Below are 121,896 nucleotides of genomic sequence, written 5' to 3'. Positions count from 1 at the left end.
CCTGTAAGACTAAGACTAAGAGTAAGAACATTTTAAACTCTGTTACCATTGAGACAGTTTCAAGTAGAACGAGTCACCGTGTAAAATAAACCGTACTATTATAGCTGATCATTGGCTGTTTATGACATAGAATACTATTCACCGACGTTTTTAGCAAACTGCGATTGTCATGACTACCTCAGTACCTCTCGATCCTCGTTATAATTAACATTATTATCTTGCTATACGTGGTGTTGGCTTTTATTTTCCGTTTCACTTTTGCAATTTCATCTATTTTGTCTTGGTCTAACTAGTGTGCTATCGTATCATGCTATCGTACCATGTTAGTTTACAATGCTTTTAGTCATTAGTGTCGCTCTTTTGTGATATTTAATGATCAATCTGCAGCACTTAGTTCTCTATTCATCCATCTGCGAAGAACATATTAGCTCACTTTTGATTATTTGAACCTTTGGTTATTGGTACATCTGTCAGTGTCAATGCAATCACGTCTACGATTTACTTTATAACGAAGCATCCTTCATCCTAGTTATCATAGACATTAGACATGGAGTAAATTAAACTGACTCTACTAACAATCAGGTAAAATATGACTTTACGTATTTGCACTGGTCCCAGTTATTTCGTGTGTTTTAAGTAGCACATCCCTGTTTTCTGTTCTCTGACCGATAGACTTAATAAATCAATGTGTGATTATTGTTTAAGAAAGTTGCCGGTAAATATCTTTTATCGGAAAGCCTGATCATTAAGTTGCACTATATATATAGATAGTGTTACTGATTCTGAGAAAGAATAAGGCATAGAGCTAGCATTATTTCTCATTACCTCATACCTGATTAGGTTGACATTCACCCGGGACCTTAGTCGTGCTCAATGCTCTTTGACACAATTTATATGGTGTCATGTCATGGTGTCATAGGATATTGGTAATTTCTTTATTGAAAGTCTCGCATTGTCGTCCTCATTTTGGCTTCATCTATCCATCTTAAACTGCCAAATATAAAATCATGGAGTTTAACATGCAATTGCGTACACACTTAAAAATTCTCGTTAATCCTCACATCTGTTCTTTTTCTCAAATTCTAGGCGAACAACTGTTTAATTCAAACTACTGTTCAATCGAAATCGAAATTTTAATTCACATTCTTATTTGCCATTTCATGTTAGATATAATATAAGTAGCAGTGGACGATTTCCGTTACCTCAGCTCTGTAGTCTGTAATGTACTCTGCCAATTGCAACACTTGACTAAATTTATTTTATATAATTATACTGTTTGACACTTTTATATAATTTGCTATTTTAATTCTTGAAACTGTTGTAAATCTTGTTACTTTGTTACCCTTACGTATGCTATTTATGACAATCTTCTACGGTAAAATCGTTATTATCACTCCAAGCCTTACTTGGTAACACTGTCCAACCTTCTTCTTCATATTACTACAAAGCTGTCCTCAATAACATAATATAGTTTTCGTCAGTCTCACTCAGAACATTTTTCTCAGGTACACATTTGTTTACACTCATTCTCAATGTTTGGCCCTTAAATCTTCCCCTGTACATTCAACAAATATATCCCGAATAAGGTGTCCACTATATAGTTACATAATATTATGTTGTGATCAATGATCGCGTTGTTTATCGTGAGTTGGCACTTGATGAATGTATAGTAGTGGGCCAATCAGGTTTATCAGCGTCTTTATCAACGCACTGTTCATTATTATTCTACCCTGATTCCGGATTCGCTATATAAGGATTGAATGGAAAAAAGGCAACCGCCCTGTGTAAACTATTTGAGCTCAATTAAAATGTAATAGCGTGTACATGGTTAATACTTATAGAATGGTGACTGGTGAGTGTGATAGCTCCTTCCGCATAATATAAGATGAATCTGAATATTTCAAACTCTGGTTACCACGGAGACAGTCTCAAGTAGAACATACACGAGTTGCCGTGTCAAATTAACCATAATAATTCAGTACCATTATCATTAGCGGTTTATGACGTAGCTTATATCAGCAGCGATGTTTTTACTGCTAGCTTTATTGTTTTCAGTTGTCTCATTTATTTCAAAGGTACCGTACGCGTACCGGCCTTAACTTGTCTTTAACTATAAATTTAACGATATACGCAGTCATTTTAGATGTAACTGCACATGCTGCCATGCTGGTGAGAGTATAAAGATGTAACAAGCTTCGACGGTAAAATCGTTATAATCACTCTAAACCCAGCCCAACTTGGCTATACTGTCTAACCTTCTCCTTCATATTAATATATAACTGCGAAGCTGTCCTCAACAACATGATATAGTTTCCTCTGTCTCACTGAGAAATTTTTCTAGGTAAATTACATAGCCTTCCTTGCTATATGATATAATTTATCGTGAGTTGGTACTTTATACATGTATAGGGTGTAGTGGTCCAAAAGTCAGTGGGTATATGTTGGCCTCAATTGCTCCGCCGTGTTTTACATTTGAGAACTGTAGCTTTGCAGATGTAATGCCATATAACTGTTTTTACCATGGTAAATGGTTCGACGAGATTCCGTCGTCGAAATTTATGGTTTTGCATATTTGCACAGTGGAACTATCAGGTTTATTAAGTATCAACGTCTTTATCAACGCAGCTGCGCATAATTATTCTACTTAGTTTAACTCTCTTTCTATTTTAGCTGAATTCCATTCCCTCCCTCTTCGAGATGATTGCTTCCGTCAATTGCGAAGGACTCGCTCAAGGTAAGAAATTGACTCTCACGTATTTTTATAAGTTCAGATTAATCGTTTTAGCGATATAATATAATACTAAGACAAAAGTTCCGATTTTATGCGAATATTCAATTTATTTGTTTAGAGTTTGCCATGAATAAGTATTAAGTATTTGTTAATGTGGCGGCTAGAATAACTAGATTAGCCATCTTGAGCTATGATTTATCATGAAATACTTACAATTTCGACAGTTGCTTTTTAAACCTTAACTCGATAATTTTAGATAGAGAGATAATATTAAGACGAGCGGATCGATAAATCGAAGAATTAATTCATAAACTCGATTGTGTTTCATATAGTTTCATCTGCAAGATGGTAGACTTCTTCACTTCTCAGTTCTCAAAGCTCGACGATCTTCATATTATATTATACTTATAGGATAAAGGTTGTTATTTTATTTTTTAAATTAAGTACATTCATTTAACAATTCACTTTATTTGATAGCTTCTTTTGATTAACCCCTCCAAGCTCGATATTATATTTTATCATTAATATTATCTGCCATTTGTTCAATTAGTTACATTTCCAGGGTCAAATTACAGATAGTAATTGAGAGCGGCTTTAGAAATCAGGGAACGTGACCTATACATAGCATAGATTATCTCTTAATCAGGTAACATGTTAAATTGAGGGTAATTGTTACAATCTCTTAATGTGTACGGCAGATTATATCGTTAGTCATAACAAATATTTGTCCACCTACATGTTTACAATTGGCCCTTACTCACACATATAACCAATACTCCACACTTTCCTGTTACTGGCGACCCCAGGCTATAATTATCATTAACATAGACATTCGGTGAAATGAAAGGCTGGGCGCCACCCAGTCTGAGGGTTACTGTGCCCAGTAACTCCACCGTCTACACGTGCGCGCGGCTCTAACCGTGCTTCAATCGAAGCAATGCTAATTATAGTGGTTACACTCACAGTCACACACACACACACACAGAATAGTAAACCTAAGAGTTCATGAATCCGATATTTTGGAACAGTAAGACAGAATTGAGACAAATTTGGAACAGGCTTTTGGGGCAGTAGTTATGCCTGGACTGACTTAAAATTGATCTGGTATAAGGGGCATGGGAACTAACATGTTCAGTCACTGATCAGAAGTGCCAAATGATCCCCTGGTTCATGAAATGAACGAAATGAACAAAAATGAACTTTCCATAAAATCGCCTGAAATGAGTTGAAATCAATCAGAATCGATTGGTATTGATACTAGGAGTATTCCTGAAAAGTTTGGAGGCTCTAGCATGCTCAGAAAGGGCTCTAAGGGCAATGTCCCATTTTGGTTTCAGAGTAGTTGAGATTTTGGAACTGGATTGAGACAAATTTGGAACAGGCTTTTGGGCAGTAGTTATGCCTGGACTGACTTAAAATTGATCTGTTATGGTAGAGGGGCAATGGGCATGTGAACTAACATGTTCAGTCTCTCAGAAGTGCCAAATAATCCCTTGGTTCATGAAATGAACGAAATGAATAAAAATGAACTTGATCCTAAAATCGTTGTAATCACTCTAACATCTAAACCCAGCCCAACTTGGCAACACTGTCCAACCTTCTCCTTCATATATGATATAATTGCATAATTCTCCTTAGTAACCCGTCCCCGTCGCCATAGTTACAGACGTAAACAGGACATGAGTGGAATATCGTTCATAAAAGGCTATAAGCAAGCATACTAACTAATCCGCTTTACCAAGGTGTGTCATATAATGTACATACAATTATTTACACGCAATATTTGGCGCTTAAATCTGCCCCGTACATTCAACAACTATATTCCGGGCGAATAAGGTGTCCACTTCATAGTTAAATATTGTGATCATTTAGTCGCGTTGTTTATCGTGAGTTGGTACTTGATGAATGTATATAATAAGGGCGGGCCAAACATCAGTTGGTATACGTTGGCCTCAATAGCTCCGCCGTGTTTTACATTTTACTGTAGCTTTGCAGATGGCATATAACTGTATTTACTATGGTTCGACGAGATTCCGTCGTCAAAATGTATGTTTTTGCATATTTGTACAGTGGAACAATCAGGTTTATCAACTATCAACGTCTTTATCAACGCATTATTATTCTACTCAGTTTAACCCTCTTTCTATTTCAGCTGAATTCTGTTCAACGAGTACAGTATACACAAGACAACCTCAAGAAAGCTTCTAGACTACTCCGCTTACTGTCACAACACTATGTAAGTTCATAATTTTACGAATTTAAGAATTATAACACATTTCTTTCTTATTTAAATACCTGAACCTTTTTCTATTGAAATCTTCTATATTAATCAATTGTATTATATTTATATAATATACAGTGCAGTATACACTATACATTACACAAATATGTTAACTCAAGGTAGTAATCAAGTTTTAATTTATGGACCGAACTGAAAATGTATCAAAGGTAAACAAAGGATCCATACCCCTGTTGCCAGAAATAGACTTTAATAACACTGTAAAAAACGTACTGTGCAGAATTTGGGCTCAACGTATTTGAGCATACAAGATTTAATATATTATTTGAACTTAATCTAAAATCCTCAATCTAAATAGTTTCTCCAAAATGTCTTATTTAATTAATTACCATTAAGTAAGTATACATTCAATTTGAACATATGATTTATAATATATCCAAACAAATGTGTAATTCACCGGTTGACTCATGATTAGGTCTCCGCTATTTTGCGATATGGACACGTTCATTTGAGTTTGAGGATATTGGTAAACAAAAATAATAGCGTTTTCGACGATAGTGGCTTAATTTGGGCATTTATTAACCTATCACGTTCAGAAGTTCTGAACATTAGCCACGTAACCCATACTCCCATATGCACTGCTCAGAAAGAAAATCTATTGTTGTTAGGCACTATAATGTTTCAAATGTCACATTTTGTGTGACTTAGTTAACTGCAGTTGTCTAATTATCATTCCTTGGTCTGAAATATAGTAGATTAGGTCAATCTAACAATTATGATACAACATTGGTTAAAGGGCACGGATCGAACGGTTACAAGGCAATATTCGGGAAACTTTGTCACACTCAGAATACCATACCTCTATTCTACTGTGAGGTGTCCTCAAAACCCTTTTAACTCATTATTTGATGGTTGATCTACCAATCATAGCCCTAAAATATGTTTTTTTCGAATAGTTAGCTAATACAGGCACTTGGTTATTGGGAAATAAGGTTAATTCTGTCACAATATATGGAATTTTAAATTTTGGGCGAATTATTTATATCTGATTTTGGTTTGAATGGCGGGAAAACTTTATATGATGACAATGTAGTTGATGCAAGTTAAGATCAGTTGATGTTTACATTGTCACAAAAAATGATACGAAATCGTAAATAGGTTAAAAACCATGATTATAGAATGAAATAGTCTCTTATAATAACTCTTATAATAACTGATGTGACAAAGTAAACATGTCTTGCCCCTATTTTGAAGATCTATATATTCTATAACTCTATTAGAATTCAACATTCTTTAAGAAAAAAAATTGGTAGAATATTGTCCAGAACATCAGAGCTCAAGTTTAACAATTTTAGGTTAAATTTGTCAAAGTCACTAAAAATGTGACAAAATTAACTTTTCCTGCCCCAACAATTTCAAGATAGTGTGTTAAAATTGTCATAGGGTGCTTTATTGCCTATATAAATCGATCCAAACTACGAAAAAGATCTGTTAATCTGATGACGATTACCTAACTCTTATAATAACTGATGTGACAAAGTAAACATGTCTTGCCCCTATTTTGAAGAACTACACCTCTATTAGAATACTATGTAACTTTATCATCAACAAATTGTCGATAAACTAGTGATTTTGCCAGCAAGGAGCTAACAGAGTTATAATATTTTTTTGTGACGAAATTACCCTATTTTTGATCATGTTGCGGTAGTTTAATTGTGACACTGTTAACATATCACCACCCGATAATGATTTGTGTGACTGGTGCATGGTACTAGCACTAGCAGTGTTGTTTGATCCATAGTGCGTAATATAAGGGGTTTAAGCTGGTATATCATTATTTGTTCAATTTCACACATGTTCAGATATCATCAAGATTATGTGACAAAGTAAACGTGTTTGTGCCTTCTGTATTTTAATCCCTTACGACTATATGATATAATAACAATTCCTAGCACTTCCAGGCCATCAAATAAACCTACACTACTCAGCATTGCTTGTCAGGGTGCCCTAAACATTCTTTACATATTTTCTTAAATGTGTGACAGAGTAAACCTGAGTGCACCATCTAACGAAAAAAGTTGTCAAATATGTAGGTAATAGTCATATGTACCCATCCAATCAACTGGACACTCAAAAATTTGGTCAAAAACGGCAGCAAGGGGTCCATATTTACTCCGTCACATGTTTAAAAGGTGACAATGTAACCATTTCCGTGCCGGCCGTATTTAAGCGATATCTTATCACCTGATTAAGATATCGTTATGTGACAAAGTTAACCTAGAGGATGAGACGATTATCCTAACCATCAAGGGTTTGTGTAATTTCATAGTGTGACAAAGTCAACTACACTGTGCCTTTTAATAGGGTCACTTATATTTACCAATATCCTCAAACTCAAATGAACGTGTCCATAAACGAAAATTGAGACGAGGTTACTTAAAATATATCGTTAGTTATAACTAGTATGTCCCTCTTCACCCTGTCACTCAGTCCTGGCACGATTCCTTCAATATCTTCCAAATTAAAAATATGTCCGCATTCATTTGTGAGAAGTTTAATGACTCCTTCCGTGAGTTCACAGTCCAGAAAGGGTCTGTTGTCACTATAGGACGTCAGCTGGCATGCTAACGCTTTTGCAAAGAACTCCCTATCTTCTTTCGTCACTGTGCGTCTAGGTTCTGGAAATATTATGACTGATATTGCTGATTCTTCACCACTCGCAGGAGCACAAAGTTAAATTGTTGTTGTTGTTATCATTACTTTTCGATAAAAGCAAAAAAGCACAGTTTAGGCATGAACGTTACAAATATTACATGTGATTTAAAACATTCGGTACTAAGTACTCAGTACTCACGCATGTCTACATCCGACCTCCTCTGCTTGTTATTCCGTTCCCGGAGTCTTTGAATGAGTGGGTCTTGGGAAGGTCTGCAAACATCGCAGCAAGTATCGTTATAAACGTTGTCATGCAGCTTGAGTACCCCTGATGACATTTATGTCATCGCATTGAAATGGCTAAAATTTGTGATTTCAAATGCCGTTGGAGAACTTAAAGTATTTGCCAACTAATAAAGGATATTGAATTACTTTTTCAATTGTAGGACTACGTGGAGCTGTTTTACCTTTAAAGGTACCAGAAAGTATTATCCTACGGCAAGTTCCATTCTGGTCGCGGTACATAAGACACTCTCCGTCCATATCCCTGGTCTTGTTGTGCGTAAATACAATACATATCGCCTTTAGATTTGCACTTCTCCCAGCCCGACCTGAGATTAAAAAGCAACGTTTAAGACAATTAAGCTCGTTAAACCTTTAATAGAGGTATATGTGCAGAGCGCTCTATAAAATTATTACAAATAACTTAATTGTTTCACATTACCCACCAATCATCTGGATGAAATCCTCTGCCGTACGAGCCATTTTCGAATGGATGACGTATTGGATCCCTAAAGAATATACATTTTTATCAAATTTACTATTAACCGTGTTTAACACAGAGAATCCATTTGTTTGAAATAGACTGTTTAAAGGTGTTTAAAATAGTCTTCGATATACTTGGTGCCAAACATAGTACATACCTGCTGCATCAAATCCCATAGATAAGGCACTTGTAGCTATGACGAATTTGATACGCCCATTGATATTCATTAGATCAGCCGCTATTTCTTCCTGTTTACTGTCTGGTATCTGGGAGTGAAATACTTCAACAAGACTAATTTTCCTCGGATCCTTTTTGAGTGCCTGAAATTAAGAAAATGTCACTGGTAATTGGTAAATAATGAGTTCCGTACACAGTTAACTTTAGTTAAGTCGGTAGATGGTTTAAATGCTGATAATCCGGCACAAAAAGAAATTTTTAAACAACAGTTTAACAAGTTTAAGTATGAACAAGTTAAATGGTTATGTCAGTCTTCAATATTTTATATCCCATATAAGCTAAACATGTGGCCATAAAATGAATTATTTAAGGGGGGGGGACAATGGATATTTTTTTGTGAAACTTGATTTCGAGATAGTAGTTGACCAACAAACTAGGACCAGTGACCGAACTTTTGAGGGGGTCCCGGACCCCAACCGCCAAACGGTGCCCGCGGGGCAGCCACGCCCATATTTGGTCCAAATTAGGCCCAATTTAGCCAAATACCCTCAACATGCCCAAAACCCAAATTTTAGGTGCTCTACTTGTAGCTAGTGGTCTCCTGAACTCGTATATGAAATTTCATCAAGATTGGACAAAAAATGACTGAGTTATTTATGGGCCAAACCCATATGCCCATATTTGGGCATACCCACCAAATTTGGTAGATTTCGTCCCATAAATTGAGCAAATATCAATATTTTTGAATGAAACTTACTTTATAAGAAAGGTAAGCCTAAACTACATATTCTCTGTAAGTCATAGCTTTATATCTGTTTAAATGTGGATACTAAGGCGAAAAGACCACAAAAAATGAACTAAATTGCCTGTATCTTGGTTCGCGATATTCGCGGAATTGATCTCATTAAAATTGTAACAACTCAATCAGTTTTCAATATTTTTCCATGAAATTTTCGGAATCGACTCGAAGTCGCATTTCCACCTTATTTTGAGAACGAATTTTTGATTTAGGACTCAAAAAAAATTTGGCGGCCAAATTCTGAATTTTTCCGGGAGAATTTTGGAATTTGGCCGCCAAATTTTTTTGGAGGCCTAAATCAAAAATCTGTTCTCAAAATAAGGTGGAAATGCGATTTCGAGTCGATTCCCAAAATTTCATGGAAAAATTTTGAAAACTGATTGAGTTGTTACAATTTTAATGAGATCAATTCCGCGAATATCGCGATCCAAGATACAGGCAATTTAGTTCATTTTTTGTGGTTTTTTCGCCTTAGTATCCACATTTAACCAGATATAAAGCTATAACTTACAGAGAATATGTAGTTTAGGCTTACCTTTCTTATAAAGTAAGTTTCAATCAAAAATATTGATATTTGCCCAATTTATGGGACGAAATCTACCAAATTTGGTGCGTATGCCCAAATATGGGCATATGGTTTTTGGCCCATAACTCAGTCATTTTTTGTCCAATCTTGATGAAATTTCATATACGAGTTCAGGAGACCACTAGCTACAAGTAGAGCACCTAAAATCTGGGTTTTGGGCATGCTCAGGGTATTTGGCTAAATTGGGCCTAATTTGAACCAAATATGGGCGTGGCTGCCCCGCGGGCACAGTTTGGCGGTTGGGGTCCGGGACCCCCTCAAAAGTTTGGTCACTGGTCCTAGTTTGTTGGTCAACTGCTATCTCGAAATCAAGTTTCACAAAAAAATATCCATTGTCCCCCCCCCCCTTAAGTATGTGCACAATCAATCATATTAATTGTATATATGCTGGCAAATAACCATTTTTACCTGCATGAATTCTAAATATCTATATCCGCAGTCAACCAACGAGTTTTCGAAGATTATCACCCTGGGACACTCTTCTGCTTCATTCTCAAGTAAGGACACCAGTGGTACTATGTCTAGCTTTCCCGGGATATTAATTAAAGAAATCCTGCTATTAACAGGATTTTGCGAGATTCTCATCAACTGATGCAACATTACAGAAAGTGTCACATATGCTCTAGTTCTTTCTAAATGTTAAAGCAGAGAAATCTGGCTATACAATATATTTATCAAATAAATGTGTAATAACAACAGATGTATACAATTACTGCAATTCTAAAAAATTTAAGTTTACATTAATGTGCTGATACGATACACTCCAAAATATTCCTAATTTTGTGTTGTTATCATAATCCCATTCCGCAGGGCACAACACCACAACTTCAGAAGATGCAAGGAGCGTGTTCTTAACTCTCCAAAACGAAGGTTGGTGAACAATAGAAAAATTGATATTTTGTTGGTTGGCGTTATCATGGTGAGAAACCAGGGGTATTACGAGATATTATAACGTCCCGAAGGTCATTTTAATTGTAATATTTATCCAATCTAGTACAATAATGTAGACCAAGGAATACCGATAGGGCAGCTAAGTAATTAAGTTTTCAAACTGGGGCGTTTTGAACATTATAGTACCTAACCACAAATGTTTAAAACTTCCGAGAATGGGCAGTATCGAGATAGCCCGACCACTGTCCGCGGACAGTTGTCCGCAGACTGTATAATAACAGTATCCCCTGAATCAAGCAAACAGGTGTTTGTGAATAGTTCAAAATAGATTCAAATGTGGTCTCTCGGATATAATTAGTTACTAATAATATTGATTGCTCAATGAAATAAATGATTACGATTAAAATGTGGTATATAAGTCGTTCGTTTTTGGTGAAGTATTATCAGTTGCCATCATCAACAACGACAACTATTCCAATTCCTGACATGGTACTCTTCTGTCTAATGGACGAAATTAATGGACCCACCGCCTCCCTCGAGACTTCCTATTCCAGAAAAACCTCCTAAAGAGCTCCATGTCCTGTTCTGGGTGTAATGCATCTATGTCCCTGGTTCCCTCCTCGTCCTCGAAGTCTCCAGATGGCCTGATATGGCGCTGCTCCCCCTGCAAGAAGTACAAGAATATCAGAACAGACAGCATCCTCTCTGGACAGAAGCTCGCTCTCAAGACCTTCATACAACTGCTGTTCGCAGAGTAGGGCTGAGTTCATCCGTTTCGTTTTCTCTGAGACCATAGTTGTAGTTGTTCAAGAAGGAGTTGATTATAGAAATGATTGATGCAGTCTGATAATAGTTATTCTTTATATATTGCATGATGTGAACTGATCTCGTAAGGTTGCTTAATCGTTTAATAAGCCTTGACACCACCGCTGATTGAAATTCGCGTGCGATGATGTGAACCCTGCTTGACTCAGGGGATGATGTGAACCCTGCTTGATTCAGGGGATGATGTGAACCCTGCTCGATTCAATGATTCAGGGGATGATGTGAACCCTGCTTGATTCAGGGGATACTGTTATTATACAGTAATATGATCTGGTAGACAGGTGTCTGCGGACAACTGACCGCGGACAGTTGTCCGCGGACAGTGGTCGGGCTATCTCGATACTGCCCGAGAATGTTGGGTTAATACAGTGGGTGCTTAATATGTTTACGGCATGTCTAAATAAGAGAGTTTGAATGCATGTCACGTGATATAGTTAACAGTCAGTGTAATTACGAGTCAGGGAATGTGTCTAGCTATACAGGGCCCTTTGGTGTATTTGTAATAAATTTTTTAGTGACGTGACACCTCTTAGTAATAAGTAGTGACGATTAACGGGACAAATTATGGTTAATTTTCTAAAAAACTAGCAAATATGTCACCTTTAGATAAAAAAAGGACCCACGCTCAAACATTTTTCGAGGTACGTTAAGCGCGCGCACCGCAGTTCCTTTTATATGATTATGACGTATCGTCTCGGTTTAACAATCATAACGTGATCACGTACTGTACGTGACGTATAATCTTACTTATTTAGTGAACAAAGAGTGTGAGAGAGTGTGAAAGTAAAAGTACTATACTATACTGCGAAACGGACAAATTGGTTTAGTCAATAAACTGGGATGAACCGCTTTTGGTGTTACGCCTTACGGTCAGATAAATAAACTACTGTATTCTGGTCCCAATAGTTTACTGTGACTTTTGAGTTGAAGATTAGGCGTACATCATAATGTCCCTAGTGTTTTGTTTAGCTCACCAAGGTTTAAGGACTATTCGAAAGTGAGGGATTTTACTAAGAAGAAGCAAACATCGACCAATAGCTCTTATTAATGCTATTTGTTTGTTTAAAAGGCGAAATGTGGGATTCTATTCGCTTTAAATCCGGTTCCATAATGATACTTGACTTAGTGCGGCTTTGATGTCCGAGCAAAGCTATTATAAGTTAAACCTTAGTTTGTTAAAGTTGGCGGTTTTTCAAGAATCTCCGCCATACTGTCCATATCTCAGTTCTCGATAGGCGTAGAATCGTATCATACTGATAACTGATGTTGTGAGCAAAAACAACATAACCCCTCCCGCCTTGAGCCTTCCTGCTCGATATTATAATATTATATAAATTAGTGCTATCCCCAGATGGGTTTAAAGCTAATGGTGCTACTAATAGTTTTGCCTTTGGTATTTGAGACGGGTTTTGAGAAAATCTCTCTAAACAGGCATATTTACATGTTAGTGTGTTACTGAAATCTGTAATCTTTTCGGCAAATGCCAGCTACTGTAATAAACCAGAGTTATAGCATATATTCTAAGATGACACTTATACGCAGCTCTGAACATCATACATTCTATTCAACTGTAATTATAGTGTTTAGAATTTGTATAATGTACTGGCACGTCTGCCAGCTTTATTCTGACACAATAGATATAAATCACTCTACACGACACCGGAACTTCGATATGTTCCTAAGTTATAAGTTACGTGAATTTTCAAGTGCATACGGTAAAGTGATCTTTCCTTCAGTTACGCAATTAAATAACTATTCGAAAACTGAAAGACTAGTTGTTCCCCTTGAAGATGTATGTACAGTAAAGCTTTGAACCCCGGCCCAAATTAATATCGCCTCAATCGAAAGTTGCTGGTAACAACTTATAAGTCAGTCTGATATTTCAGTCTCGGTGTAATTTTGTGTCGCCAAGCAAGGATAAATATACAGGGGGGAGGGGGGCAAAAGTCCTAATAGCTCAGTCACTGAGTGCCCAATCGAAATAATTCAATCGCATTACATTTGTCCTGAAAAAAATGAGAATTCTGGTTTCTCATATGACCGAGATATAATACTATAATATCTTCGCCACAGTATGCCATCTGCAAAGCAACAACCCTCTAAAATAAGACACGACGTTGGTATAAGACCCAACTTATGCCCACTGACCAGAGCTGGTCCAGATTCCAGAACTCAGAAGTCGATGGTAACCCTCCTGTTATGAGAGGGGGGGGGGGGCAACGTAGAATTCTACTCTACTTTATTCTACTTTATTCTACTTTATTCTACGTTCCCCCCCCCCCCCCCCCTATGAGAATATTCTCTAGCTGCTGTACGCTGCTTAGGATTTGTTTTTGTTCAGGGGCAGGCTTGTCACATAGGTCCAGGGCTTCCGGACTTTTGGGCATGGTGCAGGTTGTGGTACACACTCAACTAGGTGGTCTGAGAGTCGGAAAACCTCCAAAAAGAGATGTCATCAGAATGTAAGCCACTACCTGACTAACCTGTGAATAGAGTTTTCTAGACTCAATAATCATGGCAGGTAGTATCTTCGGTGCGTTGCTGAGATACCGATTTAGTGAGTAGTAGGATGGTCATCAAATCAGAAAAGGCAGACCTGAGTTGATAGCACGGTACTTGTAACGGTTTCCTCATTCTGCTCTCAGACTGACTAATGTCTCCACTTTTTTATCTCCTGTTAAGATTATCATTTCTCCGCTGTTAGGATTGTTCAATTATGCTTTTTATTTTGGACACACCATTGAGCCAGATTGTCGCAGCGTATGTCAGAGAAGTTCTGAGTATAAATATTATATAGGCTTATTCTGTCACAAACAATGAATTATTAATCTCATTTGCCCTATCCCCAAGTTCTGATAAGTCTACAAAGAAGATCAGTAAAAAATAACTGGGATATCATTACAGTTATTAAAGTTCCGATCGATGCTATTAGCCCAAATGAATGGGTTTTTAAATAGATTCTAAACGAACACTTATTCTTTCAGGAGGGGATCTGCAATAAACAAAGACGATATATTTTTGGCCAGAAATTTGCGGAGTTCCTTCGTCTTGATATCGGTCTTGGCTGCAGTTGTATCTCTCGAAATCAGGTATTCACTATTAAAAGCTATCCTGCCTGGCTTAAATCCTGGTTGTTAAAATTAAAAGCCTTTTTGCATGGTCATCTTTAATTAAAAATAAATCAGCTTTGTTAATAATTTACTGTCGTCTCCTTGGTTGGAAGTTGGACATTTTCTCTCATTTTCACACGTAGAATCTTATTTTCTTTCCCTCAGTGACGGTTTGAGGAGACACTGCATCTCACTGCTCGGTGGAGACACGGGGATATGAAGCTGTTAATCCCTCTTAAAGTCCACTGCACGTTGTCACAGAGCCTCAGTCCGATCAGAGCAAGCAGCAAAGATCAAAGGAGACTTTTCCTCCAATGTCAAACAGATAAATTTCGACAGAAAACTTCTAGCAGACCTCGGATGATTTAGGAAAGTAAACATACTTGCAATCTGTAAGACAAGTGACTCTACAGGAACTAGCAAGAGGCAGAGAAAGTGAAGAAGATTCGACGACCGAAGCCTAGCAGATAAAATAATAGCCGATGAATTTGATACGACATCATAAAATACTGGAGTCCACAAAGGAGCATGTCCTACTTTTCAGCCGCTCCTCAATCGACAGATCCTCTTGATGGCTTGCAGACATCACGTCCTTGAGGCGGATCTTGTAAGAGGATCTGCCTCTAAGCAACTGTTCGGTGACACAACATCACTTGAAGTAACCCTTTTTAAGATCATGAAGACCTCCTGGGAAGATCTCAATCTGCAGAACATTGTCCTTCCTGATATCCCTACTTGCAACAGGAACGGAAGATCTTCTATCCTTCATTACTCAAATCCGTCAACTCAACAACCAGCCCAGGAGAATAAAAGGAATTACTAGAGCTAAACTTATCCATGGAGAAAGCATAGAGATGAAGAAAGGATGCGTCTTCCAGATACAAAGACCTGGAGCTGACCACCATGTCAGATGGATGGCTAAGTCCATATACATTATGAAAATGATTCTACTTCACTAGATACCACTTCACTGGACGAAGAAGAGAGACGTGCAGAAGATGGCTCACGTTGTTGTCTTCGTTTACTTAAGAGCTTGGTTCAACGCTCCTTTCCTTGAATCTGCAGCCTCCGCCGACACCCGTTTGTTACACTTACAGAGTCTTCAGAAGTACAAGAGTGTGGACAGAGTATTAGCCATCATCACGACAGTCCTCAAGACATACCTTTAGAGCGAAGAACTCTCCTTGCAGCAAGAATAGGCCAACAAACTCTTGAAGCAATTCAAGTTGGAACTTGAAAACTTGTGTTCGGTTGTTAATGTTATTGAGCTTTATGAACGTCAAATAAGCCTAATTGATGAAAAATTATTCTGATATGTTTTGGTTTTATGACCAGGGGTTATGACAAATATATAATAAGGATGTTGGTCTAGTTTCTCGTACGGGTTTTCAACATACGCTTTAGTCCTACACTCTAGTTTGGGGTTGGATTTTAAATAGTCACTTGAAGTACGTGTTAAAGTATCCTACGTGTTGGTCGAGTGTTGAGTGATTAAACATCTTGATCGCATGTTTATTGTTTACTGTTTAGTGTAGACCTTGTTCAGTAGAAACTCAGTACGGTGGTCCGCGGTAAATTTCATTCTTTATTATACGAAAATGCATGACCTGCATGAGGTATGTTACCTGGGGACCCCAGGCTATAATGTTCCGCCGAATAGAGATTCGGCGGAATGACAGACTAAGCGCCGCCCAGTAAGAGGTATGATAATACTGGGTTTCGAAATCTTTTAAATATCTATTCGATTGAGTCTTATTAGTATTACCTGGGGACCCCGTTTTAAATTCTCATAAACGTATCAATTGAATATATTTACTAAAACTCAAGTCTCATATTAAAGTATTAATATGACAACTGTGTTTAAGAACACAAAGCCCGGGGTCCCCGGGTAAATTTAAAGCTAGGAATCATTATATTTATAAGTGAATTGTGTATTTGGTACTGGCCATAGCACTCCCGTCAATCTATTTGTCATGTCAATAGTTTACTGTTTACGAATGAGTCCATCATGTACTGTTCTCTTTGATGTATGTAATCAAATTATTAGATTATTAAAGTTAACATTTTGTGAAATGTCAATCACTTTATTATATTTACCTCAACCTGTAGACCTCTGGCTTTTAACACAACTGATATACCATATATAATATATGGTGGAACTACATCGGTCGCGTTTTTGTGTGGAATGCTAGGCGAGTTGTTATGTGATCATATTCATTAATTAATAATAGTTATATAATCATGAAACCTTTGATCCGTCAAAGTTCGGAATTGCAATTGACCAAAGGACATGAGGAGAACCTTCATGAAGTATCACGCTACTGCACCTAGAACTTACATTTCTCTTGTTGCCACTGTCACGTACTTCTTCAAAAACGTATGAACGGTCTTCAGATATGAGATTATTACATTACAAAACATATATTTTGCGCGCTCAGCATTCCACGCGCAAAAACGCGCCCGTTTAGAGAGACTTGCGCGTATTAGAGGGTTCAGTCTCACCAGGCTATGTTAATGAACATAATAGCCTGGGGTCCTCAGGTAAAACTTAATAATAATTTTAAAAGTAAAACAAATTTTGTAGTGTGAAAAATTTCACGTTCTAAAAAACAATAGCTAGTAGTACAAAATTTTTGATTTAAATGACATACTACGATACACTTGGCATATTTGCTAATGTTCCCCAAGGCATAATTTGTTGTAGCGCGATGCACTACTGGGTCGCGCCGCGCATTTTCTCGCAACCACGTATGCAGATCGGCGAGATGCGAAGGATTGATTACCTGAGGACCCCAGGCTATTATGTTCATTAACATAATAACCGAATAAAGATTTGGCGGAATGACAGGCTGAGCGCGGCCCAGTAAAGGATTGACATCGTGAATCAACCTACTTTGCTAATCAATTAAACCATGTTTGGCCAGTTAAGTTCGTGCAAGTGTGATATTTATTAAAGTTACGCTTTACTCCACTTTTATTATTATTTGAACTCGCGTTATTATTTGAACTCGCGTTCAGTACTACAGGAAAATTGGCGTTTGTTTTCGGATTTGTAGCGCGATGCACTACTGGGTCGCGCGCGCATCCAATAATGCTTCTCGCAACCACAGCGAAGCAGATCGGCGAGATGCGAAGGATTGACATCGTCAATCAAGCGTTGGATGTGTTTCGATTCTTGTTACTGGGCCGCGCTCAGCCGGCCTGTCATTCCGCCTAATCTCTATGTTTATGAACATGATAGCCTGAGGAGTGAGGTCCCCAGGTAAGATTCTTGAAGCATCTTCTCAGAGCAACGATCTGGAGGGGTTGGCATAATATCAAACAAACTGCAAACGCAGACTGCGATATGATCTGCTCCGAACTTGTATAATATCTATCAGAGGTTGCAAAGTTGCCAAAACCCTGCAACCTACAGCAATAATTGATTTGAATCTTAACCTGATCAAAACTCCTAGATCATACACATTCAGGGAGTGTTTGTTTGGTAAAGGCCTGGATTGTTTGTTGTCATGATATTGGATGTAAAGTGTTCCTTCCCCAATTTTTGGAATTTTTATTTTCAATGAGATCATTATAATCATTAGTACAAAGCCCATAATCTACCACCAGCCCTCCAGGAGATAATATTCACCTTCAAGTTGCATTTTATATCCTTGTATTACATTAATTTTAAGGATGGCGCTAAAAGGGGAGGGGCACCAATAAAGGGGGGGGGGGGGGGGGGGTCAACATGCAACGTTATGCCACCGAATACTTGTATTTTGATTTATCAGAGCTCACATCGCAGCTCGACAATCGAGCTGTATTCCATAGCAATACGACACAATACATGCATATTAGTGGCTAGGATCCGAATGAGTGGTCATAAGCTAAACGTAGAAACTGGAAGATATGGGAGCAGAACTAAAAGTCGACATCACAGAATATGTGAATTCTGACGCAAAAAGTCTGAGATGGAGCTCCTCCTTAATCTTCCAGGTGTTGACCCGATAATAGAAGATGAAGAACACTTCCTTAGAACATGTCCCAGGTACCATTCCAGTAGGACTAACATAAAGGAGCCCATAAAGTCTTTGTTATTTCATGACATGAAGAATTACCTCTTTTACCGGAGCACATAGTGGAATTCACAAAGTTCGTTGCTCAGCCATGCAGAACACGATTTCCTACAAAAAACACAAACATTAATGTCACAGTTCGAGACATCACCATTCCTCTGCAGCCCCTTCATTTGCACTCTACATTTGCACTCCACTCCACCACAATCACATCTTCGACTCCTTTACCACACCCACACGGACATATCTCAAGCATCATCATTCTTCACACTTCACTTTGTTTTTCTGTAAGGGTTTGCCTGCTTTTCTATCTCTTTGTTAGCTATTAGCTTGAACGATAAGCACTTGCCTTTAGAACGACAGCATGACTTTCTCTTTAATGATAACAGATTTTCTACTTGGGTTTCGGACTATGACTTTTTAGAACCGTTGGGTCTTACATCTCCGCCGTGTTTTATATTTGAGAGTTGTTGCTTTGCAGATGGCAAACTCATTACTCAGTGGCGTAATGAAGGGCCCCTACTGACCCCGCTATCTTAAATTGTTGTTTGATTGTGGGACAATTTTGAAAAACTTAACTGAGGTACTAGCAAAACTGCGCGTTTTGCTCTAGAAACACATTTTTAAGAGATTTTACCAGTGTATCCTCTAAAATCACCTAATTTGTCTAATTTTAGGAAGGGGCGCCAAAAGGGGAGGGGGTGCCAACAGGGGGGCACTTTTTCGGCTGGGGTCCCAACAGGCAACGTTACGCCACTGGGCATACTGTACCTACTTGTTCGAGGATTCCGTAGCAAAAATTTGAAAATTCGAATATTTTAGACCACGCCCATTCAATATTAAAACATTTTTTTCTCTGAACATGCTGGACGCCTAATTTTTTTCAGAGACGGTAGATTATTAAATTTTGCATCTGATCTGAAAAAAAGATGTGAACCAGATTTGAAATGACGAAGTTATCAAGCATTTTGTGTATCTCGTTAACAAAATTGACTGGCTGATTATGTGACACCGTGACACGACACCTTAAATATTAATTGGGCATCCTTAACGATTCCCATAATGTTTAACGGGGTCACCTTCTCACGTGATTAGGTAAGCCAATCACCTGATCACACTTAATGAATTAACTCGTTATGCTTCATATCTCAACCATCTGAGAAGCTACAACTTTTTAGTACAAAAGTAATAGCCAAACACAATCCAAAAAATTTGGCTCGATCCAAGTATCCAAACTATCAAATAAATTCGAAAATGAACCTTCATTTGTAAAAAATTAACACAAATATTTTTTAAGTTGACAAATTCCTCGAACCAGTGGTGGTAGTAAGTCATACCAGAAAGAATTATTTCAATGGTGCACTCAGTGACTGAGCTATTAAGGCCAACGTTAGGGTACTGACTTTTGGCCCACCCTGTAGATCTATTTTTTGTAAACCTTGTAAACCTTGTAAACCTTGTAAACCTTGTAAACCTTGTAAACCTTGTATGGATGATTGTTTTTGTATCAATCTTAAAAGTCTTGTCATACAGATTTTCTATATTTCCAGTTCAAGCAAATGATGGCATGTGTTCTCATTTCACTGATGTGCATTTAGATCTCATGTGTCAAAATGCTCCTTCTACTCCAGTGAAAGGTTGGGATCATTTATTTCCACATTACAAGGTTAGACATGCATTTAAATTCATTACATTAGCCAACTACGGCTTCATATCAAACTAGTCATACAATTTTCATTCGATTTCATGTATTTTTGCATACCTTAAATTTTCTTTATCTAGATTTGTGGAAACTGCAACAATAGCATGGTGCTGTGCAGGGCACCTGTGAGACCCCGCCCCCTTGGGATGCTCAGATGTGGCAAATTTAGTGGAAAACGATCACTACCACCTTTGCGCTGTGAGTAGCCCAATCCGTACCTTATTATAACCAAGCATAAAATCGAAACTCATTAGGTTCTCATTGTTATAGAACACCAGGTCGAGCATTATCTCATATTGTGATCACTGTTCAGTTCCCACTAAGGCACATTCGTTAAGTGATTGACGTGACATGTGTGAAATATTGTGCATTTGTGTGACGTCATGCAAATATGTAAACACATTGACTCTACCTGAAGAGAGAGAGGTTAATTGATTTGAGAACATGTTATAAACTGGATGGTCAATATTACAATCATGCATAAAATATTCAGAATATTTTTGCATGCAATTTGTATAGACCTTACCTCGTGATCTGAATATCAATCACTGGAACACCTATATCATTGAATTGGAACTTGAGCTATCAATCATAAGAATCTCTATCAAATATCAATCTTTAAGATGTTTCCAATGGGAGTTGTCGCGTTGCACAGAGGAATTTGTGAAGCAACTGATCACAATGTGTTCAAATTAGGTGGACACAAGTTTAGGTGAGGTCTCATTCATTGTCTTATCCTCGTTCGACGTTCGTTTTGTTGCACGCACATCATGTTTTTTGACCGTAGTCACTTCCTATAGAATAAAAACTCCTACTTGGGTGGGTGTCGTCACATAACAGGTGTAGTCACATAACAGGTGTAGTCAAACAACTTGTGGAGTCACACAACGGGTCATTGTGGTCAATGTTTCCTATCTCTAATTGGTAACTTTATGAAGGGAACAAAGAATATGAATGTGTTCCCGTCCCTGGTATTTGATCCACCCCCTGTCTTACAAAATCCCCGGACCCCACGTTGCAGGGGACCTGTAAGGACCGAGAGGTGGTGTTCCCTGCCTGAGCCTCCACATTTTCTTCCAAATCCACGGACCCCACGCTCTAGGGGGCGGGTAACAGTTGAAAGTTTTCCTCTCATGTGTGTCAACTCCATCGAACCAAAGACCTTAAGCGGTGATTCCAAAAAATCCTAATATTTCTTTTTAGAATATTAAGAAGGGTTCATAATGATAGTTTTCATGGGAATTTGTGTTTACAAAATTTAAATTTTCATTGAAACTATTTCAGATCGGACAGGAGCCATTTTGGACGTTTGTGCTGAAATGATATCGATCGAAAGATCGCTCTTGAAACAGCTCACACCTCCAAGCGACCAGAGATCTCTTCATATCAACAAACTATGTGAGTCGAAATTTGGAAGGATCTAATTCAGTTTAACCTTCATATAATATGACTATCTGTATCATAAACCATACTTGTTTAAATAATTACGATATTATCACTTAGATGTTGTATATAATATGTTGTATATCCCTATCGTTTAATTTAATTTAAAAGTGTCAAGCTCGCATGACAGACAACAAGCCTTGGCCTTATTCGAGTAACTATATTATGAAACATTGATAGCCCCATTTTTTTTTGTTGAAAATTCAATTTATTATTATATAATATGACATTGATATCCCCATTGAGATTAATAGAGTTACACTTACAGGAAACAAACAGTTCCAAAATATCAAACAAGCTAATAACCATCAAAGAATTTAAAAGAATTTAAAGTTCCTACTTAAATATTCTTCAGCTCCTATCCAAAAGGTAGAAACAAGGAGGAAGTCACCAGAACTAGGAGAGATAAAACATATAACTGCTACACTCACCAAAAGTTTCACCAAATTGGTAAGTTATCGAATTTCATTATCAATTTATTGACTTTTCCAGATCTTTGTTTATGAATTGATGGTGTTCGAGTTTGTACGGTTAATTTATTTAAACAGTTCTTTCTTAAAAGGTACAATCCAAAATACAGAAAAAAATATATGAATAGTAATGATAATTTGAAATGCCAATGTTTGACACTGTGAAGATCGATTGTATTCAACTTCAGTGCTGTATTGTGTCCATGATCAGGCTGGTTACTGTTCTTCTGGTTACCTCACTCTCCATCAAGCATATCAGTCCTTCTATCTTAATAAGCCCATCTCACGAGCTTTATCTTTGCTAGATTATTCCACGCTTCTTAATCGTATTAGCTCCAACAACTCCATCAAACCAATACCACTAGCCCAGGTGAACGGGACCTCCTTTATCTTCTTCAACTTCAACTTTAACCCGGAAGTACTCCGGAACAATCCAGTATATATACATGTCTTCAACAACAATGTCATGATGAAAATGGACACCAGCCCGCTGGTACAATCCTGTATCTTTACACAGTTCACATTTAGAGTCCACTCCATTTCTTGAATATTTCACCAGAAATACATACAGGGTGGGCCAAAAGTCAGTGTGCAAACGTTGGCCTTAATAGATCAGTCACTGAGTGCCCAATTGAAATACTTCCTTCTGGTATGACTTAGTACCACCACTGGTTCGAGGAATTTGTCAACTCGAAAAATATTCGCGTATGTTCCAGCTCCCTCACAAATCTTGTTCGGTGGGTCAAACTTCAACTTAAAGTAGTACGATGAAAAATGGATTAAGGATGTAAAGCTGTTAAACATTGCTAGATTACCTCAAACAGATTGCAGAAGGTTACCGTAAATGTGAACAGAAGAAGTGACAAGAAATGTTATGCCGAATCTGGAAATGAGTTGTGCCTTTACAAATATCATATTATCAAAAACTTAACTTTATAACGTATATATATAATAAGATAATAGTATGGCGTATTCAATGATCCGAAGTATTCAACATTCTTCGTACAACCTGTGGAATAATGATAATGAGGAAGAATAATGAATTTTGATATAGAATTGAAAGTACCGCTTATTGGCATTATCCTGGAATCAGAAGTGCCGACCTTACAGCAATTATTATTCAGCTGCAGGTAATGATTCTGCTTCCTTCGCATCTGCGATGACGCGTTTATTGCTACTTTGTTAGTGTTCACTGTTGCACTGTACATCAGATTGCTCTGCAAGGGATAATAACATGATAAGAACTTGGAGTTTATCAAGTTTTTCCATGCAGTAATCTGACTGCCACGTACGTTTCATAGCTTCTTAAGTTATGATAACTTGATAGGGACCCAAGTTTAATTTTCTGATTAATGAAGTGTGAAGAAGTGGATATTGTAATAAGTATTATAGGTGCAGCTATTTTAAATTATGTCATCACTATATATCTATCTTTAAGAAGGCTTTCTACAGCGTATACCGTGGGAAAATGTTCAAGATAGTAGCAGCTTAATATGACATCCCGTCAAAGTCGTAGAGCTCATATAGCTCATGTATGAGAAGACAATCGCCAAAGTCCTATCTCCAGACGGAGAAACATAATTGAGATACTAGCTGGTGTGTTACAGGGTTATACCTTAGCACCATACCTCTTTGCAATAGTCATTGACTACTGTATGAGGCAAGCCATAGTGATGATGAGGAGCTACTTGGACGTAGAAAAAAGCAGAAAAGTGAGGACCAAGATCATTGCCGATGTGGACGTTCCAGACGACATACCATTAACATCTGAAGACTGGTTTCTATAGTTACTCTGGTAACTAAATATGGTTTCTACAGTTGCTCTGGTGACTAAATATGGTTTCTATAGTTGCTCTGGTAACTAAATCTGGTTTTACAGCTGCTCTGGAGACTAAATCTGGTTTCTATAGTTGCTATGGTGACTAAATCTGGTTTCTATAGTTGCTCTGGTAACTAAATCTGGTTTCTATAGTTGCTCAGGTAACTAACTCTGGTTTCTATAGTTGCTCTGGTAACTTAATCTGGTTTCTATAGTTGCTCTGGTGACTAAATCTGGTTTCTATAGTTTCTCTGGTAACTAAATCTGGTTTCTATAGTTGCTCTAGTAACTAAATCTGGTTTCTATAGTTTCTCTGGTAACTAAATCTGGTTTCTACAGTTGCTCTAGTAACTAAATCTGGTTTCTATAGTTGCTCTGGTAACTAAATCTGGTTTCTACAGTTGCTCTGGTGACTAAATGTCAACAGTTAAGTGTTATGACGTGTTGGCAGTGTGTTTGATCACTCTCATAATAATATTTTCTCATCAGGACGCTCTCTGCTTTTCCGTAGTGTGAGCCTATCTTCAAGCCAATCAAATGGTTGTTAAGAGTCACATGACAAGCTACTATTGCCACGTGACATGGAAGGTCTCTGTTGGGGGTCCGTAGTCGGATCATGTTAAGGTGAACTAACTGTTTTAGACTGTCCACTCTTATCATGACGTTATCTTGATGGTATCAATCAGGGGTGTTTTTACTCACTTTCATACTACATTTAAAGAAAAAGACAAGCGTATAGATTAAGCTGTAAGGTGTAGATCGTTGTCACGTATAAGCTGCTACAGTGCTACACTGTAGCAGGTAAGATGTAGCGGATATGATGCTGGAATGAAGCTCTTACTGAGTGGTCTCAGAGTCGGACATGAGTCGGACATGAGTCAGACATGAGTCGGACATGAGTCGAACATGAGTCGGACATGAGTCGAACATGAGTCGGACATGGTTCACTTCAACAAATTTGGGGCTAATCCTAAATTTAGTGTGGTGGTATTTCAAAACAATACTCACATTCTGACGCCAAAACGTTTATCGCAACCCTTGTAGTGACAAATCTAGAACGTTTGTAACATTATAGCATTATGATTGGTTACCTAACGAGCATAATTATATGGTATTAGAATGTTAGGAATGGTTCACACTTCACATATTACCAATGCCATATTTTTATCATTCTAGACCTCCTCCGCCTATTAAGCTACCTTACGTAATATGTTAACGACCCCTTTCAAACTTATTGTTTCAGAAGAAGCACAAGGAAGAGACAGATGAGAATGAACTGAAAGTTACAAGTCAGGTTCGTTGTGAAATTAATGTTTTTCTTCCTTGTTCATTTCTTAAGACTAGAAAACAATTTTATTGCACTTTGTGAAATGTTATTATAAAAATAGATAAATAAAAAGATAATGTGGTATTTTGGGCTGCGATGAGCAAAAAACAGTTTTTCATAAATATCTTTAAAACTAAGCACTTAAGATCTTATATTGCTTTATAACTTGTATATAAATAATGCTATTGCAGTTTTAAGCTAAAACTCAAGTCTATAAGTCCTTCAGAAGCCGAGATACAAAAATCCCAAATTTACGCCTTAGGGCAATTGAGAAATTTCGCCCTGTAGGACTGGGACTAGCGATACAAATTGGGTACCTAGATGATTTTTGGTGTGGAATGACCTAATGAAAGACCCTGTGTGGTCAAACATTGTGTACATTGAAGTGCACACTTAACTACACTCTGCTACTCTAGTACATCCATCGTTTAGTGATTAGGTTTTATAAAAGTGTAAAATGTTAAATTCCATCGTTTAGTGATTATGTTACAGAAACAGTTTTTGTTCATTATTTATATTTCTAGATTTTTATTCGTGTTTTATATGGTTGTATTAATTTGCAAAATGTAATGCAATGTACAGTCAAAGATGATGTACAGTCAAAGATAAATGGTGTCTCTGAAAACTTCAACTGATAGCTTATAAACTTATCCTATAACAAAGACATGGAGCTTTAAAAAACAGGGTACCGGCTAAAGCTGGCCAATGGTCAATGCTAATAGAGTAATAGCAACCTCTTAGACTGTGGTGACTGGATACTGGCGCTGATCTTCGTTGCCATGTCCGTATAATATCCTCCCACGATCCCACGATTGTCTGCCGTTCATTATCACTTGACACTCCGTCAATTCGCAGACTACAGCCAGACACTGTGATTGGTTTATCTGTCGTAAGATATCATTTTCTGGTGTTTGATTGGAGGAATCCGCCCGTCTTCATTTACTGTATTGCCTCTTGTTTAAATTACGAAAACGGTATATTATTAATTAAATTATAAATTCCGATCTTGAACTACTTTTCTTCTTCAGATTAACTTCTAATAATATGCTAAACGTTAAGAGACATAATATTGTAAGCATAAAGTCGTTCTAGCTACAGGATTAGTACTGCTTTGAAGATCAGAAGACAGTTTTAATAGTTTGAAACTCCTGATGGTAATGAAGGTGAACTCTTGGTCTTCCTAACTAAAAGGAAGTTCCCCTCTTCGCCACGTCGAACCCCTGAGATCTCCTCATTAATTTGAGTGGCTTGGCCCGCCTGCACCAAGGAATTTGAGATATGACTTCAAAGACAAGAAAATATTTCCAAATCAAATTTGAACTAATATCTCAAATTTTGCACGTAGAAAATTGTTTCGACCTGTTTTATGTCCATCTTACTATTTATTCTGTAAAGTTGCAAAAAAATGGTATAGTAGGATATTCAGATAATCACCTGCAGCGCGCCATGGATTTATAAATATTTGTAAATATGTGTTTCAACAGATATCTTAAATTCGGCACATTTAAATTTTACCCAAACTCATACATATCATCACTCGTATACTCATAGGGGTCGTTTAGTAAATACAGTGAAGAAGTTGTTCAGCATCTGGATCATTTCTGTACGTTTTCGTTTAGAGGAAGGTGATGATCCGGCAGATGTAGTGAAATTATATTATCTCTTCGTGATATATAGATTTGAATTGATATCACGTAATGGTTGTATACAGGACTCAAGGCGAGCTTGTTTGCTCCCGTCAAGGTGAGCTTGTTAACTCTTGCTCGATGCTGCTTCTCGAATCACGTGTTCTCGTATAACGCCTTCCGCCTTCGTTACTGCGATGCTTGACAACCTTTTTCTATGACAGGGCACGCATATTGGGTCTGGGATTGGTTGGTGCCACATGAGAAACAATATTACCCCAAAAACCAAAACCTCGATTTACTGCAAGGTACAACCCCTGTTTTACCGAGGGTTTTCTCTTTCCCAAAGCCCGAGGTAAATCGGGGTTTTACTGTATCTGAGAAGTTTGAAGAAGATCAAATATTTGGATCTGAAGATAATTGCATGCGTTCCTTAGAATTTGGAAATATTTTCTTGTGTTGGTGATATCTCAAATTTGTCACATAGAAATTCGCCCAAACTTGCTCTGATTGTTAGTCTTATTGTTATTATCTTACTATCTGGAAAGTGAGAAGAAAATCGTATAATAAGATTAACAAACAATTATTTTATGCAATTGCCTAAAACTATATATATATATATATAATAAACGCTTGATTTCCGGCCTTGCAATTTGAACCATTTAGTCGAAAGTCCTCCTGGGCATTATTTTAAGTACGGCGCAATAAAATACATATAATAAAAACTTTTCTATCGTCCTCATATAATAACAAAATGCGCGCGTTATCGCGCGCGTATTTTGAACGAGCATTTGGTCGAATTAAGCAGCTTTGATGCAGCCAGTCAAACATCAAATGTTCATAATATTCATAATTGACCATCTCACTGTTTTTCTCAGAATCAGTATTCGACTATTCTTTCAAAACCAACACAGCTGAAGGATGTGTGCTATCGCCATATTGTGATACATATGAGACTAGCGGGCAAAAGTTTTTTCATTTCAGTCAAATTTTGTAGCTGCTGTTCCTACTTAGGTGGGGTTAATACTAGCAATTCATTGAACATGCAATATTTTTATATCATGTACATTTAAAAAATCGAACAAACGGTCAGAAAATATCTCCATACAAATATAAAAACAATTGCACTCTTATTTTAAAACATTTATAATATAAAAATAAACAGTGTCGCGTCGTTCTAACGTCACAAAACTAACCACAACAAAGCATGGTCTTATCCATTTTCTTTCCATTTTGAAAATTACTTGAAATTACAGATTTTTCGCGCTCAGTAAAAAACTTTTCATTCTCAGTGACCAGCTTGGCCTCACGGAGATCATCTCCAAATAATATGATCAGTAGCATGCGAGTTGACCACAACACTACTGCCCTCGTCTCCCTGCAATAACCTAATAGAAATACTTCATGCTTCATATCGGGTTACAAACAACAGGCTGCGTCCAACGACACGGGTCACAGCTATCCGACCATGACATTGGATGTGCTTCATTGCCGGTATACTACCATGATTTGCGGAATATAGTTATCCACGTTCTCCATGTTTACCTTTGTTACATGTCATTTTTCTCTGCGACTAATTTCTGAAAAACGCTTTAAAATCTTTAGATAATGTAGCATAAACATTAAATGCTCTCGAATAGCTCGGAGTTTTGCGTAATTGTTGGCAATTAGGTGATTGCTTGATTCCTTTAAATCTAGTCCGATTATGCTAAGCACTTAAGCACAACAATAAATTCCGAATGAATCATATAACCGCCTCCCCCTCCTCCTTGCTCAGTCCCCACATTTTCCGTTGTGGTGAGAGAAATATTACGGGTTTTCATACAATATTTCCTTTTTCAGTTGTGGCTATTAAACCTTTTCTTTGTCAGTTTCTTGAAATTTTCGAGTTTTCACAACGTTTTGCCACCAGTTTTACTTTATGAACTGTTGTAGAAGAAGAGAAGATTAAGTTATTATCTCAGTCTCCTACTGGAACTGTTATTTTATATCTAAAAATCACGTCATTAGGCACGAATAGAGAGTCCATTTGGTGCCATGGCAACTAAAAACACTACCTTCAATGTAGGTGATTTATTTGTACTTAGCGCTGTAGTGGACGGGAGGAAAGTGTGAGGGAATCCTGGTCCATGTCAAATATGATGATGGTTATTGGGAAGGTAAGTTTCGATATTTTCACACCTCAAAACTGAAATATTATCTTGTTATCTGGTTTAACTGATTACAGTTTTGATATGTTTCGTTTGGTTTGCTGAGCTACCGAGGCTGTTTGCTGGGCGACCGAATTTAATGTTATGCTTTAAATTTAGGTGATAACTTGATTTCAATATTCAGTAGCATATTTAACATGCTGATGAAAAGTAAATTTACTTTCTAACCGTACCCACAGTCCATATTATATGGTATTAGTATTGTTCATATTGCTGTGTAAAAGATCAACAGATTGTACGTGACATATTACCATTTCTCCTCACGAACTGAATTTGATGACTTTTTGTATGCAAATACATTTTCACGGTATAATATTCTCTTATTTTGCGCATGAAATATATCCACAGCGTCGTCACGTTTCCAAGATGATGACTCCTAACGAGTGATAATGAACTATAAGTCGTTATTCCGAGCTCCTCTCGTGTGCTCGTTGCTGCTTACTACATCGACTTTGTATTAATCGTGACTTCAGTTGGAATGAAGAACACAGATAAAACAGTTCTGTGTGTGATCATTTTGTTGAAAGCAATGTGTGGTCTGGTGTTTGCTTTTTTGTAGCTTGTTTTGTTAATGGATATTTACATTGCTCGTTTATCTGATTCACTCAAACTTTTAACTTTATCGTTTATAGTTTTCGTTAGAATGGTGTTTTTAAAAAGCTTTGTCATTACCCACCACTCATTCGCTTATAGTATCGCTATTTTCATCGTTACGGTTAGCTACGTTTTAACTTTACGATATTAAATATACGACGCCACGAAGCATTAATAAGTTTGCATGGCATATTAATTGCATGGTGATCAACAAGCCTAGATGTAGACCACGAACCAAGTTACCAGCCCAGTACCGTGAGAGTTGCTAATTATACCATTATAAACCACTACTGATAGTCATGTCATTAATGACCCTTATTGATTGCTCGCACAGTGCTGATTTCCTCTATGCACTAATTTTGTACTCAACTCATCGATATGTACTGCTGCTTGTTTTGCTTGCCATGAGTTCTGTTAAATGACTGTATTTCTAGCCGTGGCTGCTTTCTGACACGGTGTTTGTAGTCTGACTTTCCTCTTTCAATTTGTTATTTATCGTTATCGGTCTTTAGAACCGCACTATTGGTCACTTTTATCGTATTATTCATCTTTATCTGTTACTTTTAACTTAAACTTTACTTTGTGCTCACTCACGATCACGAGATAACGTCACTCCAACCACGAACTTAGTGAGTGTGACACGAAGAATGTGACACTGAACTTAGTGAGTGTGACACGGAAGAGTGTGACACTGAAGAGTTCAGCGAAAGTTGGCTGAAAGTTTTCATAGAACATCCGGTTGTAGAGAACATCCGGTTGGTGATGATTAATTTAACAGAACAATGTGTCCTCAGAATTGCAGACTAGCAATATGTTTTGACTAGCAGGATATAACGCAATATTAAAAACAGAGCAGACAGTGATAAACACGCAACAGTAAACACACCACACATGACCTGATGTTCAGGTTGAGTTCCAAGGTGGTCTGCAGGCCTCGAGCTCAACAAACCACTCAGCTGCTTATTAATCACGGGCAGCTGGAGGAGTCCTCTAAACATGGTTCCAGGAGTAAATATTGTTTTGTGAGGTTTATAAAGCACTATCACACGGCTCTGCTGTATACTCAATCCATGGATTATAATTTCAGGATTGGTTCATGCAGTGATAGAGGATTGGTTCATGCAATGATAAAGCTTCTTAGGACAAGCACATTCAAGATACTTCACGATATTGAGTTAAGATGGTGTGTTTTTGCGACAGTTGTTTCTGTTGGTCGATGCAGTGAGATTATGGTTTTCAGTTTGTAGTTTAGTTGCTCATGGAGAACTTTAGACGTGCAGTAAAATTTGTTGTCAGAGGTGACCGTCTTCAGGTTAGACTAATTAGACTAATAAATAAATTAGACTAATAGACTGTTTGAAAGGTTATTTTGAAATAGTCTTGATGATTGGTTATCAGTATCAATACCTTGCGCAGTTAGTTATATTTGTATTTTACCATATTCTGTGTGTGCAACTATTTCTCCTGGCAAACAAATCACATGGTGTCTCCACTTTGCTTACACGTAAACTCTGCCTAACACTTTCCGTTTTGTTGCTCGTATTCTGTGTCTGCAACAGTCTACCCAGAAAGTCTACCCAGAAGTCTCCAGGAAGTCACCGAGGATGGACCTTGGTCCGTATGAAGGTATACCCGGGGTCACGGCTCCCTTTGTACGAAGGTCCACAGGTACCAGTGGTTACTATCTGGAGGTGGATGTGGGGGTGGCACCGACAGATAGAGCGCCAGATATACCACCAACACCCATCCCCCGCACCCCTGCCCCTGACTCTCACGCAGTCTTCACCAGGGGGATCAGACATCATCAGAGTACTCAGGAACCCTTCACTTACACAGCTCTCAACACTATTCAGGAGGAGATGGGAGTTCAGAACAAAAAGAAGGTGAAACCAGTTAGACAGCGATCAGAGAGTAGTGATACAAGGTCAGAGGTACGGTCCACTAACAACGACGTACCATCAACATCAAGCCAATCATCTCAACGGAGGGATAGACAATTTGATGATAAACCTATTAAAGTGTCAAGGAGTTTTGACGGTTTGGGAATTCGACCACGAGGGAGGCTCCTTCCTGCTCCCCATGTGAATCCCAATCGAGACCTCCCTCGAGACCAGACCGCTCCGAAACCACCACCATTTCCGTATAAGCTCGCAACATTCACGAAAGATAGAGTTATTCCTGCTTCAAAGAATTTCGCGACAGAGAAAGTTATACCTGCGGCGCGACAGGGTGCATCCGCAACAAAACATTTCACCAAAGAAAAAGTGATCCCTGGAGTCAAAACAAGTGCCGAAAGGACTGTTTATCATACACGAAAGGGCGCCAAGATAGCTGAATATAAAACCCGGAAAGGTGCTAGATTAACTAAAAATAAAACGGCTCAGTTCATTGAGACAACCAAACCAAAGGTTAAAGATGGTGTGAAGAACACTGGCAAGAAAGTTAAACAATTTATTAAGTACCTTAAAATGAAACGAAAAGAGGAAGAGGTAGAGTATCCCTGGTTAGACTACAGAGACTACTGTATGACACCAGTGGAAGAAGAAGAACCTGAAGAGATTTTAGAGAGCGGAGAAGAGGAGGATGACTTCATAGAGGAGGTGATCGACCTCCACATACCTGACTTCCAACCCCGATCTGGGCAAGTGTCCCGTGACTTCAAATCTCCGTACCTCGATCAAGTGATGAGGAAGGGTGACACGGTCCCATCTCCAGTATCCGGGATAATCAAGGATGACATAAGCTTGTCGAGGAGTAAGTCCCCTCCAGTCAGTGGACTCACCTCGCCTGTATCCATCCTGTCATCCCCAACCAGCATTCACCGGGGTGTTTTCGTAAGTGCCATCTTTTTCTAATCTGGGGTAGACACGACCACGCCATGACACTCTGGATATTTCCAGATGGTGTTAAATTGTGATTCGTGTCCATCCTCATCAGTCCTCATCACTGAAATCACGTCGGTATTGCGTCAGAATAGTCTTGATCAGCATTTGCCTCTTAATCATCGGGTAAGCAGCTTAGAAAACCGTCGAATCTTCTCATGCACTTGCATCACTAACTCCCATTATATCGGGGAAGCGTGGCGGTAATGATCCAACCGATCCGCTCCGGGGAACAATTTATCAAGGTTCAATATAGTCGTTAGTATGCTACTGCCCGGGACAGCCTTTAAAGCGACAAGATTCGTAGCATTAGAATTGGTCGAACCCCGGTGCCACATCGTTACCGCCCTCAATACTCGATATTATTAATGAAGCACAGCTTACTTACGATTATATAATAAAAAGCTAGAGCACGTTAAAGTTGTCACTATAAGTTTACTAGCTCTCTGCTATCATCATATTTTCGATGTGATACTATCGGTTATTTGACCGGTACGTTGCTGTGAAAATGTTGGACTATAATCCTGCTTCAGTTAGTGGTAGGAAGATTAACCTGAGGGTCAAGGTGAGATTTTGTGTGGTGTCAATTTTGTGTTTACTCGTTGATTCAGGTGTATCTAAATATAACATGGTCCCCCGTTTCCACAGTTAGGTCTTGATGTCGGAATCAGGTTACAACCGAGCAGTTGGGCACTCTAGTCACGTTCACTTTGTTTGGTTTCACTTAAAACATCACAAACTATATCCACTGAGGAAACCACCTTCATAAGATTACTTTTTGAAAGATTTTTAGCCGACTTTTTTAATGGCTAAAATTTTGTGTGTCTTTGTTGAAAAATTACCTTTTATTTAGAACTTTGAGAAACTGGAAAAAGCAATAACTTAACCCTCGCGCTTTTAGTACTCTGTCTTTTCCCAGTTCGTTATACACCGTGTCGTTTCATTACTATACTGGTTTTATCCAGACGTTGTTCAGTAGATGTGCCCAAGGCGCCCCCACGTGCCTGACTCTCTGCTCCCTGCTGTCTGATGTACCGAGGACCTGATTGCATCTCTCAAGTGTACGGCACTAGACTGAAGCCCCTTCAGAACGACCCACTCACCGCCCGCCTCTTCGCAAGCGGCCGCAAGCTCCTCACTCCCGAGCGGTCCGTGGGCAATGGCGGGATATTGAGGGATATCCGGACTGCGGGATCAACCAGGCCCGAAGAAGAGGGTGTGGTTTTTAGGAGGACTTCTCTGAATGATAAGGTGCGGGTTTGCTGCGTGTTTTTGTAGAGCTGATCTTTGAACGGCTCTCAGAAAGTATGCAGTTTCATCCAATGAGATGATTAATAATCGCGAACACGAAAGCTGGTAAATAATCACGGGTGGTCGTTCAACGTTCGAGATCAGATTTCTAACTCATGATCAAACTAACCACCATGGTCTGACAACCATGCTCTGCGATGTAAATCTATAATATTATGGCTTTGTCAGAAATTTTCACTTTATTTCGAGTTGTATCGCTCTCTACCAAGTTGACTGAGCGAAAAATGTTGGGTCTCTGGACGTAAGGTAATTGTAGGTTTATTAAATGTAAAGTTCTCCTACTAAACTTGAGATCTCGTAGGTTGTGGAGTCGTGGTACTCGCCTGAGCTACTGCCGCAGGTTACACATAATGTGAGATCGTGCTTTAGTTTCTGTAGTAACCAGTGATACTTTGTTGTGATGTTCAGTAAGGATTAGTATTTGTTTGTGGTGATTAAACTGTAGCCATTTTGCTGATATTAGTAAATATAACATTTGATACGAGGTTATTATACGTAAGTAGAAGATAACTCAATATATTTTAATGTCATGATCGTGATCAGAGCGCTGCGTTAAACTTTGTGAAGCACAAACTTTAATCTGAAGCAAATCCAAACAAGAATTGTTTGTCCAGTGTTAAGCAGAAGTGTTCTATTAACGTATAATAACCACAGTACGCGGCCTTATTGACCACGACCTAAACTGCCATCTGACAAGAAATTGGCTACAGTCTGTAGATCTATGAATCATTTTAAATAAACATGAATTCAGCATTCATAGCTTTCACAGTAAAGCAAAGAAAACCACTTCACTTTTGACCAATGTTAAGCTACATCTACCACGTGGCAGTCTATCATTGAACTGGGTAGACCATGTCGTCTTTGTGAATATATAGCTAATAGCTGACTGATGTAAACTGGTAACTGTGAATGTGATTGTTCTCCTAGTATGCCATTAGTTTCGCAACGAGAAACCACTCATCCAATGAATATTATTACCATCCATCGGAGAAGTACATTTCCTCGTCGTGGGAAAAGTGCGAATTACAATATTCATTGTTCTCTGTGTGAGAGTGTTACTATTTCTAAACTAACTATCCCCAGAGCCTCAATACATCGGGAATGCAGGACGCCTGCACGATAGATAAACTCAAGCAGGAGATACAGCGGCTGCAGAAAACACTATCCGACAAAGAGGACCTAGTTCTAGCAACCCGCCGCATCGCCTCTGATAAGGTCCTTCTATTTAATTCAATCTAAATAATTCCACACAATGTATCGTAGCCTCTGATAAGGTCCTTCCATTTGACTGAATCTAAATATGTCTAGGTAATGTATCTTCTGCCATGGTTCCTTAATGATAGTATCTCATACTGGAGGAGTATAACTTGAGTTTGATATCACAAACTCACAACTGATACCCGCAGGAGAGGAGATTAAAGGGGGAATTAGCAGAGGTAACGGAGAAGTACGGAGAGGTATGCTCGGAGAAGTTATCTCTGGAGGATCAGCTGATTCTTCTCAGGGACAGCTCTGTCAACAAAGATGAACACAATAAGGTTAGTTAACGTTAGATTAGATAGGAGATTTTATTAACCGAGCATATAACCCGAGGAAGCAGCAATTTGGTTTGATTTAATCGCTGAGTTCATATTTTGAAACTGTATGAAAGTTTCATGTTCATAATCTGATATCTATTATAGCCGTAAGCCAAGTTAATGAGCCTAACATCTATAAAAGACAGCTTTAACACAACTTTACTGCCACTTAAATTCAGCACTTTAGCCAGTATTTCGCCCCCGCAGCTCTTTACCCTCTACACCAAGACTGAAGCTCTAGTGTTTGAACTCCAAAGCAAGCTCGTTAACTGTGCGGCGACAGTACCGTTAGAGGAGTACAGGATGTTACAGAGAGAACTAGAGGAGAGCACGGACGAGGTATGTCACGTGATATGTCACGTGGTATGTCACGTGGTTTGTCACGTGATTATGATGTCTAGTAATCAGGATGTTTAGTAAGTGGGGGGGGGGGGGGTGGGGTTTTCACTACACTTTTTACACTTTTTTTACACTACATTTTACCTTTTTTGGTGTATGGTGTAGTAAAAAGTGTAGTAAAAAAGGTACACTTTATTAATATTACACCATTTTACACTTTTTTACACTTTTTTACACTTTTTTACACTTTTTTACACTTTTTTACACTTTTTTACACTTTTTTACACTTTTAATTACACTTTTAAATTACATTAACCAAATTATCTTCTAAAAATCTTCTTTTTTCTTATTATTTTCGAATCAGTCTTCACATAGTACATTTCCAAAAGGTAAAACATATTTTTGGTGAGAAAAAAAATGTCACTTTTTTACACGTTTTAAGGCTTTTTTAGGCTATTTTACACAACATTTTTTTACACTATACTATATAAGAACCCCTCCCCCAGTAAGCTTGTTCCGGGCTGCCGTTCTGTTAGGTCACGTGTGGTACATTCTATCAGGTGACGTCCAGATTAGGTCGTTTTTAAGTAAAGGGTTAGAAATTATCCTCATGAAGTCTGGTTAATATTTTGTAAAGTTTAGTCCATTTTTAACAAGTCTGTAGCCAACGAACGGACCTGTCTATATCAAAAGAAGGAGTGCCATTCCATAATTCAAACTTTGATTGTACATATTTTAATATTCGTTCATTATATAAGAAAGTTTATTTAGAAACACATTGTTAACTTTTTAAGCACTGACCCTCTCTCTGGAAGTGAATATATAAGCTCCATATCATTATATTGTCTGAAGGGCTCATTGTCCCCTGTCTAGTTACGGCAATTTAAAGTAAGTGCGCTAGACATATGCCATTTCATTATATCTGCAGTCGTAATGAGAAGCTTATAAATAAAAACTTCTTTATTAACTTTTTAGATAAGATGAATGACATGCTCGTCTCGTTTTGTTACTAAACGTTTTTCATTAATAATAGTTAAAGTAAATTATATATAATTGTAATTAGTAGGCCATTGTGGTTTTTTAGGTGTTGCAGTACAAAGACATTGCCGCTCGAAAAGAGAAGGAGTTAGAGGCAGTCATTCTGTCACAAACTGACCGAATTCAGGCTTTGAAAGACTCCCCCCCCCCCCCCCCCCCGGGTATTAAACTGGGATATGTTTTGAACGTTTTTTATATCAATATAAACAGTTACATCTCGACACAAAAAATGTAAATACATGATAAAATCACGTAATACTAATTCTACTTTTTTAAACACGCGTTTACAAAGATTTGAAAAAACACAATATCGACATGATACTGTCACCGCAATCCAAATATTACATCAATATTTTAAAGTAACTAGAATTATTTAAAGCTGACTGAGATCCTCAGAGTATATATTCAGGGTGGGCCAAAAAGCAGTACCCATACGTTTGGCTTAAATAGCTCAGTCACTGAGTGCCCAATTTACATACTTCTTTTGGGTATGACTTAGTAACCACCACTGGTTCGAGGAATTTTGTCAACTCGAAAAATATTCGCGTTCATTTGTTTCAAAATGGAGGTTCATTTCATAATTATTTGATAGTTTGGATAGTCGGATCACGCATCCAATATTATTGAATTGTGTTGGCCATTTCGAATTGCGTTTGTCTGAAAGAATTAGAACTGTAGCTTCTCAGATGACCGAGATATGAAGAATACCGAGTTTATTCATTAGGTGTGATCAGGGTGATTGGGTTTACCTAATCACGTGATAAGGTGACCCGTTAATACCGTTAAACATTATGGGATTGTTTAAGGGTGCCCATTTTAAAGGTGTTCGTGTCAGGTGTCCACATAATCACCAGTCAAATTTTGTTATCGAGATACAGAAAATGCTTGATTACTCGTCAGTTCTAATCCGTTTTGCTATGTTGGAGATCATATGCAACATATGATAATCTACGTCTCTAAAAATTAGGCGTTTCGATGTCAGATGGAAAAACAATTTAGGTGTTTTAATATTGAATGGCGTGGTCTAAATATTCGAATTTTCAATTTTGACGGACGGAATCCTCGAACCAGTAGGTAAAGTATGCCATCTGCAAAGCAACAGTCTCTCAAATATAAAACACGGCGGTGCTATTAAGGCCAACGTATGGGTACTGACTTTTGGCCCACCCTGTACTTATGAAGCTTGAAATAAATTCCACAATAAAAAATATTTTGTTACTGCTAGTGCTACATCGGGGGCGATTAGGAGGTTGGAAATACCATACAGCTCTGTAGTCTAATATCAAATTATAGTCTGTATTTATCCTACATTATTTATAAGTCATTATCCTGCGTTTGTTGGTACATATGTATCATAAATCCTACACTTGTTGAAAATATAGCTGTGCAACATGAAAATAATAATTCTCCAATAATTATGTAAAGAGCCAAGTTAACCTTTTAAAGTTGAATCTTGAGTATGAAATAAATTTCTATTTAACAACGTTTTACCTAGGGCATCGCTCCAAATCAAGCTTACACATATATATTCTGTAATGAGAAATTCAGGGAGTTATCGGCAAAACACATTACAGTAAAAATTCTGTACTATCCTGCAATCTTACCGAACAGAGATACCAGGAATTTTTAAAAGCCCGCTAAAATCGAAAAATGCACTACCGCACAACTAGCACACACTCCAAAATAACGATACAAATCCAGTTTTTTAAACAATGTTGACATACGTTTAACATCGCAGCACGCCAAGCAACTTGCGGAGGGTCACAAGATGACCAAGAAAGAGGTCACTGAACGGGACGAGAAACTAAAAGCTACTCAAGGAACAAATTACCTCCGCTCTCGACGAGAAATCCATGTGAGTTTACTAAACGTTTTATTTATAAGTTTTGTCTTTTGTTTATTGGAATGGTTTTTTCATCAGATCACACATATCTTTCGTCTTATCCTGGTCATTTCATATTGTTTTCAAGGAGTCAAAAATTGTAATATTGTGACAATGGTTATCATGTTACCATGGTAACAAGCCCCCTGAGAGTAGAAACTTGCCCCCTGAGGGTAGAAACTTGCGAGTTGAAACTCAAGAGGACTGTTTCAAGGTTCATACTCCTTGTTCTGTACCAGGGATTGTAGGGATCACCCCTGAGGGTTACCCTTGGGCCCTGAGGGTCATCATGTGCTTCATTGTTCAGGAGTGAGTCCGAGAGGTGTCCTCATCTCCTTGCTCTCCGCTAGAGGTGTCAAGGGTGTATTAGCCTGGCTCTCCTGGGTCCGGGAGCTGGCACTCCTGCTCAGATTCATCCTAGTCAGTCTCTGCCTGGAGTCCAGTATCTTGTGACTTTGTGCCCAGCTGGACGAGAACGACTCACTCTTCCGTCTGCCTGTGCGGAGCACGTGCAGGAATTCACCACATATCTTGTACATGAAGTTTCTAAACCTCTGGTTTGTAATGGTGTAGATTAGGGGGTTTGATATGGAGTTAATGAAGAGAGCCTCTATAGAGATCACCTTAAAACAGGAGTCCATACTGACTTGGCTGATCTGGAGAAGGATTCTTATGGTCATTGGAGTGACGGAGATGACAAATGCCCAGGCGATACAGGAGACTGTGATGATGGCTTTCTTGCCGGGAAGGTTTCTCCTTAAATTGATCTTATGCTCTTTATCATCAGCTTTATAAGCACACTGCTTCATTTCTCTTTTCTGCTTCTGAGAGTTACTCTTGGTGACACAAACGAGGATCCCAATGTTGGCTAGAATGATAGTTGTGAGAGGGAGGACCATGGTGAGAACTGTAGCAACTCCAGTGTAAACCACCATGTAGGTCCGAGGATCTGTTATCCCCGAGGGTTGACAACTCAGGAGATTGGGAGAGAAGAACCAGTATTGTCCCATGAAGTGTATACACAGCATATAGGAAGCTATAAACACTGTTATACCCAGTATAATGCGTCTAGCTAGCCTGCAAGTCAGAGTCCTTGCAGAGAGGGGGTGGGAGAGAGCGTAGAACCGGTAAATAGACACGCCCTGGATAACCGTCATCTCTATCATGCAGCAGGAGAATCCAGCAAACCCCTGGATGTAGCATATCACAGAACCTAGGACCCACCTTCTGAGAAGTAGAGTCACCCACACCGGTACTGAGAAGGTCACCACTATGAGGATGTCCAGTATTGCAAGCGCTTCTACTAGCAGTGTAGAGATCTTATCCACAGCGATAGCGTGGAACTTAAGGGAGCCAATCAGGACCACCAGGTTTCCGATTAGTCCGAATATGGTTGCGATGGAGTGGTAGGTCACCAGGCCGACGTAAGCGGGCTCAGAGAGGTGCAGGTGCAGGTTGATGTCCTCCACCGTCGTGAAGTTGGTCGATTCAACAAACTTAAATTTCATGGCTAAAACCTGAATGATGATGATTAAGAGGCTTAAATAATAAATATCCATTCGTATTTTAATGTTGAATCATAAATAGATATCTGCAATAAAGTCAGTTTAAATCAAATATAAGTTCGATAAAACTATATCGTGGACGTGGTTGCTTAAAGGATTGAAGACACGATCATTCTCTGTCTTAGAAAAGACTGAGTCTCATTCACAGGAAAGCATATGGTCGTAATTTTGATAAATTCTTCATAAAGATTTCAAAGAATACCCTATTCAAAATATCACGAGATGAAGTGGCCTTTGTACTGGTATGTGAGCTATAAAACAATGCTTTGTAAACACTACATGCTACAAACATGATAAATAAAATTATAGTAAGTAGAATTAAACAAAACAACTTAATATCTCATTCAATTATGGTTTTTCTGGAACTGCACAAGAACCACTTGAAAGCAACTATTGAACCGTGTTTGGCAAACACACCTTGTTATATATAAAAACAACTCAAGATTCAAAATTAAAACAATCCAAAGTAAAATGGAAATCATATTCTACGGATTGTCGACGACAATTTTCGATTTTCAGCAATTCCTGGCAGAAAAAACTGGTAACTGTGAAGCACAATATAGGTTCTATCGATCATGGCACTCACTACGTAACCAATTGAGCAAATAATATAATATACGTAATGTATTTCACTTTCTTCCCCTGAAGATGACCTAAACTTGACGTAGCTGCATTAATTAATTCATACTCAACATTATATAACACAGCATTGTTTGCTTACAATAGAAGTAGCATAAACTCACGGATCTTCTCCTTTTGTCTCTACACAAAAGGAGAAGATATTGGATGAGGAAGATAATAGTTTGTCGTCAGTCGTGTTCATATGATTACTTTTCATATGATGAATATCCAGTAACAACACGTGCATTTCGTCGTTGTTTCGGGAATGACAAACGCAATGAAATATAGTGATAAGTCGAAAAGGGCTCTCACCTCTACTTGATAACGTTAACAATTCTTACAAGCAAATTAATTTTAGATTAATTAATAGAGCTAAAGTAACTAATACTCTAATAATATCATAAAATTGAGGCTGCTCAGGCATCTCGAGTTCAACTTATTATTAATTCAGTCATTGAACTCCATGGCATCGCCCTGCTACGGCACGATGTAACCCGCCTTATAGTTGTGATAGCCAGCCTCGTGGAGAGAACTCAAGTGTGTATTAAACCTACAAAATCGCAAAAATGAACAGTTTGATGTTTTTATAAGGTTGACATCCCTAAAACATGTAACTGCAAAAAAATCCATCAAGCTAGATTTTTCTGGATTTGTCAACCCTTAAATAACTAACAATATATTACTCTCCAAACAACTGACGTTAAAAACTGCATAAATAAACCAGATTATAATTATCACGTCGCTCATAGAAATAATAAAGTCAGATTCCTGCTAGTAAATATTTATAGAGCTGTAATAAAAGTTGGTCAGCTTGAAGCTGTCTTTCAGATTAGTGGCTAACAGTCACCGTGCAACTTTCAAGAAAATTGTAATGACCGAAAACTCTGCTTTACCATTTCTCGTATAATGTTCATGACAGAAGTCAGAACGTGACACAAGAAAATAACAAATGCACATTACCTGAAGAGCCGAGAGGAATTGCAGCTGTATTTAGACTGATGCATTATGCAATAAAGCCGTGTAATACTGCGCTTTAAGTTTAAAATTGAGTTGGATCTGCTGTAACAGCTAATAGCTTAATAGAGCTATATGCAACAGCTAATAAACCAGTACTATCAAATAGTACTTATCTTGTCCAACAACGAGTTATAGCCAAGAGATTCCAGATGACCCAAGCTGTAGTCGCGCAGAATAATAGACACATCTGTGAGGTATCTGTGAGGCTTTATCATTTGACCGGACATGAATCAGGTTTATCTTAGATCATAACATCCTTATCTCCAGCTCAATAATCCCAATATGTCGATAAGCCTTGAGAGCTGCCTTGTTAAGTTGCTGGTAATTCACACCCCACACGCGAGTCACTTCCGGGATAGAATATAGTGTTCACGTGAGCTGTGCTACTGGCAAATTGCCAAGGTTATCTGTCAATATATTCCCAATAACTGAAGTTGAGATTACTGCAAGTTGCGCTTGACATAGCGATATCACACTTACATCAATCTGTAAATATACCTATAGACATTTCGGAGGTATTTAATATTGATGATGAGCTAGAACACTATATATAGTTGAACTTTTATTTGAGTGCTATAACTATTTAGAGCAGAAACTAATTACAATCTACCGCAAGTAGGTTAGTATATTGGTCATTGTCCCTCAGACATACGGAGAATATTATTTGCAAGGGCATTCAATGTTTAGTGTTTACAGCATGTGCAGTGTTAGTAACAGTGCACATGCTACTAATAGTAACAGTGTTACATTGCTTATGAGATATACATTGGAAGTTTTCGTTCAGACTTAGAGTTAGAGATTTGTACAGTGCTCAACTACTAATAGGAGGGTTATAAAAATTAAACGTGAACATTTTTTATGAAGAACAAGTTTCATGAAATAAGAAAACAATCGATTATTTAACATAATTATACATTAATTACGTCATTTAATTTTACATGGATGGCTTTGAGTTTAATTAAATAAAATAACATTACAAACTTTTGGATAACTATTTTGAAAAAACAAATGCAAGTTTACATGCCTAGCCAATAATTGGAATATCATGGCCAACTAGAAGATAGAGAATTGAAAGATTGACTGACTATAACGGTTCGGGTATGAGCTTTTTATTTCAACCTAAACCTAACCCTCATTGGAGGAAGTGACATCAAAACAAATAAACGAAAATATAACAGCTCAAAAGTTAACAAAACTACAAAAGTAACTGCAATGAAAAATGAATTCGTAACCCAAACTGTCTACTCAAATTTAACTGCAATCTGAATAACTCTAACCGTAGCTTCTGTGGTTATTGTTGATGGTGTATGGCTTTCTGAATAAATCCAAAGAAAGTCGACTTAACTCGTATAAAACGGGAATAACAACCATTGTATGCGACACAGCTCATATGTAATTGGTGAGACTTAAATCAATTAATTCTAATAAAGATGCATGGCAGATAGAAAATATTATGGAAGTAACATGGCACGTTTGCAGCTACTTCTAATTTAGTTAATTTAACAATCAACTTCTGTTGGTGGTTAGACTTGACATGGTGCAACTGGACACAAAAGAGATACGAAAATAGTTCGAATTAGTCGAGGATAATTTCGAGAGAAAACTCGTCCAGTATTTAGATATGGTCAGCATTTACTGCGACTACCGAATAAAAAGTTTCGATGTGTAAATCCTACAGTTCTTTCCGTGAAAGATATTAGAGTGGTTATTTGAAGGCTGTAAACAATAAATCAAGGAAGAAAAACTGTAATTTAAAATTGATTTCACCATTTTGTGGTCAGCATTAATTAATGTTCTGAACTGTCTGCTTCTTCTCTATTTACTTATTAAGCAATGTTACGCCCCAGGAAGTAGTACTACTTGAAGTTTTTATAACTAATTTACTAAATCGAGAATATTGCGGAAGAATAAAATTAATATTTATGAGGGCGAAAAAAGTCAAATGGGGTTGTCCTTTTACTTGTTCTATCATAACAGATAGATAAATCTGCGGCTTAAAACTTTAATTTATATTGCAGCATTAAAATTAAATTTCTGATTACGTTCTTAATAACATGTTAAAGATTAAAACCGGCACAGCTCTTGCAATTAAGTCTGATTACCCTGGCTTCTAATCGTTAACTAAGGCAGTAATCAATGTTAAGCACCTTAACATTAAGTTCACTCGTGTACGTGGCGACCATCAGGAATTTCTTTATTTCTCCGCTTCCGCTTTTTTAGGACATCAGGAATCTCGTAAGGACTTTCTGGCTCCATATCAGAGTTTTTTGGAAACGGAAACTCTTCATTATCTTCGTGAAACTCTCTGCTTTGACCACCCATATCTCTTCCGGTGATATTCCTAGGATTCATAGGAATATCATAATGGTCGTTGTCGTCAAAGTTGGGATGACTTGGAAGCGTAACGCTGTCATTATGGCCGTCTCCTTGAACGTCCATACTATGGTAGTTGCCTTTCAGGGTAATCACAACATCTTCGTAATTGTTGGTGTTCTCGTCATTTTCTGGAGGGGTTGGAAGTGTAACGGTGTCATAATGTCCTAAGTCCATGCCTTCGTAGATGCCCTCGGAGACGTCGTCGAACAGAAACTTTTCCTCTGCAGCATGTTCTCCAGCAATATTTGTATCAACGTACAAACTTATCCTGTTCTGGTTACTAGGTAGAGGAACTGACCCGTACGTTTGTGTGGAGGGGGGATCTTGCAGCGCTAGATCTGAAAATGTGACATTTACTCGGGCAGGGTGATGGAAACTTTTGCGTTTGTACCCAGGAATTGTTCTCATTGGAGAATCCGGGATATCGGTGTAGGCAGAATCAGGTCGGTGTGCCTGTACTGACTCGTGATGGCCATTTGCTGCTTCGTATTGTGGTAGACTTAGTGCAGCTGATGATTCGTGTCTATAGAATTCATATCTTTGTGTAACCTGCCATAAAAGATCTGTGTAAGATATTATGTCTAAACAGAGTTCTTGTTTGTTTGTTTTACTGAAAGTGAATCAGTACGAAAATTTCCCTCGTTGATAAACTTAAAATGGCTTTAAAATATAATTGTCTACAAGCGAAGAGTACAACTACAAAAAAAGTCTTACTTCGTCCTGGGGAGCGGCAAGTTCCAGTATTTGATCGTTCGTGTAAATTTCGGATCTACCTGCCTGTAAAATAGAAACGTTATCACTTATCCTTGTTCAATTATCCCTCAATATTTCAAAAAAAAATCTAAATTCACACCCACGCTCTGAAGTATCCGATCCTTATTTATTTATAAAATGGACACGAAACTTCAAGATTAAAACAAAATAGTTTACCGCTAGAGGTACGGCGTCGCTTTGGATATGTCTGGAGCATTGTTCACATATCTCCGGTATCCGTTTATTTTGATTAAGTATACATATCAGTAGTGTTATAGTGACTAGGAATCCAGCAAAGCAAAGCGATGGGGCCAACAGCAGCAAGATAAATGCGATGTCCGAGTTAAACTCAAAATTAAACAAGCTCATAGCAGTAAAGAAAGTATTACATTTATTCTCAAAAGTAAGGTGGGCAGATGATGTTCATAAGTGAGCTTACAGAAACCAGGGTATAACGTTGTTCGATACTAGAAGCTGCTCAAGGTTATATTTACACTTATTGCTAGTATCAACCGTTATCTTATGTCGTTATATACATGTTGGTGTACTCACATAATACGAAAATGAGTACTTCTGGTTTTGATAGTAGTATTGACTTATCACTACCATAAGGCCACACCCCACCATTTCTCATATTCCTTGTTCACTGTTCTTCTCCATCATCTCGTTCCACAAAGCTCCAGAGTTTAATTAGTTTATTTTCAGAGCACGTCAGGAACAGTTAAAGGAGCTGTCAAGAGAACTAGAACACACGGCCCAGGAGAATAGAATCCTCCATAAGAAGATACAAGAGCTGTCTCATAAAGTTCAGGTAGACTTTCAGTTGTGTTTAGCTGAAATTTATATGAGTTCACTCGCGCGGCGTGATGATCATGATGTGCTTTTCCACTATGATACATGTATATGGATATATTTATTCAATTACTTATATTGAGCCCAAAACAAACACATTATCAATATAATGTTTTATTCACTGTCACAGTGCTAGAATCGTAATCATGATTTTAGATTTTTCGGCAGAATTGCGAAAACTGCTCGAAGCTGAAGACACAACTGAAAATCTCTCAAGAAAGTAATGGTAAAATACGAGTGGACGTCAACGTCTTAAAACCAATAAAGGTACACTTTCACCAGGAATCTCTTAAATTTTCATTTCCCCGCGTTCACAATCTACGGATAGTAGATAGATTTTAAGATTATAAGATGGATTATTCTTAGGACTCCTCGATTCCAGAAATCAAACCACCACATCTTATGGAAGAACAACCTTCTCCAGAGGAAGACAAATCTCCAGAGTTGCAACTCTTAACTCCGGTAGATGTTGTGAAAGAGTCACCGTATCCCACAAAAGATATGCATCCAGAAGATACACCATCGCCTCCAGAAGATTTACCTCCAGAGGAAACGACATCACTACCAGAGGAAACGTCATCACCTCCTGAAAAGATAATATCACCTCCTGAACCGATCCCACCACCACCATCAATAAACACACTTCCTATTTCATCTCACCACGACTACGATACCCTGTATCCGGAGCAAGAAGGACCCCGAGTTGAACAAGAGAGTGGTATTGAAGACGAAGAGTTTGTGGATGCTGAGGAGGAACTCTCTAAATCTCACACATATAGTCCTGTAGAGGAAGAGAAAGCAGGGTTAGACGAGCTCCTAGAGCCTGCTAAGACTGAGGAACACCCGATCCCAATTGTTCTTGATATTCCGGCGGACCCAGCAACCACTTCACCTACTTCAACTCTTGTTGACAAAGCTGCTGGTGAAGCTACTCTAAAACTCATTGGTGATTATGATGATATCGACAAGACATTGAACCAGGAGAAATCACCCGAACCATCGAAATCAATGTTTGATAAAATCAGAGAATTCTTTGACGAACCGAAGGAACCAGACCAAGATAACTATGCTCCAATCAGTATCACCACCTCCAAGTGCTCGGTTTGTCAGGGGCTCCATAAAAGTGGGAGCAGTGGATCAACACCTCATGACCACGAGTTCTCGATCTACGGACCGCTAACTGTTGATGGGAGTCCTGACTCCAATGGTTCCTTCTGTCCAATCTGTCAGACTCGAGCTGAACACGATCAAGCAGTGAAGTCTAACACTCATGGATAACAGGACAAGACAAGGGTGATGAGCAGTTAATTTAGTTATTACATGCTATGGATCACTAAAATTAAATATGCATCTTTTGGATATCATTCAGACTCATTCACTCTCCCAGCTATTTTGATCACTGTTTTATTATAATGGAAAGCATGTTATCAATTATCCTATCACAGCAGTTATATTAGGCATTTTTAGCTTAGCCGTCTTCATGAAACCCCCAAAACTACAAATTTACAAAATGTAGATACATTTTTAGATATCACGAAATATCAATGTTTCAATGGGATGATGATTAATGACTCTACACTCGACTGTCACGTGACTTTTTCAACCTGTTCTCTAGCTGGTCCTGAACGACTATTCGAAACCCTAACCCTCTAATCTGATCCCAACTCTAACCCTAACCCAATCTTTAACAAAAGCATATGCTGAAACCCTAACCCTAACGAGAAATTAGACTAACTTCCTTATACGATCATATCACGTGATCGAGACAGTTTTTTCGCCAATATCTCGTCAGGGGAGCATTTTAACTCTATGTCATGGGGGTGATTCGGAATCAACCTCCGAAAATACATCGATTGAAGTGGGTTTCAACTGTCGGGGACACTTTTAGAACAATCTCGAAGATCGACTGTAGAGTGATTTAGCACGCTCGGTTTCAATGCCTCCTGAAATTTAAATAAAAATTATAAATAACACAGTTTTTTTTGCAGGAAAAGGGTAAGATGAAATGAAATAAGATCATTTGAAGCACCATTCTCCATCTTGATTCAGACAAAAATACAACATTTCCAGAGATCCGAATATTCAGTAATCGACTGCTCCGAAGATCAAAATCCGAAATTCGCCAAGTACGACTGGCTGTTGGGTATATGAAACGAATCTGGGATCCTTTGGATTCAACGATAGATCCTGATTACAGAGGGAAGCATGCACTGTTTGCACTGTGTGCATTGTGGTTAAAAACTCTTACAACCCATCATTTTGCGATTATACAGCGTCCGAAGATAAACTAAGTTACCAGATTTAGTATTTTTTAAATGATGGACATAAAATAATGGGTGAATAAATATCCACAAGTTGGCCAAGGGGCTTTTTCGATATTCACTATTCTTTTAATACTTAGCAATGTCCAATGATGCTTTGAACTTTACCATCGATGTGTTTTGATATTGGTAGTGCAGAGCTAAAGATGGATATTTCAAAATAAGGAGATATGATCTAACATTTGGTAAGGTGATATCCTCATACAATTACGAGTATAAGTTTAATAAAGTATAAGTATAATAAACAATATTCATTTTTACTCTTGATGCATTACTATGTTTAAAGTGACAATATTTCGTTTAAATCTAAAATTGCTATGTAGTACTTACATGTTACGTCGTTCCATATTACGTAAGCCGTAAGTCCTTTAACACAGTTATTATTTAAAAATTAGTGACCTTTATCAAATCGCCTCCCCTATGCTGGTTTATGTAATAATATGTGAACGATATCTTAAAGCTTTCTTGCATTTTGTGGGCACATCATGAAAAAAGCGAATTTGGACGCCGGATTTTCTTGCCGGATGTTAAATATATTGAGTGGGGTAAGAATATTTGTAAAATGGGAAAAATCATCCTATTGATGTTGTTACTTCCCGATCTACTAAATGATTGTATGCTAACCGTGAATATTATTTGATTTTTAATTAAGGCCTTTAATCAAGTTATAGTTACTTTGTTATAATTATCCGTATTGCGTTATCATGGATGATTAATGAATAATCACTCTACACTCGACTATCACGGGACTTTTTAAACACGTTCTTTAGCTGGCCCTGAATGACTATTCGAAATCCTAGACCTCTATTTCTAATCAGATCCCAACCATAACCATAACCCAATCTTTAACAAAAGCATATGCTGAAATCCTAACCCTAACGAGAAATTAGACCAACTTCCTTAATATACGGTCATATCACGTGATCGAGACAGCTTTTCGCCAACATCTCGTCAGGGGAGCATTTTAACCCTATGTCATGGGGTCAAGTCACTTTATTCAGTGGCGTAACGTTGCATGTTGCCCCCCCCCCCCCCCCTCCGCCGAAAAAGCGCCCCCTTATTTCAATTCCAATGATTTTAAGATCTCGTAATTCAGGTGCGTGTGTTTATCATGCCTGTACGTGTTTATTATGCCTGTACTGGGCCTGGGCTCGTGATCATGCCTGCCTCGTAGTCGTAATCATGCCTGCTCTTCTCATGTGCCGAACTAGATGTCACGTGATTTTTATATTGTTTATTTATTATAGTGTGAACTCAGTGTCAGACTGCAATTTGGAAGCACTGAAATTCTACCTACCGAGTGCAAAGGAGATAGCTGGAAGAGCCTGGGTGTCAAATTTGATGAAACTTTAAATATGGGAAGACAGATCAATAATGTCAAAAGGAAATGTAGCTGGACAATGATGAACCTGAGAACTATTGGTCGTTACCTGGATGAAGGCATTAAATTGATGTTGGTGAAACAACTGGTTATATCTATATTAGATTACTGTAATTCTCTATACATGAATCTACCCAAGACCAGATTAAACAAGCTTAGATCCACCCTTTATGGGGCAGTTCGTTTCATCTATAACATAGAAGACAGAACCACAGACTTGGTTCCCTTCTATAAGAAGGCCCACATACTCCCTATAGACCAACGAATCTTCTTTAACGTTTGTCTATTAACCCACAAAGCAGTTCACGATACTGCACCTGATTACCTCAAAGCACTACTGGATGTGGATGTAGCGGATATATAACTTTCAAACACCATGACCAGGTCGAAGAGACCTGGTGACCATCTCATGCTCAAGGTACCAAAGAATAAAAGGTCCAAAATTGATGACAGACGTTTCTCAAGCCATGCACCGATTGCATGGAACTCTCTTCCACTGATGTTGAGATGTATTACTGATACCAACTGCTTCAAGCGAATGTTAAAGAACCATTTATATAATCAGTCCTGATGTTTCTTCTTTCCATTTGTCTTCACTTTGCAAGACACCCTGGCTTTTATTTCTTATTATTTTGTCTTTGCCTTATGATGAGTTATACTTAAGTTCACTTTTACACATTTGCTCACATCACTCACAGTCAGCCGCTCTGACACGGTTAACCACTACACCTTCCTTGTGTTGTTGGTTAATCATATGAGCGGGATATAAATACCTCATTTCATTTCATTATGAAGGAAAACTGTACCGTCCAACCCGACCGACAGGCCTCATTGTAATGACCAGCGTTTAGTCGTTATGGCAATTTATATTGTCATAATATGACGGACTTACTCTTAGGGCAACCAGTATTGTTTTCAATCCAACATGAAGTATGAACACAGCGGAAAAAGGTTAAGTTATAAAGGTACCGCCCGCACCCCTTCAGTCAAACTCATAATTTTGGAGAGCTCATTCAATTATGTAGCTCATATATTTTATACTAACGATGTGTCTGTTAAACTTAAACTATTCTTTCTGAATAATTAAGACCGAACTGCTGACAATGATTATAATTAAATGTTAATTAAATCGTAATTAAGTTTTAGCAGTTCTTTCTATCAGGAGTTAATGACAAAAATTGATTGACCGTCAGCACAATTCACAGAAACGTGCCTTTGTGCCTGTGCGTCAGTTTGATCATTGGAGCTTTGTTTAAAATATTCGCAGCAAAGGCGAGTGGTGTTCAGTGATAATATTCCACCCAAAATCCAGACAAACTTAAAGACTTGGGCGTACTTTTAAGGGCTGGCCATGTTGGAATATTCTTACGACTCACTTTTGACATTAGTTAGGTCTTAACGTTGCTCAACTCTTCTATCAAGATATTAATGTCGTGACTTTTGCTCCTGCTCGGTAAGAACTAAGAATAAGATAGGTGTATTTCTAGTTTTTATGATCCCGGGATCTTTAGACTTCAATTCTGACTTCAATCTTCTGCCTGGCTATAAAACTATATCGCAGTAGACGGCTGGTATTTACCCTGAATCTGATGCTACTGGAACCCATTTTCTGAGTCTGATGCTACTGAAACCCATTTTCTGAGTCTGATGCTACTGAAACCCATTTTCTGAGTTTATTAGCAACCTACCTCACAACATTAAACATATCATTATTCTAAAAGATGATAATAGTTGTCAGAAAATGTCAATTATCATTAATTGTAATTGCAGTTTTGAGGCAAGTTCCGTTGCCCTTCAAAGACGGTAATTGATGTGGTTCAGGCTATAATTTGAGCACATGTCAACCCTAAACTATAAGTGACAAGTTTATCACCATTAACACCCCTCTGTAAAATAATTAATTAATAATTGTTGTTAAATATATAAGGTTTGGGCGTGTTCACTGGTTAAGTACCATACATCATATAAGTTTATACTCGTCAATTGGTCCATGAAAAAGCTCAACATTTGCAGCTGGGTATCGAGGGGGTGCTGCAACGTTCTCTTTCCAGCTATTTCAGTTTATATTCTTAAATTATAGTCCTTAATTAAGTCAATTAGAACGCCTGATGTCAACCAGTCAAAATTAAATGTTAAAACATGCCCTCGTTACAGTCCCTTATATAAAGCGTTTCAATGTTTCAATTTTCTCCATGAGTTGGCTGCAATATTGCTTCGGTATTTCTGCTACTGCCTTCTATTCAGTATAGAATTAGAACGTTGAATTAGATTCACTCTCTTTTGGTAAAAATCGAAAAAGGGTGAATCTTATGGCAAACGATTCACTCGTCGAGCTGAATCACATGAATCCCTTAACACTAACAGATTGAAATTGAGTTACTTTAGTCACAATACCATATTATAGTTTGCAAGCATGATTGTCTATACACGCAATGTGTTGGAATATAATGTTATTGTTGCATAATAAATAATTAATATAATATCGAATACTCTGCCGAATTATGCACCAGCTCATTCTGACCCATGTAATTGTAAAAACCTCTACGAGGGTAATTCTAGAATTAAAAATTTGAAATCGTCAGGAAACTCTGTGTGGGACATTAACCTTGTAAGTTACTTGTTGTGTTAAACTCGACAACCGTGTAATTTAACGCCAACGTTATATATTATTACTACGCTGCTGAATAATCCAACCTAAAGACTGAAAATTTGGCGAATTGCTCACTCTCAGCTTAATGGAGGTAGTTTTCCCCTCTAAATTGCAGCACATTAAACAATTTTAATAAGTCGCAGGATCGCACTATTTGCAAAATATTACCGTACCTTGTTGTTCTATATGTTGTCTCTCTAAGGCGTACGTAATATGGCTATTATACTTAAAGGCCATAGGGCTATAAGATATTGTGATACACTTGACAATGAAACGTTTCCACCGCGGTACTGATGGCAACAAACCATTATCATTATCATTCACGACATGTTCGGCCCTCGTATGGCCTTTGTTCTAAAAATGAATAGTTTCAACGATGAAAAGGGACCAGCAAGGCAGTATAACTTACTTCGGCATGATTATGAATATTTACATATTGTTTGGACAACTTTAGAGCTATAAGACTAAAGTAGCAGCCGGATATGCAGCATATCCGGCATATTATGCTTAAGCTTATTCATTATATTTATCCGCAGCAGTATATTCAAAACTCAAAAGGCTCTTTCAAAGCTGGAAGCTGACGTAGGTATGCCACTGCAGCTATTAGCCACTCATGTGACTTTAAGTTTAAATTGTGCGTTTACAATATTTTACCTTAGATAAAGATTGGTGGTGCTTATAATTTATAAGCTGTTATAACGTCACTACTCAATTGTCCATAATATTAATAGCCTTGTCCATGATTGATAATAGATAGACGTTTAAATGTATGTTTTAAAGTGACTACAAAGGGCGGTCAGGTTGAACTTCAAGTTCAATTCATGTTATATGAAATAGTAAATTTCAAGCTGAGGTGTCCCTTTTTATTACTTTTTAATTTATGCAAAGGTTTTATAATGAACTTGACTATTTAGGCATTAGAATGGGTTCGTTTCAAGGGCTTTTATATCAAATAGACTACGGTTCACTGGCCAGTAGAGGTGTTTATCATTGTTCCCCGTTTTAATTCAGTCTACATTGAGCTTACTGCTTACGTTTAACTTTAAAAGCAATCCGGGTTATATATCGAAATAGAGGCTTAATCTCCATTTCGTTTAGTTTGCTAGTATTAACTATTATTATTTTAAATTTAAGTTTAACCGCAATATAGACTATCTAGCATTATTATATTTTCCTCAAAATTTGATAAAAACCACAGTAGATCTTGCTTAGATTTTATAATATAACATTTAACCTTTTTTCCACTAGAGGATGCACCGGTTTGTAGTACTGGTGGGGGCTGTTCTAGCCCTGGCTCTCTCAAAAAGCACCATTGACGACACCAACCTGCTCTTCAAGAACACGATAAAAAAGTGGGGCGTACAAATTAGAGACAAACGAGACCACAGGTTAAAAAACCAGTCCACTGTTCAGTTGTTGTTTGTTTCGTTAGCTCCGGATTCAAGGGTTTATGATTCAAGGGTTTATGATTCAAGGGTTTATAATTTGATAAATCAATGACAATGTACTAAACTAAAAATCTCCAGTGAGAGATACAATCGACTTGTTCGAATGAAGAGGGGTCATGACGAGACCTCAACTGGAGTTATGCTCGATGCTCTCAACCGATTTGCTGTCAATGTATGTAATTGATTAAATTTCTGTTCTAAAGTTAGAACTGTTGATTCACCATTAAATTGCTGTTCAGTAATAAAATTATGTCATCGGCCTCAACAACATTAGTAATTTAGAGGAACTAACAAATTAAAATTACTTCGATATCGCCAATAGGATATAATGACTATTTAAATTGTAATTTACATGTACATGTTGATACATAATTTAAATAATAAGTCATCGTGTATTAGTCGTTAGTATTATAACTTAAAATTTGTTAGATCAAATAACTCAAAATTCGAATCCGCTGAATTTTTTGCGATCTTAAGTATAAACACTCCCATCCGCTAAACGATTACCCTTCTGTCCAGAATGACGAGGAGCACGAAGAACTTGTGTCTCGTACTCGACGAAATGGTAACTTGACCCTATTGGTGAACGAACGCTCCGCCGAAGACAACCACAAAATGAAAAGGATGGAAGGCCTTACCCTGGATCTGGACAAAAGAGACTATCCTAGTCCGGAGGAAGTAAATTGGAATCCGGGTGAAGGGCCAAAGGAATACCAGTACTGGGAGAAAACTCTGGGAATGTCTAGACCGCAGGATCAAGCCAGTTGCGGAAGTTGCTGGTCCTTCCCCGCTGTAAGTCTTAGTGTACAACATTAGTATAAAATAGAAAAATTATAATTTCAAATTTGGACACGATCGAGTCTTGAACACCTTATAAGTACCGTATTTGTTTAATTTTCATACAAACATATTATTTAGCAACGCCAGTAACGCTGGTTAACTGTTGAATCTTAAAATGAGATAAGATATTAATACAATAACCGATCAATTTCAGGCAGCAACTTTGGAGGCACTGTACTACAAGCTGACAGGAGAATTTGTCGTCTACTCGAAGCAGTACTTCATTGACTGCACCTTTTCGTACAGCGGGTGTGCAGGTGGTACTGTTAATCAGGGCTACAAGATCACCAAAGATCGCCAGTACCTCATGAGTGAGGGGGATTGGCCGCTCACTGCTGACTGTAAGATACTTTTAAAAAACCGTTTCATATTTCAAGCCCTTTAATGACTTTAGGACTGAACCCGGGCAAGATTCCTCGTCCTGACAGTCTAGTTTTAGATGTTTCATACAGCTACAGCTATAAACCAACTTAATAAGTATGAACATCAGGATATAATGCTGCTTACAGCCGGTTCATCTTCAAGGTTAACAACTCTAGATTAATATTAACTTTAAGCTATATATATATATATGTATATATATACTAAACTCAAGACCATATTTGCATTTTAAATAGCGTAAACAATGAACGACCTCATTTCAGATCAGCCGTGCAAATGGACAATGGATATCCGCAATAAAAAGAGGAACGCCTTCAAGAACGCATATTTACAGGACTGGTATCCCCTGAGCAAAACCGCGGACGGATTGATGAGGGGACTCCGACACAGCCCGGTTGCTTTTGGAGGGTATATCAGCGATAACTACTTTGGCTACACCCATGGTTGGTTGATTTTGTCACTGATTCTTGATCATTAAGAACTTAGTACTTACATGTAATTGTAAAAGCTTTGAGGGGCAATTTACAATTATTCGAGTTAATTACGCAGAATAATTATAACTAGTTTCATAAAATTAGGAATTATCGCCTCTTGATGCAGGTAACATGTTATTTCTAACTACTATATTAATATTATATAGCTAATACAATAGCTATGCAATAATATCGATACAATATTAAAGTATACTTGAACTTCTAGCATCCCATATTTTGATAGGATTGTACGATGATCCTGTGTGTGCATCACAGCCTGTGGCTCACGCTCAGCTTCTCGTTGGTTACACTGAAACATATCTCAGAGTACGAGGAAGGTACGTTAATTTATGATTTAATTGTTCCATATCACCACGACAACCCTTCTAATGGTTGGGGCTACCCTAGGTTATTATACTTTATTAAGAGTTTTAAAAAATAGAAAAACTTATTCAAACAATTTTAGCTACTAACTTTTGCAACCTTAACAAATGCCTGCTAAACTGGAAACTATTTGTTCAATAATTTGTGGGCACTACCACTTAAAGTGTAAAGGACGACTGAAAACAAATGCCATTTATCTACAGTTACGGAGTATGGTGGGGCGACTTAGGATACATAAACTATGATAGAAAGGGAATACCCACCATGAATTCCTGCAGACTCTTCGATAACGCCTACTCTGTCCTTATAGCTCCGAGACAAGGTACATTTTTATGCTACGTACACGGTACACTAGTAACTGTGTTGCTAGGTACTTGGTACATTGGTAACTATGTTGCTAGGTACACGGTACACTGGTAACTGTGTTCTTAGGTACACCAGTAACTGTGTTGCTAGGTACACTGGTAACTGTATTGCTAGGTACTTGGTACACTGGTTGCTAGGTTTACTTGTAACTGTGTTGCTATGCATTTGGTACACTTGTAACTGTGTTGCTAGTTACACTGGTAACTGTGTTGCTAGTTACACTGGTAACTGTGTTGCTAGTTACACTGGTAACTGTGTTGCTAGGTACACTGGTAACTGTGTTGCTAGGTACTTGGTACACTGGTAACTGTGTTGCTAGGTACACCAGTAACTGTGTTGCTAGGTACTTGGTATACTGGTAACTGTGTTGCTAGGTACACATGTTAAACTTAATACACTGGTGTCTACATTGTACACGGTACCTTAGGTTTAACACACCACGTTTTCAGAGGTGGAATACGAATTCTGTAGCGGCGGAAAACCAACGACTCGAGCTCTTTGCCAGGCGTCCTGCAAGGCCATGGACACAGAAACTGAGACCGGCTGGGACCTGGCTGTTATCCCCACCGTACAGCATAACAACGAGGTAAGTTCTAGAACTTGTTACCTGTACTTGTACAATGTACTATGTACATAGACCATACTCAGTTACAATATGATAGATAGCTTACTACTTGTTTTTGAGAGTCAGCTTGGCAGTCAATTTCACTTTTCACAAACGGTGTCACCCCTTCTTAAATGCAACCCTACGTCCGTTCAGTTGTGATCACAACATCTCTGAACAACCACAAAAGGTACTTTAATTAAGTGTTAGGGCGAGGAAGCAGTAGTTAAACAAATTGTTCCTATTAGGTTGTGAACATGGTAAACGCAAGATTCCCTGGAGTCAAGTCTGACGATAAATTCAATCTGCTCCATATCGGAGTTACGTAAGTGCAGAAATCAGGATTAACTGTTGCATGTCTTCCAAATGAGCATATCTAACGGTATAAATGTGTTGTTTTGATTATTATGCATTGTTGACAAATTAAGGAATCGTTCACATATTTCGGTTTATTCACGCCCCTATCCAGTGTAGAAATTACAGTATTAGCAGCCTCTTCTAGGCTGCTTACGAAATACGTTTAAGAACCCTAAGGACTACCAATATCCCAGTCACAAAATTCTTGCATTTGGAATTTTACGGAAGAAGGCCTCCACCAACGTGTCATTCAATTCAATCCATCAGCGACCCCGAGAAGTGTGGGCACTACCACTGGAGCAACAAGTGCTGGCATGTTAACTACTTTAACTACACCCGGAAGACGGGTGAAGGCAAGTACGGTTTGTTGAACAAGAACGACGGTTACTGGACGATGAGGAACTCACAGACATACCAAGCTAGAGGACTCTGTAGTCGAACAAGTATGTGCACTTCTAGTTCTACATTAAAGTACATAATATAAGTATATTTGTATCGGTTTAAAGTACTTTGATACACCAGGAATTGGTTGGTAGAGATTAGAGAATGGCAATTATTTAATAAATTGGGAGTGCAGCCCCCACAACATATATTATACAATGTAGTCTCCTTAGCTTTGACAAACAACTTAAAAAACCATTCGCTTTCAGGAACGTGTTTCGATATCAAGTACAAAGTAAAAGACGGTACGATAGTGTACAGTACTGACGGTGAGCTGATCGAGGGCACTGTTGCAACCCTGTCATGTTCGGAAGGTTGCACCATGACGGGTCCTCCGTCTCTAACCTGTAAAGCTGGAGCCTGGGGTGAAAAGGATATTCTCTCCAGATGCGCGTGTCCTGATGAGGATGGACACTTTGATGATGACGGACATGATCACAGTGCTGAGGAGGACGAACACTTTGATGATGACGGACATGATCACAGTGCCGAGGAGGATGGACACTTTGATGGTGACGGACATGATCACAGTGCTGAGGACGACGAACACTTTGATGGTGACGGACATGATCATGAGGAGGAGGAAAAGGAAGTGGAGAAAGAGGAGAAGCAGAAGCAGAAGAAAAAGAAGAAGAAAAAGAACGGTAGAGTATAAGTCGAAGAATTCCGAGGACACGAAAGATATATTCCTAGATGGGTTAGCTGGACTTATGAACTGTTTCTGCTCGGAAAATTATAATCCCGAAGTTTTTTGTGCATTTCTTTATCTGTTGAGGGGACTGCATTGAGCTTCATATGTGGTTTTAATTTCCACGTCGTATCTTTGAACTAGTGGTTAATGTTTTATTGTCAACTATGTATTATCTCCCCAGTTGCAACACTTACTTGATGCGTTTCAATTGTAATACTGCCGTTTCCAGTGGCGAGAGTAATCTAATTCAATCGAATAATTAATGTGAGCTTTGCGCCCTTTAATGCTCATTAATTTAAATATCTGGTCGCTGTGTGTTCATAAAGTGAGAAAACAATTTATTAGTGATCAATGTATACTGTATAGGTTACAACGGGCATCATAAAATATTTGTAATTAATTCAGAAGAGCACAAATACAATATCAATTGGTCACAAAGTATCTAAATTTACACTTCATAGCTTCTTAATACCATCAAATATTACTGATTCACATCATGACTAATATGACTAAAGTAAATCACCATGTCGCGATATGTATCATATTGGCATCTCAAAAATGTAATTATTTCTCTCGGCTACAGATTGCTCACTACTAAAAGTTGGGAGATATTCTACCCTTCACCAAACATTTCACTGACAGATAAATAAACCTATCATTACTCTATCAGTACCATTGAATATAGGAAAAGTCTACTGTACTATAACTAGGCTTATAACTTATTTAATAGGGAAAGTGAGGAAAAATAAATAAGTTGACCCATTGTTAGATTAACAAACTATAACTTTTTCTTAATACGCCGAATTTTGTAATAGCGGAGTCAATAAAATTTTATTTCAAGGATGATCATCGACAAATAGTTTAAATTTGAAAACCAGTTGTATAGACTAATCTGATAATTTAACGCATCTCTGATAGAAAATTCTTACCTGAATTAAATAACAATGTGCAAATCTTTAAGTTTATCAGTAAAATTAAGTTATCTGTTCATAAGATTTAAGTCGAAAGAGAAGAAATATTCATGAGTCCGCGAATTTTTAAGCCATAATCTTATCCTAATTTCAACCGAAATACGATGAAAAGAATTACATAGCCTTAATTTCTATTTCGTAAATTTAAATTTGTAACAACAAATAAAAATCGTAATATCTATAACAAAATATGAACCGTCAGAAACATCACTCATTTAACCCTATGAAAAGTTTTAGAAGGAATAAATTTATCAAAAAGTTAGGACGGTTCTAACTATATGGAATCTTGCCACTGCAAACTAGTTCGGTAGTTGTAAATGGTGGCACATCATGCTTTACATTGTTTATCTCTATTATATATTCATCATACTGCAACTATTAAACAATTTAAACGTCCTCAAAACTAAATACATCATCTGCAGAACACGCCACTTCTCGGCGGAACACTCAATTTCTCAACCACTTTCTCTCGTTCGAATAATCAACCAGTTAATTAAATAATTAATTAACTAATGAATGGCATCTGATCACATGTCATGGAGAACACGTTTAGAAGAGGGTGCATCTTTGTCGTTATCACTGGACTTTGCTCTCTTGCGACCTGTAGCTAGCAGGGACGCTATAATCTCTTCTGTTTTCTGCATCATCTCGGCTGGACCCTTGTCTGTGGACGCTAGTGAAATGTGGTGTTAGGATAGCTGGAATGTGGTGCTAGGATATGTGATTTGCAATTAATATGTTTGATAGACTTCAATATAGTTCTCAGAAGATAATTAGCATGTTTATACGAACTAAATATGGGGTCGTTAGAAGTTTCTATTATTCACGCTGTTGCAACAAAGAAAACAGCTCTTTTTAGCGAAGTTCAATAATACATAGTCGACGTTTCAATGAAACTAACTACTACTTCAATTTGAGAGCATGAATATTATGTTATATAGAAACATCGACTATTTACTATTAAAGAGAGCAGTTTCCTTTGTGAAAACAATATATTTCGAACAACCAACAGTAACTAATTAACTATGTGACTAATCAGCTAATAAACACTGTTCCGATCCGGAAATTACATAAATACGAACTCACCATTATTAATAACTTTGTTAGCTTTCTGTAGAAGAATATCTCGTGAGTTTGAACTGGATCTGGCGATGATGCCCGCTGAGGGTACACTTATACCTTTGCAGAACACACATGACCAATTACCTGAGGGGTTGGTTTTTATATAAACTATTTCAGAGGGGTAAACATTTTTATAAACTATTTTAGAGGATAAACAATCATAAACTATTTTAGAGAATAAAAATTAAACAAGTTAGGTATCTGCGTGCGCGTTGTGGTTAGTTAATTAGTTCTACTCTAGATCATCTATCATTTGTTTTCATTTTTAAGATAGACTGGAATGTTACAACTAAACAACACAAAGGACCAACATGCATAATGTGCATGTTAGCTATTATAATACGTCAAATAAAAATTAAATAAACTCTGGTTATGTTACTGAGGTTATAACAAGATTCTCAGAGAGTAATAATCTAAAAGAAGAGACTCACCCTCAGGTACCTCCGACAATGCAGGTGACAAACAGTCAGTATGGAAACCCTTGTCACACTCATCACAGAACATTAGCTTGTTATCGTCCCCCAGCTGGCCACACAGCACACACGTTTTACACTCGATACACTGCCACGAGTAGGTCTTCACTTTTTCTGTTAATTCCGCGGAGAATTGTAAACAACTGGGGTGTCCTGTTGGTATGGTGTTAGATACAGGTGTGATAAGTGGAAATGTTGCCCAGTCATTCGCAACTGACTCTGCATCAAAGTTTTTAAAAGAGCCTATATTCTCTACATTGAAAGCATCCATAGCTGTTTCATTTAAAAAACAAATTAAAATGAGTGCCTCTTCAGATCTATCAAATCTTACCGCTATTGCTGCAGTCACAACAAGTCAACAGTTCTTCTCGTACCCCAGTCTTGTTTTGCTGATGTGGTAGTGTTTTAGTAGATATTTGGGTTTTAAAATAGTGAAAACCTTTACAATAAATTCATCAGAAAAACAGAATATCATGGTTAAGTTTAGTACAATTGTTAAATAAGACTAATCGTAGTCGGAAACGCAAGAAAAAAGTTGCCAAGAATTAAAGAAAAGTAAGAATTACCGTTGAGTCGCCGGAGCAAAGGGAGCACACGGAGCTGATCAGCTGTTCCAATGTAGCGTTATCAAGCTTATTTAAATCGAAGGCTGGCTGAACCGTCTCTGACGTAGCGCCATGTTCAGCTGACGCCAAGTTACCGTTCGGCATCTCCATGGTGGGTGACGTCACGTTGAGCGGGTCGTCAGACATGGCGAAGAGCTCTGTAAAGGTTTCCAGATCGTCGTTTGTGGTGTGGTGGTTGGTGAAACTGGCGGAGTAATCCATTGCCTGAAACATGTCATAAGGGTAATGTCACATCCCATGAACCGACGGAGCGATTATGTTTAAGAAATCTGAGCGCGAGCGCTTGTAAAAAATTAGTTTCATGCTGCTGAAGTGTCTAGTTTAGTCATCAAATGTACTAGATCAAGAGTTCTGCAACTAACAGTTTGGTCGTTGTCAGGGATACCGATATCTACCTCCACATCTTCGTTAGCTCCACTGATCTGTACTGTACTACATGTTCCTAAAGCTCCTGCACTTGACTCAACAACTTCCATGCTGGCAACTCCTGAAAAAACACGGGCTGCTATTCGGTCATTTTTTGTGAAACTGGGACGCTATTTCTACAATGGTTTTTGTGATAAGAGCGGGTATTAATCCCTGGTACCCAGTTAGTAGAATAGTTGAGGTAAAATCACACACGTCCAAATAGACTTTTATAATTCATTAACACTGATTTCTAATATATTGGATTAAGCTTTTTAGATTTTTTGGGTTGAATAAGTGATATTTAGTTTCTGAATAGTTAATAGTTAATAGCACTATGTTTACAGTATGTACTGAAGGTGGCTCCTAGGAAGTTTTTTGAAATTTTAACAGGTTCCCCTGGCCCTCCTCATTCAATCAAGTTTCCTATCATTCGGCTGAGTCGACCGAGGAGATCGCATAGATCCAATGGATCTTTAGCTATTCCCTAGGGCCTAGACTAGGTGACACTGGGATTCGAACCTTAAACCTTCTGCGCAGAAGGCGGATGCTCTAACCACTATCCCACCTAGCCCCTGAAAGTTCCGCCCAACTAATTGTATCAAAATTAAAAGTACTCAAGCACTTGAAATAGACCTACCAGCGGTGGTAGGTGAGATGTCAGCGGTAGCAGAAGCGGAACTAGTTTCCAGACTGCTACTTGACACAGCCTCCGTGGTGGGAATTGGGGTGGGTGTGCTGGAAGAAGTACGAGCCATTACCTGCATCTGTGCCAACAAGTTTTCGTAACCTCCTGAAAATCCTGGGTATTATTTCTAGTCAGAACTTGGACAAAAACCTTGGTATCGTAATTTTATTTGTTGATAATGGTCGACGTTTGCAAGTAAATTAGGTAAACATTAAGGACCTAAACAAACCTTTCTGAAGAGCTGATTTGATGAGATCGTTAATTTGTTGTTCGTTAACACGAGGATGTAATCCCTGGTTAGATAAACTTTTCACCAAGTTAACCTCAACTGTGTTAGCAGAGTTAGCATTGTTCGTAGTGTTAACTGTGTTAACTGAGTTCACAGTGTTAGTCGGGGTTTGCTGCTGGGACATGGGCCGAGCCTGAACAAGCCGGGCCTGGCTGCCGTGCATGCCAGCGTGGTTATTGACGAGGGTGTTGTGGGCGCTGGATAAGTTAGTAACTGCAGCTGAGAGACTGGTGGCTATTCCTGAGAGACTGCTCCCATTTAGGATCTTGTTCACAGCCGCCAGTGTAGCGTGGTTAGAGGACCCTGGATTTGGATGTCGCTGTGGGACTGCAGCTGACACGTGTTGTAGACGGTTTACTTGGTGAGCTGGTTGGTGAGCTGGTTGATGAGCTGGTTGATGAGCTGGTTGGTGGACTGGTTGGTGGGCTGGTTGATGAGCTGGTTGATGAGCTGGTTGATGAGCTGGTTGCTGCTGGACCTGAGTGTGGTGCTGCACCAAGTGTGGGGAGGGCGAGGGTTGGGGGACGGGTGCAGGGGTGTGTTGTTGAGTTGCTGCTTGTTGCTGCAGCTGACCGACAGCATGTTGACCGGCGGCGTTTTGGGCCGCTTGTTGCTGGGGAGTGTAGTAGGAAGACGTGTTGGGGAGATGGTTGAGAGGTTTCTGTATGTGTTGGGGTTGGTACTGCCTGTTTGGAGCGGGCCAATGTGGGTTCTGTAGTCGATGTGCAAGTGCAGCTGCGGCTGGGTTCTGGTATCGAGACACTGAAATTAATTTCTTTGCTTACTTTCAGTTGTACTTTGACAGTATATTTGGACACCCAAAGAAATGTAATCGTGTTGATGGAAATATAAATAACCAGGTACCTTGCTGTGAGTGAGAGTTTTGCTGAAAATGTTTGTTTATCATATTCTGTGCGGCGGGGTTAGGTCTGAGATGGGGATTCTGCTGCTGCTGCTGGGCTGCCTGTTGTTGCTGGGCAACTTGCTGCTGCTGTAGTTGTACTTGGGCAGCTTTAGCTGCTTGATGCTGTCTGAAATAACAAACCAGTCAATAACCATAATATTTGTGGGTTTCGTATAATATCATGTGTGTTAAGGGAATGATTTTAACATGCTTTTTGAAGTACAAATGTCTAAGAGTGAATAAAAACCAATCAAATCATTACAGGAACTTCAACAAGAGTATACATATCAAAATGTCACGGACGTATTTGTTAGTGTACCTGTGTAAATTGTTATAGCTGTTGTTAAGTCGTAGGGGGAGCTGTGCTGATGGTACCCTTACACCTGTTACTGCAAAGTTTTCAGTAAGGTTTTCTGTACAATTTAAGTCTTTCATTAATTGTGCAGCTGTTGAATATTGGCACAAAGCAATGATTGCACGGTTATCGTGAAATTTCATTGATCAAGATATTCTAAACAATTATATAGTATGATGTAACAATGAAATTAAGATATGACAGTTGAGCAAGGAATATAATAATTTCGTAATAATAATCAGTAAGCTAAGACTGTTAATAAAGTTTCGAAATAATGGCTATCTGATTTTACTTAGCTAAATTCGATCGATGTATAAAGCGCGCGAGCGCGCGCGCGCGTCACGACGATCGATCACGCGCGAAGGCGAAGAGCGTTGCGATACACCAAAGTACCAAAAACTAGCAATATCTGGCGACGGCTCAGTCGGCAGTTTACTCCAAACTTCAGAGTAGACTACCAAAATAGAGGGGAAATCGAAACCGCCAAAAACTGCCCAAACAAGTCTCCTTTTAAACTTTTACCTGAATGGGGCGCTCTGAGCTGAGCTTGTGCGGAATTAGCAAGTGGCTGTTTCTCCAGTCCTCCGATTTCATCTTTAAGGCTGTTATTTTCCCGCTCAACGGCCAGTATCTTCCGTTTCAGTAAAATCTTCTCTTTTTGCAGCTTCAGGTTCCTTCGGTGGAAAATAATTATGATATAAGATGCATTGAAATATGCCTGGACTTGAATCTTGGACTTACGACATAAACAAAATAACCAACACGTTCGCGTTGATGGATACAGGGGAGGATTGTTGGTAAAACAGACAGAACCAGACACAGAATCAGAAAGGGAACTAAACACATATCACAGACAGGCTTTGGTATGCAGATGACTCTGCAGTAGGGGATAAACTCGAACAATTTGTGAAATGGTGGGTGGTCCTGAACGATCATGGCCCCATGTATGGGTATTACCCTAAACCCAACAAAACATGGTTTATTGTAAAAACCAGAGCATGCTACCAAAGCTAAGGAACTATTTCCAGATATACATATAACAACCACTGAACACCATCGCTATCTTGGGTCATATACTGGATTAGATCGGAAGAAGGGGTAGAAAAGTTCATATTAAAGGAGACCAACAGTTGGAAAGCAGACACTCTTGGAAATTTGTGTTTCGTAACATTTGTTGCACCTTCACTATGCTATTTCATCTAATAAGTGTTTTTACCCTTTTTACGATTTTACTCACAATTTTACTATTATAATTTGTTGACTGTATTATATAATACTCTAATCTAACTGCGTACAATTCGATTACACTATTAATTGCACGAGGCGCAGCAGAGTACAAATTGATACAGTTATCGCACGAGGCGAAGCCGAGTTCGATTATTGCAGTTATTTCACGAGGCGCAACTGAGTGCAATATCTGGTGTAATGGTATTATACATGCAGTTAGATTAGCGTATAACTCCACGCTTTTGGTGTTATGATCAGTGCTATTAGTTAATAATCGCACTGGATATTCGAGGTTTTCATTTAGAATTAAGTCCTTCATATTATGGAGCCAGAGTGTGAACTATTCACACTCTTTTGTGAGCAACTGACAAAACAGTGCGATTAGATTATAATCGCACTACCTGTGAAGTACCGTTACAGTAATCTAGTACAACTAGACTGTTAACGATGACCTTGATCTGCACTGTTTGGGATTCAGCAGGAATTGGATTTGAACCACAACATGAGAACATACAAGCAACTGCCATACCGGCCCCGTAACAAAACCAAAGAAGCGGTTGGTCACACTAAGCCTCATGGCCCATAGGGTCTCAGAGTATTGAATACGTTGGCAAGTCACTTGCTTCTTCAATTGTGACTCACACGCGGTGGTCACGCGAACTTAACATTTCAACGGATAACCGCCCTCGTAGCCTCAGCGTGTGGCTCTTTATTTACACTATACTATTGAGCTATAATATTAACTTATTATTACGCTAGTGCAACTAATATACTGTAAACTTATGTTAGCGTATGGACAGGAAATTGCGGAACACGATATTACAGTATCTTTCAAAAAATCAGTGCGATTAGTTTTGTAATCGCACTGAATATGTTTTCGATTTCTCTCAAAACAGTGCGATTAGTTTTGTAATCGCACTCCCTGAAAAATTAACCGGTGCGATTATGAAAAAAATAAGTGGCCGTCAAATAGGTCAAAAGTGGAGTTATATTTTAAATGGTGTCTAATCATACAGTAACCATATTGCAGAATTTATCTGTGTATTATATTGTCCAAACTTTAATATTGGGACACAGGCTTGAATTCAGTACAATGTGCTGTTATATACTTTTTTAATGTGTACTTTCAACACTACTATATAACAAATAATTTGAGGAAATGATGTAACAGATTCGACATGGGGTGGCGGGTCCCCATACATCGTGGTCCGGTAGTTTTATTGCGTCCTAATATACAGCTTAAATTTCTGAAGTGGACGGGTTTAAAAATGCTTTCATTTTTCAATCTGTCAGCAGTAGTATATAATAATCACCTCGGATCAAACAGGGACCTGTCAAACAGCTGTCAGACACATCTACAACCTGTCCAAACTATCAACAACCCGTCTACAATAAGAAGCTCTCTTCTGAGTACCTTGGATTGAATTCAATCGGACACTATCCAAAATTGCGTCACACTCACATTTTCATGCCATTGATACATGGAATATGGACCCAAAAATGGCAGCATGAAACAACATGACATACCACAGAGCTTCTGGAATGTCAAGACCAATATTCAAAAGAATTTTGAGGAAATATGTGTACCTACTCACCTCTTTATCAGTATCCTAAATGTCACACCCACACTCACTTACATTGCAAAGCATGAGCGGTATTGTGAAACTACCAATGTAATCCGTATCTCTAGCTCTTGACATTGTTCATCTATATTATATTTTAAACTTGACGAAATCTCCCCGGCAACGGGGACATAGTCGTAAAAACACTGAAAATTGACCAAAAACCGACTCTTCGTTCTGACCAATTTCAGCTCGCGTTACTTTATAAAATTTCCTCCTACAAAGCTTTCGACTAGCGGGTTTCTAGTTTGTTATATTATATTAATATTAAGCGTAAGTATGAAGATCCCAGTGGAAATAACGAACATAGTTGGAATTTATAATTGATTAGTGGATATGAACATTATACTGTGCTGCGTATATTAAGGCGCAACATGAATTTTGATATTTTCACAATTCCAATCACAATTTTGGAGTACGGGACAGAATATAAGTTAGAACGGTACAAATTCTACAATAAACGACCATATCAGGACATATCACCAACAGAATCATGTTTAGGGTTAGGGTCAGGGTTCACACGGCATTCTTTGTGGACTGGCAGGGCTTCTTGGATACTGGTCTGAGGTGACTTAATCGACTTACTCGACTTCGACTGGTGATAGCCTAAGCAATTATTTTTCACCAGATAAAAAGAATAAAATTTGCAAATACGACCACCGGGCGGTTGATTTTTTAAACAGTTAGCCGGCAAGTGAATTGGAACTAGATTAAAATGGCGATTGTAATTAGTTTTTTTTGATAAGGACAGTCTAAGAACATAATTTTATCTAGAAATTAGGAGCAGCAGTTCAATATTAAGGGAACAAAGTTCGAGAATTTCAGGCTATGTGGCATGGCGTGCCACTCAATTATGTTATCTAGCATTTAAAACCTTTGCGGTTCTAAGTAAGTTCGAGTTAAGAGTAATTCCCCTGAAAGTCCCAAATTTTGCGTGACGCCTCCGAATACCCTGATTAGATAATAAGAAATTCATTTCTCGCTCGCAAACCACCGTTATGTTCCTCTTGTTAATCGTCGTCATCATCCTACCTACTGTTGCCTCTGATGATGAGCAGTACACTGCTCTTCATTTTGGAACTTCCGCAAATGACAACATTGGATTCAAGTTTAACATGGCCCCCTTCCAAGACTCCTTTTCGATCTGCACTTGGGCCAAACGTATATATACCTCCTCCTCCTACCCGGTACTGTTTGACTATGAGTCAAGCACGCCGGACAATGAGATCGTGTTAGATGCTACTGGGATTCACAAACATATAGCAGGTGGAGCTGTGAGTGGAAACATGCGGAGTGCGGTAACAAAGCCTGTAGGCAGCTGGTTTAGTTACTGTATTACTTGGTCACTAGCCTCGAGGAGCATTAAGCTGTATATTGATGGTTCTTTAGTAGGCACAGGTACGACAGTCTCTGGAAGAACACTGAAAATGGGAGGTACACTATTCTTTAACCGACTCTCTTACAGTACTAGTTCTGGCTACATTTTCGGAGGCCAACTTTACCAGTTTAATGTCTATTCCCAAGCCTTAAGCTCGACTGAGGTTAAGAAAATAGCGGAAGGTGGACTCTGTTTTGACCTTACAGAATTTGCTGAAACTAGGGTTCTGAAATGGGAACACATTATGTCTCAGTCGAGAAGCGGATCTGTGAGTGAGGTTTTGATCGGATCTATGAGTGAGTTCAAGATGTGTCAATGGAAGAAGGAACTAGATTCTCGGTTGAAAGTGTCTAAAGAGAAGCTGGTTAATATTAGTGGACAACTGAATACAACTCTTGAAGAGCTAGGGACAGTGAAGGGTCATCTGAGTTCCACCAAGGAGGACCTGAATACCACCCAGGAGGAGTTAGGGACAGTGAAAGATCATCTGAATTCTACCCAGGAGGAGTTAGAGACAGTGAAGGATTATCTGAATTCCACCCAGGAGGAGTTAGGGACAGTGAGGGGTCATCTGAATTCCACCCAGGAGGACCTGAATTCCACCCAGGAGGAGTTAGGGACAGTTAAAGGAGAACTCGAAAGAACGGAGCGTGAGCTGCAGACAGAGACGGCCCAGCACAACAAGACAGGAGAGAAGCTGGATACCTGCTCAACCTCCCTTACAAGCACACTGACCCAGCTGGATGACGCCAGGACATTCCACAACATCACCAGATGGGATGTCCTATACACCTCAACCTATTTCAACAAGGTGCTCACGGAGGAATCGTTCAAGCTACTCTCTACCAGTTGGGGAATGTTGGGTAAGTGTAAACTACTTTCATCATTAATTACACTCTTTACTTTTGTATTGTGCAATCACTTATGATGTCAATGTAAACTGTATTAACTTATCGTTCACTTGGAGCATGTTGACATACTCAGTTCAAGTTAATTAAATATGAGTTTTTCAGGGAAGTTTGTTGGTTTGAACATAACTGAAGGTGTAGTTGAACATTTCCGTCAGTACCATCAAGAACCTGTGTGCGACGTCTTCGAGCAAATCACATTTCCAATGCTTAGTAAGTTATATGAAACTGTAAAATAGGCACGTGCACCCGAGGCATCTTTTTATTAATATAAAAAATTAATGATTTAAAAAAAGTTAATGATTCTATCAAACAATAAGGTTTACCAATATCTTCACTTGGTACGTAATATCACGCTACAGTTAAATGTCAATTTTCAAGATTTCCTCATTCTTACTCTAGCAATCCACTCATCACTTCATTATATTATATAATATGGGTAAACTAGACCTGTATTACAGCCCAGTTCCACGGCTCAGTTTTGCGACCAGATTTGACACAAAACTCCGCGCAATGAGTTTTGAAAAGCAAAACTCCGCGAAAGCAGTTTTGTTTACAATGTACGTTTCCACGGTTGGTATTTGCACGCGCGCGTGGGCGCATCATAATGAAATGTCCCACGCGAGCGCCCAGGTTAAAACTGCTTTCACGGAGTTTTGGGTCATATCAAAAATATTTCTCCGTGCGGAGAAATATTTTTGAATTTCATTTCCGGTCGCAAAAATGTGAGAAAAAATGTGAGCAAATCTGGTTGCAAAACTGAGCCGTGGAACTGCAGGGTAAGCCAGGGGAACGGCCCAAAGCAGAGTAACCAGGATGGCCCGGTACCCAAAAACCAGGTTAACTAGCACGGATAAAATAATCATCACATCATTATTAGCTTATATTATTGTACGTACAAGGTTGAGTTTTAACAACCTATAAATAACAATAACCTAACTTTCAGCACAGTTTGAAGGAGTTGACTGGACTAGGGGGATAAACGAGCATTTCAGAGACACTCACTTGGTGAATCGTGATGACTCACCATGCGAGAGTGATACGGAGAGCTAACAAAACAGAGAAAGAAGTACGGAGGACACGTGACTACGGAGGACACGTGACTACGGAGGACACGTGACTACGGAGGACACGTGACTACGGAGGACACGTGACTACGGAGGACACGTGACTACGGAGGACACGTGACTACGGAGGACACGTGACTACGGAGGACACGTGACTACGGAGGACACGTGACTACGGAGGACACGTGACTACGGAGGACTCGTGACTACGGAGGACACGTGACTACGGAGGACACGTGACTACGGAGGACACGTGACTACGGAGGACACGTGACTACGGAGGACACGTGACTGCAGCAACAGCAGCCCAGTCAACTGTCAAGCTCAAGGAACAATCAATGTTTGATTCTTCGGAGACCTTTAAAAGATATAAGCTGAGCAATGAACACCTTACTTTAAATAAAATTTTAGAAACTTTTAGTTCTAGGGGTGGGGAGGGGGGCAAAAGTCAGTTTACATAAGTTGGGTATTATACCACCGCCGTGTTTCATATTTGAAACCTGTAACTTTACGGATAGTATAATTTATACTGTACAGTAATGGGAGACAGCAGTTTTAAGACCGATTAGTGCATTTTTGTTTGATACGTAGTTCCAGTCACTGCTTATCAGCTTTATATTACTATTTAAAGTGTTTAGTTTGTTCCATAGTATACTATAATTTTCGAGTGGAGTTGTACCCCATCCATAATTACTTACATGCTACGAATTTTGACTGATTAAATTTTGCCTTTGTTACAATTTTTACGTTTGAGTTAATAAACTATGATGATTAAATGTATTAAGTTTACTTGATAGAGTGGTTATCTTAAAGTTAAATGTTTTTACAGGCTCTAATGATGTAGTTTTACGAAGATTTCAAGCCTTACGTTGTGTGTTTCCCTTCGTGTCCAAAAGCATTAAAAATGTATACTGTAACTACTCATTCTAGGATTCTGTCGCAAAAATTTGAAAATTTGATTTTTAGGCCAAACACAATTCAATACAAATTTACTCGATCTGATTATCAAATCAATACGGAAATGAACTTTCATGAATATTCTTTCTTTTGATATATTCCCTGAATGAGTCGTGATAGTAAGTCATACCAAGAAGAATAATCTCAATCGGGCACTCAGTTACTGAGCTATACAGGCCAATATATGTAAACTGACTTCCCCTGGCCTCCCCCCCCCCCCCCCCCCCCCCCCCCCCCCCCCCGTGCATGGTTACTACCGGTCGCGGTTATTAGTGTGCAAAATCAGTGTTTACAGATCAAACATCCATTATCCAGTATTCACCTCTAGTCGTAATACTACATATACAAGCACTAGCACTGGAAACTACTCTCTTAATCGTTCGTAATATAAGAATTGTACTAAATTGTGTTTAATGTGGCCATTATCAGAACACATTGTCCAGAAAGGGAACCAATATTTCTGAAGAAGAGGTGATGATTCAGTCCAGCCTTCAGGGCATGTTGTCACTCATTTAGCATACATCATAATGTTGAAATTTAAAATAGAGATGTTTTTGTAACTGTTGATGGAAATTTTGTTCTTCTATGAAAATGTTTTTCTAACTAATAACTATAATTGATGTATTGATAAATGGTGTATCGAGCATATCTAATATCTATATTCGTTTATAAACCATATTATAACAATGGTTTTTAATTACGGGTTACTTTAGCAGTGTCACTGATATTCATCAGTATTTAGTATATGTAGCGCTGTTGCTGTGGACGTGTGGACGTGTTCCCCATGTAATAATAGCAGGTAATGGAACAAAGCTAAAATGACAAGGGCACACTGGGTGCATATTATTGCTTATAGTAAGGATCACATGCCTAATATGTAATATGTACAGTATTACATTTTACAGTGAGCTACCTACACTGCAGTACAGTGTACAACTGTCTACTGATTGACGACATAGGGGGGCCTATATTCAGTGTGATTACTTGCATGTCTACCTATTCTACTCAACTTAACATTCTAGGAATGCAAATGTGCTTCCGTACTTGAATCATTAATCTCAGAGTGCAATTTGCTGGCAAATTCTAATATATGAGTTAGTTTGAATGTTTGTCTAACTGCTGATGATATAGTATATATCATGTTACTCAGGGACATGATATTTAAGGGTCTCCGTTCTTAAAAGACACAAAACATTAAAGCAGAACCAGAAGTGTAAACAAATTATGAAATGGACCAACTTGTTCTTTTCGGTAGCGCGCTGTAGCAAAGTGCGCAACATTCTCAGCTCGTCCAAATCAGCAGCAGGAGCATCAGCAGGACTGGTGCTGCGCCGAGCTAGCGCATTACTCAGAGCAGTCGCTAAACCTGTAAATCAATTGTAATTTGAGCTCAGAGGTTCGGTGAACTTATAACTCATTTGTAAAATATATCATGAGGAGCAATTAAATGAGTAATTATGAGTTATTAAAATGGCAATAATTTGTTACAATACTTGAATAATATTTAAATATATATAATATGTATTACTTGCTTATCAATCATATGTGACAAACAGAAATATTTGCAGTTGCTTGGAACAAAAACTCGCAAAAAATGGCATGACATGCAGAATAAGATAGTGTACATACAACGACATTTTCAAGTTTTACATGTGCTTCAATTCGGTTTATTGAATGTTGCATGGTACAAAATAAAATGATATATCCTTATCAATTTCAGATAAGGAAATTAAACAATACCATATTAACAACAAGTAATTACGAAACCAATAAGGATCTAATTAGAAACTAATTAGGAGATAATAAGGTATTAATAATCTAAATGTAACACATTATATTGAACTCACTGGTTGCTGAGCCGTTAGCCGTAGGGGAGACGTGAGTACTACTACTTGGTCCGACAGTATTGGAGCTATTGGAGCTAGTGTTCTTTGATGACGATATTATCTGAGATATTATCAATTAATAACCAACAATCAGTATCACAATTGTTAGGTACGATAAAACGAAGCAGCCTGTGTAGTAAACTACACAAGCTTCTAATGTAGGGAGAATCTTAACTCTAAAGCAGAAGTTTGTTTACAAACAAGCTATAATGTAACCTAGTATCCTACAGGCTGCAAGGGATATAACGTTATTAATGTAGCTAATAGATTGTTGAACATTATAATGCCAATAATCCATTTTATACACAATCCTTCATAAATTTTATACACAATCCTTCATACATTTTTACTCTAGCTGTCTTGATTTGTACTGATCACCATTTTAGGATGACTTGATTTCTTTTAGGGGTTTTGAATATTTTAATGGTATAAACAGTTTCTTAATATAATACACAATCCTATTATAGTCTAGATTCAACTATGTATCAAGTCATTATCATTAATTCTCATTTCCCTTTGTTCTATAACTGGTAAATATACACATAATATACACATATATAATAACACATCACGACACAGGTAATAAGAGAAAGGGAAATAGAGTCTGTCTAAGTTGACGTTATTAGTACAGTGTAGTAGAGTACATGCGTATAAAGGTAAAATAATGTAGTTGAACACCTCAATGAGAACGGCAGTTTGATGAGGTGGGGACTGTGTAGTACTTGCAATTAAAACCTCGTGATATTGGTGAATAAATTATTCAATAAAGGTCACGGTACACCTTTGATCAATTATTAGGAATATGATTGAGTTTTTGTTTTTTTGATAAAGGACTCGACATCTATAAGTAACTATCATGTTTAGAAGCTATGCGCAATGTTTCAAATTTTAAAATTCTATCCTTCAAATTTCACGTACATCTGTATTATATATTGTAATATATATGCTGGCTGCTAAGAGTACATATTACATATTATAATACATATATTATAATATATATTACATTATTACAATTTTATTACTATCTAGTACTACTATAATTGTACAAATTGAGTTATTATAAAAGCACAGGTTACCGATATGTCTGGCTCTCCCTTCAATGTGTACAGTACCTGGTGAAATTTAGTCTCAAATAATTTGTAATATTTTAAGGAGGAAAGGAGGAAAATTGAGGTTGGAATGATAGCACAATTTAAGCTTGGTCTAGTAACGATGCATATTGCAAATATTGCACATGTGCAAGTAAAAATTTTAATGCAGCTTTTCACTACTGCTCAATTTACTCATATCTAATATACATACACAGACGAGCTGGTCATAACTTTGGTTGTGGGTAATATTTTGTAATGTAGTAAGACATATCCGAGGACAGTCTTTACATGATATAGGGGACAGGGGTTTGATAAAAAATCATAAAAGGTTAGGAACATGCAGAGTAAAAACCCTTAAGTTAAAATTATTCAATTACGCAAATTAATATAAAGTATATTTGGGGAGTTGGTGAACCGCGACCGGATTAGGTCAGAACAATTAATACCTTTTATAAATAGGTCTTAAATGATAAACACTGGTAATATACGAGACTGGTATAATAGAAGTCTGATTGTACAGTGTGATTTACAGAATTGACATGATCTTGACCCTATATCTAGCCCATTTCTGGGTGAATTAAATTCTACTGATGGATCACATCACTACTGATGGTTACATCACTAATTATACGTCACTAATTGGTGATATGATCTGACCCTTGATAATCGGGCCCCCTATGTCGGGCCTCCCGATTGTACCACCAAACCTTGTATTAATTTATTATGGGGCCTATTATGAACGGGTGTTTCAGTGAGAACAATATTTTTAAATAACACAATGAATCTTAAACACACAGTGCAGATGATATTGTTATAAGTTCATCATTGTTCCCAAAAAAGCTTGATTTGATTAGGAATTAAAAACCTAAAAAACCATCACCTGAATGTCATCTGTGCGCTCCATTTTCACAATTCCTGGTTGAATTGGTTTGAAGGGGTTTGTAAGACACACTACTTCGGTCTCTTCAGACATTGTGTCATGAATCTATTCGGTAAAAAACTTGTTCGTGATACAGTAATTGGTCAAGTACATTATTCATTGAAAACAATGGGGAAATTGGAACAAGCTAACACAGTGGTTTTTTATTTATCTATATTAAATGAATAGAATATAGATAGATATAATGGCTTTTGGGCCAAACAGCTACAGTTTCTGGCAACGAACCAAAATATAGACTCTGTGATCTGTGACCACGACAAAAAACGTCGACAACTTCAAAGTAAGACATTCAAAGGGCACCTGCCCCACTATAAATAAATTCTTGTATCTGTAAAAAATAAGGAAAAAAATTCTTCATGAAACAAATATTTGGGGTACCATTTTTGCTTCAGAGGGCAGCAAAAAGCCAAAAAAAGTACCCGAGCAAAGATAGGGGCGGCAAATTTCAATCAGCGGGGGGGGGGGGGGGGGGGGCGGAACAAAAGTTACGTTACGCCACTGCCCAGCCACCAGGTTTTGCTCACTCTGCAAAAGCTGTACTAGAGCATCTATAAGCTTGTAGCACATCCAAGGCTCTCAGAGATAATCAAGGCCTGGTACTTACCACATAAAATGTAATTGCTAGTTAATTGGCAGGATGGGGTCACACATCAAGTCATCATATCAGGGCAGATGGGTACTGGTATGCCTATTAGTCCTAAGGCATTGCCTAAGGCTATACAGTCGAGACCTCTAATTGAGACCAAAATATATAATAATCACAATAAATTACATAGATTAAATCTAGCTTGAAAAGAATTAACTATTCATTTGCAACTAATGTTGACCACCTTTTCACCTGTAAGCTAGGGGTTGTGTGATAATGACCCACAACAACATCAGAGACACATTAGCAAATCACTCTTCAAGAAGTATACAAAGATAACGAGGAGGGGTACTTGGAGAGAGTGTTGAACGTAGAGAAGGCCACTTTCACCCCAGCCGTATTTCTCACAACTGGAGGCATGTCCAAAGAATGTAAGCGGTTTCTAAATAGAGTGGCAGACCTCATCGCCAGGAAAAGAAAAGAGAGGTATTGCGATGTGGTAAGACATGTAAGGACAAGAATAAGATTCGCTATGTTAAGAACCACACTCATAGCTCTACGAGGGTACAGAGGGAAAAAAATGGACAGCAAATATGAGACACCACCATCAGAAGTCTCTTATAACCTCATCCCTGCCCCTATAATACCGCTATGAACCCGTCATAAGCCGGGGACTACTATGAAAGTGATGATGCTGTGTTGTTGAAAGACCTTCGACCAATCAAAGATGTACCTCATCACGCCAAGCAGTTATGCTTGTAAGTGAATATACACTTATAGAGTACAACAACTTTATAACACTCCGAGTAGATGTGTATATATCTAAATAAAATTATTCAAACAATATACACATAATATAGCAATGACCCTATATAAAATCAAACCTTTAAGAATATAAAAAATTCCCTAAACACTCAAAAATTACCCTTGACCTTGTGGCTCCAAGTTAAGATCTAGACTGTTTATATATGTGTATATATCTGATTGTTGATATTTCATATATAATATTGGTAGCAGTGGACAATTTCCGTTACCTCTGTATTGTGCTCTGCCAATTGCAACACTTGAATTACTTTATTGTATATATACTGTTTGACACTTTTTCATTTACTTTTGCAACTAATGTTTAAACAAGACATATCAAATACACCAACAACACTCCTGCGCGCAGTGTTGTGACCTCCCTTCGTCGTATTTTACACATATTTGGACGTTGGCAATTTATTCCATCGATAATTTTAAAGTTTTAACATTTTTATATTAAATTCTTTTTTAATTTAGTTCTAAAACGATTCAGCTTGCTTTCTGTAAAAATTTAATGTACTTTCGTAAAATAATTTTGATGTGGCAGCGATTTGAAAAGGAAATTAGTTAAAAATAATACAAAAAAATCGGACATTTTTTGATATTTAAACATGAATAACTTGGGCTGTGTTGACAGTAGAAAAATTTATTAACCTCTATCCGACAGCTTTAAAATTTTTCTACGCGCCGCGCAAATCCACGCGCGCATTTTAGCGTGTCAAAATCGTTTAAAACTAGAATTAGTTGATGAAGGAGCATAATGCAGATCATACGTTGTACGTGTGGCTTGAACATTATGATTTCGCGCCATTTTTTGTTTCTGCACTCGCTTTGAACTTTCATGGCTTTAACAGCAGTTATCGACTGACGACTTTGCTGTATTACATAGTGTACTTGGTACATAATTGATCAACGATAATAGAAGGAACCCCTGCAACCTTTAAAGGGCTCGTGTTACTTTAACATCACTTTTAAATTTCACGAAAGCAGATAAAAGGTAGGTTTTCGTTGAACCAAAGTAAGCTAATATCAATTAGAACGAGTATAATTGTGTTACTTTAATACATCGCTTGGTACTGTATTTTATAGTTAACTAACGACATTCTCGCTTTAGGTTATTTTATATAAAACACTTTTATCATTGTTGATTGTGACTTGTCCAATCATTGCACTAGTTTATTACAAAGATTATCAAAATCTTGCGGTAAAATTATTATACAAGCACCCATAAATGACAAAAGTCATTTAATTTCAACATTCCTCATTGCTTTTGTGATTTCCTGCAGCTCTTACTACTGGGCAGCTCTTACTACTGGGCAGGTCGCCCCGTGGTGGTTCATGGAGGCGTCTCAAAAAAAACTGACTGAACTATAATCTAAATATGATAAGTGCTTATTAACCTCTCTGCTTTAATTCAAACCTTTTATAGAATCTACATATGAACTTACAATGTTTTGCAGTTTTAGTGACGTTGCAGAAACTCCGGAATACTGTGGATTGGGAGGAGGAGAAAGTGATAATTCTGTTATATGGCCTGTTTCTAGGACACGATAAACTTCCTAATAAGGTATTTTTTTCAGGATACGATAAACTTCTTAATAAGGTACAGGGTGGCCCATAAGTGACTACCCACACGCAACCTCTTAATAACTCACGTAATTCATCTCCAAATTGCACCAAAATTTCAGAGATTATAGATATGGGTCAAACTTAAATTTCCTGAAAGTTTCGTAAGCCACGCTCAATTACAGTGGGCGTGGCGTGACACTCCCTCTTTTTCACTATTGTCTTCATAAAATGAGAACGCTTTAAGCTAAGAACTCAAAATTTTTTGCACACATTTGGCTTGATAATTGAAAACTTTTCCCAAAGTTTCAAGTTCATTGGTTAAAATATGGCTAAGTTATGACCATTTCAAAACTCATCGGATACGTGATCCGAGCACTCAGTCAGTGATTCGTCACTTGGTTAATGGCCTGTTTGGCTCACATGCACCGCTTGATTGGTTGCAGCCTGCTTATGGGCCGGCCTATACAGCTGACTGCACCTAAAACGCTATCACACGAATTTATGGTGGTGTCACCATTTCAGGGCTTGTTAGCCCTGCTAGTCACAGGTTCCTTACAATCAATAAAAAGGAATGAACCATCCATTGAATCATCGAACCGGGCCTACCGAATCACAAAGAAACACAAACTTTTGGACCGTGATTTCCAATCGAGGATAGATTTCGCCAACACATTCCTGTCCAAGCAGAATGTGGATCCCTACTTTGAGGGCGAAATCTGGTACAGCGACAATGCCATATAAACGGATATGTCAACTCCCAGAATGCAATTCACTGGGGCTCTACTAGACCGGATGAAGTGGTGGAGAGAACGGCTTTTCCTGAAAAGTCACGATCTGGTTTTATCCTAAAAATTTGTGTTTCCCTTTCTAGCAAAGTCATCATCGGTATCCAATCAAAGCCTAATGAACCTCATTAATACACGCTAATGCCTTACTCTTGATCAGATTGGGTGACGAGATCACTAATTGAGTGCAAATATCACTGACTGAGTGCTCGGATAACATATCCGATGGATTTTAAAATGGTCATAACTCAGCCATATTTTAACCAATGAACTTGAAACTTTTGGAAAAGTTTTCAATTATCAAGCCAAATGTGTGCAAAAAATTTTGAGTTCTTAGCTTAAAGCGTTCTCATTTTATGAAGACAATAGTGAAAAAGAGGGAGTGTCACGCCACGCCCACTGTAATTGGGCGTGGCTTACGAAACTTTCAGGAAATCCTGGGGTGGCCCATAAGTGACTACCCACACGCAACCTCTTAATAACTCACGTAATTCGTCTCCAAATTGCACCAAAATTTCAGAGATTATAGATATGGGTCAAACTTAGATTTCCTGAAAGTTTCGTAAGCCACGCCCAATTACAGTGGGCGTGGCGTGACACTCCCTCTTTTTCACTATTGTCTTCATAAAATGAGAACGCTTTAAGCTAAGAACTCAAAATTTTTTGCACACATTTGGCTTGATAATTGAAAACTTTTCCAAAAGTTTCAAGTTCATTGGTTAAAATATGGCTGAGTTATGACCATTTTAAAATCCATCGGATATGTGATCCGAGCACTCAGTCAGTGATATTTGCACTCAATTAGTGATCTCGTCACCCAATCTGATCAAGAGTAAGGCGTTAGCGTGTATTAATGAGGTTCATTAGGCTTTGATTGGATACCGATGATGACTTTGCTAGAAAGGGAAACACAAATTTTTAGGATAAAACCAGATCGTGACTTTTCAGGAAAAGCCGTTCTCTCCACCACTTCATCCGGTCTAGTAGAGCCCCAGTGAATTGCATTCTGGGAGTTGACATATCCGTTTATATGGCATTGTCGCTGTACCAGATTTCGCCCTCAAAGTAGGGATCCACATTCTGCTTGGACAGGAATGTGTTGGCGAAATCTATCCTCGATTGGAAATCACGGTCCAAAAGTTTGTGTTTCTTTGTGATTCGGTAGGCCCGGTTCGATGATTCAATGGATGGTTCATTCCTTTTTATTGATTGTAAGGAACCTGTGACTAGCAGGGCTAACAAGCCCTGAAATGGTGACACCACCATAAATTCGTGTGATAGCGTTTTAGGTGCAGTCAGCTGTATAGGCCGGCCCATAAGCAGGCTGCAACCAATCAAGCGGTGCATGTGAGCCAAACAGGCCATTAACCAAGTGACGAATCACTGACTGAGTGCTCGGATCACGTATCCGATGAGTTTTGAAATGGTCATAACTCAGCCATATTTTAACCAATGAACTTGAAACTTTGGGAAAAGTTTTCGATTATCAAGCCAAATGTGTGCAAAAAATTTTGAGTTGTTAGCTTAAAGCGTTCTCATTTTATGAAGACAATAGTGAAAAAGAGGGAGTGTCACGCCACGCCCACTGTAATTGAGCGTGGCTTACGAAACTTTCAGGAAATTTAAGTTTGACCCATATCTATAATCTCTGAAATTTTGGTGCAATTTGAAGATGAATTACGTGAGTTATTAAGAGGTTGCGTGTGGGTAGTCACTTATGGGCCACCCTGTAAGATCTGTAGATAGGACACGATTAACTTCCTAATACAGTATGTGTAGATGATAACCTCCCTTCCTCTTCTAGATCAGATGGCTAAGTTACGGTGCAAAGACGGGTAGCTTGAGACTACCCGTTGTTACCTATAATCTAACTCACTCTTTCCACATACGCGGCTAACCTGTTCCCGATCAATATTCAGGTAGTGGAGAACTTAGAGTTAGATTATTTATTCCGCTTTTTGATTTTCCCCAGTCTTCATGCTAGATTCCCGTTCATTTTAGAGCCTCATTTAATCAGTCGGCCTTACTAAAGAACCTCTCACCCTAATAAGAACACGTAACTTGAAGTCTGATCGACTACATAGCTTTCGCTACAGCACTAACACGTGCATTTACAGAGGAGCAAAAGTTTGCGGAGGCATCCTAGAACGGTACATATTTTAATATATCATGCACGGGTGCCATTCTGTTTGTTTGGTTCACAGCTATTTCCTACTCCTAGACTCCGTGTTCGGACTTTTGATTTCTGTACCAGTTTATCGTTAACTTAGAGTTAGATTATTATTCCGCTTTTTGATTTTCCCCACTCTCCATGCTAGATTCCCGTTCATTTTAGAGCCTCATTTAATCAGTCGGCCTTACTAAAGAACCTCTCACCCTAATAAGTACACGTAACTTGAAGTCTGATCGACTACATAGCTTTCGCTACAGCACTAACACGTGCATTTACAGAGGAGCAAAAGTTTGCGGAGGCATCCTAGAACGGTACATATTTTAACATATCATGCACGGGTGCCATTCTGTTTGTTTGGTTCACAGTTATTTCCTACTCCTAGACTTTTGATTTCTGTACCAGTTTATCGTTAACTTAGAGTTAGATTATTATTCCGCGTTTTGATTTTCCCCACTCTCCATGCTATTATTGCTAGATTCCCGTTCATTTTAGAGCCTCATTTAATCAGTCGGCCTTACTAAAGAACCTCTCACCCTAATAAGAACACGTAACTTTAAGTCTGATCGACTACATAGCTTTCGCTACAGTACTAACACGTGCATTTACAGAGGAGCAAAAGTTTGTGGAGGCATCCTAGAACGGTACATATTTTAATATATCATGCACGGGTGCCATTCTGTTTGTTTGGTTCACAGCTATTTCCTACTCCTAGACTCCGTGTTCGGACTTTTGATTTCTGTACCAGTTTATCGTTAACTTAGAGTTAGATTATTATTCCGCTTTTTGATTTCCCCACTCTCCATGCTAGATTCCCGTTCATTTTAGAGCCTCATTTAATCAGTCGGCCTTACTAAAGAACCTCTCACCCTCTTAAGAACACGTAACTTTAAGTCTGATCAACTACATAGCTTTCGCTACAGCACTAACACGTGCATTTACAGAGGAGCAAAAGTTTGCGGAGGCATCCTACGGTACATATTTTAATATATCATGCACGGGTGCCATTCTGTTTGTTAGGTTCACAGCTATTTCCTACTCCTAAACTCCGTGTTCGGACTTTTGATTTCTGTACCAGTTTATCATTAACTTAGAGTTAGATTATTTATTCCGCTTTTTGATTTTCCCCACTCTCCATGCTATTATTGCTAGATTCCCGTTCATTTCAGAGCCTCATTTAATCAGTCGGCCTTACTAAAGAACCTCTCACCCTAATAAGTACACGTAACTTGAAGTCTGATCGACTACATAGCTTTCGCTACAGCACTAACACGTGCATTTACAGAGGAGCAAAAGTTTGCGGAGGCATCCTAGAACGGTACATATTTTAACATATCATGCACGGGTGCCATTCTGTTTGTTTGGTTCACAGTTATTTCCTACTCCTAGACTTTTGATTTCTGTACCAGTTTATCGTTAACTTAGAGTTAGATTATTATTCCGCGTTTTGATTTTCCCCACTCTCCATGCTATTATTGCTAGATTCCTGTTCATTTCAGAGCCTCATTTAATCAGTCGGCCTTACTAAAGAACCTCTCACCCTAATAAGAACACGTAACTTGAAGTCTGATCAACTACATAGCTTTCGCTACAGCACTAACACGTGCATTTACAGAGGAGCAAAAGTTTGCGGAGGCATCCTAGAACGGTACATATTTTAATATATCATGCACGGGTGCCATTCTGTTTGTTTGGTTCACAGCTATTTCCTACTCCTAGACTCCTTGTTCGGACTTTTGATTTCTGTACCAGTTTATCGTTAACTTATAGAGTTAGATTATTTATTCCGCTTTTTGATTTCCCCCACTCTCCATGCTATTATTGCTAGATTCCCGTTCATTTTAGAGCCTCATTTAATCAGTCGGCCTTACTAAAGAACCTCTCACCCTAATAAGAACACGTAACTTGAAGTCTGATCGACTACATAGCTTTCGCATACCGTTTCGTATCACGTATTTATCATCTCTCCTTCTTCAGAGACTGGCTTTATTTCAACATACCGTATCGTATCACGTTTTTATCGTCTCTCCTTCTTCAGAGACAGGCTTTATTTCAACATACCGTATCGTATCACGTTTTTATCGTCTCTCCTTCTTCAGAGATAGGCTTTCTTTCAGCATGGTTACCCAGAGACTTGATGGTATCAGGGTTCTCGATGTTCTGAGTAATGAATTTAGTTTTTCCCTTCATTCATTCTAAGTCCCACTGTGGCAGCAACCCTTTCTATCTCTTGCATCAGCGTCTCTGTCTCCTTTTCAGTATCTGCTATCAGAGCAATGTCATCCACAAAACCAGTGACCGATATCTTCTCCACCTTGACTCTCCTACTCCTATAAGGCTTAATGGTAAATCCTATTTCAGGGTGCTTGCTTAAGGCTTGTCTCATGCAATAGTCTAGGGCTATTATAATGAACAGGTACGGTATGGTGCTAACATCTGCAAGATCTTAAGGAGAGAGTGGCGTGACACACCCTCTGTAATCAATAAAATTTTGCGAAACTTTCAGAAATACTAAGTTTGACCCAGATTTAAAGGTCGCTAGACTGAATGTAATATTTCAGTTAACAACTCTACCTCGATTCGATGCAGTGCACAGTGGGAAAGGTTGAAGTTGACGTTCAAGCAGTCACCCTGCCGAACAAGAAATCTTTCAGGCCAAGAGGCTAGGTGACTAGAAACTCAATCACTATATCCGTGAAACTTGTCGGGAGCACTGTTATGTGAGTTATTTTACCTTCTAAATTCCAATGAGCATGAAAATTACCCAGGTTCATGGAATGCACGAAAATGAACAAAAATTAATATTCTCCTAAAACTAAAAGTGCTCAGAACGGTTTAAAACTGGCCGGAAAGCGTTTAGATTGGTCCTAGGACCACTCAAACCAAGTTTGGGAATCACTGCATGTCTACAACCGATGTAACCAATGTTCCAAAATGTTCCAATTTTGTCCCAATAACTCGTTCACCAGCCTACCTCCGTTCACCAGCATGCGCTGTGACCATCATGGTCACGGCGCAAGATGCGCGCATTTTAAAATTGCGGGAACACATTTTAATTGCCATTGTACATTATAGTACATAGTGGACAGTGGAGTGTGTGGTCTGATACTTGATAGTAGACAGAGGTTATATTTGAAACATTCCCGGTGCCTTCAACTGTTCTTTACTGTGCATGCACTGACTATTTGATTGCTTAAACGAATAGGCGGGCCTTCAAAAACATTAGTTTCAATGTTTTCATAGTTTTATGATGCAAATATAATTTTTCCATTTACATAACTGATAATACCCCCAATATCTTTTCAGTTGTGGAGGTCGGACCGAAACTGTAATCAGACACTAAACATTGACGAGGACCAATTACTCTACTCCTTCAATGATTAATAAAGATCGCTGATTGCTTTTACTAATGTATAATGTTAAAATGAAAGAGAAACTATCGAGACAAGAGAAAAAGGCACTCATTTATTTATAGTTTTATGTCTTAACAATGATATTCGAAAGCTAATTTTAAAAACTGGCTCTGAATCCTTGCTAAATGATTTGGGAAGGTGTAAGGGCTTAATATGCCTGTAGACATCAATTTCAGTGGGTTTTATGAAGTTTATGATTATAAGAGTATATTTTGGGACTGAAATAAGCGCAAGACCTTCGACGTTTCTATTCCTACTGTTTTTTTAATTTAGCAAATATACAAACAAATTTTATACTGTCGTAAAGATAAAATATTTAGTTATCGGATAGAGACTTGAAAATTAAGTATTACAATAACCAAGCTAAAATATTCAATGTTAAACTCAAAAATTTTCACGCGTCTATGAAGAAATATTTAGTTCTGCGCGTAGTTTTTTGGTCACATCTACGGCAAATTTTCGCCAATTTTGTTCATAGTTTCAAAATGTTATTTAGTAGACAAATTACTTTCGGACTACATCCATATTGTTTATTTAAGTCTAAAAGAAACAACATTTATTTGACTTCAAAATTGTTCAATCTGAATACGAGCTAATTACGACGAAGGGAGGTCACAACACTGCGCGCAGGAGTGAACAATAAACATACTGGAATCATGAAAAAAGTTCATCATTGGTCAGGCAATTGTAGGGAACAAGTAATTTTGTTGGGAAAAGGTTTGTCAGTTCAACATGAGAAAAAATTTAAATTGATACATTAAATTACAAAATATAGGGTATACATTTACCAGTAGAAGTTAAATTTGTTAAATGTTAAAAGATTAAATAATATCATAAGCACGTTTGAAAAGAATCGTTTTCGGATACACTTTATAAGAGTCCAATGACAGTATTATTATCAAACAGGTCAATGTTTATTTAATATTATTATTTCCAATCCCTCTTTCGACAAATATGAGTTCGACTGCAAATTATTTTGTCATACGTTGTATGACCCGCCGCGCACGAGTGCGCGGCTCCCCCTTGTATCGTCAGGACGATAAAGGGGGTTTTACATAGTGAAACGACTGTCGAAGTCGCAACGTGATACAAATATTACCCACTGCGAGCTGATCATTCGCGAGGTGAAAATGAGCGCTGGGGACGATCTCTCTGAAATTTTACCTGTTGGTTCAGTGGACGATTTTAGCCACAGCGCCTTAAATTTAGCACGATCGTCCATAATCACACAAAGTTATAGCTAATTTAGTGATGTAAACACTCGTCGCAATATACTGGAATTGAATCGAGCGCGTTACTATGGTTACTGCGCGTTGATATGGTTACTAGATTTAGATTAGATTCATCGTTTTAGCGCGCGTAGCATGTAGCATTATTACAATTCTATCATATTGTCATATTATTATTAGATGATATGCACGAGTTTAGCTGCATTTTACATTAATTTCAGGAATCTGCAAGATTTGTAATCGATTAGATAATATTTAATTTCGTTCTTCATTGCCAGTTCTGCAATTGCCAGTTCTGCAATTTATCTTATTCTGACAAGTTTATAGCAGCATAAATTGGAAAAATTTTCATGCTCTCACAGCAGTTCTTGCATTAACCCGTGCATTAGTAAAATCACAGTTTCATACCATGCCAAAAAGCTTGCAGTGGGACATTGCAACATGCAGGGAGGACTAACAGGTATGCCAAAATGTCTTGAAATCCAAGATCTAATCTGGAAAGAGAAATTAGATGTTTTATGCCTGAATGAAACAAATCTTAAGTCGGATATTGACTCAGCCAGTCTAAACCTACCCAAGAATTTTACTTTTATCCGCAAAGACCGTCCTAACGACAATGGTCATGGGGGATGTGGCATTCTCATCAGTGAGCACATAAAGTTTAAAATGATTCAACTAAACTTAGTTTTGCAATATGACCAAATCGAGGCTATTTGGATCCATCTTACAGATTGCAATATTTTCATCTGCTGTTTCTACAGATCTGAGTTGTTTAGTCCTCTTGACAAATTTTTAGATTATATGACAGACTGCATGATGAGTATAGGAAGTAAGAATGTTATTTGGCTGGGTGATGTAAATGTAGACCAAAACAACATCAGCAGTATGAACTATAAGAAATTAGACATTACAATGAAAATGTTTGGAATGGTACAGGTAGTTCAGGATATTACCCGCATTGCTAAACTAGGAAACAGAATCACAAAGACCACAATCGATGTTGTCATAACAAACACTTACTCCAAGTTTTTTGATTGCAAAGTCCTTGATGATTGTATAGGAGATCATCAGGTCGTAAAGTTCATTGTCGATTTCAATGTGCATAAGGCCTCAAAATTCAAGAAGTTACTAATAAGAGATCACAGCAAAATGAATGTTACTGCTCTTAAAGAATTTTTGGAAACTTGTGATTATAGACCAATAATAGATTCAACTAGTCTGAATGATGCAGTTGATGGTTTAAACGAACATATTGATCACTACTATGATCACTTCTGTCCAATTAAACAAATTAAGTGCCATAGTGATTACATCCATAAGCCATCTCCAGAATTTTTAGAAAGTAAGAAATTGAAAGGGAAACTTTACCGTAAATTTTTAACACACAACAAGAACAGACGTATACATCCAAATGGTCTTATACACTGTAATAAATGTGACTCATTATGGATGGCATATAAACGGCAGAGAAACTATTCAACCTATTTGTCTAGAATTAATAGGAAGACTAACTTAGCAACAGAACTGAAAGCCAAGTGTGCCATGAATGATCTAAAGGGTGTATGGAAAACGATAAAGACAGCATCAAATCTGCCTGTTAAAGCTAACAATATCAATAACAATCTTGATGCTGAAACCACCAATAAATATTTTGCTGAAATAGGTCCAAAGATCCAAGCAGAAGTGCAGCTGGAAAATGAAAATGAATTTCTATCTTATCTACAAAATGAGCAGATTGACAACGAGACCAGCTTGAATAGCTTTACTGAAATAACTGAGTCCAATATCTTAGACTATGTGGCAAGTATCCCTTGTAGCAAATCCACTAATGATCATATACCATTGAGAGTGTTTAGACAAATTTTACCTGCATTTATTGCTCCATTAACACATCTTGTAAATTTGAGTTTATCCAGTGGCATCATGCCAAACAGCTGCAAGGTTGCAAAAGTCACCCCAATCCATAAGGATGGTGATACTGAGAATCCTAGTAATTATCGACCAATCTCAATTTTACCGATTCTTGGAAAGTGCATCGAATTCTGTGTGAACTCCCAACTGACTCAATATCTTGATGAAAAGGGAATACTTTCAGAGCATCAATATGGTTTCCGTAAAGATCACTCTACAACTTATCTCATGTTAGATCTGTTTGATCGTATATTTACTGCTAAGAACAGTGCCAAGCATCCTGCAATTATCTTCCTGGACATCAGAAAGGCATTTGATACTGTTAACCATGATATTCTAATTCAAAAGCTGAAGCATTATGGAATAAAAGATACTGCATTGAGCTGGTTTAGGAGCTTCCTCACAGATAGATTACAGCAAACTAGAGTTGGGAGTAGGATAAGCAGTGTACATTCATTGAACTCTGGAGTGCCTCAAGGAAGTATATTAGGACCAATTCTATTCAGCATTTTTATCAATGACCTGCCTAATGCATGCCTATTTTCTAAACCTTATCTATTTGCTGATGACGGTGCATTATATTTTGACAATATATCTAGAGGAAACTATGGTAACATCAAACAAGAGTTGAAATTAGTTATCAGATGGCTTCAGGCTAATAAACTATCCCTGAATAATGAAAAAACAAAACTAATGATCCTTGACTCTAAGCCTAACCTTGATGCCATCCTTGTTGAAATTTGTGATGACCTTACTTTGGTAATCTGTGAAACTAAATCCCATAAGTACCTTGGACTTATAGTTGACAGCAGATTGACATTTAATGAACATATTGATAACATTAAGAAAAAGATATCCAAAAGAATTGGTGCTATGTATAGATCAAAAAAACTTCTCCCTCTTAAGTTCAGGAAGATGTTTGCTAATGCACTTATGTTGCCACATTTTGACTACTTAGACACCATCTGGTCAAGAACATATAAAAAACGACTAGGAGAGTTAGATATCATGTACAAAAAGGTTGCTAAAATAGCCCTAGATGTAAACATCAGAGAGAGGTCGGTTAATGTATACAAAAATATGGGATGGCTTCCTCTCCATTTGAGACGACAGGTTCATCTTAGCTCATATATGTACCGTATAATCAATGAAACATGTCCAAAGCATTTTATCGGGAAATTCTCGTATATTTCTGGTGGATCACGTGAGGCAGAAAACTGCAATCTTTATACTCCTAAATCAAGATCTCACAAGGAGTTTAACTATCTAGGAACTAAGGCCTGGAACATATTACCAAAGTCCCTTAGAGAGTGTGACGACGTTAAGAAATTTTCTAAGTTATACAAAGAAACTCTTATGAATATGGTGCTAACTGATGAGAATTACCAAGGGGATAACTCTTACGATAAATTCATGATCCCACCCAACACTAGCCAATGTATCTAGGCAGTTATGTTATTTCAGTTAAGTTATCTCAGTACATAAGTGAATCCAATCCATCCCCTGCAATCAAAGTATTTCCATGCCTATTAAGCTATTACAGGAAATTAGGAACATCAGTGGAAAGGTGCACTGTCAATCATTATTGCTCCATACCTCCAGTCCTCCTGTTATGTGCAATTCTCACTGCTATGTATGCTCCTCATTTGTATCAATTATATTGATGCTACATTGTTATAGAATATGAAATAATTTTCAACCGTATTAATTTATTAACTTAGTGTAAATAGCAAGTTTGACAAAGGGATTACGTTTATTTTACCCGGAGTTCGTTTAAGTTTAGTATTGTAAATAGTTAATTTGACGAAGGGAATACGTCTATTTTACCCTGAGTTATGTTTTAGTTCAATATTGACACAATTTTAAAATTATAATGTAATTATTTTATATATTATATGTATTGTCCATAACTAGGGTGGCCTGCTAACAGAACCATGATCTGCCTTGATTCATCCTTCAGCACAGAGAAAAGCTCCTTTTTTTATACATTATGATTACAGAGGATCTGATATTTAGATATATATTGCTGTGCTGTAAAAATTGACTTTATTTATTTATTTATTTCATTCCTTGCTTGGCGGTCCTCATTTATGTATGTATTTTACCTGGGAGCGGGAACTCCAGGCTACGCTTTTCATTAACCGGGATGTAATTTTCATAAACCGATTAGAGTTTAGTCAGTATGACATGCTGATCGCCGCCAGACAGTTGAAAATTTGTTTCATACACATAAAATTGATTGTGTCATATCTGAGTTCTTGGCTGTATTTCGAAACCTCAGTCAGTTGTGGGTTTTTACCGGCCTAAATAAAAAGTCAAGTTTACAGGACATTTCTGGGGAACCTTACTATGTGTTTTACTTAACAAGATCAAAGATGCGGAAAAGGAAGCGTGCATTCGAGAGCGTATCATTTTGTACATTATATTACCCCGATCTGAAGCAGGTGACCGGGATTGGCAATTTTGAGCTATCCCGGTCCCGGTCAAGTCACATTTTTCATCCCGGTCCCAGTAAAATGCTGATTTATGATCCCGGTCCCGGTTAATTCAGGATTCTTGGTCCCGGTCCCGGTCAATCACTCAAATTTGCCGGGATTTTGACCGGGATCTTTTACATAATTTCATTCACTGTGATTTTAAGTTTTTACTTTCATTCATTGTGAATTTCATCTTTAAACAACCTCTGAGCCAAATAAAACAATGTTTAAAATTGCTAAACAAGTTTAGGTAACTAATATCGTTACATAACTCATAAGTGCAAACTAACATCAAGTTTTCAACTCGGGCTACGCCCAATTGTCAATTGGAGAATGAAACTGTTGAATAATTTGAGGGATCATTGACTGAGGAATGAGGGTGAACTTGAGTAATCAGTAATGAACATTATTGGTGTAGTACATTAGGCCCATGCCCCATATTGACGGGTTTTTTCTAATTTAATATTCTAGTTATTACTTATTCAAATTGTTCAATTATAATGTAAATGAAAGTTGCAGCTTTCAATATGAGAATACCAGTTTTGGTCCCGGTCATCCCGGTCAAATCCCGGTAAAATCCCGGTCATCCCGAAAAAATTGTATTGTTGGTCCCGGTCCCGGTAAGATAGAAATCCCAGAAATTATTGGTCCCGGTCCCGGTCACGGTAAATTGATAATCTCAGTCCCGGTCCCGGTCCCGGTCAAGTCACATTTTGTATCCCGGTCCCGGTCCCGGTCAGGCCTAAAATCATGTCCCGGTCACCTCCTGATCTGAAGTTTGATGACTAGAAAACAGTGAATACAATTAATGTTTATTAATATTATTATCGAACTTCATATTATATTGTTTATCCTAAGTAAAGATCTGATAACTCTACAACAGGGATCGGTTAAACTATAAATGGAAATAATTTAAATACTGAAACATAAACTAGTGTTAACATATCTATAATACGTTAACTTAAAACTTAATTACATCAACTTGCAAGATTTAAAAAATTTTCCCTATAAAATACAGAGGCAATATCAAATATGGCACAGTTCAGTCAAATGAAAAAATCTGTTTGTTGATGGCACTGAAGAATATTTTGAAAAAAGCTACGATGAAAGTTGAAGGAACAGTTAAAGGAACACTATACCAATTTCAGAATGTAAATTTTCGTGTTTAAATATCATACTTTATAAGGTATAAAGTTTCGTATTATTAATCAAAAGTTGGTGTAATATCACACGTAACACGTTTTAGATATTAAACAGAAGAAAGTTTTTTGTCCTAGATCAAGAGCTGCTCATTTCTCACAAGCAGTGTGGTCGGGGTTCTGTTCTTCGATTCTTGCTGCCTTTGTCTTTCGCACGCAAGTAGGAGTACCCTGAGGATTAGAGGCAATAATAATAATAACGCTTTATTTGTATACCGCTTAGGCCGTATAATCAACCATGAATTATTAAAATTTTATAGTTCTACAATTGGAACCTGCGACTTGTTTTGCAGTGAATCACAATCCAGACGAAATGTGTAATTTTTAAAAGTATAGGTACACACCTGTCCGTAGTTTCTCGTACATCACGCGTGACGTCCGGCTAGAAGGAGTTTCTCCTAGGTCTGCTGTCTAGGAAGAGAGAATGGGAGATGAGAGCTGTTTGAGCTTTATGACTTCACTTAACAGCCAGAGGTGCCATAAGCTAACTCGTCGTAAATTGCGAGCTCTGGCAGGTATCCTCGGGTGATTGTCAGATCAGATGGTGGTCCAAAAGAAACTGCTGGGAGCCTGACAGAAAACCGTATTGCAAGCCCCGAAACGGTGTCAGGTTTGTGACTGAAGATTCTGATCAAGCTCAGGGTTGAGTCTACACAGTGTCGCCACTTGCCGATGCCAGTTGATGCGACAGGACACTGATTTAAGTGGGAAGTTGTGTCTAAGAAACAGCGTGTGGTTCGGGTGCCGGTTGAACGCATGTAATAGGGAGGGTATATCCGTATTTCGCTGCTAGGAGGTGGTCCGCAGATTGCGTGAAGATGCCTACTTTTAAACCTATCAATAGGTTCAATAGGTAGGTGCTAGTGATGCAGTCCTTGACCCGGAAGCTAAGGCTTCCCCGTTTCTCGCTCATTTGTGCTCCGATGTTCTTGTGACCTCTGCAGGGGTCAAGTGCAGGATGAGGGACATGGCCGACCAGGAGAAGGTTGTTTTTGAGAGGTATTTTTATACAGTTTAACTGTATCATTACCCTTGGAAATCTCTCGACCCAAACGATGCCAAATTCTGCCTCCGAGCACAAGTACTTTGTAGGGGGTCAGCGAGTCATTTCATGTCTATTGTTCAATGTCGTTGAGTACAGGGGAAGTTAGCTGCTGTCTACTGCCGTTATTCTCCAATTCTTAGGGTTCGTCTTTCGCACGTGAGTAAGTTTCCTGGGGAAAATAAATAGTCAACCAAAAATTATTAATAATAAACATAGATGGACTTCCCACAATTATAACCAGTAAATCTGACACCTGCTAGCTGGCGTAAATTTAAAATTTAACACGCAGTGCGCGCGCCGCGCGCTAAAAATATCTCAAATTTGAAAACTGATGTTGTTCTTACCGAAAATCGAATTCGCGCCAGCCGCCATCAGAAAATGCAGTAGATGAATTCATAAATTTGGAACATGGGCACATCACAGTATTGGCCGTATTTGAGTGCTGGGAAGGCTCAGTTCGGATTTCTAAGATGGATATAGCCGTAAGCTAGGCCTAGGAACCATAAAAAGTCGTATAAAACTACCCATGGAATGACCAGAAATGAACGAAAATGAACATTCTCAGAATGGTTTAAAATGGGTCGGAAAGTGTTTATATTAGTCCTAGGACCACTCAAACCAAGTTTGAGAATCATTGCATGTCTAGAACCGATGTTACCAATGTTCCAAAATGTCCCAATTTTGGCACAATAATCCTCCTGAGAATCCAGATTTTTGGAACATGGGCACATCGAAGTATTGGCTGTATTTAAGTGCTGGGAAGCCTCAATTCGGTTTTCTAAGATGGATGTAGGTAAAAACTAGGCCTAAGAGCCATCAAAACTCAAATAACATTACCCAGGTTCATGGAATGTATGGAAAATGAACAAAAATGAAAATAGTAGTTGAGATGGTGGAAACATTTGATACAATTTTGGAAACATGCTTTTACAGCCGTATTTATGCTTGTACTGACTTGGACACGTTCATAAAAAGGTGGCACTAGAGATTGATTTTTCACTGCCAAAATTGTGTGAAGCATTTTAAAATACTTGTATCTCAAGGAGTATGCTATGAAAGTTAACCAAATTTTAATGTGGTCCAAAAAGATTCAAATGTCACATAATAAAGTCATTCATCTCTTTATATCTGTTAATTGTGCAGATATGAGCCAGAAATCACAAAATATTCATTTCTTGCACCTCTAATGATGAATTTACATTCTGTGAGTGTGTCCTGCTTCTCAATGTGATTATTGAACCTTTTTGAGATAGCTGAGTGTTAAAAGTGCAAAGAATCACCGGTTAAATGTGGAGTTACGATGCAATTATCACATACAGGGTTAATTCTGACTAAGTATTTTAGAATGATGAATGTGATATGAATATCAACGGAATGATTGTAACAATGAACTCTATCAATCACAATTATATCATGCTAACTAATATTTAGAGAATTTAGATGGTTAAAAGTGCCATAATGAGTCAAAAATCACATAAATGAGCATATATTGAAATGATGCTGTATCAGGGGAATGTACACTGTCCATTTGAACACTGTCCATTAGTACTCCGATGAAAAAGCGATGAATGTCGATTTGCCGTGATTCTAGCTTTGTGTGTTATTGTGTGATTTCAATGCACGGCAATGAAGGGACTCAGGTACCACGATCTGGCAGACAAACATGTCTGAACAGACATAGCGAGTCAGATCTGGTTCAGGAAATTTTATCGTTAAAGAGATATTCATATTTCATATGAATCAATACTCAGGTTTCTAATTTTGGACTCGCCCGGGGTTTGATTATGATACTTTGAGGAATGACATTTGATTTATAAGTTGATTTCAAATCCCCTATGGGTACCAGAAATACTGGTTTCACAACAACAACATCACTTTTTGGCTCTATATCAGGTTGGTATTCATAGTAAATCTGCAGTAATTTGTTGTGACACTGCACTTGTTTAAGGTCATGGAGAAGTTCGTTATTAGAGTAATAGTGGAATCAATAATCACAAAACACTGATTTTAAACTGATTAAACTAGGCAAGTACTTTTACTACTCAAGCCATGGTAATTTTGTCTCCATACTGTGACAAATGAATCAATCAGTTACGTATAATACTTAATTGAATTTTTGAAATGTGATTATCGATTCATTACCTTTCTTTTCAAAATGTCATTACAACTTGAACATTACATATGATTCAATTGTCATACTTTAAAGAAAATTACATAGTTGGTAGCCAGATTTGTGTGATTTTTGAATCATTTAACCACCCAGATCAAAAATTATCGCTCAAAGGCCTTCAATATGGTATAAGCTTAGACATGGATTCAAAAATCACATAATAAGAACCATAGAATGGATATATGTTGTCATATTGTGCACTTAATTTAAGGCTTACTATAGTGAGACTTAATAGCGCACCAATAACGAAAATGTGATTTTTGAATCATATTAACTGGTTTTAATACTATTTAATACTATTTTGTACCCTAAAAAATGATAGAAAGCCAATAAAAACGTAAGATGATTCAATAATCACTGCTTAAAATAGGCTCATTTCCAATGTTTAAGTTGTGATTTTTGAATCATTTTGGCACCAATAACAATTTCAAATAAGACATTTTATTCCTTACATGCATTATAGTCACCATATCAATTTTGGCGTCTTTGTGAATAGTACTTTTCAGATTATCTAGTGTTGATTCATCTTGCATTTCTAATTGTGTGATTTTTGAATCATTGGCACACAAATAACGATAACTCCTGTGATATAAGCACTACAGACTCCGTGATTTCAGGATCATGAAATTTAATCGAATTTCTAAAGGTATAGATAGATATATCAACCAACAAAGAGCAATGACCATTTTTAAAACTCATTAAAAAAAAATCAATCTCTAGTGCCACCTTTTTTTGAACGTGTCCACTTGGAATCTATCTGGTATGGTAGAAGGACACATGTACTAACATTTCCAGCCACTTAGAAGTGCAAAATACTCCCCTGGTTCATGGAATGAATGAAATGAACACAAAATGAACATTTTCATAGAATCCCATGAATTGGGCTAAAACCAATTGGAATCGGTCGGTATTGATACCAGGAGTGTCCCTGAGAAGTTTGGTGTGCCTAGCATGTTCAGAAAGGGCTCTGGGGCAATGTTTCTATTTTGGTTTCAGAGTAGTTGAGATGGTGGAAACAATTGACACAAATTTAGAAACATGCTTTTTAGCGGTAATTATGCCTGGACTGGCATGGAATCGATATGGTATGGTAGAGGGGCATATTGTTTACTAACATGTTCAGCAACTCAGAAGTTTTTTTCTGTGAAATGTAATACTCCACCGAAGGGATAGGGTGCGTCAAGAATCATCCAGTTTCACATCGAAAGCACTATTTTCACACATCAAATTGTGACATTTTTTGTTCAACTTTAAAAAAACCTTTTTAGTGCAAAATGATCCCCTGGTTCATGAAATGAACAAAAATGAACTTTACCCTATAATCGCCTAAACTGAGTTGAAGGCGATCAGAATCGATTGGTATCGATACCAGGAGTGTCCTTGAAAAGTTTGGTGGCCCTAGCATCCTCAGAAAAGGCTTTGTGGGCAATGTTCCATTTTGGTTTCAGAGAAGTTGGGATTCTGGAACAGAATTGAGACAAATTTGGAACAGGCTTTTTGGGCAGTAATTATGCCTTGGCTGACTTAAAATCGATCTGGTATGGTGGAGGGGTATATTAACTACATTTTTGGGTGTTTTCAAATTAAAGATTTCAAAGCCAGATTTTCGGCTTAAGTTGGCTGGGACATGCCCAAATTGTATATGCTTTGATTGTGATCGGGTTTTCAAAAATAAACGATTTACCTTTCGCATATGATGGACTTTTTCCCGAAGAAGGTGGGTATTTTATCCTTGTAGTTTTCCAGAGAAGGACGTAGTCTTTTCCACATCTCTGTCATCAGAGAAGTCCTCTCGAATAAACGGTCCCTGTTTGGCACTCCTGAGATAATTGACTGTCTTATACACAATGGTTTTACCGTTTACAACATTTGCAGTAATATTTATTACCGAATTTAATTAGAATTTAACCCATACATTTTAAACACATGAACTGCTGTATCAGTAACCATCAAAATAGAGACAAACCTATGAATTTGATGTTTATCTTGTTAAGTGGGAGGTTAACCTCTTCTTGACACAAAATACCCAGTCGTCTCCTGAGATCTCCGACATGACAGAGGAAGCTACTGTCGAGTTCGATATTACAGCTAACCTAAGATAGTCAAACTGAGTGGGGTCAATTTTAAGCATTACAAATCAGCAGTTATCAAGCAAATGTGATGAAAGAGCCATTATTGAAATGTAAGGCAGATCTAGAGCTAGGAATGTGTTTCGGGGCATCAAAGAATAAGTATCTGTGTACTGTTCTTTACCATACCATTTAAACGATTTAATACATGGAAGTATCACAATAATATACTTTTTCTAAAACATAAACACATTTAAAAAAGGCTCGAATGGGTTATCGATATTTCCATATAATGCAGGATTGAAATAATCTGTTTAGGAGTAATACGTTCAAATTCGATCCTGATCTACAAAAGTGTAACATGATAGCAAAATCCGCTGTGCTTTTCTATACTAGAACAAGTTTTAGTAGTCTCCAGCACATCACAGCTTAAAGGCAGTAAAGTGAGTAACACTAAATCGATTACATCAAATAACCTCTCAAGATCATTTAGTAATATATGTATTTCAATGTGCAACGAAACAGCTTCTATACTACTTTACTACTTCTATACTACTTTACTATCAACTAGATATACGGTTTGAGCATTGAAGCTCTATGCTGTGAGCAGCAACGAAAAGAGATGGGATTGCAATATATCGACTCACTTGTGAAAATAATGATTAAATCTCAAATCTCCTAATTACGATTTCTAACTGCGCGGCGTAGTGCGTACTTTGAAATCCAAATAAAAATTATTTTTGATCAAAATATTGGAAAACAAAATTACAACATGATTCAAATCTTGTGTAAAAAAATGTGATAAACAATATGCTGTTAAAAACTTTCGTGAAAAATTTTAAAAAGCATGATTTCCACCCGATTATGTGAAGTTATCATTTTTATGACTTTTACAGGTTAAAATTTTTGTCAAGAGCTTAGCCATTTGTCAAAATTTAGGTCATGCTATCATGTTATGTGACTATACAATGAGATTATAATCCGTTGATGTATAATATCTTGGAGTTTATCAGGGGATAAAATTATTTGTAGGTTTATAAACTACCAAAACGCGCGCTGGGTTGGACTCGTTGTATAATAATAATGTATAACTATCAATACATGATACACGATAACGTAAAACTATATAAATCGATAACATATAAGATCAAATAAACCATATGGTACCAAGTTACATTAATTGATGAAATCTTTCCATGTTTTAGAATGAAAATCCATACACAAATATTCCTAGCTTTAACATTTAAGTATGACACACATTATTACATGATAACGAATTGATTTAACGCGCATATGCAAAATATATTGTAATTGTATAAGAATCGACCTTGTTTTTTAAAGATTAGTCATTTAAAGTATCGATGAGAAAATCCCTGTACAAATAGCTTCTACTTATAATCCAATAATTTATGTTGTATGATGCAATGAAAATACTCATACCGCGCGCGCAGCTTGAACTACGACATACGCAAGCGTTCAGTTGCAAATTATAAGGTCTACCGAAGTTTGTAGGGCGCGAAAAATTTTATGTTGACGTGCTCGCGCATTCTGAGTAGTCAGCTCGCGTTGGGTATTCCATTCAATCTCATGCCATCATGTTGACGGATGTTACTCGTCTAAATTTCTTTGAAGTAGCGCGCGCCACTTTCTTCTCGAAATGTGCCCGACGGCAAGTGCTACGAAGTAGCGCGCGCGCCGGGCCAGACCATTAACAATGGTCAAGCCATCATGATGTGCATTATATAATTATTGACATGATTCAAAACGACGGTTCGATCATGGACATGATTAATGTTCAATTTTTAATTGTATCACGTAGTGATCCCCACTGTCGTTGTGCGTTGTATCACGTTGCGACCCCCACGGTCGTTTCAGGGGGAGCACTTCGTGCGCGGCGGGTCATACAACGTATGACAACACTGTCACCCCGGCACGCGCAGATGGGACCTCCTTTGGACGTTTTATTGCTTATTTTGATAGGAAACGTTTTGTAGCCGAATGAAAATAACAACTTTTTATTTGAGTTATTAATAATGATACAATGTGATTGCAAATTATTTGGCAAACATTACTGTAAAAGATTCATAAAAATTGGTAGAATTTTATAGTTAATATGATTAAAAGACTCCGCACATTACCAACTTTTTAAACAAATACGCGTCAAAGATTAGTAGTTCAATTGCGAATATCATATTTTGTTAAAAGTTTTGTTTGCTTTTTGACCTTCTACTCCGATAGCCGAATATCTTATCTACAATACAATATAATTTTTATGTACACATTAACCTAATTTAAAAAATGAGTGAAGCTAGAACGAAAGAGATGTTGCGACGATAATTTCTAGTTTTAGTAGCGCAATAGAATACGTCAATAATACCCTCTTGAAACAATATTTAGGCTTCAAGTTCATTACAAATAACGTTAATAGTATTCACAGTCAGTTGTTAGACTGACTTTAATTCTATCACACGAAACAAAGGTCAGTGAGTAGTAAACCCTTTATTCAAAATTGTCACTTTCATTTGAATCCAGAGCAAACAGGAGATTCATTTTACAAGTTGCAGTATCGGGTCTGATTACGGTTTCCAATGGTTTTAAACAACTGTAGTTCTTTGTCCTTCATGCACAATAAGCTGCCCTGCAGCCTGATCACCTTTCTCCTTTAGTCTTGCTAACGCTTCGTCTTGAAGCAAATGGATGATCTCCATCATTTTAGCATAGGCAATTCCTGTCGTCGAACGAGGTCTATTGCTTCCTACAAGCCTAGTGCCAGATATACATGCCTTTTATATACAGACGAGCTATGAATTTTTCTCTGTCCATATCTCACAAAATGTCATGGTAGGACGTTGTCGAGTTTTCAGTTCTTTTCCCAACGCAATGAACCACTTGCCCTCCACATTTTCCAGTTCATCTTTATCGAATTCTTGAAGTACCTGAGATCGGCTCAAATTCGATCATACTCCATAGTGTACTTGTATAATGGGTACATGTACACACGCAATTGATAAATACGCGGTAGCTGCAAACTGAAAATTATCGCATGTTACAAAAGATAATTCGTTCTCTATCAAGATTGCAAAAATCTGTCAGCTATACTGAAGATCTCTTAAAGGCGCCCTTAAAAAACTGATTTTAACAAAGTAAATATTAAATATCTAAGGTATTAGGAAAAAGAAGCTATCGATGGGTTTATAAGAGACCACGTTGATAAATTGAGTGGTAAGATTCCAGCACTGTCAAACTCGTGAGACAGGATCTCCTCGGCAATCTCCAGAAGCGTCAGTGAAAGAGCTCGCTTTTTTCCAACATTGTTAAATGTGGACGGATTGTGTCTCCCATCGTCTTCAGAAAGAATGGCTTAGCCCTGAGAGGGGAGTGTTATGAATAGCGCTTAAAGAGTGGAGAACCAGAAAACCTAGAAACCAGTTTAGAAAGAAACGATAACACGTGCTACTTGAAAGATCCTGTAAGTCTCACCTTGTCACCAACTAAGATAGACTTTTCTTGATTAAGACTTTCGAGGTGAAAGGGCCTTAAATTTCCTGCACATCCGAGTGGATACCTCCGCAAAGTCCTCTGTCAGAGGAGATTGCTACATACAGTTTATCCTCTCCAGACAACGAATTCGTTCTTATCGTTAAAGAGCTGCTGCTCCTTGTGCCGTCAGACACGAGCAGCTGAAATTTGAAGACTTGGTGAGAAATTAAAATGATCCACTCAATAGCAATAAGCGTCGATCATATGCCGTTCGCGTAGGTCTTAGAATTGCGCGCGATGAAAAGATGAGATTGGGCTGAGTGACTCCAGCTCCTGTTCTAGGGAATTAAGATCGCGCGTTACGTAAATTGAACAACAATGTGATCAGGGCGACAGTTGGGGCACCTTACTTTTTAAACAGCTTTGGGATCTTTTCCTCCTTTTCAAGGACACGACAAAACACGGCTCAAACACATTATGAAGGTGAAATGAAAAAATAAAAATCAATTAATATTTAAAACATGCATTTTGCAACTGCTGCACACAAATAATAAAAATTAAAAGAAAAGTGAACTTGGTGAACGGCAAGGCCAACTGAAGTTGAGAATTGAATTTGGGTATTTATTATATTTACTGGCTGTTAAAATTTAAATCTTGTTTCAATAAATTAAAAAAATATTTTGTATGCTGTAATCCTTGCTCTGTATCGGCTAGAATTTATTGCAATTATGCAATTATGCATGATTTAACTCACTTTTAAAAATAGGACTAGAAACCACTAAAACAGTTGCAGCGGTTATACGGAGCTGATACTAGCATTAAACTGTTAAATAAGAGCCTTTATTATGGTCTAATAATGTGAATATTATAATATTTAGTGCACGAGTTTTGCCGTGGATTCGACCATGCACATTACGCTTTATACAGTTCGATTGAAATTTCAATCTGCCAAATAGTAAAATCGTAAATGTTTTCTGCGGCCAACTCCAAATGCCCAATAAGCGGACCATTTTGCAAGCCATGACTGTTCAGGCAAGGCTGGTGGGGAAATGTTGTGGCTATGTAACCGGGAAAACCGTTATTTAGTTGCATCTTGGCAAGGAGGAGTGAATTATAATTATGTAATAAGGTAATATGTCGTGGCAAATAATAATTCCAGGACATGATTCACAGTGACATTTAATGAATTATACTATTATTTATGAGGTTTCCATCCCTGCATAATAATCAAATGTAAACAAGGCAGAACAAAATCTGTTTAAAGATGTTGGGAATGTTTTTCAATCAAACAGCTATAAATAAAATTATAGTAATTTAAATAGTATAAACTTAAACAAAACCAAACTGAGAGCCTTCTCAAGCTCGGGAGTGAACTCTGCAGTGACATCCCATTCTTCATTGAAGATGTGATCTTCTTAATGTCTTAACACTCTCAGCCGAGTCTCAATGTCTTTCATGGGGCCATTCCTCTTGCAGTCGGTGGGTGTCATTGAATAGGACGCTCTCAGCCATGTTGTAGCCTTAGTCTGTTTAAATAGTTTGTTAATGATTAAGGTATATCAATGTTAAGGTAAAATTTGGAGTTGTAATGAGTGTGTCTCTTAAATGGCCAATGAAAAATGGACCTTTACCGATAGTTTGAAATTCGACATCTTGCTATCATCTAGTGTGCAATAGAGCTATATAGCGGAGAAATGTTGGTTTGCGACAGTTGGCGTTTATGTCACGCCGCGATCATCCTGGCGCCTCTAATACAATGATTCGCCACGTGAACAAAAACAGTTTATTGCCCATTGATCTCCAATCCAGGGAAGTATTTTTACCACGATAGGAATTTGAGGAGAAGCTCTGCGCTCACTATTTTGTCAGTCATGTCTGTCAGTGGATGGCGAACGCCGGCGCTCACTATTTGTCAGTCATGGCTCAGTGGCTGTCTTCGACAGAACCAGCCCTCTAAATCTGAACCTCAAAGCAGCTCTACTCAGCCTACATCTCGACCTCTGGCATCACATCAAGATGGGAGTGCCTCACATCTCTGGCATTAACACAGATGGGAGTTTGTGCAAAGGACTGTGCCATCCTCTGAGGCCTGGAGCCACTAGTATAGGAGATATATGCTGAGGCAGGGGAAGATCTCTAGAGAGAGAAGTGTTAAGTTTTTAACGTAAAACTGTTTAGTGTGTGTGTAGTGTAGTGTAGTGTGTTTACCAATAAGATTGGGAGGATTGGGCAGTGGTAAACCTCACGAAGAATGCCAGTTGAGTACACAGCCTCCAATGTAATCACTACTGAGCTGGGCTAAGGCATTAGTGACCAGGTGCTTAGGAAGTATACAACCGCATAAAGTTGCCTCACCAACTCTGGGAAAGAAATGATTAAGAAATCAAAAAGAATTCCAAACTCCAGGCCAAGTATGCGATATAGCTGAAAAGTGTCGTGCACCTCCTTCAAGTGAGAGCTCTACTAGCATCAAGAGAAATAGGGGGCTTCAGTTGGCTCAACACACATGCCACTTCAGAAGTTTTGCTACCAGTGGCCCGGCCAAAATCACAAACCCCGGCCCTTCCCGGGTCAAAATTTGCAGAATCGCGAGGGGTAAACCCCAGCCACGGCCCCGCCAATAAAATTTAAACCCCGGCCATAAACCATGCATTTGCCGGACGCACAGCGGGGATTTATGAATGATTTTGGCACATTTTGAAAAAAATCAAACACAATTTAATGGCAATTATGAGATTTGAAAGTTGAAAAATTTATTGTCAACAAACTTTTAAAATTCTTTTATTCAAATCATAAAAATCTTTAATCATAGCTCTGAACATTTATGGAGATTATTTCCTAAACAATAAGTGGCAACCATTGATCATACCTCGTTGGTGAACTTAATTTAATATAGATGTGAAGTTAAACTGTCACTTTCTTTACCGTGATACATGTTTTTAATAAAGTTTGACTGATCAGCGGAATTCAATAAAATGGTTAGATATTAATATATTATTATATATCATAGTGATGAATAATTACTCTAATTTATTTGTGCAGCAAACTTGCAAAATTCTTTTATTGAGATCAGAAAAATATATTCTCAAAAATTTGTAGCTCATTGAATATTTGTGGATCATTATTTCTAGACTTAAATGAATCATTGATCATATCTCGATTCTCGTTGTTGAAAGTAATAATTTAAAAGTGAAGTAAACTTTCATCTTGACCCTGTGAATACGCTGGTACTATAAATGTGACTGTTCATGAAAAAGTATTAACAGTTGTTAAATGAGAACATCCTGGCAATTTGTAAGTTTTTCTCCCGTGTGGAGTCATATATGTTTCTGAGAACACTTCTGAGCCACTGCAATAAGAACATTGGTTACACTTGTTTAGGGTTTTCTCTCTCTGTGAGTCCTCATATGTTTCTTGAGAATCACTTTCTGAAGCACTACAATATGAACATTCCTTTACGCTTGTGGGATTCTCTCTCGTTGTGAGTACGTTGGTGTGTGAGAAGACTGATTTAAAAGGGCAAGTATTATGAACATTCTTACCACTTGTAGGGTTTTCTCCAGGTATGTGTACAATTGTGTACAATAAGTCTTGATTTTAAAAGAGCATATTATTGATCATTCTTTGCACGTCGTAGGGTTCCTCTCCAGTGTGAGTCCTCATATGTTTCTTGAGATTACTTTTTGAAGCACTAAAATAAGAACACCTGGTTACACTTGTAGGGTTCTCTCGTGTGGTTCCTCATTGTTTCTTGAGATCACTTTTATGACTCTACAATTGAAACATTCCTTACACTTGTTAGGTTTCTCTCCGTGTGAGTACGTTGGTGAATAATAAAGAATTTGATTTAAAGAGCAAGTATATGAAATTCTTTGCACTTGTAGGGTTCTCTCCCGTTTGTGATTTACGTATAATGTTTCACAAGATCACTGTTCTCAGTTCAGGTATAAGAACAATCGTACATTTAAAATCTTTCCCAACAGGAGAAGATATTTTCTTTCCCAATCTGACTGTTGATCGTAAAGAATTGAACTGGCACATTTTAGTAGACATATCATTGATTGTTTCACCATGATGTCTCTGATATGTTCACAAAGAACTCATCATACAAAGGAATGTGAGCTTACTTTTTGGTCAATGAAACCATGTGTTATTCGTCACTCCTCCTGTCAGTTATTTATTTCCTTTTTGATCGGAATTAGAATTTTTGTTACTCTTTTCTTTATCAGCAACCCTGTTTGAGGATCTTTTACTCCGTGTTAAACATGACCAAAATTTCCTGGATAAATTAACTGATTAATAAATTACACTACACAAACTTTCCAAATTCAAAATAACAAAAATCTTTAATTACCAGTGGGTATAAATAAATGGAATATTATTGAATATTTAATAATTAGACCCATTAGACATCCATATTCTTCAGTACCAATGCAGCAATAATGCAGTTAATAAAATGTCATATCATAGTCATATAATAAAATAACAAAATTTTAGATGTGGAAACACGATACAATTACTAATTTCTATATTGAGACAAGACAAAATTCAGGTGGGGATTCACTAACGGATAAATATATGTCAAAAATTATGATTAATTCCTCATTTATTTGTGCAACAAACTGCAAAATTCTTTTCTTTAAATCAGATAAAATTTTATTTCATACATACTCTAAAATCTGTGGTGATTATATCTAAACAATAATTGCAATCATTGATCAATACCTCGATGTTAAACTAGATAATATAAAAGTGGAAGTTAAACTGACATTTTTACGTGAATACGTTGGTACTAAATAAAATGTGACTGATCAGAACAAGTTATAACAGGTTGTTATAAGAACATTCCTGGCAATTAGAGTTTCTTCTTCATGTGAGTCGTGATGTTTAGTAAGACTTGATTTAACAGTGCAACAAAATGAGCAGTCCTTACACTAGTAGGGTTTCTCTCCGTGTGATAGTCCTCATTATATCGTTTCATGAGATCACTTTCCAAGCTCTACAAAGGAACATTGGTTACACATTGTGGGTTTTCTCCCGTGTTGAGTCCTCTCTATGTTTCAAGATAACCACTTTTCTGAGCACTAAATATGAACATGGTTACACTTGTAGGGTTTCTTCCTGTGTGTGTCTCATTTGTCTCTGAGAGCACCTTCTGAACATACAAAATGAACATTCTTACACGTTAAGAGATTTGGTTGGGGGGTGGGGGTTATCGTTGTGAAGTACTGTACTACTCACGAAGTACTGTCACGATGTTTTCACCCTCGAGTCACAGAGCAAGCTCAACTGACGGCTCCCAGATGGCGTATGCACATGTAGGTGAATCGGTTCTGGATAAGTATAGTTGGTGTGGGCTGTGATTGTTATCGACCATGGAGTACCAAGCCAAGCAGATTTTGAATTGACTAGATTTTCACTGGTTAGCGATTCGGGAAAATCTTGGCCGGCATTAGTGCCCGTGGGCGGGTACGATCGCAAACCTCCGAGTTAAGTTACATTGCCTGGGTGCTCTACCAATTGAGCTACCGGACTATTCAGCTCAGGAATTTCTTGCACCGCATATCAGTAAAGCAATCGTGTTAGTTATCTCATATCTGCTGCTTTAGTACACTGCCAATTATATGCAGCTGGTTTACTTCACTGCCATTCCTTACACTGTCTGGGGTTTCTCTACCGTGTGAAGTCATCATTTTGTTTCTTGGATACACTTTTCTGAGCACTACAATATTGAACTTTCCTTACACTTGTAGGGTTTCTCTTCCCGTCCGTGAATACGTGGTGTAAAAATAAGACTTGATTTAAAAGAGCAATTATATGAACATTCTTTGCACTTGTAGGGTTTCTCTTCCGTGTGGTCCTTCATTATATTTTCTTGAGATTACTTTTCTGAGCACTTAATATGAACAATTCCTTACAATTGTAGGGTTTCTCTCCCGTGTGAGTCTCATATGCACTGTGAGCGACCTTTCCGAGCCACTAGAATATGAACATTCCTTACACTTGTAGGTTTCTCTCCCTAGCTTGTGAGTCATCATATGTTTCTTGAGATCCTTTTATTGAGCACTACATTATGTACATTCCTTACACTTGTAGGGTTTCTCTCCCGTGTGAGGAGTTGGTGTATTAATAAGATTCAATTTAAAAGAGCACAGTCTATGAACATGCTTTGCACTTGTAGAGGGTTTCTCTCCCGTGTGATACGTAAATGTTCACAAGATCATGTTTCTCGGTACAGTATAAGAAACAATTCGTTCACATTTAAAATCTTTCCCCAACAGGAGAAGTATTTTCTTCCCCAAACTGACTGTGTCGTAAAGAAATGAACAGCAGGACATTTCTAGTAGACGTAATCATGATTGTTTCACCATGATGTTCTCTGTATGTTCCACAAAGAACTCGTCATAAAGAAGTGAGCTTCACATTTCGGACAAATGAAACCATGGATATTCCAGTCACCTCATCCTGTTCAGTTTTATTTCCTTTTGTCTCAGAATTAGATTTTTGTTACTCTTTCTTTATCAGCAACTGTTGAGGGTTTTTTACTCCGTGTTAACATGACAAAATTTCTGGATACTTAACTGATTAATAAAAATAACCAACTTACTATGTAACACAAACTTTCAAAAGTTCAAATAACAATAATCTTTAATTACCAGTGGGTATAAATAAATGGATTATTATTAAATTATTATAATTAGACCACCACTTAGACAATCATATTCTATCAGTAACCATGCAGCTATATGCAATGTTATAATTGTCATATCATAGTATATAATAAAAATACAACTAATATTAGATTGTGGAAAAAACGATACAATTACTAATTTCTACTATTGAGACAAGACAAAATCAGTGGGATTCAACTAACGGATAAATATATATCAAAAATTATGATTAATTCCTCATTTATTTGTGCATTAAACTGGCAAATCTTTTCTTTAAATTCAGAAAATATTTATTTATACATAGCTCTAAACATTTGTGAGGATTATTTCTAAACAATATGGCATCATTGATCATACCTCGTTGTTTAAACGAATAATACAAAAGTGGAAGTTAAACCTGAATTTCTTTACCCGTGATAAGGCTGGGTACTAATAATGTGACTGATTGATTGAAAAAAAATTTTCGTGCACCTGTATACAGAATGCAATGGTTTAATAATTTAAATATTAAATGTAGACCAGGTCGGTGCACGGATGCTTCCTGGAAGAATCCAGTTTCTTTTAGGGGGCACCCACCTAAAGCCAAATTGAGATTTATAATCTATTCCTAAGAATTTAATCAGTAAATCGAATACCAATCAAATAATATGATTATATGAGGTAGTAAACATATTTACTATGCAAAATGCCCCAACCACATAGTGTTAAATTTTATATTAGAATCAATTTCCATTCATTCATTAAACCTCATTACCTAGTCAATATTATAGCCCATGCAAAATTTAAATAAATTATTATATACCTTACTGTCATACTCATTAATTAAACATTTGAAATCTGTTTGACCAGTGAATATATTTCTAAGCCTTAATGCAGTGACAAATAATTTAGATGCAATATATAATAATGAATGCTAATGTGAGTATCATTTGTTCAAAGTCCTTGTTAAAAAGTCTGTACAAGAGATATTGAGAAATTAATATAGAGAACAAACAGAAGTCAGATCAGAACAAGTATTTAACAGTTGTATAAGAACATTCCTGGCAATTTTAGAGTTTCTCTTCCATGTGAGTACGTTGGTGTTGGACAAGACTGATTTAACAGAGCAACAAAATGAAGGCTTTCCTTACACTGTTAGGGTTTCTCAGCAGTGAGAGTTGTGATTGTTTATTTAATGACGTGATTTAGTAGAGCATGTCGTATAACATTCTTTGCACTTGTAAGGTTTCTCTCCGTGTGAGTCCTAATAGGTAATGTGAGATTACCTTTCTGAGCACAAAGTTATGAACATTCCTTGCACTTGTAGGGTTCTTCTCCGTGTGGTCTCATTTGTTCATGAGATCACGATTCAAAGCACTACAAAATGAAATTGGTTACACTTGTAGGGTTTCTCTCCCGTGGGTGAGGTCCTTCATATGTAATAGTGAGATTACCTTTCTTTGAGCACAAGTATATGAAAATTCTTTTGCTGCACTTGTAGGGTTTCATCCCGTTTGTGAGTCCTCGTATGTAATTGTGAGAGACTTTCTGAGCACAAGAATTGATGGGAGCAATCCTTACACTTGTAGGTTTTCCTCCGTGTGATCTCTATGTAATGGTGAGTTGACTTTTGGCACAAGGAATTTGAAACATTCCTTACACTTGTAGGTTTCTCTTCTCCGTGTGAGTCCTCATATGTATGTGAGTGACTTTTCCGAGCATACAAAATGAACGTCCTTACACTTGTAGGGTTTCTCTCCCGTTGAATACGTAAATGTTTTCAACAAGATCACTGTTCTCAGCTACAGGTATATAAGAAAACAATCGTTCACATTTAAAAGTTGTCCCAACAGGGAAAGTATTTTCTTATGCCCAAAACTGACTGATGATCGTAATGAGTTTACAAGCATTTCTAGTAGACATATCATTGATTGTTTCACACATGAGTGTTCTCTGATGTGGTTCCACAAAGAACTTCATCATCTCGTGGAAGTGAGTTCACATTTTGGACAAATTGCACCATGTGATATTCCTGTCAATTCTCCTGCATCGGTCTTTATTTCCTTTTGATCGCAATTTAGATTTTGTTACTCTTGTCTTATAATTCAGCAGCTGTTGGGGATTTATACTCTTTGTAAAATAAAAATAATAATAGAGAAAGACAAATTCTGAGAAAAGGAGCAATTTTATTATTTATCACCAATTCAATACATAATCCAATAAATATATATCCGAAATTAGATTGATTTAAATTAAATGGGAAACAAGTATTGCTAGCATGCTAAGCGCGCTTTAATTTAATAAATATTCACGCTGTTAAAAATGGGTCTTACCACACCGCCACTCCACATTAGCACAGTTGGTGAACGGACCCAGGCGCTGTTAAGCTTTTATGAGCCCTGGTTGGACTGCTGAGAGTGGGCGACGGGTCTGACATTAATTTTTATTTTAGTTTTCCATATTCAATAAATTTAGTTTTGACGTTAAATGATTTTTTTATGCAATATTTAGTTGAAGCTGCTTGCAATACATTATTGCTTGAAAGATTTGTTTAATATGCTCGCTATAGCTTAATTTTTTAGATACCGTATGTATATGTACACATCAGTCATAATACTAAATAACAATATAAATAAATTAGAAGCCAATGAGAGGTCCAAAAACCAGTTCAAGCATGCGACACCAGGATGAATACTTGACATCGGAGCTGCAAGCTTATCACGTTGAATTACACGAAGATCGTTATTTGCAGTCTCCTTCAGGCGGTGTCGACGGATTCATCGAAAGGGTTTTTGACAGGCTGTGCCCTTACCAATTATTAACTGAACCATTGCCTGGTACTTTTATAGTGGAAACAGCAATACTTAGGTAATGGGACTACTGCGGACCCTCTACGGCAAACCTTGTTAACAATAGCCGCAGCAAGGTTCGGTGACGGTAGTTGTAAAAGCGCTTAAAGGGACATAGTCAATTGGTAGAGCAATCTGTAGTGGATGTATTAAGTAATGAGGAGTAGGTAGAATGTTATTGTTGTCCCTTTATAAATCGTCTTTTTCTCCGGATAATAAGTTGACATCAAGTCTTGAATTTTTTTTTTGTCAACTTGATGTCAACTATTATCGGAGAAAAAGACGATTTATAAAGGGAGCACCTAACATTCTCCTATCCGTCATTTCTTAAGACATCCACTACATGATGTTGCTCTACCAATGTGACGTTATGTCCCTTAAGCGCTTTTAAACTACCGTTCAACCGTAACCTTGCTGCGGCTTTGTTATCAAGGTTTGGCCGTTAGAGGGTCCGCCAGTAGTCCAATTACCTTAGTATTGCTGTTCCTACTTACTAAAGAAATAATCCCGATAACACTCAACACTCTTGCCCTGATCAGGGATATCAACCATTTTACCCTTCACAAGACATCGAACGCTGTATAAGAAGAGACGATCAGACCTCATCATTGGACCTGGTACGATGTAAAACATGAAGTGGTGGAATAAGAGAGCCGCGCAGCGCTCGCGGCGCGGCATTTGTTGTCGCTCTGGACAATGCACTTGAAATAATTTTAGCTACCAAGACGTAAATCGTCGCGTAACGTAATGTATTCCATTTCCCCTTCGGATTAAGCGATCGGTACCCCGCGTGTAACCTTCTTCAATGGGTTGTGTGCGTGTTTGGTGGAGTGAGTGTGCGTATATGTAATGATTGAAGGAATCTTTTTTCTTTTTGGTGTATATAGATGTGAGTGACAGGTGTTTAAATGTTAAAAGATATAATATAACTAGGGGGTCTTTTCATAGGAAAGTGTTGAAGTTTAAGTCCTGCACAGTTAATATTGTAGTTGGGTGTTGGCCTTCATGATAGAATTCTTCAATTGAGGATTTATTGAGCGAGAGAACCTATTTTACCGTGCATTTGACTGTTCAAGAAACGTATTCCATAATTTGCCCCTTTATATTGCGAAATTGTAATATAAACAGGTGTTTAAACAGTGAGAAAATTTTTTTTAAAAAGAACACAATGGATCTTAAACACACAGTGCAGATGATATTGTTATAAGTTCATCATTGTTCCCAAAAAAGATTGATTTGATTAGGAATTAAAAACCTAAAAAACCATCACCTGAATGTCATCGGTGCGCTCCATTTTCACAATTCCTGGTTGAATTGGTTTGAAGGGGTTTGTAAGACACACTACTTCGGTCTCTTCAGACATTGTGTCATGAATCTATTCGGTAAAAAACTTGTGAATGATACAATAAATAACACGTACATTATTCATTGAAAACAATGGATAAATTGGAACAAGCTAACACAGTGGTTTTTTATTTATCTATATCAAATAAAGAGAATGTAGACAGATATAATGGCTTTGAGTGGGCCAAATAGTTTCTGGCAACCAACCAAAATATAGACACTGTGATCTGTGACCACGACAAAAACGTCGACAACTTCAAAGTAAGACATTCAAAGGGCACCTGCCATACTATAAATGAATTCTTGTATCTGTAAAAAATTAGGGAAAAAAAGTTTTCTCATTCAATTTGTTGCGCCACCAGGTTGCTCACTCTGCAAAAGCTGTAGAGCATCTGTAAGCTGGTAGCACATCCAAGGCTCTCAGAGATAATCAAGGCCTGGTAATTACGACATAAAATGTAATTGCTAGTTAATTGCCATGGCAGGATGGGGTCACACATCAAGTCATCATATCAGGGCAGATAGGTACTGGTATGCCGAAGGCTATACAGTCGAGACCTCTAATTGAGACCATAATATATATAATAATCATAATAAATTACATAGATTAAATCCAGCTTTAAAAAAAACATTTAACATAAGAGCTAACAGTCTAATTGCTAATAAGTTCAAAAATATCATGACATTAGGTTGCATCCTAAACAGTTTAAGCAAATAACATAAAGTTATACTGTCAATTAATCACTCATGCCATAAATTTTCTTGAACAGGTGAGTTTTTAATAATGTTTTGAACAGATCAACATCAGAACAAGTCTTAATTTCAATTGGTAGTTGGTTCCAGATTTTCGGAGCAACAGTCTGAAACGCTCTTGGGTACGATCTTGTAGATCCAACAGGTAGGTGTAAGGAGGAAGTTCTTCTGCTACTCGAACTAACAAATGTTACTAGATCACACAGATATGCAGGAGCAACACCATTGACTGCTTTGAAAATCAGTAAACATAACTTAAACTCAATCCTCTCCTTCACCTTGAGCCAATGAAGGGATTTGAGCTTCTCCTCGGCTGAATCTCTCTTCTTTAATTCAAAAACCAGACGGCATGCTCGGTTTTGAATGTTCTGCAGCTGCGCAATTGAGGCTTGACTACAACCATAGTAAAGCGCATTGCAGTAGTCAAGCGATGAGATTACAATTGCTTGAGTCAGTGTTCCCATCTGTTTGGTTGTGAGGAATGTTTTCATCTTAGCAAGGTCTCTTAGTTTCAGGAAACACAATGTTTTAAGTTGCTTGATTTGCTCACTAAAGTTTAGTTGAGAGTCGAGACGAAATCCGAGGTTCTTTGCAACAGGTGACAGCCTGTGCCAAGCACACCCTTTATCGCACTGAATCACCTCACCGACACTCCCGACATTATACTGTTCCTGCAAGGCGAAGCAGCAAAGGGCGCAGCCAGGCTACAAGCATACGGCAGCCTCACTCTTGAAACTATCACCTTCAGGAAGGGAAAGTTATCAAAAATCATACAACTATCAACAAACAATTCATGGCAGATCTCATTATCTTACCTAGAGCAACGAGAGATCTAACAGTACCTACCATGATGCTGGGACGGCACTTCACCGTCACAACTCCTGGTGCTGATAACACGGAATATAGAAACTCACTTCAAAACACCATCGACAATATTACCAGTGAAACGATCACCTGCTACACAGACGGGTCACTCACAGACTTTGGAAGCGGGGCTGGCTACATCATCACAACTGACAATAATAACACGATCTTTGAAGAAAGATCATTCAAGCTCACTGTTTACCAAACAGAGCTCACCGCCATCATTGAAGCTTGCAAATATTTATCTACATATACCAACACACATATCATCATATGGTCTGACAGTCTATCATCTATTCAAGCTCTCTCTGCACTTTCAACGCGGAGTAGAACTACAAGAGATTGTTACGACTCTCTTACTGTAATTCACTTGGATCCAACAACACGCTAGAGATACGATGGATTGCAGCACACATCGGATTGTGGGGGAACGAAAAAGCAGATGAGCTGGCCAAGCTTGGTACAGTCAGTGAATCCACTTTAAAGTGTCCAATTCCACAATCCTACATCAAGCGTCAAATCGACAACAAAGTCAACAGACTGAATCAGGAAACTTGGTTAACTGACGGTCCCAGACACACCAAACTGACACTCGGCCACAAGCACGCCAAAATCATCAAAAACCTCAACACTACACTCAGCAACAACAGACAAGATTACAGAACTGCAGTTCACCTCATCACGGGTCACTGCGGCCTAAATAAACACCTTCACACCATTTGCAAATCAAACACCAGTGCTTGTCCTATGTGCGGCGACGGAGAGGAAACTGTCTCACACTTCCTCGGACAGTGTCCGGCTATTGCCCAAATTAGAGGTCAATATTTCCAGGACTACTACCTCTCTGTCAATGACATATTCGACAACCAACACATCACCCTGCAAACTGCCACAAGATGCGAAATATTGCAAAAATGAAACCATTCCTCTCTGAAACTCAAATGCAAATCATCGTGCAATCTCTTATCATCAGTTCCCTTGACTCAAGAAAAGAAAACAACAACTGTAATGCACTTTACTTTGAAGCTAATCATTCTGTTTTGAAACAGCTACAATCTCTGCAAAACAGAGCATGCCGCTTAGTCAAAGGTCTAAAGAAGAGAGAAGAAATTGATCCCTACATAAAAGAACTTCATTGGCTCAAGGTACAAGAACGTATTGAATTTAAAATACTCCTGTTAACTAGGGTTAGGGTTGGGATCAGATAAGAGGGTTAGGGTTTCGAAAAGTCGTTCAGAACCAGCTAGAGAACGGGTTAAAAAAGTCACGTGACAGTCGAGTGTAGAGTGATTAATCATCATCCGCACTCGTGCGTGGCAAGCCTAGCCTACTACGTATACAACGTACGGCAAGCTTAAATATAATATTATTATTTTCAATCCCTCTTTCGACAAATATGAGTTCAACTGCATATTATTCCATTCAATCTCATGCCATCATGATGTGCATTATATAATTATTAATTAAGAACGACTGTTCGATCATGGAACATTGTATCACGTGGTGACCCCCACTGTCGCTTCACTATAGTGAGGCTCTTACTAAATCGCTCGCCCAAAAATTTCACGTGACTTTGGTTTTTTAGGTTTTGCAGCCGTACAAAACGGTTTTACATAAACCCTAATCCCAACCCTAACCATGACCCCGAAGCTATCCATAATCTTAACTACAACCCTAACCCTAACCCGAGCCCTATATAATCGAATTCACGTTTTACTAGCCTGTCACGTGACCAAAACGGTTTTTTGCCCATAACTCTCCAGAAAAGCATTTTAACCCTATACTACGTCATGGGGGGTGATTCGGAAACAGCGTCCAAAAATACACCGATTCAGATCACTTTCATGCCTAAAGGGCCTTTTCATAAGAATTTTCTTAAAATTTGGGCGAGCAATTTAGTAGGAGCGCTATAGTGACCCCTGTAGAGTTTCGACGATACAGGAGGAGCCGCGTACTCGTGCACGGCGGGTCATACAACGTATAACAAATGGAACATAGATGTTCAATTTTCAAGGGGATAAAATTGTTTTGCCAAAAATATTTGTAGCGCAATGTACTACTGGGCCGCGCCACGCATCCAATAACGAAGTAACGCGACGAACATGACCACAGATAGATCAGAAAAAGTTCACTATACTGGACCACTACTCACTACTACTGGAGCACACTAGATAAGAAGGATTGATATCGTCAATTAAATAAACTTCGAAATTTTAAATTGATTTTTAAAACTAAAATAATTAAAAGCCAAAATTTAAAACATATTTTTAAAATTTTTGAAAAACCTTAACAGTTCATTTATTTTTGCATATCCGACAAATTAAAAAATTTTAATTTTAAATTGAAGTTGTACATTGTATTGTAGCGCGATGCACTACTGGGTCGCGCCGCGCATAAAATAATCCTTCTCGCGCGCAACCACCATCTCACAATTTCGGTAGATCGGCGAAATTCACCACTGTGCCTCACCGAGCTGCGAAGGATTGACATCGTGAATCAATACATTAGGAAAACAACATTGTAGTGCGATGCGTTACTGTGCCGCGCCGCGCACTCAATGAGGCTTCTCACAGCTAGATCGGCAAAATGCGTTGTAGCGCAATGCACTAATGGGTCGCGCCGCGCATCAAATAATTCTTCTCGCAACCACTTCGGTAGATCGGCGAGATGCACCACTGTGCCTCACCGAGCTGCGAAGGATTGACATCGTGAATCAACAAAATGCGCTACTGTGCCGCGCCGAGCTGCGATGAATTGACATCGTCGGTTAAAATTAAAGCAGCTGGATAAATGATAAAATTAACAAATAAAATCGAAATATTTTGGAGGACTTCGCCGTTTTGACACGCCGCGCAAACTGATATTATTTTAGTTTGCATAAAAGTAAAAATGACGGGATCGTTGCTTTGTTAATTCGCAAAGCAACGGTCTAAAAAGGTTATTGGCATGGTCAATCAACGACACATTATGTATTACTAGGCGGGCTTGATTCACGATGTCAATCCTTCGCAGCTCGGTGAGGCACAGTGGTGCATTTCGCCGATCTACCGAAGTGGTTGCGAAAAGTGGTTGCGAGAAGCATTATTTGATGCGCGCGCGACCCAGTAGTGCATCGCGCTACAATAGGCGGGCCTCCACCTAACCATGCGCTTTCGCACCACTGCGTGCGCCCTTGTTTCACAAGTCAATAACCGCCGTGAGGCGGCCGGTGCGCGCTACTGCAAGCGCAAGGGCTCTGGATAGAGCAAGGCGGGCCGGCGGCCGTTTTGACTTTCATTGTTTCATTTTATATAGGCGATGCGTTACTGTGCCGGCCGCGTTGCTCTATCCAGAGCCCTTGCGCTTGCAGTAGCGCGCGCCGACCGCCTCACTTGTGAAACAAGCGCGCCCGCAGTGGCGCGAAAGCACATGGTTAAGTGAACCGGCCGCGCACTCAATTATGATTCTCGCATGCGAGAACGACTGCTAGATCGCGGCGAGATGCGCTACTGTGCCGCGCCTTTTAGCGCGATGCGCTACTGTTGACTGTGTTAATTGACGATGTCAATTCATGGCAGCTCGGCGCGGCACAGTAGCGCATCTCGCCGATCTAGCCACAGTAGCACAGTAACGCATCGCGCTACAATTGACTGTGCCGCGCCAAGCTGCCATGAATTGACATCGTCAATTAATACCGCGCCGAGCTGCGATGAATTGACATCGTCAATTAAATAATTCTTTTCTCAATTTGTTGCATTTCCTTGCTATACTATTGCATATCGCATTGCTATATAAATTATTTAACTACGTCCACTTTACTAGCATTTAAAAAATTTAACATAAATTTTTTTCCCTGCTCTTGCCGAAGGCAAAAAGATCGTAGGGAATAAGTAATCGGGTTTGGATATATGAGCTATCCCGATGGACCTGCGATGATGACAAAAGTCTGCTCCTTCGCAATATAGACCACTCCCCTATAATTATGAGTAGAGGAAGTGTCCGTTATGCTGCGCGCGACGCTCGGCATGTGTTAGTTAATTACATTATCAAACGCGAATTTCAAGTGTCAAACGATGCCGTTCAAATCAAATTAGCCCAAAATTTGTGCGCGGCGTACTAAATATTCGATTACACGCAATAACAAATTACGATGAAAATATTGCAACTTTTTAACAACAAAATAATCCAATATCTAATTTTTATTAATCGTTAAAATTAACTTTTCGGTGCAAATATTAACGGTTTAAGCAGGGAAAATTAATCGTGCGTGGTGTAACTGCGGCGAAATTCTTGTTTTTGGAGGACTTCGCCGCTAGTTTGACGCGCAGCGCAAACTATGAACTAGCATTTTTGCTTCGCGAGATCAGCAACGATCTCGACGGATTGACATCGTCAATCAAAGATTTTTAATGTTATATTGATGCCGACAATGGACAACATTACTTACTGGGCCGCGCTCAGCCTGTCATTCCGCCAAATCTTTATTCTATTATTATATGTTAATGAACATAATAGCCTGGGGTCCTCAGGTAAAACATTACTAGTTACATAATTGATAATGAACGATTTTTAACACTTAAATTACAAAATTCTTATTGAGCTGTATAATATGGTATAATACCTTGACCATTGTTAATGATCTGGCCCGGCGCGCGCTACTTCGTAGCACGTGCCATCGGGCCATTTCGAGAACAAGCGGCGCGCGCTACTTGTATCACATTGCGACCCCACGGTCGTTCCACCCCCACGGTCGTTTCACATTATCGTCCTGACGATACAGGGGGAGCCGCGCACTTCGTGCGCGGCGAGATGGTCTATACAATATACATCTTCAGTTTAATGACTCAAAATATAACTTATTAGAAAATAAGTATATATAATCAACCTCACATCGATATATTCAGGAATAATTTATGATCAAAATATCGCGCTCGTGTGGAATATTTAGAATGCAATAAGTACAAGACCCATAGCGTGAATAATTGATATCCGATCCACAACGTACCAATAGAAAGCAAAATTGGGCGGCGGCGTACATCATTCACTGTGTTCCATAAATGTGGGAACGTGAATCCTATTTTACGTATTGTATCTTCGATATCGTGAAATACTAACTCCACGAGAGCTATATATAGCTTGGACATTAGAAACATAAACAATTGGACATGTCTAGTGTTGCTTTGGAGAGATTTATAACTAACGTTTGATCAAATTCTCTTTCCCGGCCAAATTTTGGCTCCAAAGAAAGTGTGATAAAACCATTATTCACATGCAGATCAAGGGACGAATGGCGTTAACGTAATTTGCTAATCCGGTTATAAATTGGTCCTGGTCGCTGGGGGGCAAATTTAGGTCCGATGATTGATAGTGCTGCCATTCTTAAACCAATCCAATATTGCTAACAGTACGGTGAAACTTCCTGTCAATGACCAGGGTGGTTTATAAAAAAGGCTGGTGAAGTGCGTTCTAAAATGGTATTACCAGGCCCGATTAATCGGGCTATTAAGTCAATAGTTACTTTCATAAACAATAGCAAAATAGTAAACGGATGTCTGCTCTTGATATTAAAACAATCTTAGAAATTGTATAGACGAGATAACATTATAATACGGCTGTTATGAGAATTTCTGCGAAGCAAATTATGGCAAGGATAATATATAGAATACTATTTTATATAACTCGATAAAATACAATAAAAGTCAATGATTACAAGTTCCAGTGATAAATCAATTCAGAAATAACAAACATCAAGACGGACGATATATTGTTTGATATATGAACTAGGGCGTGTAGTACGATACAACATGAACAGTTTTGAAAATTTTGGACTTATGATATAAACAAACATTGCGCCACAGCCCTTCAAATAAAATATAACAACCAGGAAATACTATCACCTTATCGCGATTAGTATTACATGATAAGGACTTAGATGTTTATCATACACTAAAACAAATGTTCTATACATTATTCAACTTCAGGTTTAATGAAGTCAAAAATTTATCTAATAGAAGATAAAGTATAAGAATCACCTCACATCGTGAGTGGCAGGAATAATTTATGATTAAAATACGCGCTCGTGGTGGAATAATTCTAGAAATGCAATAAGTACAAGACCCATAGCTAGAATAAATTGATATCCCGATGCACAACGTACCAATAAAAAGCAAATTGGGCGCGGCGTACAGCATATCATTTTGTCACTAAATGTGGGAACGTGAGATCCTAAAGTTTGGTACGTATTGAATCTCTTCGATGATCTAAAATACTAACTCAATCGAGAGCATATTTAGGCTTGGACATTATAAACATAAACAAGTTGGACATGTCCTAGTTTGCTTTGGTGGATTTATAACTAACGCTTTGATCAAATTTCTGCCTTTCCCGGCCAAATTGGCTCCAAAAAAGGTGATAAAACATTAATCACATGCCTGTCTCATGCGATATCAACTTTTCAAAACTCGGCAAGCCACTTATTGAAAAATGTCGTATAACCCTCGGCAAAGCTCGGGAAATGAACGAAACTTCGCTAACTCGGCAAGAGCCTCGAGGGAAAGTTTTGATATCGCATGAAAGGCATGTGATAGAATGTATAGTATTCAGTAACACTATTTACACATTTTTTGTAGTTTGAACGTACATTAATCTACTGAAGTGAAATACAAACAGAGTTTATAATTCAATAATTGAATACCGATTCTGGATCATTTATTTTTTATATACAAGTACCGCTCACATTACCAATCTAAAAGCTGGTTTGGTTATTAATTTATTTAATATAATAGACAATACAAAAGCTGGCTCAAAGGATATTATATCCAATTAGCAGCAGCTGCGCATCACAAAAAAAATCAACTTGATATGAAGCACCAGCCCCTGCTAACTCAACATTACAGTTTGGTTCGACTGCGAATCATTTCATATGGTGTGGCACAACAGAAAAATACGATACAAACAAAAAAAAAATACAAAATACAAACAATACAAAAAATAACAAACAATAAAATTACAATACAAACAATACAAAAAATACAAACAATACAATACAAAACAAACAATACAAAACATTACTTTATTTTACTTTTACATTACGTTGTTTAGCTGCCAAGGCCGCAGGGTCATTTATGAAAACCTGACCACTTTTTTTCTTTTCCTTCGGACAACCATGGCCGGCACCAGCACTAATGAGTCTTCACCATATTACGTAATCAATATTTTGCCAATTTTTTAACCCCCCCCCCCCATGCCGTAATCACCGAACCCCCCCCCCCCCCCTAAATAACTTAATCAAGTTTGAGACCCCCCCCCCTCCCCGCCCCCGCCCCCCCCCCCCGTAATCAAGACCCAACCCCCCTCCTATATTACGCAATCCAGCATGCATAACTACGGCCAGCCGACGGTAAGGTAGCAAAACTTTTTGGTCCAGTTTTACTAAAGATTGGCGTGAATGAGCCTACTTGAAGTGGTTGGTGTTTTATATGACGAGGATTAATTTATCACTACTTGGCTTACAGCATTCTTTATTTATACTGTATTTAACGGATTTTACGTTAAGACACTTTGCAGCTTTATGCAGACTCAGAGGAAGTTTGTTTGTTCATTTGCCTAGCCTTTTAAGAGCGGTATTATTTTATTGTGGGATAGAATTATTCTAACCCTTGATTTGTCAAAGTGGATGTCGAGATTCTAGAACAGAGTAAGATATAATTACTTAAAAGGGGTCGTCACATATATCACTTTTGACAATTTTTAACCCCCCCCCCCCCCCTCGCCCCGACGGCCGCCCCTCCGAATGCAGTTTTGGCTTTGCACATAGCTAATGTATAAAAATTACACTAGCGTAATCATTTAGAAACCCCCTCCCCTACGCTCAATTACGTAATATGTGAACGAAGGCCGCCTAGCCTAAGGGGCACCGCTGCCGCCTGTTATTTATCTTTTCTCTAAGGAAATACTTTCGCAAGTAGGTAAGACATAGTAGACTTAAAAACTGTAATATCATGATTTCTCCACGTCAAATGATTCGACTGTGATCATCTAGGATTGATAATAGTGATGTGAAGATCCCATTTACCAGATAAGTGTTCTCATTATCGACTTCTTACGATAAAGAAAAGCACACTTGCCTCTTTTCTAGTAGAGGCAACGTAATTTTTTAGAAATTGTTAACATTCCCATCTTATGGTCGTGCTGTCACACAATCTTGATGTTCCCCCGTCGTTATTCATAGACATTCATAAAGTCTTCTTTATTTCCGTTGTGAGGAGTTTCCAGTTTCCACACAAATTTATAGTCTAGAGTAATATAACATAAATTATGCAATGTGCATTTAATTAACTGAGTTGGTTTTTTAGATTAATTGAGATGGTTTGTTGAATATCCCCCCTTTATAAAGATCCCAATTTCATATTTTCTGTTATAGAAGAATTCTCCATTTCACTCATTACATTCAAGGAACGTTTTTGCTTTCACTGTATATTTTATTCTTCATATCCCTGACGACCAAATTGAAGCACACAATAGTTTAATTTCGCAACCTTAAAACATTAAGTGCTTAGAGTGTTAAAGACAGTTCTAAATCCATCTCCCAGTCATGAGCATACACCTTCAGGACCCTGTTTGATTTACGCGCATGTATTAAAACTTAAAAGTATAATTAAAATCAAGTCAAGTATATTGAATTGTGCCATTTTATTAGCTATAGGTCATGTTAGGTCAACGGTAGTGGTAGATCATTGCGATCTTTCTGTTATCTAAGTATTCTCCCCGCGCGCGTGATATTGTTTTTAATTTATACACGTGATTACTATTAGTACACCGTTACTATTATACCTGTTATACTTTATAGAGGGATGCTAACACTAGTGGCTTTAGATAAATGGGTACATTGGAGGTCACATTGTTTACGGGAGTTGCTTTCTATTATACAGGTAAGTGGAATAACTGATGCAGGTCATTGAGCTCGGCCTGTCTCAATATATAGTGAAGTTTGGAATAACAAACAGGCGATTTTAAAATGTACTATGTTTCTCCCGCTAATGAATATGAAAGACTAGAGCATAAA

At 38.0% G+C, this 121,896-nt stretch overlaps 6 protein-coding genes and 4 long non-coding RNA genes across 20 annotated transcripts; 7 read left to right on the top strand and 3 right to left on the bottom strand.

Annotated features, from left to right (window-relative positions):
• Positions 1-2,291: 2,291 nt before the first annotated feature.
• LOC134812837 (uncharacterized) lies at positions 2,292-4,868 on the top strand. Its single transcript, XR_010159968.1, has 3 exons — positions 2,292-2,734; positions 2,988-3,149; positions 3,294-4,868. It is a non-coding gene; the product is annotated as an uncharacterized LOC134812837 (long non-coding RNA).
• A 24-nt stretch (positions 4,869-4,892) lies between these two features.
• LOC134812836 (uncharacterized) lies at positions 4,893-16,528 on the top strand. Its single transcript, XR_010159967.1, has 5 exons — positions 4,893-4,967; positions 10,393-10,450; positions 10,764-10,823; positions 14,654-14,758; positions 14,945-16,528. It is a non-coding gene; the product is annotated as an uncharacterized LOC134812836 (long non-coding RNA).
• LOC134812382 (recQ-like DNA helicase BLM) lies at positions 7,394-10,367 on the bottom strand. Its single transcript, XM_063819778.1, has 6 exons — positions 10,362-10,367; positions 8,549-8,711; positions 8,354-8,416; positions 8,093-8,236; positions 7,825-7,953; positions 7,394-7,648 (listed from the first exon to the last, which is right to left on the bottom strand). Exons 1-6 carry the CDS (start codon positions 10,365-10,367, stop codon positions 7,407-7,409), a joined length of 747 nt encoding a protein of 248 aa, XP_063675848.1. The 3' UTR covers positions 7,394-7,406.
• A 12,761-nt stretch (positions 16,529-29,289) lies between the features above and the next one.
• LOC134812432 (uncharacterized) lies at positions 29,290-49,219 on the top strand. 8 transcript variants are annotated; one of them, XM_063819851.1, is made up of 10 exons: positions 29,296-29,382; positions 34,522-34,560; positions 35,304-35,435; positions 35,627-35,758; positions 36,005-36,136; positions 37,221-37,302; positions 38,899-39,029; positions 46,094-46,199; positions 46,409-46,507; positions 48,229-48,914. In XM_063819851.1, the coding sequence occupies exons 1-8, from the start codon at positions 29,353-29,355 to the stop codon at positions 46,154-46,156; spliced, it is 741 nt and encodes a 246-aa protein (XP_063675921.1). In that variant the 5' UTR covers positions 29,296-29,352; the 3' UTR covers positions 46,157-46,199; positions 46,409-46,507; positions 48,229-48,914. The 8 variants fall into 8 exon arrangements, with proteins under 8 accessions (XP_063675923.1, XP_063675921.1, XP_063675920.1 ...); XM_063819850.1 differs by having other exon boundaries at positions 34,522-34,572; XM_063819848.1 differs by lacking the exon at positions 29,296-29,382 and adding an exon at positions 33,887-34,160.
• Positions 46,643-47,518, top strand: LOC134813222 (zonadhesin-like). Its single transcript, XM_063820911.1, has one exon. The coding sequence runs from the start codon at positions 46,643-46,645 to the stop codon at positions 47,516-47,518; it is 876 nt and encodes a 291-aa protein (XP_063676981.1).
• Positions 49,220-50,318: 1,099 nt separating the features above from the next.
• LOC134813221 (uncharacterized) lies at positions 50,319-58,770 on the top strand. Its single transcript, XM_063820910.1, has 12 exons — positions 50,319-50,360; positions 53,841-53,980; positions 54,119-54,212; positions 54,560-54,832; positions 55,035-55,221; positions 55,525-55,704; positions 55,979-56,072; positions 56,322-56,440; positions 56,934-57,070; positions 57,337-57,413; positions 57,713-57,888; positions 58,096-58,770. Exons 1-12 carry the CDS (start codon positions 50,319-50,321, stop codon positions 58,539-58,541), a joined length of 1,965 nt encoding a protein of 654 aa, XP_063676980.1. The 3' UTR covers positions 58,542-58,770.
• Positions 58,771-58,838: 68 nt separating this feature from the next.
• Positions 58,839-111,263, bottom strand: LOC134813484 (uncharacterized). 4 transcript variants are annotated; one of them, XM_063821291.1, is made up of 14 exons: positions 111,163-111,263; positions 73,417-73,516; positions 72,809-72,935; positions 64,933-65,084; positions 64,375-64,444; positions 64,016-64,182; positions 63,092-63,913; positions 62,815-62,967; positions 62,132-62,256; positions 61,710-61,973; positions 61,475-61,532; positions 61,102-61,296; positions 60,635-60,754; positions 58,839-60,221 (listed from the first exon to the last, which is right to left on the bottom strand). In XM_063821291.1, exons 1-14 carry the CDS (start codon positions 111,253-111,255, stop codon positions 60,076-60,078), a joined length of 2,592 nt encoding a protein of 863 aa, XP_063677361.1. In that variant the 5' UTR covers positions 111,256-111,263; the 3' UTR covers positions 58,839-60,075. The 4 variants fall into 4 exon arrangements, with proteins under 4 accessions (XP_063677361.1, XP_063677360.1, XP_063677359.1 ...); XM_063821290.1 differs by lacking the exon at positions 111,163-111,263 and adding an exon at positions 75,427-75,527; XM_063821289.1 differs by having other exon boundaries at positions 58,897-60,221; positions 62,815-62,976.
• Positions 68,250-70,806, top strand: LOC134812905 (uncharacterized). Its single transcript, XM_063820511.1, has 3 exons — positions 68,250-69,500; positions 69,651-69,758; positions 70,492-70,806. Exons 1-3 carry the CDS (start codon positions 68,258-68,260, stop codon positions 70,596-70,598), a joined length of 1,458 nt encoding a protein of 485 aa, XP_063676581.1. The 5' UTR covers positions 68,250-68,257; the 3' UTR covers positions 70,599-70,806.
• Positions 77,815-85,333, top strand: LOC134812756 (uncharacterized). The gene is made up of 4 exons (XR_010159952.1): positions 77,815-77,873; positions 78,337-78,443; positions 83,962-84,120; positions 84,707-85,333. It is a non-coding gene; the product is annotated as an uncharacterized LOC134812756 (long non-coding RNA).
• Positions 91,242-96,938, bottom strand: LOC134812607 (uncharacterized). Its single transcript, XR_010159928.1, has 4 exons — positions 96,811-96,938; positions 96,529-96,664; positions 91,974-92,843; positions 91,242-91,800 (listed from the first exon to the last, which is right to left on the bottom strand). It is a non-coding gene; the product is annotated as an uncharacterized LOC134812607 (long non-coding RNA).
• Positions 111,264-121,896: the final 10,633 nt, after the last annotated feature.

The sequence above is a fragment of the Bolinopsis microptera genome, chromosome 3, assembly GCF_026151205.1.
Source record: "Bolinopsis microptera isolate Bmic1 chromosome 3, MBARI_Bmic_1.0, whole genome shotgun sequence".
NCBI classification, from domain to species: Eukaryota; Metazoa; Ctenophora; class Tentaculata; order Lobata; family Bolinopsidae; genus Bolinopsis; species Bolinopsis microptera.
The sequence above is the reverse complement of the archived record's forward strand: the minus strand, read 5'-3'. Positions and strand labels throughout refer to the sequence as shown.

Coding starts and splice junctions, on each gene's coding strand:
- LOC134812382 (XM_063819778.1), bottom strand. Junction 8,417..8,548: donor TATGGGATTTGATGCAGCAG/GTATGTACTATG, acceptor TATATTCTTTAG/GGATCCAATACGTCATCCAT. Junction 7,954..8,092: donor ACTTTCTGGTACCTTTAAAG/GTAAAACAGCTC, acceptor AAATGTCATCAG/GGGTACTCAAGCTGCATGAC.
- LOC134812432 (XM_063819846.1), top strand. CDS start 33,939: ATGTACCGAGGACCTGATTGCATCTCTCAAGTGTACGGCACTAGACTG. Junction 34,161..34,521: donor GGACTTCTCTGAATGATAAG/GTGCGGGTTTGC, acceptor GAGATCTCGTAG/GTTGTGGAGTCGTGGTACTC. Junction 39,030..46,093: donor GCTCTCGACGAGAAATCCAT/GTGAGTTTACTA, acceptor GTTTATTTTCAG/AGCACGTCAGGAACAGTTAA.
- LOC134813222 (XM_063820911.1), top strand. CDS start 46,643: ATGGAAGAACAACCTTCTCCAGAGGAAGACAAATCTCCAGAGTTGCAA.
- LOC134813221 (XM_063820910.1), top strand. CDS start 50,319: ATGACCAGGTCGAAGAGACCTGGTGACCATCTCATGCTCAAG. Junction 55,705..55,978: donor CTACTTTGGCTACACCCATG/GTTGGTTGATTT, acceptor ATATTTTGATAG/GATTGTACGATGATCCTGTG. Junction 57,414..57,712: donor CTGCTCCATATCGGAGTTAC/GTAAGTGCAGAA, acceptor TCAATCCATCAG/CGACCCCGAGAAGTGTGGGC.
- LOC134812905 (XM_063820511.1), top strand. CDS start 68,258: ATGTTCCTCTTGTTAATCGTCGTCATCATCCTACCTACTGTTGCCTCT. Junction 69,501..69,650: donor TACCAGTTGGGGAATGTTGG/GTAAGTGTAAAC, acceptor TGAGTTTTTCAG/GGAAGTTTGTTGGTTTGAAC. Junction 69,759..70,491: donor AATCACATTTCCAATGCTTA/GTAAGTTATATG, acceptor CCTAACTTTCAG/CACAGTTTGAAGGAGTTGAC.
- LOC134813484 (XM_063821289.1), bottom strand. CDS start 111,255: ATGTCTGAAGAGACCGAAGTAGTGTGTCTTACAAACCCCTTCAAACCA. Junction 73,517..111,162: donor AGCGCACCGATGACATTCAG/GTGATGGTTTTT, acceptor ATAATATCTCAG/ATAATATCGTCATCAAAGAA. Junction 61,533..61,709: donor TTTGCTCCGGCGACTCAACG/GTAATTCTTACT, acceptor CTACCACATCAG/CAAAACAAGACTGGGGTACG.